The sequence below is a fragment of the Lepisma saccharinum genome, chromosome 1, assembly GCF_977018435.1.
Source record: "Lepisma saccharinum chromosome 1, izLepSacc3.1, whole genome shotgun sequence".
NCBI lineage: Eukaryota > Metazoa > Arthropoda > Insecta > Zygentoma > Lepismatidae > Lepisma > Lepisma saccharinum.
Window position 1 is genome coordinate 168,652,644 of NC_139229.1, and position 133,121 is coordinate 168,785,764.

The window sequence follows — 133,121 nt, forward strand, 5'->3', positions numbered from 1 at the left end:
AATACATCCGTATTTATGACTGTTTAGCTTACCCGTTTTTTTATTGGACGTTAAATTATTAGTATATTTAAATGAAATACTACTAAAACGAGAGCGAGCGTGAGCAAATATTTGTTATTTAATCATTATATATTCCATATTTGAAAAAAAGATAAAAGAAACCATAACATTTTTGTCTGCACTTAATAGGGGCTATCCACCGGAAGCAAGTGCCTTCGCGCGGACGCCATATTTGTAGCACAACAACTTCCGGTTCGTAGGCTCACAACATGCCGCTAAAGGGAGCTGAGATTGTGTCATGTATGAAAGGAACGAATGAGTGTGTACAAGGAGGATGTAAACTACGATCAGGGCTAAATAATCTTTCATGGATCTCTCTTCATCCATTTCCTCGAGATCTAGGCGCCAAATTATTGCATTCAAGCTGTCAAGCGTGAAAATTGGAAGACCATCAGCAGGAGTAGACTGCGCAGCAGTGTTGCCACAATCTGTAAGCACAATTTCCCTTTCCAAGGGGTAAAATTTCCCTTTTTCGCCCATTTTTTCCCTTCATCTAAAGAAGTATTATTATTATTATTATTATTAATTATTATTATTATTATTATTAATAATAATAATAATAATAAAATATTATCGTTGACCCATGTTCATATGTATGTATAAAATGTTAATCAATTTAACTTGTAAATGCTTCGACGCCAGGAGTACCGGGTTCGAATCCCGGTCTGGGCATGGCTGTTTGTGAGTGTCCATTCATAAATTTCATCATATCAATACTCATCCCCATATTTGCAATCAGCCAAAAGTGGCAGAAAAGCGAAGTAAAATAAACCAAATCAATAAACAATAACTTGTAAATGTTTTTTGGAAGATTTAGATTTTATTTCTAAACCAAGCTAATTTTTCTGTTTTAAGATGAAACCTAAAACTATGTTATAGTTGGCAACTGAAGATTTTCATCAGTAAAAAGCAAAACAAACAAACAGAGATTGGATTTAGGGAAGAAGAAAATTAAAAATGTTCTACACAAAATGCTGTTCTAGTAAGGCGCACATATGAAGAGTTTGTGTGGAAAATCACTTTTTTGCCTCCCCATAAAAATGTTAAGTTCGCGCATAGATATACGCGTTTTATCAAAAAAGATATATAGTACATACCTGATCAAATGTTCTATTCTGGTAAATTTCACATTTTAGGTGGAAACTTCTAAAAGACAGCAAGTTTTTTATTAAAATTTAATCCATTGTTGGTCACTTCTTGCCACTCTGCACGGAATTTTTAAACTTGTTTCCGTGGTGTTTTTTCATCTTCCGTTCTCCACAACGTTTTCTAATATATTCTGGAGTTGCAGATAGTTTGCTTTGCTTCCCTTGTTCTCCCGTCGTCCAAGACGGGCACAGTCTTCCACCAAACACTCGCACACGACGAATAACCCACACAGTGTCCATTTTAAGTAAAGATAGGTTTGCGACAAAGATTACTTTATGGTTTGCACGTGTAGTGTTTGAGGCAAAATTCAGAGAACCGGGGAAAGCTTAAATAAACAATACCCTCGGACTCCCACTCCCATAAGGGTGAATGGCCAAAGACCTCCGGCCCCAAACGGTAGCCAGATGTGTGTCAACCCAAATTCCACCCTTCCTCTCAGAACAAAGTATACGACAAAATAAAAAAAATAATAAGTTCTCATTTTCAAAACTGGAATCTTTTATAATGTTTAATATAATTAACGTTTAGTCTGTCTTAAAATTTCCCTGAAAATTCGCTATTTTTCATCGAATTTCCCTTTTCCCTTTTCACTTAAAATTAGCTCCAAATTTCCCTTCATGTGGCAACACTGCTGCGCAGTAATGACAACGGATGTGCAAAAACCCAACAAGTCGGGACCTAAAAAAAAAAAAAAAAAAAAGACATTCCGATCCAGACTTCGGAAAAAATGATAGTTTAAAAGTAGTTTATTCCCTACATTTTTTTTGTACTAAATGTCCGAAATTTATTAGCAGTTTTTATTCCAGAAATGCAAAGTAATTCATCACCCGAGGGTAAAATTGTGTGTATAATTAACATTTTTTTTAGTATCGGGTAATGTTGAATATTTTCCGCTCCTATGATCTCCCAATTTAGTCGGGAAATAACATTATTTTTCCCGTTTTGAACGTCAGGACTTTAAAAATACCCCGCCCTGTTTCCTTCCCAACCAAAAATTTTTCGTCCCGCACCCCTTGCACTTCATTAAAGGTAGAAGAGAAATCATTCAAATCTCGATTTTCTCTCTGTTTTAGTGATATGAGCAAAAATATTACTTTTCATTTCAAAAGATGCTCGGTCATAGTCAGCTAGGTTACACGTTACGTTCTTGAAGTATACACGAACTGTATTAAATTTTTGTGTAACCAGATTTTTTTTGTGTGTTTGTAACCAGAGGAAATAAATTTTTGTGCAACCAGAGGAAATATTTTTTTGTGTAGCCAGAAAATTAAGTGCGGGTACTATTATTAATTTTCGTCTTTTGCAATGGGAAACTTTTCAACATTGATAGATAGAGTGTCTCCCCGATGGCGCAGTGGTAGCCTCGTTGCCTTGTAATCAAAGGGTTCCGGGTTCGATTCCCGGTGGAGGCATATAGTGGTTCGGATCCCAATTTAAACTGTAGGTCCAGTCCCGATTAGCCTTACTGTGCACAAAGTGGACTTAAAACACCAACTCAATCAATCAAATCAACATTGATGGAGAAGAGGTCCTAGGTTTGAACACCATGGTGAGGCAATGGTGTGTCATTGTTTGTCCCATCATTAATTTTTCCAGTTTATTATTCATCTTCATCGTCATGTTTAACACAAATAGCAGAAAATTGACTTAAAATAACAATGAGCGTTTTGTATTTCTGCGTTCAAACGAGAACGAAACCAGCAAGTGTGCATTATCGCATCCCTCTGACTAGTCCTGACTGAAGAAAGAAGAAAAGAAGCGCCTTTTTCCGCTAAATATAATAATTTAATTTAAGGAATAATTTAAGAGAATACTCACGATTCGGTATGTTAAAATTGGAATCGGAGAAACATGAGAGGTTGGAAACTGAACTCGCTCGTGGTCCACCTGGAGGAAATCTGTGGCCAGTTTGAACACAAAAGAGTATAATTACGAGAGTTTATACACTTAAAATATAACACCACCTTGCAAAGTACTGTCCAACGAATGAAAATAAATGTTTGTTGCATAGAAAAGTGGTAGCTTGTGCAATCAACACGTTTCAATGTAAGTTTAACAGCGACGTTGTCGAGTATAGGTAAAATACTCACGTCAGATTTAAATGACAAAAAACTTAGCATATTTGGCATCTCGTGTTTAATTATTTTTCCCCTTGGAATGGTTTTTTTTTTGTACGACATTCAGATATGTTGAGTACGGAGTTTAGTAATTAAGTTGAAACATTTTATTTCAGAATTATTCTTGCGATTTTTTTTTCTGGCAGTAAGGTATAAATTTAGAGATGAGATTTACTTCAAACATGTGATAAGTCTGCAATTATTTTGTAACTAATTCACACAACATATCCTTGATTATTATTACCATTTACTCCTAATTATTTTTATTATTTAAAAAGCAATAGGAACATTCATCAATTTGGATCGAAAAGTGTCAATTGTTGTCATATTCCAACAGAGTATTTGGTCAAACCATGAACATGCCGACTAGGGCTTGGAAGTTGAAGAAGAATAATCATCCTTTCTGAGCCTTCAAAACAATGCTAAACCTGATATCTGCCAGTTTTCCTTCAGATAGAACCAGAAACATTTTTTTGTGTTTGCCAACCCCTTTTTGGCTTTTAGATCATTTTCAGTATTTTTTGCCTTTGTTAATTTTCTTGAAAAGGTTTTTGCTGAAATGAAGGAGGCCTGAGCTGAACATGAAGGAACACTTTCTTGACCTTAATGCTAGGCTGGACCTTTGGCCCATACCAGGGCATCCTCCCTTCTTTTCGCAAAAACCTGTATGATATTCGAAAATCTGAAAAATTTTATCTGTGTAGAATTCCTTCTAGAGCATTCATGATAATTTTCGTATGGTTTGCTTTCTCTGTTGTCTAGATATTATCAATGCTTTAATAGACTTACATAATCACGACACTACTGATAATATCTAGGCAACAGCGAAAGAAAACCACCTGAAAATTCTCGTGAATGCTCTAGAAGGAATTCTAAACATGTATTTTTCTTTTATCCTAGCAGTTTTTCGAAAAGAGGAAGAAGCTGGCCTGGCACAGGCCAAAAATACAGCTAAGCCTTAATGTTGAAACAGCTGTTCCCAACATGCTCCCTGCTTCTGCTACACTACACTACAATCCAATGCTCTCTACTTCTATCATGGCTAGGATATATATTGTTTGATCTGAAAAAAAAAATACACAAAATATTTAATATTTTTTTTTATTATGTGACAAGATACTACACAAAATGTTTACAGTAAAATATGTCCTTACATTGTCTGTGTGAATAATCACGTTTCAGCCCATTCCCTATCCCCCCACCCTTGTCTCCTTTGCCTGATTAGTGTCACTTTTCACCATCCTGGTAGGGTTTTTGGAATGTAGTGATTACTGCACAACACTAGTTTTTTCTTTCTTTTTTCTGTATTACGGATGCACTCAACTCAGGCCACTGAGGTGGTGGGCGCTGAGATTAGATACATGAACATCTGTGGACGACACGTCAAAGAGACCGTCTCCTCAAAGTATCCTTACATGACCCAATTCTCCGCTGCTGCCACCTTCCTGGTGTTCCTCTTCTTGCATTCTGGGCCCACGTCCCTCCCCTATTTTGTAACTTTTCGCCCTGGAATGACATTCAGCAGCACAAACACATCCAATATTCAAACGTAACAGCACTTGACATATGCAATAAGGTATGACATAGCAAGAATACAAGTAGGACAAAAAAAGAAGGCTAATTTTTAGGCAAAAAACTAAACAACTCACCTGTTAAGAAAAATTACTAACGTAACAGAACAATGAAAAATTTGTAAGAGCCAAAGAGGTATCCAATCTTCACTGTATCGAGTGAGAAACGAACCATGACTGGCAATCCATTTTAAATGCAGTTTCTGCTGAAACAAACATGTTGCAATAGAAATTTAAATCATTCTATGACAATTTAAATAAAACAAAACAAGTCACTGAAGTAGTAATGGGGTTGTATTAATTCTCTGCATCAAAACATTTGCAAATGCGAAAATCGATATATGCACACAAGGATATTTTTATATTAAAAAAGAACATTGCAAATATAAAAAAGAACATGAAATTTTGCCCTGTACCAGTCGCCTCCACAACTAGTCGCTCTCCCCCTTCGATAGATGCCTGAAAAAATAAAACTAGGAGAAACTGTTTTTTGGCATACGGATTGATTTAACGCGTAGCACATGGCATGCAATGGAAACATTGCTAGAGCATTAAGTTAGTCTAGTGAAGATTCATTATACATATATTTAAAGAAACAATTGCATATCAGTATTTAATAACACGAACATGATGCAAACAGGATAATAAACATGTATCAGTCAAATCACTACAAAACATTTACAAATTGGAGAGAGAAAGAGAGACAGAACAAAGCAGAAAAAAATTTTGTTCATCAAATATTGAATCAGAAAATGGGTTGTTCCTCTCTAGTTTGGAGCTGGCTGTTTTTTATGAACTGGAAATATGAGGATCAGAACAGTAAAACAACCAACTTTGAAATAAATATAAATAATCACTTTATGAAAAACTTCAATGCACAGAATTATGCTAAATGGTATATCAAAGGAATGTTTATGTCGAAAACACATTATAAAACATCTCAAAACTACTGTCAGCACAAGTAATATTAAACATACAACAAAACAGAAATCTCTAACCAAAACACACAGATGAAAAATTAAAGAGGCATTCTATTTTATCTAGGTAAATAGTTTATGCTAAGGCTATAAAAATTGGTGCCAGTCATGGATTTTCTCTGTAAGATAACAGCGAAATGACCTTCCAAAAAAACAAGAATATATACACACACATATATATCCCAGTGCCTTTCAAGGGCTATCAAGATAAGATTCCCCAACCCGACCACCCCAATCATAGTTTCTTCCCCTTGGGTTGCATTCTTTTGATTTGTACTAAGGTTATATTTCTATACAATTGTTCAATAGAAGGAAAAAAAAAATTATATGCACAGAGCCAAGACATCACCTGCCTTCGAATGCTCTAAAAGTGTAGTACAGACCTCCCTATGAAGTGCAAGAACAGACAATTCGTGAACAAAAAAAATAACCACTGCTGGCAAAAATGCATCGTCACAGTTCAATGACAAAATTCTTAATTTACACAAGCACAATATAGATTAGGTATGCCTTCATATCTGCCGATACACTAGTACTAGTATCACTGTTCCCTTGAAATGATCAGTGGCATTACATCTTAATCTAACAAATGGGAACATCAACTTGCAAACAATACATTCTGTTTGGGGGCACACGCCATAATGCAGAATCACATATGATGGAGGATCTGGGATCAACCGTGGGGAAATATCTGAAAAGAACTTAAAAACACAGCATTTATGCATATTCAATTGCAAGTAAAAGGTGGGATATCCTGAAATAAGAAGAATGAGCATTTTATATACAGGGAGATACATTTGAGCATAACATTTCAAACAAGGTACTCACACTTACCTCATTCTATACTCACCAAGAGGCCATCCTAATACAGATTAGGTAGCCATCTTGTTTGTTGCCCTGTGAACAACAGGATCAGTTGATATTTTGGCAACAGGAAGTTGTATTGCTTTCCATTTCCAAGATACCCACCTAGCTAGTAAATAAGGGCACAGCAAGAACCACAACAGAACACAAGCAATTGCAAAACTCCAAATATAAGACAGACCTCATGTTACACTTGGAATACAGGCACCATAAACATCCCATCAGAAACTTACACATGTACATATATACACACATCTTTCTAATGAAACATGTAAGCTTACAAATATCAGTCTTTAAAGATGAAGTACTGTAGAAAAAAGGGTGTTATAAAACAAGCGCAATTATTATTTCTTAAAGTTGGATACGTAGATATTGATATATTAGACTACTTGTTACTAATTCAAGTATAAAATCTAGTACATGTGCATTAATTAATGTACTGCAAATAATCTTCCACTAAACAATCATTCAAATTACTCTGTAAAAGGTGACATGTAGTCCAGGAAATGGCAATGAATTTCATATTTTGTTCAATGTATTCTTTGTCACGCTGCAGATGTAAGTTTGGGCTTACGAAAAACTATGTTGTTGACATATTGGTACCACAGAAGCATCAAACATTTCTTTTCCATGTTTCCAATTTACTTTCACAAATTCCACATACATAATGGATGATCTCATGTTTACAAGAGAAGTTTAATCCATTAAAAGCATGTTTTACAAAAGGTTTATCCACTTTCATTTCTGTGCTGATATTTGGGACACACACGGATGCAAAATATTACATCTTTCTAAGCTGAGAGTGTGGTTGGGGTAACTGAGTTATGGATGAATAATGATTCACTTGGCATTCAAAGCTAGGATTCTTAGTTTTGCAACTTTCAACACTAGCACTAGAGAAAAAGTTGCAACAACTGAATACAAGAAATGCAAACAATTTACATCATTTTTCCTTAATATCTAAAATTTAAGTGGTAGAATGCCATACATGAACTATAATAGGGAACTTGATTGTGGATTAGTACTAATTAATGTAGTCCTTCAGTAATAATGGAATATGTTCTCAGGTTGCATATGTATAATATATAAATTATTCATGCTCCCATGCAAGTCAGTAAATATGTGACTTACCAGAATGGCTTCAAAACACTTTGTATTTACATACAACAGCTGGTGAAATTTAAATTTGACATTAAACAGCGGCAATTACAAATTTAAAAAGGAACCACGTCTTAATTCAATTTCGCACGATGTACAAATTTAACATATGCAGAAAATTGAACCAAAACAACGACAAAAAAACAAAATGAAATTATATACAGATGCTGGGCATTGAGCGCAAACTTCCAAGTTTCAGATTTCCCCCCTTCATTGCATACATATTTATTTGATGGCTTTATCCTTAATTTATTACTTCTTTCTTCATGACAGAAAAATAAGAACTTATTTACTAATGTTTTCCTGTAATTTATTTCGTACAAGGAGTGCCCCTTTTTCCAGCCACACTGCTTCATATCTGAATATGCATGTGACGTTATCTCATTATTATAAATACGTGAATGTAAGAACGCATTAGTTAAAAGAACTAGAACTTTAAACATTCGAAAAATAACAGGTTACTTCCCCTAAGCTTCCAAAATAAACAAATCCATGAATGTATATAGAATTCATGCCAAATTAGTGGTCAGACTCAAAAGTGTATTACTGCATTACTATTCATTAAATTTACATTACTGTAAATCAGCTTGAAATTCCTTCTTACATGATCACTATACATCCTCTATTGGGTGAGCAAGATAAAAGTATAAATATATACACATATGTATATACAAACAAATATGGAAAAGCCTACATATTTCTGGTGCTCCTCATATCACATTAGCACAGAAAAATTCACACTGGATAGGACTCACCCGCATGATGCTTATTTTTTGCGATACCAATGGAAGATTCCACTAAGATGGGAACTATCGATGCAGTTTGATCTCCGCTTAAATAGATTCCTACAAATGCCAGCCATCAATGACCCCTGGTCGTTTAGGGCTAATAACAGTTGCTCTCGCTACCAACGTGAAGTCATCGTTTAGCAGCTGTTACGTGAGTTGCCCTGGATGGAGTGTCTGGTTGCTGAGAAAAAAGGCCCAGGCATCTACAGTCAATTGCACTAGTGTTATCTATATACACAAGGCACACATCGACATGTAGGTTCGGTGAATTATGTATAGTGAGACATAAGCAGAAGCCAGCATGGATTATGAAAAAATGTCACAGGAAAGAAATCACACCATGAAACCCATATACAAGTTCCATTTAGAAATGCACAGAACAATATAGAAAATGGCAAAGTATACCAGCATGCAGAATCTCCCAATTTCTTTGAACAGACCCCAGGAGATTCAGTTTCTACGTCTAATGAGAAGGCAAAAGAAATTAATGAAAATAACCTAGGACATGAGGAAAACACCATATTAAAAAAAAAATAAGACAGAACAGGGTATATGCTACATGAATAGTCATTAAAATCTCAAGCATAAATATATATATATATTTAATAAAATATGAACCTAATGTACAAAAGAAATGAATATACTCTACAATTAAGGCATACAACAGTGTCAGCAAGCACAAAGTAACATAGAAGCATTAACTTGAGTTATGGGGGGCAAGAAGAATAAAAAGACCAACCTCTTGACAGGGCATTTCTTGGTGTGGAAACCAGCTACCAAACTTTTCAGGATGACCCCAATAATGGTACACAATTGAAGAAACCCAGGAATAACGTCCACCTCAAATTTTGCCGACAAAAGGAAGACCAGCTTTGTTGTTCTAAAGCAATGCTTTTCACGTCCTCCTGCTAAGTGCATTCGAAGGAAGCTTGTTTATAAGTATCCGATGTCAAAATGAAAGTTTTCCGAGGGCGGAAGCAGGGGGAAAACTGGTTGTTGAATCTGCGTTGTGAGAATGAGAAATCGAAACGCGCTGAAGGAAACCTTTGTTTTTTTGAGCACAAGTGTTCCACAATGTTGAACAAAGGTCACCAAGCATGGTCTAAAAATAGAATGTCAAGCAGCTGCAAGAATTGGCGTTCATTTTTCACTACGTTCTAGCTTTTTGTCCGTGAATGTTGTGCGTAGGTGTCGTTTTGTGCCCAAGTGAGAGGACATTTTTTTAGGTGAAGTCAATTTTTTAAAATAATTTTTTGGGGTTTCCTCCCTTCCCCCTCCATATATACACACCAAATTTGCATAAATTTTGCATTTTGTGCATTGACATTTTTTTTCGGGGCAAGGGGGGCGGGGGAAACATTTTTTTTTATTAACAAAAGTATTTTTGAGGGGATTTCCTCCCTTTCCCCCTCCATATGTACGCCGAATGTGCATAAATTATATATCGTCTGAATCTGCGATTCATTCTGCGTACAACGGTATATCTTTCATATCTCTAGGGCATTTAGTTTCTGAGCTATAGTCATTTCAATGTACCGCTGCATTTTGAAACTTGAATCAGTGGCGTGCCGACCATTCCTTTTGGGGATACAACAAGTTACATTGGTCATACGACAAGGATGCAAATATTTTGTGTTTCTTACATGCCAGCGATAATTTCTATGTTAATTTTGAACTTTTCATATCCCTTTTTTCGGGGGGGACCCCATTTTTTTTTTAAAAAAACAGTATTTTCAGGGGATTTCCCCCCTTTCCCCCTTCATATATACGCCGAATGTGCATAAATTATACATCGTCTAAATCTGTGATTCATTCTGCGTACAACGGTATATCTTTCATATCTCTAGGGCATTTAGTTTCTGAGCTATGGTCATTTCAAGGTACCGCTACATTTTGAAGCTTGAATCAGTGGCATGCCGACCATTCCTTTTGGGGTACAACTCAAGTTACATTGGTCATATGATGATAATGCAAATATTTTTGTGTTCCTTACATGTCAGCGATCATTTCCATGTGCATGTCGACACTGTCATGTACTTTTTTTCTTGGGGGGGTGGGTGGGGGAACCAATTTTTTTCCCCCGAAATTTTGGAATTTTGAGAGTTAGCCCCCTCCCCCCACCACATATATGCCGAATTTGCAAAAAATTCATATAGTATGAATCTCTGGTTCATTCCGCATACAACGGTATATCACTCATCTCTCTAGGGCAATTAGCCTCCGATCTACACTCATTTAATTGAAACTCTGCATTTTACTCAAAATCGACTCTGGCAATATAGAGGCTTACATGTGAAAAACGCTTTGGGCTGCAAAAGGTTAAAACCACTACAATGTGTAAGTGTCAGCAATAACTGTGTGGTCCTTACGTTTTTGATATGAGTAGATGCTAATCTCTCTCTCCTTAAGTTTTCGATGTGTAGATGATAATCTCTCCTCTAAGTGTGCAAATTCATTTTATACTCATTAGAACAACCTACAGTTTCACTGTGCAATGTGTTTCCACAGAGACCCATGATTACCAAAGGGAATCTCTGTAAGCAATATTTTTCTTTTAAAGTAAAAATACATAATTTTTATCAGCTTTTATATAACGTAAATCTAATGAACACCCATATAAGGAATCTACAGGTACATAAATTAATTTCTTTCAATTGGCAAACCTGCAATAAAAAAAAGTTGCTTGAAACTGAATGAGCTTTACATCCCAAAAGAAAGTTTTAATTAAATTTAATTATTTAAAGGTATATGCATACATGCCATGAAGACATGGGGAAATGTGGAGGTACAGCTCCACATATTCTTGATCTTAGCCATAATTCGGATGATGTGATCAGCATAATGCCCAGCCACCTTTAACCCCCAAGGAACACATTTCTACAAAGCTGGGTGGGCCTCAGAGCTGTGCAGAAACAGAGAAATTACTTGGAAATTTCCTGGTCCAGATCACCTGTCACGGGATTCACACCCAGGTCTTCCACTGGTAGTCAAGAAGCTCTACCAATTGAGCTACCGTGGCTCATACTAGCTGACAAAAAAATTCTGAATAAAAAAATTCCAGTTCCCTTTCACTTGTGACCAATTGTTACATTTATCTATGACAGCTATTTAAGACATGATAATTTCAGGCAGTCCCAAGCTTGATCCCCAGTGGAAGCTTGATGCACTGACCAGGCTTTGAATTTCAGAGTGATGTCACGTCAAAGTTTAAGCTGTGCATTCCAAACAGTTTCTTTTGTTTTTTCAAGGAGCAAGTAATATCAAAATTATTAAGTTTTAAATAGAAGTAAACAGTTTCAAAAGGTTCATACCAACATTATCATGGACTCATTTGTCAATTAGCATGTTTTTTGTCAGCTCATGTGAACTTTTCTGCAAAAGCTTGTGCATTTTACAGAAGAAAACAAACTATTAACCTTTTTTCTTTCTTTAAATTCAGGTTATTCATTCCTTGAAAATTACAGAAATATTTCCAACATATAAGTGTAATTCTAAACCCTTTTTGTTTGTTTCCATCTGAGAATATTTAATCTTGTTTCAGCATCATGATCAGATTACATGATGTACCCCCATGTGTAAGAACGAATAATTATGAATTAATATATAGTTCACATAATCCCTACCCCCGCAACCTTTACTGTACTTATTAGAACATAATGGAAAAACCTATGTACATATCTGCAAATAGTTCACCCCTCGCACCACTACCACAGAAACAGTGCAGAAAACAGTTCACAAATATTGTATAATAAAATTCCTGGTTAAAGGGCTAAGTAACTATTCCAACAGAAACATACCTTCAATATTCATATTTCAAACAAAATAGTAATCAGTTTACATCATTTCGCCACTACCTCAATTGTTCTGTAAGCATCGTGATGTGAAAAGAACTTGTCTATGAGCAGGTATGAATTTCTTCCCTGTCCACAAAATGACATACAATTTTGTATAACAAGAAATTCACAGAATATATCTATTTTCAAGAATAAATGAAAGAATAAAGTCAAATGTCACAATGCCACACAGACATATAAATATCACCATGTTCCATATTGCAGTGTAATATTTCCAGGACATCAATATTTAAGATCCTACGGATAAACTGATACTGGACTTTGCAAAGCATTTTATTTTACCTGTGGGAGCCTTTATATCATCTTGTTTTAGTGTACATAGGTTGCACTCGGGAACTTAAACAATGAGATCTGTTATACACATTTTATATTATTTATTTACTACACTTGCTAATACCCTTAACTAACATGTATATTAATTTATTCAAATAATTTATGAAACTGTTCTGCTTGCTATTTGAGTAGAGTAAAGGGTTTGTCAGATTCAATAGGGAGTATGCACATACAAATTTGGTTTCATGTCTCTTGCTGAAGTATGTTGAGTTAGTAAAACTGAGCAATACATATAACTAATGCTGAAATTTTATGAGGAACAACAATCAATTCAAAATTTGACAGAAGAACCTTTTGTCTTAGTAAATTTATGGGACATTTGATCATCAAGTATGCACTAATATTACATAACCAAGAGTCCATTGCACACCTGTTTACAAAATTAAGTAGAAAAGGAAATTTATAGAATCATTTTTTGAGGTAGCTACTATTTTGTTCTGAAAATTGTTGCTAGATCACACAGAGAACCAGGGATCAAAGTCATACATGTGCTCTTATCAACAGAGCCACAAATCATGGGAGTTAGCTTAGTAGAGCACTCCAAGTCAAGGCACAATTTTCAATACTTATTCAGTTATTTCACAACTGTGTGCTCATATTAACTTGATGTGTTTGAAGTGGAGGCAATGAAAGTACACAGTTCCAGCCTGTGCAAAGTTCACTATTAGAACTACGGTAAGATAAACTAGTCACAAAAAATGAAAGAAAATAACCAATTTAGAGCATCAATATTACACTACACATTACAATTGTTTAGATGAATGCAGTTTTTCTTGAGCAGGAGTGACAACTTTTATTTGTGCAGGGTGAATAGCTACTTGAGGAATTGGTCTCTGGACACATTAAATTAATTTACACTACATATATTACTTAAAAAAAAAATAGATTACAAAGTACTGTTAATGTATTAAACTTGATACAAGAGTTAAATGTGAAAACTTTAGGTGCCAAGTAACAACTTCATGTTCTAATCTTTCATGATTGTTACTTTGTTCCAATTCTCTTTTGCAAAATTCAGTGTATCTTCACTATCATCTTAATGCAGTTTTCAAAACATTCAGAACTTGACAACAGAATCTGGCACCTTTTGATTTCGCAGTGTGAACTTTTCCTCTGATTTTCGAGTCATATTGTTACTAGACATCAAATTCTACAATTGCCTCTAACGTAAGTTTTCGTTAAGTACTAAGAAAGAAGAAGAAAAGGTTGGCCTGAGGGAGTATGCCAGCAATAGCCACTAAATTTTACAAAACAATGTGGTAAGTCTCTTCATGCTCAAAGAATCTCTTTGGACAAATAAACTATGAAAAATGGGTGACTTCCTTACTTATAAATAGTGCTAGGATTTTTATGACCTAAAATTTTACAAAATATGCACTAGAATTTGAAAAATATGACTGTTTCAAACATCAACATCTAATAGGCTATATGCTGAAATATTTTCACATACGAAAAAATTTTAGTTCAATTTAAAATATGCTGAATATGACCGAAAATCCATCAAAATATGCTCCATCACATATAAATAGCCAAATATGCCAAATTTTGGCCTTAAAAAGCACCTTAATTGAATTAGTTTCTTCACAATATGAAGTTCTATATATTTAGGGAACACATCACCCTTACCAAAAAGAAAAAAAATATGCTGTCATGAAAATCCTAGCCTTACTCATAAACTCAGCATGAATGCAGACACCTACTGCAACCTAACGCAAGAGCTCACCACAAGCACTACATTATATATATATATATATATATATATATATATATATATATATATATATGTCCTCCTCCGTAGTCGAGCGGGTTAAGGCGTTCACTCGTCTTGAGATCGTTCGCTGCGGGACGGCGTAGGTTCGAATCCGGCTCTGGTCGGAATTTATTCGGCCTACGTATAGGGCCGGTGGCAACCCACCATCGTGAGGAAATTGGGAAGCTCTGAGTGAGTGAGCGTAACCCGATCGAGAAGACCTGCAACGGCTGGGGGCTCGTCGGGCTGATCCCCCGACACTCCAATACTGGTCTAAGATCTCCACGCTACACCAGGTGAAGGAGGAACAGTGTGGGAGGGAGACCAGCAGTCGGTAGGTAAGCCAAGGCCCTCATCGGGCTGTAGAGCTATGGGTTATTATTATATATATATATATTGATAGAACATAATGGACATTATGGATGAATATTTCATCTCTAACTCACAATATTCACGTTTACAGTGTGTTACAATGTAGCCTCTCTGCGACAATCTACTTTGGTTGAATTAGTTCTCTCAATTGCAGGGAGATAGCACTTTTATTCACATGGGTCAAGGATTTTTAAAAATGCAATGAAAACCCATGGATTACAGTCACAGACACTTCTGGGTTCTAACCACCCCATTATTACTACCCAGACATGATAGTGATAGCACATATGAACAATAATTATCAACCTAGTAAAAACGGACCCAGGATTTGTGTTGACAAGCTATAGAGAAAAATTGGGAAACCCTAGTTTCCAATGTCAGAAAAACAGCAGCAATGAAACTATTCAGTGTCCACGTATCACCAAATGAAAAAGAACTCTGAAGCCTTGGCTCTTTAAGGACAGTAGTGCAATGGAGTATAGTTTATATCAATGTTTCAAATCACAAAAATGACAAAGATCTACAAATCTGAAATGTTGCACAATGTATTCCATTAGCTTCTTCTCCTCCTTACCATGTGCAATTACTGAACATACCATTTCCAATGTCATATTAAAAAAACGAGATCCCGACAGCAAATGAGGACCCACGATCCATGAAATTTCAAACCTACCGTCAAGAGAGTATGCATCAATACGAATAAACCAGGTTCCAAATTTACCTAAGATGTGAGTAACATGAATGACACTAGATCTCCGCAACTGCCAAGTTGCCCACAAAATCTTTACCAATTCTCACCTGCTGCACAACTGTTTAGAAGCAACCACTTTAAGCATTATGCAAGATGTGAAAAAAAATTCCATAGCAGCATTTCAGAGTTGTTTTTATCCATGTCTACACAAATGCTGTGGCTGTAGCATTAAATTAACGAAACACCAACTAACACTCCCACAATACAAAGACTTGCAACCAGACTAGCATTATCACAGTAAGAAAACCTTCTTCTAATTGATCCATGCCAAAATTATCTACACAAACTCATTTTGGACATTTGGCAATATACACCAAGTTAAGAAAACTCTATTAGAAAGCTAAGGCAAATGCATTCTTTTGTTGATAATGCAAATATGAAAATTTAAATTGTAAACAGTTCATTCTCTCGAGTTATACTTAATGCCAGCTGAACAACTTTTCCTGCAATAATCATAGTTACCAACTCTGAAGCATCCATTATTTTAATCTTCTGGTAATTACGTTCATTTGCACATTCCAAATGGAACAGCTGTGAGCACAATGTGAATTATCTAAACTCACTCACACCCTCCTACATCTATACACAATGGCAATATTTGTACAAATACACTTAATTTCAGTTTCAAGAGCGTAAGAATGTGGAAAGCAATAATACATAAGCACGAGCATACACGCATGAACAAAATACAGTATAGTTGTTACACAATCTCACATTTTACGTAGCCCCATGTTAACCTACTGCCAATAATTTTACGTAGCCCCATGTTAACCTCCTACTGCCAATAAAGCTACAAGTTCAGACAATCCTCCTGAAATTTTCATTTCCCACAAAATTTTTAGCCACAGACCCATGAAAAATGTATAATAAAGGTGTTCCTGCTTGTAAGACATGTGTATATATACACACCACAAGCTGGCACACCTGTATTTTCATATACATTCTGATAATATATGAATACTGAAGTAAAAATATGCTATCAAAATGCATGCTTAGCATGGGGTCAAATTTGATACATTGAAAAGTAAATAGGAAAAAAAATTCCTTAGACTGGCGAGTGTTTCCTTACTTCAAAATATCACCAAACATATTACCACATCTGCAGATCAATGGCTTTCGAGTTACGAAGTGAAAAAGATCCATCCGGGGGTCAAGAATGTCAGAGCATTATCGTGCAAATGTTAACAGTTCTAATGAACGAAACACACTTTTTACCTCTGATAGTGCTTATATGTTTCTCATTTCCTTATATATAGATGCAGTAATGCAGTGAACTATTAAATTGATTGATTGGTTTGCTTTCTTTTACTACGCTTTTGTGCCACTTTTGGCTAATTTGCAAAGATGGGAATGAGTGTTGATATGATGGACACTCACAAACATCCAGGCCCTGGCCAAGATTCGAACCTGGGACCCCTGGCATCATAGCAGGATGTGCTAACCACAGGGGCCGGCAAACTATTAATTGTCTTTGTAACTGGCATTTCCTATTACGACAAAAGCATTTCTCTGTTCTAAATGGTTATGTTATATTTGCAGGGATTTTTCAACAAGCTGCACTTTGATAGTTGGGAAAAATCTTCAGGAACTTTCCAATAAAATTAATGTCTTTCAAATGCATGGTTTACACAAAACAAGGTTTTCGGAAGAATATCAAGCATTTTTACAGGGCAATTTTTAGGGCTGATTCTATGCCACTTTGAAGCAATGCAGTTTTAAAATTTCCTACAGATAACTGTATCAGTGCTTGAATAACGTAATTAAAAGTTTTGTTGACAGTATTTAAAAAAAACAACTTATTTTTAAGTATTCCATTGTAACCACATCACATCAAACCACCTGATTTTTGCGTTAATATGTTCAAAGAAATTAGAGATGGAACCGATTAATTGGCACTCTATCGGTATCAACAGATATAGGTATATCGGTGTATTGGTATAAATATCTGATATATTAGTGCAAAATTCTGCCATTTTGTTGTAATTATGGATAATCTCCATGCTCTACTTTCTAAAAAAGTAAATGTCTAAATATGCAACTTCTTTTGCACTGCAGTCACATTGAAACAATTTATTAAGGAGGTCAATGAACCTTTCAGGTTCTTCAAGGACCATTTCTAATTTTATATCGGATCGGTAGAATATCGGTATCAGCCAAAATTTCATACTGGCCCATCCCTCAAAGAAATACATTAAAAGAATAATTGAAACAATTTTTAATTGTGAAATTCACCATTGTGACAATGTTGTCTGAGGGGGAGGGTACATTTTGCATAACAGACAGGTTACACTCCGCGAAAAGTGTCATGTGGCATTCTTTGAGGGTTCTACGATGACTGGATTCCATGTCTGTATCTGCTCAGCACACTTGATATTTTGTAAATGACATTTCCTTTCACTGCAAGGAACCAAGTTTTGTGGCTTTCTGAAAATCTGTGATGGAGAAATTTTTCTAGATCCCATTGACAGAATTACCTACTTGCTTCAGAACAAATGATGAATAATTTCCCCAGGGGATTTTCTTGAAAAGTTTTGCAGAGTTTCAGTTTCATAGCATGGTCGAAAGGGGCAAACCAATAGTGTTTTGACAGAACACATTGCAAAGCACCATAAGCTAAACACCCAATCTCAACATATATATTCTTGAAGCCCATCATGCATGTTGCCCAGAGTTTTTCCTGTGTGTAGTGAAAATAGATTTATTGAACAGTAAACATATTCTATTTAAGCAAGTGGCTTTAAAATTGCCAAGGGATAGTCACAAATTTTCCAAAAGCCATAAAACAGGTATTGAGTGTCGAGAACAAATGGTCCTGAATAAGAAAATTACAAGCTTCACTATATTGAGAGACTTTTGCCCCACGGTTCTTTCCCTTGTGGTCCCTCTATAAAAAAGTTGTGAAAACAATGCTATTTTGTCATCAATGAGGGATAATCATTTGTATTACCTAAATGAGCCAACAGACAGACCTCTTCTTCCATCAACTAACGAACTAAGTTTTATTTTATATATGAAAATAAACCACAAACTGATTTTTAAGGGGGAGGGGGTTGATTCGTAGCTGCTATGCATGTGATGACATTTCAAAAAATGTCTGCTTTGTTGATTCCAAAATTCTTACTATTAATGGTGCCTATTTTCCAAAGTAATACATAACACCTCCATTCCAGCAATCTAGTGTTATACTAGCAAAACTCAATAAGATATTTTATATTTACTTACAATACAAATGTCGATCTTTGAGCGACGAGTTCATTGATTCTCCGGACCCTGTGGAGGCTGAGTGTAGCCACCGTAACCAGGATAATTGTATGGTTGATTCTGAGGTGGTTGTCCACCATAGTAACCACCATAACCATATGGCTGGTAGGGTTGAGCAGGCATCTGACCTTGATGTTGTCCAGCGGCTGGAGCAACAGGTTGCTGTGGAGCTTGACCAGCCGCAGGCTGCTGACCACTCTACAGAAAATAATTATTTCAAATTAAGTATGGCGCGTACATTTGGAATATCAGTGAATCAATGGTTCTATCGGCTGATCCGATACTACTCTCAACTAATGTCAATACTCTTAGAGATTCCTGCTGATACAGTTGAACCTTAATTTACATTTTCCCGCATTATACATTGAATCTTGATGGTCCCAACATAACAAAATGTTACAAAATTGTCATCGATTTTACATTTTCCCACCTTTTTTTCAGTAAATGTAAAAAAAAATATAAAATGTAAAAATCGAGGTTTTACTGTACTTAGAAATTGTAAAACTTAAAAAGTTGTTTAAATATTGATTGATATTAGTGTGCAAGTATTCCAATCCAATTATGTGTCTCAATTTACAGGGAGGTTTGTTTTAAAATATTCAAGAATTACATCAGAATAGGAAAATACATGCTATGTAATCACAAAATTCAGTGTTTACACACACAAAAAAAGCAACGATTTCCAGAATAATTAGGCACCATGGAAGTGTTACAGAGCTCATTTGCGATCGTGAAAGCTCAGAATGCCTGAAAGTTCTTCTGTAATAAGATCAGTTCAATCCTATTCTATATTATTGTTAAAACTGTCATTGCATTAGACTTCACTATGGAAGTATAAACTGTGTAAAGTATTTGACATGTACCTTAGGATGTGACAAATTGATTTCCAATGCATGAATGAATATTGGCTGAATATCAAATATTTAAAGAGACTTCAATGCCTTTCAAAATTTCGATGACAAGAGGATCCTATTGATAGTTCTCGTAAAAGAAAACCTAACAATGGTGTTGTTTTGAAATTAACTGATAAAAGGACACAAACACACGGCCAACCTAGGATCCCTGGCATAATATTATGACAACACTGGCAATATTCTACTGTTGTTAAGACATGGAAAACTTGCTCAAAAGAAAATATCACCCCCTTCTGACGAGCGTGGATGCACTTTAAAGAAAAGAGGCAACGAATTTCTATTTCAATACTGTTCATACCTTGACAGAGACTAAACTTAAACCACACTTAAAAAACCACAGCACTCTCCCCCCCTTTAATTAAAATTAATTAAAACTAACAATTCACCACTTCCATGTGCTGTGGTTTTTAAAGTGTGGTGAAACTTCAGTCTCTGTCGTGGTAAGAGTTAGCACATGCTTATTTTTGTAAACACACAATATATCATTGCGGTTTCACAAGATGGGATTCCACCTGAGACATGTACTTACCTTTCCAGCCTTCATCTGCGCTTCGATTGCTTCTGCCTCTTTTATTTTGCCAATTGACCTGTAATACTCGGCCCACTGAGCACTGTAATCTGGTTGGCCGTTCTGGGTGGCAGCTGGCTGAGGGCCTGGTTGTGGCATTTGTTGCTGAGGCTGCTGTGGTTGCATACTCTGAAGGAGAACAATGCAACAGAACTCAACTATGAATAATGTACTTTTCAATTCAAGTGAATTATTTCCAAATGCAAATGTACTTCAAAGCACAATTTTCTACCATATAGACTACAAATGTAGTCATACATTGCTTCAAATATGAGAATATACTCACAGTGGTTCGGATCACACTTTAAACAAAACCCCAAAAGTGAGAAGATTCCTCATGTAGAATATTATGAGTTAAACAAGAAAAAGGGTGAAAAATAAAAAGCCACAATGCTATCAACATTTGGAAAGATTCCCTCCCCATCATCAGGGTAACAAAATAAAGAGAGGTTAAAACACATGCACATCTGGACTGATGATCACAGAAATGTTCTTTTTTTTATTTTAAAAAGCAGGAAGTACACGCTTCTACCATACTCGTGAAACTACCATCGGATTAAAAATTAAACTCTAGTTTGAGCTCAAATTAAAAACTAACCAGTAGGCCTATGTAAGAACAAGTTACATCAAAATTTAGCTTATTCAATTCTGCATCCACAGTTTAAAGGACATCATCACATCATATTTGTAGGACTACCCCAGGAAAAAGTTGTTTCACAAAATTGTTAAGAAGAACCTTTTGATAATCTGAAAATTAAGAATTGTATTTAAAAAGACCACAAGTATTTTATTTGTAGAATTTCAAAGAGAGTGGCCATTTGGAAAATAAAAATACCTGCACTTTCTTTTCTTATAATAAAAAATTGAAATCTCACATGAAAAAAATTGAATAAACTAAATTTTGATTAATTTTTGTGCTGTTTACTGGTTTATTTTTAAATTGGAAGTCCAAGTTCTAGAATCCAGAATTGTTAATCCGATAGGTGTTTCTGTTTAACATGAAATATGAATGTGACCCTATCAGATCAGAATCTAATTTTATCACCCATGTAAATCATGATTAAATACTGGAAAACATTCTTAAAAAGGAATTCTTGTGCATGCTACAAATCACACTTGTTAAAACTGAAAAGTTTCAACAAGGCTCGGCTAGACCTTTGGCCACCACCAGGGCAGATGTTTTAAAATTTTCATCTTATGAAAAACCACCATCACATTCCAAAATCTGAAAAGTTACATCAGCTTACAATTTCTTCCGAACCATTGATATGAATTTTTGGATGTTTTGCTTTCGCTATTATCAAAATATTCTCATAGATTAATAGACTTATGTAATCACAAAACTATTGATAATATCTAGATAACAGCAAAAGCAAACCACACGGAACTTCATGTTAATGCTCTAGAAGAAATTCTAAGCTTACGTAATTTTTCAAATTTTGGAATGTGATAAGTGGTTTTTCGAAAGGAGAAAAATTTTGAAAAATTGCCCTGGCGGTGATCAAAGGTCCCGCAGAGCCTTAACCTACAGACTTTACTGAACTGGTGTCTTACCTTGTTAGCTTTTGCTTGCTGTTCTATCATTTCAGCCTCTTTATGCATTCCTAATGACCGGTAATACTCAGCCCACTGCGAACTGTAATCAGGCTGTCCTGTTTGTGGGTTGATCTGAACCTGTCCACCAGCATCTATTAAGAAAAAAGTTCCTTACATATTACATTTACAGGACACATTAAACTGTAAATCTTTACAACTACCAAGAAACAATGTGATATATAGGCATTATATATCATTACAAAAATATTTGGTTTTATCCACATACAATGAAAGTCTATATCTCCCTACTTTGTCCTCCCCCACCCCCCCCAAGAAAAAAACAGCAGATTCCCACATTTTGCCCCTCTTCTAAGGTAGCTTTCAGACCCAAGTGACAAGTGGCAAACAACAAGCAATACTTGCCACTTTCAAAACGAATATTCATAAATAAATGCAACCCTTCATACCAGAGTAATAAGCTCCTGCTGTCTCTTCCTGCTTGCCTGTCACTAAAACTGGACCATTCTCAGTGAATGCTTTATACATACTGCAGGGGAAAATACATATCCCATTTGTAAGCGGTTTGTGGTAGGTAGTGTCGTTTGTCATTTTAGTGTGAACCTCCCCATGCCATTAAAATTTCAGTCTGATAGCTACTTAAGAAAGTTATATGGAAAAAAAAAACCTTGGATTCTTTCCGCCAGTTGTAACTGAAGGAAGAAGCTTGGCTGCTTCAAATTAGCCCTTCTTTAATCGCAGTACTCTACCACCAGCAAGAGGCAGGAAACTGCGAAGGATGATGATAATGACCTTTAATCCAAAGTGTTTCCCATTCCCCACCCCATAAGATAGGATTTTTAATGTATTTGGGTATAGATAAATCAAAATACGGATAATTTTTAATAAGTTGTTTACAAGAAGACACTTTGGAAAAACTGGTTTCGCTTAATTCGAAGTAGACACCTGCATAAGTCAACAAGAGAAGATTGAATGTGGAGAGAGCTTGGATGTTTTTTAACTTGACCTTGACATGTTTCCTTGTCCTAAGAGCTTCTGACTACTTGGGGGAAGCAGCCTAAAATGTCCGCTGGATGTGTATGGCAGGTTGCCACCTTGGAAATATTCACCAGTGCCAGATGAGAAATGAGCGATAAGATCGCAGAATTGTTCCAAAAGAAAGACTCGTGGCACCTGAAAGTCTTGCCCACCTATCTAGCTCCGAGCTTGAGATTCAGCAGTTTCCCGTGAGCGAGAAACTCTTGACCTGTTCGCAGACAACTTCCAGTAACCACTTTCATTCGAAACTTGTTTCTTGTGACCTGTAGGACTTCATAAAAAAGGGAAACTGTACAGATAATCAATGTCACATAGGCCAACTAAAGATCGTCAACCTGCTTAATGCTTTGTCATATAGGTTTATGCAAAAATTTAATCTCGTTCTTACAAATGTCGTAACTCCCATTTCCCGCTTCATATGTTTCCCACCCGTGCAGATGCAATAAAATTTGCCAAAAAAGTGTTTTGTTGGCCGAGTGCCTTCTCTACCTGTTTCGGCCAAGAAATGAAAGGTTCCCGAAGTAAAATTTCAGACACTTTTCTAAAATATCCATGATTAGTTGCACACAATAACTGAACTTGGTGAAGCATTAACTTCAAGTTCAACATTTTCAATACGGCAGTGATACGCTTCTTTGTTTGCATATATTTTTACTTGTTCACTTATTTACCTGTTCATCAAAAATAAATCTTAAGGGTAAAAAGATTCTTACTTGGATCATTAGGATGTCCTTGATTCTGCCAATGCTGGTATGCATTTCCCCAACCTTGAGGTGCATAATGCTGTGGAGGTGGCTGCTGGCTACAAAACAAAATAAATACACATTTTTAATGATGAAAACTGATTGTATAGTACAGGAAATCCAGAATATTATCTATACAAATTGAGTTTCACATGACAAGTTTCTTTTATTACGGATGCAATGTAGTTGAAAATTTGTTTCATTTAACCCATTAATGCATGGTGTCCGATTAATCGGACACTGACATATTTGCATTTTCTGTAACACTGTTTCACTTTAATTGGTTATATTTATCAAATCTAGTTCTTTGGTACCTCTGTGATGCATATGTCACCCCACGGGTTTGGCAACATTGAAAATTTCCCGCCAAATTGTAGGGGATTGAAGCATGGAGAGTGAGCTGTAATACGTTTCTGCGTAACGGGAAAGCTAATTTCAATTCATATGTAGTAGTTGACATTTATCCGAGATGTGTTTTGACAAATATGCGTAAGAGACATTAGTAATAAAAAATGTTAACACTAATTTGTGCATTAGTTTTATCCCTGAGCTGCTATTGCGAGAGAAAATATAGTGTCCGATATATCGGACTCTGTGCTCATTGAGCACTTTATGCAGATTTTCCATTTCCTGTAAAATTTTCGATACCTTTGATGTTTAGACATTGTCAATGTTTATATATGTGTATGTGTGTGTGTGTGTGTGTGTGTGTGTGTGTGTGTTTGTGCATTAGTGTGTGTATGTTTATGTGTGTGTGTGTGTGTGTGTGTGTGTGTGTGCATTAGTGTGTGTATGTATATATGCATGTATGTGTGCATGTTTATGCATTAGTGTGTGAATGTGTGCGTGTTTATGCATTAGTTTGTGAATGTGTGTGTGTTTGTGCATTAGTGTGCGTGTTTGTGCTTTAGTGGTGTGTGTTATCAAATTTTGACTACTATGGAGAATGAAGATATGGAGGAGGAGGAGGAACAACTCATTTATGTTACACCACCAGTGGATGGCAAGGATACAGACGAAGACAGTGATAAATCTGATGATGAGCATGCGGCCAAACTAAACAATTTTTGGCGAAATATGCTAATGAGTGTTTGTGAGGTGCAAACTAAGATATTTGAGTTGGTGTTTTAAGTCCACTTTATGCACAGTAAGGCTAATCGGGACTGGACCTACAGTTTAAAGTGGAATCCGAACCACTTGTGCCTCCACCGGGTATCGAACCCGGGACCCCTTGATTACAAGGCGAGGACGCTACCACTGCGCCATCGGGGAGGCCCGCAAACTAAGATATGAAGTTGTGTTTATTGTGAAGGTTCATCCAGTAATGTAGCATCTACATCTACCACTACACATAACACTGGTGCTTCAAAAAAAAGTAGAATACGTCTTCAGACAAAATCAAGACCCTTGTGGAAGAAAAGTCTACCTTCAATCTAATTACAAACTGAGTGCTGCTCTATTGAACCATCTGAAGAAGCACGAAACTGTGAATCACCATTTGACTTTTATAATTTATTTTTTGATGAGGACATGCTAAATCTTATAACAAATCAATCCAAATTGTATGCTTCGCAAAAAAATATTGTCTTGATTTGACGAAAGAAGAACTTCTTGTTGTTCTTGGTGGTCTCTTGTTGTCAGGTTTTACAACATATTCAAACAGACGTATGTTTTGGTCAAAAGAAAAATATACTCCTTCGATACTTTCTGAAATCATTCCTTGTGGTCGGTTTGAGACTATTCTGCATAATATTAATTTGAATGACAATTCACAAATAGATGAGTCCGATCGTCTGTACAAGATACGGCCATATTTCGAGAAACTTTTCTTCCTCATCTTTCGAACAGCATTGGGGTGTGGACGAAATACTTTCCATCGACGAGAGTATGATTCCTTACTACGGGAGGCACTACGCAAAACAGTTCATTAGAGGAAAGTTGATCCAGTTTGGGTTCAAGAACTGGGCAAAAAAGCTCTAGTAGTGGTTACATGATAGATTTCCAGTTGTGCACAGATACAATCTGATATCGGACCACTGTGTTCTATACTGTAATAATAACAATTCTGTGTATATTTGTTGATTTCTATTGCAAATGTTTCCATTTGTATTGTTTCTTCGAAATATGTGTATGTATTTATGCAAACATACACATGACCAGTGGCGACGATTAGGGGGGTAGTTGCCCCCCATTTTTCGTCACTTTTGCACCTGCACTATTATAAACCTAATCTGCAAAGGGAAATATACTGTCTTTGCCCCCCTACATTTGGCACCTTGCCCCCTCTGCCCCCCCGGTTTTGGAACCCAATATCCGCCACTGCACATGACTGATCTTAAGTGTTTTATTTTCTTTTGGTTACATATTTTGCACAGCAATACTTTTTCCTTGGGACAGCCATTTATAGACAAAACATGAAAGTGGTCATTGTGCACAGTGTCCGATTTAATGGACACACGGAAGTGATCGTAGTGCACAGTGTCCGATTTACCGGACGCACTGTATCTCTTACATACAGTGTAAAAATGAAAATGTATCGTATATTGTGTCTTATTTGAATTGTACTGATACCAAAACCATGAAAAAAATTTCATGAAAGGGGTTTGTAAACTTTATGCATTAATGGGAACACAATAAATGATATTTTCTATCCCAAAAATAATATCATGCCAGTAAAAGGTTCCACACACTGAATGAAATCAATTGCATAATTATCTATTAGGGTGGCTACAAACAAGCAGAAATGAAATTCCCAGACTCTTCCAGGACAAAAATTAAATTTTCCCCTGACAATTATAAACTAAATCAACTAAGTAAAATAAATAACTACTGATATTCTTGTTTTATTTATGCCTAATCGGTAGGGATCTTTATTTTTTCTAAATTTGTGCCATTCTCCCCCCCCCCCTTTCCCATTTACATTTTCAATTTAGTGCATTTCTGGCATATACCTAAATTCATACTTTCATGGTGTTTTCAAAGTACTGTTTCAAATTGTAGGTCACATAACCTATGCCTCTTTGTGAGAGTTTGATACCTTGGGTTATTTTGGGAAAGTTATTTTCCATACCCCTTTTAAATTTTAAGCTAAGGGTTTTAGATAAGCGGATTTTCCTCGATATATAATGAAGGGTGCAAAATGACCATATGTAGCAACACACCCACAATTTTAAAGAAATCAATCTTACATGACATACCGATATATTATGGCACCAAAAATTAGCATTATCTTCATTTTTTTTTTAGTTTTATATTTACCAAAATTTGTGTTTATTTTAAAACATTTTCCTGCAAACATAGCAAAACGTACACTTCCATTGTGCTTTTAAACAATCATTTTATTTTGTAGGTCACATTGTCTACATATCTTCGCGACAGTTTTTAACAAAGATATTTACCATTATTTCTCGCTCTACACATGCCGGTGTTACGACTCCCCTGTGACTGTAGATACGCACTTGATCTCCTGTCAGAACCCCGCCACTTTGCTCTGTGGAGCAAATTGTTCTGATAGAAGTTAAAAAAATCGTGGGAAATATGAGATTTAATGTGTATATAGGTATTCTTCAATGTATAACATGAATTATGGTATTTTATTGGATAAAAATGTTGGAAATCTTGCACGTTCTATACACACAAATATGGCACATTTTGTTTCTATAAGCCTAAAATAATAAAAGAACGTTACATTTCAAGGTATTTTTTCGTTAAGTAGTTTTTAAAATTGGTGAAGAATGCCAACAATTCACATTTTATGCCATATTCACATTATTTCACTATTTTGAATGGGTGGAAAATGTGTCCAGACATCTCTGCACATTCATAAACACTACTTCGCAGCAATTAACATTTTACACTTTTATCACGTTTGCAAAAAATCAAGCAATGTACCTGCTAATTGGAACTTACTTTATGCATGTCCCTTGTATAAATCAGTAGATGAAATGTGACAATTTAGCAGGGCTGGCAGAGAAATTTCAATTACTGAAGAAAGTGATATGCAGTTAACACTGATTTGTGTAATTATAATATTAAAATTTTACATATTTATTGTTAGTATTTTATTTCATAACATTGCACATTACCTTGACTCAGTGACAGATTAATATCCATCTCTCATGAGTTTAAACAGACAGGACAGAGGGGGGGGGGGTGTTAATTGTAATATGAATGTTGCAGAAAACATGCACTTGTCAAATTTTTATAACGTTTACCAATGCAGATTTTTGTTTCACCTATTTGTGATACTATTCAACATATATATATCTTGATTTGTTGGATTCATCTTGATATCAAAGAATAGTTCAATGTCGTTGTAAACGCATTGTAACTTCTGCAAAACCAGTATTAAGACAAGGGGAAAAAAAACCTTTGTAGGGATTGCTACATTAAATTAGGTTAAATTAGCCAGAAGAGTAATAAAATTCCAGCAGCAGACTAAGGCTCAGTTTATGCATGTGATTTTTGTTGGATGTTCCATCTGACAACGTCGTAAACGATAACAAAAGCAATACTGGAACATCCAAGAAACATCTGTTTCGTAAGAGCGCAATGCATGCAATTCTTGTTGGATGTCGCAGAATGACAAATATCAAACTGCTACGTTCGACAAAAATTGCATGCTTAAACAGAGCCAAAACGTTTGTTCAATGAAATGTGGTAGAACAGCAGACAAACTGATGTACAAGGCTCATTTTCGTCAGATGTTGAAGTCTGAAGACATCCAAAAACAATCAATTTCATAAGAGTGTCATGCATGTGATTTTTGTCGATGTTGTAGTGAGACATTTTGTCGAAGTTCAATGTTAGTCGGATGGCGATATCCAACAAAAACCATCATCATTTGAGCTTAAAATGCTAATCTGACAAATGCTGTATCACGACATTCGACAAATTACAGAGTTGCGTAGTGCCCTTATTTGTTTTCATGTTCCTTCAGAATGTCAGACAAAATGCCATACTACGACATCCCCCATCCCCTCTATTTGTTGACAGTCCTGTGCCCTTACTACTCCCATGCAGACAAGAAAAAAATGATAATTCAATGCATTCCCCACGTAATATTTAGAGGTTTATTTTTCTGCCCCTCCGGAAATCTCTTCCCCCCCACCTCCCATCACTAGTTTCTGGCACTGTAATTGTGTTGTGTATAAAAGAGACCTAAAAGTTGATGCTCAGACTTAGCAACAAGATTTCCTGTTCCCATGTAATGTTTCATAACATCTTTCAAAGCAAATGCCTGGTACATTCATTCAATCACATAAAAAAAATTCAAAACAAAATTCCCTGCCTTTTCCCGGTTTCCCAGGTCTGCCGCCACCCTGATTATATGAACCTACATGATACCACTACACCTTTACCAAATTATACATGTAAATTTCAAAGTAACAACATTGACTGTCTTGATACTTACCCACCAGGTCCAGGACCCTGACCAATAGGATACTGCGTCGGAGGTGGGGCAGGCCCCGGCTGGGACTGAAAATACACATTCTGCTTCAATTTAGCAGCCTGTTCATGCTCCCATAGGAACTGGTAACAAATACATAATCGGCATACCTCTGGACTCTTTAGTATTGCTGAAGGCTATTTTACCTTCTTATAATGAGTAAAATTTAAGTAATTTTTACACGTTACACATGTTATTAAAGTAGTGACAAAATTCATCTTCACTATGTTTTGACATAGTATCTTGTGAAACAAAAATATGTGTAATAAAAAAAAGGTTACAAAATCAGTTCTCTTCTTACAATAAGCACAAAACATTATGGAGAACATATGAATAGAAGTTTATGCCTTTACAAGAATTAGCAGTTGGGGATGAGCCAATATCAATGCCAGTGCATAGGTAAGGAGGAGGAAAGTATCCGTTGCAACTTATATACTGATGCCTGGCATTTGTGTCTTTTCCAATGTCTGCACAGCATTTTCAGTCTTATTATCCTTGAAATTGTGCAAAATTTGAAGCTTTCATTTATTTTGCACCAACATTGAGGAGAAAAATGCATTTTTTTTGTTTACATACTGGGTATTTTAATATTTTGATGCTACTTCTTCAATATTTTAAAGCAAGTTGATGCATATAATTGGAATGCAATATATACACAATAATATCTGTTACATTTTCAAGACTCAGTATCAGAAGGAATCTAAGAGTTTTGGCATTTTTATGGATATAGGCTCAGCCATAATTAAAATATAATGCAAAACATTTCAAAATTGTTACACTAGGAATAAAACAATAAATAATATAAAATAATAACTATTAGGAAACTGCTCTAGAGGAAGGAAAAAAAAAACTCTTATCATGTAATAGTCTGTGCAAAGAAACTGGAATATGGATCGTAATATGTAAAGCTTTATGTTGGTGTGTTTGGAAAGTTATCCAAACAACTGCTACAATATGATTAAGAAATTGTTATTCCAGAATTGTAACTATACTTACTACTCATAAACAACTACTCCGGCTACATTTGACTATATATTTTAATACAAATATTGTTCTTACTCTTGCAACATTAATTTAGATTTGGTGCCTTCCTCAACATGGATTAGACCATAATTTATGTTAACAAAAGCAGAGATTGAAATTTATATCACAAGAATAAGAAAAAACATTCAAAACCAAAGCAATTTTTAATATAATATCCTGAAAGATATTACTGCACCACACCATGAACTTATAATTTATCTCGCTTTACAAATACCAAGGCATTTTCTCAGCCAATAGTGTGCTAGTTTCAAGATTGGGGGAATGTTGTGTGTGCATGCAACAGATTTCAATAGTTACCATTCCTATCTTCTCTGTAATGAGCCTCTTTGCATGTTCTATCTGGTCTGGAGCACCTCGAATGACAAACACTTTCTCGTTAGGATTGGGTGGTGGCCTTCGGTCCAGCTCACAGTGTGCACCTGTTTGTTGGTTGATTTGCTTAATTGTTTCACCACCTAATGGAGGAATAGTAAACAGAATATAATATACACACCAAAATACAATCCACAATTATTAGTTAACTCAAATGTGTAATTACTTACTCTGGTGGAAGTTTGTCCTACAAATGAGATCCATTATTTAGAAAATCATAAAATGTAGGCCAATTTTAGTTTTATACCGGAGAAATAAAACCACATTTATGTGAGAAAGTTTCAGATTACAGAAATTTTTGATAAAGACTGATCAATATTGTCCTGATTAATCTGCTTCAGTCTTACTGTGGATATAATGTAGTGACATTTCAGTGAAACTGAAAAGTTATTAAATTTAGTTGACTAACTTTAGAAGTTCAGTACCCTGATATAGCCTTCCTGCAGGCAAGACAATTACTAGTGTCCTACTAGATGACTAAGTCACAGGTGGAAATGCTTGATACTTTCTTCATACAGATTATAGATCTCTCCACTATTGACTGATCTAACTATGATTCTGCATCAATATTTATTCAACAATTTCATCTAAACACTTAAACTAAACTAAAATGAAACTCCATGCAGTAGTAGCCTCCTAAAGGCCAGGGCTTCCCAAGTGCCCTTTTCTTTTTTAATTTGGAGCCTGCTACTTCTTTCCAAGTATTTCTCTAATTGTCTACATGATGCTGCACAAAGACCAATAACATTGTTGGTAACAATCCATAATCCCCTAATGTGGGCATATTATTTATTTATCCCATTTTCACATTGGGCTTCAACCCAACACCCCTATTGGCATGTGGGCATATTTATTTATCCCATTTTCACATTGGACTTCAACCCAACACCCCTATTGGCATGATCCTAATACATTTTTTAATAATTATTTTCCTGTAGTTTATGGTCATTACAAGCATAAGAAAACAATTTTTAGTTGCTCAGGAGAACACACGCTCCCTAAATCATTTATTTTAATATTGACTAAAGATACAGTTATAACAATGGTTAGCAATTTTTTCAACAAAAAGAATCCGTTATATAATGGATGTTGTCAATGTTACATTGTTGTAATATAGCAACCTAACTGTGAAAAGAAGCAGTCTGTTTTATTTTTATTTCAGATAAAAAAAATATTTTGATCACATCTGAAACGTCACAACGAAAAACTGTTTTCTTATGCTTGTAATAACCGTAAACTACAGGAAAATAATTCTACAATGCAAGCAATGCGCACATACAAGAAAAACTATTTTTTAATAATTTTCAATATCTCATGATGCACATTAAGAACAACAATTTTGGTGAAATTTGGCCAAAAAAACAAAATCAGAAATATGTGGATCACTGTAAGGGTACTATATTTTAGTCTCTGAACAATTTTTTTTTCAGTATTAACCGTGTTTGTGCATGTACAATGTGAACTTTTCTGGAATTGCATGTAATTAACTTATAAATACGGTACTTACAAGAACAGGTATATTAAATATACTTTTATTCATAAAAATAATTAAATGGCAAATTTGTGCTACATTATAGCCTATTTATAGATATATTACAGCAATGGGTTTTACCAATACATTACAGACTTACCAATCAATAACCAAATTGTAGCATAAGTGATGCCCAATATTCCTATGCATTTCATTCATGGAGGATGGCTGGAATTGTTAGTAAAGAACTAATGCCGCACGAACCCCCTCCCCTTCCTTTCAATGGGACCAGAAATGATAACAGTACAAATTTTTCAGTTCTATACATTGGCATTAATGCACAAAAATGGTCAAAGGTTCAGAACCAATCATAAGAATGCACAAAAATGGCCAAAGGTTCAGAACCAATCATAAGCCTCTCTGAAATACTGTATTTTCTGATGTTTTGCAAACATGTATGAAATAGGCAACAGCATATTTTAAATATTTGTGTCTACACACCTCTACCAATTATTATTCCACACTTGGCTGCAGGTACAGTGAAAGTAACTTCTTGCTTGTCACCCATTTGGTTGGGTGGCTGCATTCCTCCTGGTCTTCTGTCCCAACCACCGGGCCCTCCTGGTCCGGGACCATACTCGCCCCCTGGTCCTCCGCGACCCATTCATTCAAAAGGTGGTGGAGGGCCACCTCGACCTCGTCCTCTTCCCATCTCATTGTCCCTGCGCTGGAAAGAATATCGTTAACAGTTATTAGTGAACATAATTCGCAAATATTGTACATGTCTCTGGGAGAATTTTACAAAAAACATCCAATTTGTGATAACAGCCAGACAACTTTGCATGTGTTTTTGACTCCATGCCGAAGCAAGAAAATGGCACCAACATAGAGGACCATGGAGTGATTTCTATTTAGGTTCAGCTGTTGTCTCTGAACAACAGACTATATGGTCCTACATCTTAAAATGGTTACATTCAAACAAATTTAACCATTTCAGGATGGCTGGTTTGGAACAAAACCAGAACCACATGGCAAATATACAAATAGTTTTCTCTTTTTTCTTTATTTATATAAGGGATGGGTCGATATGAAATTTTGGCAGATACCGGTAAAGTACAGATATAAAATTTACCGATACCGATATTCTACCGATCCGATATAAAATTAGAAATTGTCCTTGAAGAACCTGAAAGGTTCACTGACCTCTTTAATAAGTGTGTGTTTCAAGGTGACTGCAGTGCAAGATAAATTGCATATTTAGACATTTACTTTTTTGGAAAGTAGGGCATGGATATTATCCTTAAAAATTACAACAAAATGGCAAAATTTTGCACTAAATTATCAGATAATAATCGATATATCGGATCGGTAAAATAATCGGTAATTTTATCGATAAATTGATACACCAATATGCCTATATCAGCCCATACCGATTAATCCGTCCAATCCCTAATTTATATGCATATAAAGATATGACATACTGGAATGTCAAATATTGTTACTACATTTAACAAACTCATTTCGGAAATGTCCTTCGAAGCAACAACACAAGATTTTAATTGTTTTTTTTTTCTCTAAGAAGTATCTAAAGATTATCAAAGTAACTTTGCAGTTCTAGGACTCCTGTCATCCTGCAAAAACAAAAAACCGATAATCTATGAATGTCAATTACAGTCAAGTCTCGATTCTACGTCCCCGAATATAACGACCCTCTCCAAGTAATGACCCTTTTCCCAGGAAAATCGACCGAAAAATACGTTCATATACGTATTGCTGTTGCTTGTATTGTAGAATTACTTCTCCTGTAGTTTATGGTTCGTACAAGGTTATAAACCCAAAATTTTACAACCTTTCGGAAGAACACATACTTCCTCCACCAGACATTTATTCTTAGTTTCATGAATGTAGCAGTTATAATATTGTAAAAATGTCTGATGAAGGTGCATGAACAGAAATAAGCTGTCACGTGTTGACTCACGGCATGTCAAGTGGTTGGTCACAGTGTTTTTAGGCTTGGTGTGTAGTGGGCAGAAAACCATTGCTGGTACAATAGATGCTCCCGCGAGGTTAATGGTGTAATATGGTTTTGCAGGTGCAAGCCCATAGCGCAGCTGGAAGCTTGAAATCATTTGTAGAATGAGTGTCATGCATGGAGAGAAAGTCATGAGTGAAGGTTGTGTCAGGAAATGGTGCCGGAAATTTCAAGAGGGAAGAACTCATGTGTGTGATTAAGGAGGACAAGGAAGACAGTCTGTTGTGCTGGATGACCTTGAATGAGTGGATAACATGGTTTACGAATACTGCCACTTCACAATATACAGTACACAAAGAGTCAAGAATTTCCTGAAATTGGGCAACCCCCTCTATGAGACAGCCTGTGAGGCTGGGTTATCAAGTTTTGTGCAAGATGGGTACCAAAATTAGGAGCTGATGGATGGTGTTTGAGAATGGCAGATTCCCTGGTGGCAACGAGGGTATACAGAAGAAAGTGCGTTCACTGACAAATGCCTGATGAATTTAGATGGCAATTATGTTGTAAAATAGTTCACATGTGCAACTTTCATGTATAACAAATATATGTTTTCCTTATTTCATGCCTCTCGGGAAGTTTGATTTCCGAATAGCACTCTTGTAATTTACCCAGTATTACAGTGCACACCAGACTAGACAAGTTTAGTACAGCATCTCACAAGGTGCAGAGGATGTTTTTGTACAAACATTAACAGAAGGATAATGGAAGCCATGAATAAGCCAGGGGAGAAGATAAGTGTCATGTGAATTCTAGAGCTTTGTGCACAACTGGACTGTGGTCTCAATGAGATGCAGAAGGTGACAGAAGATTGTAAAGTGTTTGCAAAGTTGGTACCAGTCGACACCCAAAATAAAGTGGATAAGAGTGAATATCTGCTCTAATCTGTTGGACGAGCTTGTAGCCAATCATGAAAAGTTCTCTCCTGATCTGGTGACCTTATGAAATTTGGGCATATCTTTATGATCCGGAGATGAAGAAATTAGTCCTTCCACACCGCTTCTCTCCAAGGCCTAAGAAGGTTGTGAAGAAATACATATACAACAAACAATGCCCACCTGAATTTTTTCCAAGATAATTTAAAAGTTGTGTTCAATGTTTGTGCAAATGCATTTATTGCGATAAAGACAATGTTGCAATCATGATCTTATGTCACATTATCTCTTAAGAAAGCTAGAACTGCATACATCATTACTCATTTTTTACCAAGAGGCTTTCACAGGTTAGGCATTCTTGCCTAAATCACATTTTTCACATGTATAAAGATAAAAAAGAGGAAATCAGTTTAGTGCATACTTTTTTTAAATTGTTTCATTTTATATTTTCAACCGGTATATTAATGATAAAGCTCTACTTTTGCAACCATTGTTAAAAAAACAGCTTTGTGGTACAGCACACAACAGAAAAACTTTGTAATTGTTACAACAATAATGAAGAAAACAAAAATCCCTGATTTATACAGTTTGCTTCAATTGTAATCTCCTTAAGTTAATAAATTATTATTTTAATACTGAAAGCTGGCATGCATCAGTTTCAAGAAGTCTTTAATACAACCAAGCTGATCAAATAATCACATAGTGGTAATGATGTATTTACCATGTGATTACTTTTGCTTCAACACTGTATTTCACTGCAAAATTATTTACTAGATATAAATCACAGGTACATTAGTAGCCTACATTATTTTAACTTAAGGACTAAAAAAAATCTATAACATGTATACTAAGATACATCATAATGTGTATATCTATTTACTCAATTTACTCCCAACATATTATATCGCACCCCTCTGTGCCATACACATGCATGTGCATGCGCCCACACACTACTAGAGCTTCAGTTTCTATAACTAGAGTTTATTATATATAATATCACAGACTTATGCCACTATTCCATTACCTGGATCTTCAGAATAAGCATTTATATGATATTTTACGACCTCTCTATCATGTGCTATTTCAATAATAACGAACGACATGCTTGCTTGCTTTAGTAATTGTCTATTACTTAACGTATGTTGTTATAGGAGAATATAACTATAGTGCTAATTCTAGCTTTAACACTATAAGATAATGATCAAAAACAGTTTTGCACGCTTACAGGAATGAAGTAGTAGCCACTGTCTTACCTTCCATTCTCAGAAGCACTTTACCAGAAGCATGATCCAAAATCCATTCTTCACTTTGTTTCTGGCTACACATTTCAGACTGAAATATCAGCACCACTTAAACTGTGGAGTTGAAGACAACCATCTTTGTGCAAGGAGGGAGAAAGACGAAAAGAAACTGGTAATGCGGCAAACTAAAAGTTTACCCCCTTCCCCCAGGTACGTCCACATCAAATTTCAGGGACTGCCTCACCACATTCCCAAAATCATTGGCAGACATTCTGGATTCCAGATGACAATACCGAAACAAAATGAAAAAGCTCTGAAACATTCCACTGACTTTTGGGCATGAAGCAAAATTTCGAAGCCATCGTGTCATCCGAGGCAACAAGCATGTCTCACTTTATTTCCTTTTCTTTTTTGTCATGCGAATTCTGAATTTGTGGCACACACAATAAGGTCTCCCCGACACTACTGTTGCCCTCCCAAGAATGAAGACCATCTGCTTTCATTCGCAATGGTTGCAGGAGGTGTGTAACTGCTTACCAACACACTGTCGATGAGGTCTTCAATCCGTCTCCTAGCCTGTTCTATTTGGTCTGGCTGCCCTGTTAAGAGACACCTCCTGTCCCCAGGGCCATTGTCACAATCTTGCTGGAACTGCACCCACGCTCCTGTCTCAGTCTGTATCTTCTTAATCATGTCACCACCCTTTCCAATGACAACACCCACCGCTGCCCGTGGGACAGGAACCTTATCACACAAAAGCAACACATTATTAATACAGATAACATCTTTTCATGTTATTTAACAAAGCATGTTCATTTATGGGTAAGGTGGGGCAAACTAGTTAGGGAATAGCCAATTGTTACTGAATGCTTTTTTTTTTAGTTATTCCCTTTCCACAATCCAAATATTAAGGGATGATGAAAGGGGCAAGGGGTAGGGTAAAAAAGGAAATTTATTTACCATATTTACTCATGTATAATGCGCACTTATTTCCAAAATGTTTGCGCCCAAAAACTGTGAATTTGGACAGCCCCATGGAATTACACATGTTTTCACTATGTCACTGCATATAACATGTATATATTAACAGGTGCAAATACAAATTACCAGGTTTGGTTTCTTGAGCAATTAATTATAATTTTAAAAACCATACAAGTCTGGCCATTTCCCATGATTTTTCACATTGTAACGACCATGTTTTGTAACACCGAGAAAAGCGGTGCAATTTTGGCAGATTTTGTGCACGCACCTCGCGTCATGCAGGATGTGTATCACAATGGTATTTATTGAATGACAAATAGAAAATAACTTCCTGACCATTGCAAATCCATAACATAATTTTGATCTTTCTTTCTTCTACTACCCAATAAACAATGTGGTTCCAGAAGTGAGTCTTGGGGTGCTAAACACAGTGGAGGGAGAGGGGGGGAGCATGAGTTGGCGGCTCATTGTATGCACAAGAGTATATTCTCCTCTTGGTCCACATAGAAACAGGTGACTCCTTGAATAGGTATGATGTCCATTGCTCTTCATCGGTATAGCAACAGATTTACAACCTAAAACTAAGGAAGCCATTCTTGAACCTGAATTGTACTGCGCATTATATATGGGATAATTGTTGCTTTTCCCTATCCAAAAGCAGGGTCCCTATCCAAAAGCAGGGTGCGCATTATACACACGTAAGTATGGTGCTGTATAAATATATATAAAAGGAGTTTAGTATGAGTGGTTCTTTTGATCCATAGGTGGTTATTTGTGTCCGATTTGGGTTTCTGTAAGCCCCTCTTTTTCTCTTTTTGCCCAACTACAGTCACAAGGCAGAGAAATAATGCTGATGGGCAATTCCAGTGGTGTTAAAAGAGTTTGTTTCAGATTACCATGCACTCGGGAGATATGATGAGTTTCAGATCAGTGGCATGAAAGCAGTGGTCCAGTCTATGTTTTGATGCCTGTGTTTTGAAAAGCACTACAGAAGCAGTCAGTGGAATGTTAGTAACAGACCTTTGTGAACGAACTTTGTAGGAGATCCAAACATTTCACCTAAAAAAAAGAACTAATTAGAAAATGTGCTATCAATAGACTATGACAAATGAAATGCTACACCACCTATTTTAAGTGCTCTACACACAAAAGCCCAGCAAAACACCACTATAATAATAATTTTTGAAGTTTTGATGAAACTGGTTGTTTGTTGTCCATCACCAGAGCAAATAGCAGACATGTTATAGTAAAAAAAAAAATCTTTCTGCACATAAGCACTTTGTTTGGCATGGGTATGCATTAGTTGACATTTAAAAATTGCATAACAAGAAAATATAATAATCTGGTAGAGTACTCTACCACATATTATTTGGAAGAATAGCAATACCTAATAGAGTGGAACATCGATTTTACATTTTTCAGGGGACCAGGGTGGAAAAACTTGAAATGCAGAAAAATTATATAACATTTTGCATGTTGGGACCATCAAGGTTGAATGTATAATGCATGAAAATGTAAAATCTGGGAACATAAATTCAAAGTTCCAATGTGTATATATATATAGTGGAACCCCAATTTTACGTTTCCGGTTTCACACTCCCCAACATAACAAAATGTTTTAAAACTTTCCTTGATTTTACATTTCCCTGCATTTTGATTTCCCAGCTTGGTCCCTTGAAAAACTTAAAAATTGAGGTTCCACTGTATATCACATTTTAACATGCTACTGCTAACAAGACAAACATGTAAATCTGAAAATAGTAATCTTAATCTTTAAATGAAAAGAAAAAAATCTTACATGTACAAGTACAAATTGCTATCCTACTACAGGGCAACCTTGTGTTTTTCAGGGGACACACTAAAGAACTTAGCATGTAGGAACATGTAATATATAAGGAAGTTTTTTTTAAAATGTCACCTTTTTTTGGGACCTTGAAAGTAAAACAATGTGGAGAAATTTAAAATCTGGAAAAATCAGTCTTCCACTGTAATTGCAAATCATTGAGATTTGTTTGTAAAATTTAAAAAAAATACAAACAAAATATTTTAAATGGTGCATGTCTTTCAAAGACAAAGATGGCATGATTTCTCCATTTTAAAGGTATCATTATGAAATATTGCTTACTTTAGGGACATAACACCTTCAGGAGTCCTACTTTGAAGTCCACTTATGCTCAGGCTAATTGGTACCCAACCTACCATGGTATCCCAATCTCTGGTATGAATGAGCCTCTTTCAGTTCTTCAGGAGTAAACTCACAGATGTACATCGAGATGTGCACATACACGAAAACATTCTGGGGACACACATTTGTTTTTGACAAACACAATGTGAGAATACACCCAAACGTTTATTATTGGAGAGTTCAAAGGGTACAAGGTGCATTCCTGCCATGTTTAGCATTGCTTTTAAGCAACTTTTGGCTAACTAGAATAACGAGAATGAATGATTAAGATGAAATTTACGGAGGGCACTCGCATACTCAGATCAGAACTGCCCCAGAGGCAGCTCCATATGAATACATAAAACAATGCAAAATGACAAAACTACTCTTACGTACATTCAACTTTTATTCACCGTTAACGTGTTTACATATACAGCATGTTAAGTGTGTGTGTGTACAAACATACATCTCACAATCACATTCTAAATGAACTATTGCACTCGGACCATGTGACTGACAAAAAAAAAGTCCAAAATGAAAATGGGAACTAATAAAACTGCAGTTATGACATGCATGTATTTACTGTATTTTCATGTTGAGGGAAGGGTTACTTTTATGCAAAGTAGCATTCCACTTAAAATAAAACATCTTACACTATTTCTTAAAATAAACTGATATCACTAATATAACAAGTAAAAAGGAGGAAGTTGTGAAATAGCTTATTTGTTGCATTCAATAAATATTCACATGGATTCTCCATTTTACATTCCCCTTACTCCCTAATGGTGTCAATACAACAAAACCTTCCATATGTTAAGGTCTTAACAGGGTTTCCTACTTATTTTGACAAAACTAAATTCCTGGGTTTCTACAGGTAATTTAGACAATTTTAGACTTGCAGATCTTTTGGTGGCATTTCAACCACGTTTTAACATTTTTGTGTAGAATATCTTCCATTAAGAAGCTGGTTCAAGAAAAAGTGCAAATTTCTTTCCATTTCTTAATCTTGGCCAAAAAAACAAAAACAACTGGATTTTTAAGTTTCCAGGCATCTGGGTATATTTTCAATATATCCGGACTTGGCTGTTACGCCCATAGGTTGATTTCCTCAAAAGTTTTGAAGGTTTTCTAGGTGATTTAAAAATATATGATCAAGAATCTACTGTATTTGAAAATTGTTGAGCTTAAGAAATTATCCAAGAGGATTCTTGTTTATAGAAAATCCAGATTTCAAAATATCTGATATCCATTTCGGATGCAACAGATAATTTGGATAATACAGCTATCCGGATATCAGATATCCCGATATCAAAGTATTGAGATAACCTGTGTCTGCAAATGGCTATTTACTTTTTCAAGTTCAGCAAGTTATTCTGGGAAGAATGGTCTGGAATTAAGAAAATAATTACCATGTAAAGGATCGGGACATCAAACAATGTTACATTCTTAACTGTAACCCTTTTACATTTTTGTTACGGTGGAAAACTGCATTTACACTGACCTTAGTAATGTAGATATAGATCTGTTTTAGTATAAAAAAAAGGTAAACATTTAAAAAATCTGCTGAGAATCCATAAAATGAATAAACAGATAGATTAGAAGAGGACTTTGAGAGAATCTATACAGTAGAATTAATATGACAATATGCGAAGAGCCCCAAAACAGATAAATAACAAACTGTCCAGAGAATCAATACATTCAGGTATTTCAGATAATTGTATAATCTGAATATGAAAATATCAAATTTCGGGATAGAAAATTATCACAAAATTTTGTGTTTGGTCATCTCTACATGCTATACATACATATGTAAAAAAAACCTCTGTCAGGGTTTATGGGCAATCAATTGAATGTTGCATTGCATCCTTAACTTCATGCACGCACCTATCAATAGTCACATAATAATCCTAAGTCAAAAACTTCTGAATGTACATGCACGGGTTTCCTTAGATAATAAATAAATTATACAATTAGAGAATATAAACATGCAGAATGGAGTGTTGCACAAAATGAATGCCAGAACATTAAACTGCACCACAGACAACACTCCTTCAGATGCCTGAACATGCTAATACACAATTTCAATGGGAAGGAAATCAATTTTCAACACAAAAACAAACTTCCTTCAGCATCAGAAAACTTGTGGGAAACTCTGGCATGTAAGGAGATTTGCATTACCGAGAAACAATGTAAAACATGAAACGGCTGCAATTACTGAACAATACTTATAACCCCTACCTCTGCTGAATCGGGACCACCTCCGTATTCACTGAATCCTTGGTTTGGCCCACGTTGACCACGGGTAAAGGCCTGATGAGAAACGAAACTATCAAAGGACAAAAGCAAACCATGCTCCCAACATCCAATGCAGGTATTGGAGAAGGGATAGTTGGGAACCATAACTACAGTTCCCACTACGTAACACACTTGGGGACAACACCTTAATTTTTTTTTAAAAATTATGCAAGTTGCTCCTACTTATGCAGCTAACCAAATAGACAAAGTAAGCATGTTATTCATCATTCTTAAAAATAGCACATGATACAAGTATTAAGCAATAAAGCTACATTCTTCAGAGCAAAAATTTAACCACAAATTTCCTTAACATACAAGTAACCTTTATACCTATTCAAATTATAACAATCTGGATGTGAAAATAAGTGTACTTCAACTACCCTACAAGAATAACTGCATAGCACCCAAAATACACATCCTCCAGGCACACCTTTCAACAATATGAACTAATCCATTTATTGACAAATAGGCCTGGATCTACTATACAAGTGATTTTTTATGCTCTTTCAATAACATTAAAATACATTCTTAATGTCACATCATAAGTATGTTTCATAAAAATGCCAAAGGCAAGCAGTGCACAAAAAATGACTAAAAAAATAGGTGACGAACTTCTATAATCTGTAAAATTCCTAGCTGGTAAATCAAGCAATACATAAAACTTTTAACAGAAGTCATACCTTTTTCATCAGGCATTACAAGGCGAAATAAATAGTGCTGAAGTGAATATTTACCTGCATTTCTTTCTCTGCTATCAGGTCATACACAAGCTGTTTTGCATACTGGAAGAGGAAAAAATAAAAACAAAAATTATTCATGAATTCTTGTAATTCAAGGCAAGGCCAGGTTTAGCATTAAATGCAGGAAAAAACACTAAACTAAGCCCATTCTGCAAACACTACATGTATGTTACACCCACAAATGCACAGAAGAAATATGTAAATTAGCAAAGCTCAGTCAGGATTAGTTGACCATCTAGTAATACTCTTATTTTAATATTTCATGTTCTTCATGTTAAGTATACAGTGAGTCACATAATTATTCAGACACACAGTAAATTTCTAACGTTTATGAGCGGGAAGGGAGTGAAATCTGTGTACAGCGTTGAAGTTGATTTTCGTTTAAAAAATGTCATGTTTAGCACAAAATTGGTCGATAAAAGGTTAAAAAACGAACATCAGCAACAATATAACGAAGGATGAATCCCTACCGTTGCAAAAATAGTGCCACAAAATTATTCGGACACATAGTAAATGTTTCCCCCAGAGAAGAGACAGTAATCTTGAGGAAAATTAAAAAAAAAACAAAGATGAGTGCTCCAATGGTGTGTGCTGAGATAGCTGAGGAGTGTGGAAAGCATAGTCATCCTGAAACTATACGAAGAGTGCTCAGAAGGGCAAACTATCATGGCCGTGTAGCCAGGAGAAAGCCATTTGTAAGTAAGCCAAACAGGACAAAAAGACTGGTGTTCGCAAAGGAACACTTAGGAAAGGATCAGACATGGTGGAATCGGGTAATTTTCACTGACGAGAGTAAATTCAATATTTGTGAGTCAGATGGGAGGGTAACAGTGTGGCGTAAACCAAATGAGGAGCTCCGAGGGAAAAATTTGCAAGCAACAGTGAAGCACGGGGGTGGTCACGTAATGGTTTGGGGCTGCATGTCGGCCCAAGGCGTTGGTAAATTGGCTTTCATCGAACAGACAATGGACAGGTACCTTTACCTTGACATTCTGAAGTCAAATCTAAAGACTAGTGCTGAAATGATGGGCATTCTTTGTAACTTTATGTTTTATCAAGATAATGACCCGAAGCACACTTCCCGCGTAGTACAAGAATGGTTATTGTACAACTGCCCAAAAGTGCTCCATCCTCCACCGCAGTCTCCAGACTTGAACGTCATTGAGCACCTCTGGTGTAAGTTGGAAAAAGAAGTGAGGAAAACACCTATAACCTCGAAGGCAGACCTCAAGGAGAGACTTCAACATGAATGGGCCAACATATCGCCAGTGTACACCAGAAAATTGGTAGAAAGTATGCCAAATCGTTTATCCGAGGTATTAAAATTGAAAGGGATGCCTACCAGATACTGACATTTCTGTTCGTTGCTTTTCAAGCGTGTTTTCCTGTCTCTCCTTCCATGTGTCCGAATAATTTTGTTTAACCCACAAACAATGTTTGTTTTGTTTAATGAAAATATTTTACTAATATATTATATTAAACATAATTGAAGATAATTAACAGTGTGCTCATATTGTGTTTTGTTTGTTAAATAAATATTAAACATTTATCATCGTATTATATCACGACTACATCAGTAAATATTCAGAAATATTATCTGTCCGAATAACTATGTGACTCACCGTATATTTCTATAATGCTGAAGTGTTGGCATAAGCAACATTTGCAAGAGTACGGCCATAAGTAGGGCCCGGAACGTTATGTTCTATAAAACTGTAAAATATATATGTAATTATGTCAAAAATTGAAAAATATGTCAGAAAAAGGTAGAAATATTCCTAGTAAATCCAAAAATATGCACTACAGTACTTTTGAATTTCTCATAACATGGGATTCAGTATCTTCCAGGGAAGATAGACTAGGCTGGGGGTGGAGTATTAAATGAAGCCAGAATCCTGCACAACAATGAGTAGAGGCACATATTTTTGGTAAATAAAAAAGCAAAATATCGGTACAAAAACGGAGTCAATTTCGGGTTCAAAAGCAGTAAATAAAATAAAATATCGGTGTTATAGCGGTGAAAAAATGGATGAAAAGTGGTATATAAAAAGACATATTGGTTTTAAAATTGTGAATATAATCCTAAATTTGATTTAAAAACTACACTTATTCCACAGAATTAACATTTCACTTCTAATATCACATTTATGTAGTTACCAGAGTATTAAGTTTATTTCAGACTTCAGAAGGTGTCGCGTCGGTGAATAAACCCTGAATTTCGTGTTTAAGAGTTAATTTCGCTTTTTGCAGTTCATTTCGCATTATTTCGTGACAAAATATGGTCACAAAATGCATCTCACACCTTTCAAAAACATGAAAAATTAACACTACAATGTTTTTTTTCAAATTTAGTTTTTTCATTAAAAACGAAATATGCATGCCCCTAACAATGAGATAACATCTTCCCTCAATAATGTTTCAATGAATATTAATTGTCAGCGGGATAAAAAAGGGGGTATTATTGTTCTATTTTCAGTTGGTAAAAGAAGACTGCAACTGCTTTTAAATTCTTCATTCGTCATTTCCTTATCCTAGCATCAATAATATGAACTATCAGTTGCGCTAAATATATGAAGAAAAATTAAATTATAAAACAACAGTATATGCAAGATAATTACGAAATTATACAGAAATATGTCTTATTACGAGAAAATTGAAGAAATTTGTAAAGAAGCAAAATTGGTAAAATATGTTAAAATATGCTTTATCAAGTTGGTCTACTTCAGATGATTTTCATCAGATATGTAAAGATCTCGTCCCAGTACACGATCTGATGCCAAATAAAAAATATGTTATAACCAAGTCCCGGGCCCTAGTCATAAGCATTGATTAGAATTTTCATTGGTTCAGACCTCAAGAACTGATAAACAAAATGCGCTATTATAAGTCGACCTGCAGCTTTATTGGTACAAGTTATAATACTTATCTAACACATCCTATCAGTTTAACAACTATAACAGAGTTCCTGCTTTTTATGTAAAAACATTTTCTTAGATATATCAAATTTCCAGATAATTCTGTAGTGTTTTCACTTACCCCAACTCTGTTTACACCTTAATTTTACGTTTCTCAAGGGACCGGGGTGAAGAAATTTAAAATTAAGTCTGAGCCAATGGTGATGTATTACTTAAAATTTAACCACTGATACCTGTAAACAGTTTTCCAAGTTAAAAAAAAAATGCCACACAATACTTCATAGAATTAATTCCGAAAAACGATGTAGAATTTAATTTAATTTTAGAAGGCCGAGTATTAGGATCTGAAAGTGACACCAACATAGGCTAATACTTTCCCCAAATCTGAGAATCTTGGTCCAGAGAAATGTCCTGCAACACTTCCATAGTGTGTCAATGTTATGGAAACTGCAAATTTCATATTTTTCATTATTTTTCTAACATCGTTGTGGGAAGACATGGAACTTGTAATACATTGGAAGTATGTGAAACTAGGACTATTCCCAACCAAAGCTGGTAGATTTCTATCATGTAATTCCAACAGTTTCACAGGTAAGCGTGTACTTCATTTCAGTATAATAATTTGCTATCTCAAGTTTCTTTCCCCAGAAAATGATAATTTATTAAATTTTTAAGTATTTTGAATTGTTACAATTTACAGGCTGAAGACAATGTATCCTACCCCCTTCCCCCACATATAATTCTGTGATAAGCTTTAACTTTTAGGTGCCCAAGCGTCTCGATCGAGACGCTGTGTCCAGGTCGTTTTGAGAGTTAGCCCCCTCCCCCCCCGCCACATATACGCCGAATTTGCAAAAATTTCATATAGTCTGAATCTCTGGTTCATTGCGCGTACAACGGTATATCACTCATCTCTCTAGGGCAATTAGCTTCCGAACTACACTCATTTAATTGAAACTCTGCATTTTGCTCAAAATCGGCTTGGGCAACCGAGGCTTACTATTGAAAAAGGGCTTGGGCGTCAAAAGGTTAAGTGGAAATATGACATTAGCCCTAGTTACTACATAAAGCATATTTTTAACACTTTAGTCGCAAATCACTGTTCAACTTGTAAAAAGTTCCATATCCATAAGTGTACAGCCTTTAATTGACATTGCAGGTTAGTGGGAAAACCGGCTTATGCACAGTTGAACAACGAGGCTAAAATATAATGTCAACCATACTAGACCGATCATTAAAGAATCACATGGTGTATCCTTACCTCTACTTTTTGAAGATCTCCACTAATTCTCAGAGGTTTCTCTTGTTCTTGCTGTGGACCATCCTGGATCACGACCATTTTTGCACCAGACTTCTCTTGAAGAGTCTTTATTGTTTCACCTCCTTTGCCAATTATCAGTCCAACTTTGGGTCCTGGTACCATAATTTCAACCTGGGTGAGGACAAAACAATTAAAATCCTTTTTGATTCATGGCTAAATAAAAAAAAATGATGTTCTTTGGAAGATGGTGACTTCATAATTGTTCCTGTTCTCTGTTGCAAGAGTGTAATGAACTGTGCCTAATGTAATCTGTCGATCAGAATTCTAAACCTAATCTAAGGATGTACATACATACTTATTTGGACCTATTTCCAGGTTCCAGGAATTAAAGTAGCCCAATAACACCCGGGGCTCCTGAGGAAGAATGTGGAAAACAAGTTCAAAACATTGGACAGAAGAGGACGTTAAACGACAAAAGACTTTGAAGCACAAACGTTTTTCATACTTTTCAAATTATCTTACGCTGTTATGTGGACATTCATATTAAAAAGTGTTGATATACATGAAGTGTAAAAGAAAATTTTGAGCAAGAAATGAGGTGAAATAAAACACCCTCTCATATTTTTAGAGGTTACATGTGTACGTTCAGCTCATGAAACTGTACTTACAGGTTTGAAGACACTATTAGGCACTACCTGCTATTCGGTCTACCAGGAAACAGAAAACAAGATAATGAAAAATTCAGCATTCGGAGAGTGTGTCTTCTAGCATGTACACACGTGAATAAGTATTAGCTTCATTATGTTGAAAGGTAGTACAAAGTTGCCTGTGCATATTGTACTGTGCCATGAAGGAACATTTAGCGGATGTGGCAATAGGGCCCCACACATTGACCTCTTGCGATTTTGGAGGTGATCAGCACAGTGCTCCAACCACCTTTACATCCCCCGGGGTACCCATTTATTGAGGCTGGGTGAGCCACAGAGCTACTTTCTGCTGGGACAAGGCCAGAGAAATTCCAACTGACTAGACTACTGTGGCTCCATGTTGAAAGGCATGTGATAATTCTTATTGATGGCAAAATTTGTTCATAATATCACTAATTCTCAATTCCAACAAAACAAGTAAAAAATGTTTTAATTAAATGTATTACTGTTTCAATTATGCTTATGAACAAGGTTCCCCCTCATTTTGCCAAGACTTTCAGGTTTTTGGATATCTTTTCAAAATTGCCCAGACCTTTCAATTCAACTTGATCCAATGGCGGACAGCAAATTTCGTGCAGCTCAAATGGGACACACTAGGAGTAGCCTTTTCGAAAATAATTTGATCCTGGTTAGATGTGTACTTTCCATGTCATATCAATTATAGATGAAAACTGAAGATTGCTGGTAAACCTGAGAAAACTTTTTTCTGGTCTTATTTGTACTGAATTAAGGATAAATGTAATATTTTTTTAATGTGCTAAATATAATCTATAAAGGCTTGCCAAAGTTTGTCCCTTTTACTTTCAAAAACCTTTATATCCATAATAATTTTAAAATTAGAATTTCGCAGTTATAGGCGATGTACAAGATATATCTGGCAGATAAAATTATTAGCAATGTTACCGATGACAGAAGAGAGATAAAGTGCCAATCCATCCCATCTCTATTTTCAAGAAATATCCGAGTAATGATAGTATTAATGATTATCACCAAAAACATATGCATAAATTATTGGTCATACAGCAGCAAGAAATCATAAAAGGGACGCCCTTTGACAAACACTTATCTTACGTACTAAAATTAAATTACATACAGCAGACATCTTATCCCAGAGGAATGCTACAACTTACCAGTGTGCTTACCTGAGCATGATTGCCCATTCCTCCCATATCAGACATTCCTCCTCCTCCTCCGCCACCGCCACCACCTCCTCCTGGACCTTCCGTTCTACTCCGTTGATGTACAATATTCATTATAAGCTCCCGAGCACGACTGAAATATTAGTATTTATGAGTGAGTTAACATTCTTAGCACTATGAGAAGTAGAAAAAGCCACATTAAGATCGACAGTTTGAGGAAATACCAAAATTTACCTTTTGTTTGACGAGCTTATGGTATATGAATGGAACATCTGCTCTGTATATTCACAAGAAATTCAACAGGGAATTTCTTAAGTTTGCTGGAAGTTATAATATTTTGGTCTTCATATGCTCATCCAGAGTTAAAGAAAAACAGCCTGTGCAGCTAATTAAACAGCAGTAATACTTTTCATATTCAAAAGTAACAAAAATAAGAGGAAAACTACTAACAGATCTGTCAAGCATGTAAATCAAACCAATCTTATGTATAGAACAGCATATATTCCTTTTATGAAGCCACGATTTGAGCTAACAAATTTGGACAACAAACAACGGTGCTCAAATTATCAGGTACTAATCACTTGTCCTTTTCTTTGCAAAAAAAAAAAAAAAATCAAGGCAGAAATTGCAAAGCTACCCTGAAATTGGAGAGGATTAAAAAAAAATTCATTTGCATACTCACTCAAGCCAACCATCTTGTCCGGGACCCGAATGTCTTCTGACTGGACACCACCAAGGCCGGCATGTGGGACTGCTGCACCCGGTACACGAGGTTGGGCAGCCTGCACAGCCTGTGGTGGTGTCTGTTGGTTTTGCGTTGGTTGCGGCGTTGTTGCACCTTGTGACTGTGACTGTTGTTGTTGCTGCTGCTGTTGCTGTTGTTGCTGCTGCCTTAACACAGCCAATTGAGCACCACAAGGGTCATTCACTGCTGCTACCTTCTTGGCTTCAGGTTCTTAAAGGAAAACAGCAAATAAGCAATTAAGCTGCTGCCCTAAGTTCCTACTAAATTCAGAATTAATAGTATTGAAAATTGAATTAAAAAATTTTGAGCGATCGATTTAAAGAATCAGATCTTCTAAAGTACTTTTCTTTTACGTAGCAGGTTGCTTACTTTCGTCCGAGAACTTATATGCTTGTGTTCCTTTAAATCTGAGTGCCCACACTGTTGACAACACACACATACATCAACACAATTTTGGAAGGGGGTGAAAATTTACATAAAAAATCACATCCTAAATGAATGAGGATGGTTGCAATTGCTTCACTTCCTGCCGAAATAAATGGGTTCTCCTTATAAAGGAGGGCTAATTTGGAGTTTCAATAGACACTTTTTAAAAAATTCAAAGATTGCTATATAGATAGCATCAGTAATGTAAAAAGGAAAAGAACTGCAGTAGTTTGGCAAAGAATGATAATTGCTGATGAATGAACCACATGGACATGTTTGGTACAAACAAGATGTTATTCATGTGGATTTTTTTTGGAGTAAGGGTCAGAATTAATGCCCAGTACTACTGCACATTGATCAAGGATGACATATGGAATGCAATTCACAAAAATACTGAGAATGTTATCTGAAAATGTCATTCTTCATCATGACAATGCCCAGCCCCACACAGTCAATTTGAATGCAACAACTCTCACTGAAATGCACTGGGAGGTTTTGATGTTATGTTCGTACACTCCGGACTTAGCCCTCAGTGATTAGATTATCAGTTTTCCTTGAGCTCCTTGGAAAGGCAAACAAGAGGGTAGAAATTGAAGAACGATGAAGCACTGACACAAAAGATGTCCTGCAGTGGTTAAGACAGCAGTCAACTTCCTTCTACGCCCAAGGATTCAGGGAACGACAACTGTGGTTGGATGCTCTGTGGAAATACTTGAAAAACCAGCTTAGTATGGTGCTTGTAGGACTTTCCATTATTTCCCCTCGCAATAGAAATCTGGTCAACCTTGAACGAACCTAGTACATCAGAAATCAAGGGAATAGAGAAGGAACTAGGTATTGTCTGAAGTAGACTGATGCCACTCCCTCCACGAGGTTGTCTGCAAAATTTTAAATTGACACACGGAAGGATGTAATTTGGCATTTTGAAATGGTATTGCCACGCATTAGCAGCTCGTTCAGCTACAGATCAAGAAGGAACATTTCATAGGACAGTAACTAATTTCTGTTGGTATACTTGAATTTAAAAGTAAATTTGTCAGTTTTGGCTCACCGAAACAATAGGGATATTAGACAAAACTGATGAAAGGATACAATGCAGAAAACAAATCCCATGTACTGGCTGTGTTTTCATGTTCCAGAGCCTCCTTTCTTAGTGTGCTGTGGCATTACATAGAACTACCGGAATTTCATCTCTGTATAATGTGCTTGTTATGGAAAGAGGTCCAGCCTATACAGTCTGTTGTCATGGAAAGGACGTAAGGGTGATGGGGGTGTGGGGTGGCAATGTTTTATTGAGAAATAAGATTTAAAAATGCTATAATTGTGGTACAAAACAGTGGTGGGAAAAATGTTTCAGACTGTTCTGTGTGATAAATGAGAACAGAAGAATGTGTGTGTACATAGATTGCATGAATTTCTTTAAAGCAAGGATGCAACAGACAACAGTGATACGCAAAAATGCAAGGCAAACACACAACCTCAATTGCCATGTTATGTGCATGTGAGATGTGGCAAATATTTTGCAAAAAGATGTGCACTTCATGGAAAACACAGGCATTTCATATTGTTTTGTGAATCTAATTGCATATTTTATCAATGGGGATGTCATTAGGAGCATGATCCTAAAAGTTACATCATATTTTGTACAATGCAAAAATTCAATCTAGGGCAATGCTGTAACGTTGTGGGTACATAGAAATTTTGCGTTGAATGATAATTTCAATAAATTAAACCATGGGTGTGACCAAGATAAAGCTAATTTCATGTAATATGAGCTTTAGTTAGATTCCCGAAATAACAAATCAAAATATATAATTTGTGAAGGTAAATTGAGTATTAATCCATGGGAATATTATAGTTCACATGACCAAAGGAAATAAACTGTTTCATTAAGCATGTTCACAACATGAAATGGCCAACTTTAAGTTCTATTGGAACTTTCATTATTCCATATCAAATGAGCCCAATTTCCAAGACGAAATGCAGCAACTTGAGATAATATTGTCTTAAAGCTTGCCATTAAATAGGAATCAAAATGTAGCACAGCAGATTCACTTTTCTGTAAACAAAAGAATGTTGTGATCACATATACAGACGTAGAAACAAGGCAAGCGAGAAGAAAATTTGAATTCTTGCACAACCTAGTTTCTATTACAGATAAACAAAGATAAGCTATGCTCTGACAATAGGAATGACCCAGACCCATGTCAACTATATGTTAACCAAATTTTCTTTAAACCGTTGTTGGCTTGCAAATGCTGAACACTGGTCAGAGTAAAAATCACAGTGTTTTGCTAGATTTGAGTCACCACCTACTTGGGCAAAACAGGCTAAATCCAAAAAAGACAAAACAAGGTAGCATAAACTACAAGAAGACTTTTTTACTCATTTCCAGCCATCCCTAGCTATAGGAGGGCAAAACAATAGATGAAACTGTTTACTAACAGCAGTGATACAAGTGGTATATCAACTTATGCCCCCCTTCCCTATACCCTTATAGGTCTCCAAAAAATATTGTTGCAGACATGTCAATTGAAATGCTTGCATTGTGCACCTGAAAGTAAATATGCTGTGCACACACTATTCTTCGACACAAAAATTGTCTAACCAAATAGACAAAGTCAGCATGTTATTCATCATTCTTAAAAATAGCACATGATACAAGTATTAAGCAATAAAGCTACATTCTTCAGAGCAAAAATTTAACCACAAATTTCCTTAACATACAAGTAACCTTTATACCTATTCAAATTATAACAATCTGGATGTGAAAATAAGTGTACTTCAACTACCCTACAAGAATAACTGCATAGCACCCAAAATACACGTCCTCCAGGCACACCTTTCAACAATATGAACTAATCCATTTATTGACAAATAGGCCTGGATCTACTATACAAGTGATTTTTTATGCTCTTTCAATAACATTAAAATACATTCTTAATGTCACATCATAAGTATGTTTCATAAAAATGCCAAAGGCAAGCAGTGCACAAAAAATGACTAAAAAAATAGGTGACGAACTTCTATAATCTGTAAAATTCCTAGCTGGTAAATCAAGCAATACATAAAACTTTTAACAGAAGTCATACCTTTTTCATCAGGCATTACAAGGCGAAATAAATAGTGCTGAAGTGAATATTTACCTGCATTTCTTTCTCTGCTATCAGGTCATACACAAGCTGTTTTGCATACTGGAAGAGGAAAAAATAAAAACAAAAATTATTCATGAATTCTTGTAATTCAAGGCAAGGCCAGGTTTAGCATTAAATGCAGGAAAAAACACTAAACTAAGCCCATTCTGCAAACACTACATGTATGTTACACCCACAAATGCACAGAAGAAATATGTAAATTAGCAAAGCTCAGTCAGGATTAGTTGACCATCTAGTAATACTCTTATTTTAATATTTCATGTTCTTCATGTTAAGTATACAGTGAGTCACATAATTATTCAGACACACAGTAAATTTCTAACGTTTATGAGCGGGAAGGGAGTGAAATCTGTGTACAGCGTTGAAGTTGATTTTCGTTTAAAAAATGTCATGTTTAGCACAAAATTGGTCGATAAAAGGTTAAAAAACGAACATCAGCAACAATATAACGAAGGATGAATCCCTACCGTTGCAAAAATAGTGCCACAAAATTATTCGGACACATAGTAAATGTTTCCCCCAGAGAAGAGACAGTAATCTTGAGGAAAATTAAAAAAAAAACAAAGATGAGTGCTCCAATGGTGTGTGCTGAGATAGCTGAGGAGTGTGGAAAGCATAGTCATCCTGAAACTATACGAAGAGTGCTCAGAAGGGCAAACTATCATGGCCGTGTAGCCAGGAGAAAGCCATTTGTAAGTAAGCCAAACAGGACAAAAAGACTGGTGTTCGCAAAGGAACACTTAGGAAAGGATCAGACATGGTGGAATCGGGTAATTTTCACTGACGAGAGTAAATTCAATATTTGTGAGTCAGATGGGAGGGTAACAGTGTGGCGTAAACCAAATGAGGAGCTCCGAGGGAAAAATTTGCAAGCAACAGTGAAGCACGGGGGTGGTCACGTAATGGTTTGGGGCTGCATGTCGGCCCAAGGCGTTGGTAAATTGGCTTTCATCGAACAGACAATGGACAGGTACCTTTACCTTGACATTCTGAAGTCAAATCTAAAGACTAGTGCTGAAATGATGGGCATTCTTTGTAACTTTATGTTTTATCAAGATAATGACCCGAAGCACACTTCCCGCGTAGTACAAGAATGGTTATTGTACAACTGCCCAAAAGTGCTCCATCCTTCACCGCAGTCTCCAGACTTGAACGTCATTGAGCACCTCTGGTGTAAGTTGGAAAAAGAAGTGAGGAAAACACCTATAACCTCGAAGGCAGACCTCAAGGAGAGACTTCAACATGAATGGGCCAACATATCGCCAGTGTACACCAGAAAATTGGTAGAAAGTATGCCAAATCGTTTATCCGAGGTATTAAAATTGAAAGGGATGCCTACCAGATACTGACATTTCTGTTCGTTGCTTTTCAAGCGTGTTTTCCTGTCTCTCCTTCCATGTGTCCGAATAATTTTGTTTAACCCACAAACAATGTTTGTTTTGTTTAATGAAAATATTTTACTAATATATTATATTAAACATAATTGAAGATAATTAACAGTGTGCTCATATTGTGTTTTGTTTGTTAAATAAATATTAAACATTTATCATCGTATTATATCACGACTACATCAGTAAATATTCAGAAATATTATCTGTCCGAATAACTATGTGACTCACCGTATATTTCTATAATGCTGAAGTGTTGGCATAAGCAACATTTGCAAGAGTACGGCCATAAGTAGGGCCCGGAACGTTATGTTCTATAAAACTGTAAAATATATATGTAATTATGTCAAAAATTGAAAAATATGTCAGAAAAAGGTAGAAATATTCCTAGTAAATCCAAAAATATGCACTACAGTACTTTTGAATTTCTCATAACATGGGATTCAGTATCTTCCAGGGAAGATAGACTAGGCTGGGGGTGGAGTATTAAATGAAGCCAGAATCCTGCACAACAATGAGTAGAGGCACATATTTTTGGTAAATAAAAAAGCAAAATATCGGTACAAAAACGGAGTCAATTTCGGGTTCAAAAGCAGTAAATAAAATAAAATATCGGTGTTATAGCGGTGAAAAAATGGATGAAAAGTGGTATATAAAAAGACATATTGGTTTTAAAATTGTGAATATAATCCTAAATTTGATTTAAAAACTACACTTATTCCACAGAATTAACATTTCACTTCTAATATCACATTTATGTAGTTACCAGAGTATTAAGTTTATTTCAGACTTCAGAAGGTGTCGCGTCGGTGAATAAACCCTGAATTTCGTGTTTAAGAGTTAATTTCGCTTTTTGCAGTTCATTTCGCATTATTTCGTGACAAAATATGGTCACAAAATGCATCTCACACCTTTCAAAAACATGAAAAATTAACACTACAATGTTTTTTTTCAAATTTAGTTTTTTCATTAAAAACGAAATATGCATGCCCCTAACAATGAGATAACATCTTCCCTCAATAATGTTTCAATGAATATTAATTGTCAGCGGGATAAAAAAGGGGGTATTATTGTTCTATTTTCAGTTGGTAAAAGAAGACTGCAACTGCTTTTAAATTCTTCATTCGTCATTTCCTTATCCTAGCATCAATAATATGAACTATCAGTTGCGCTAAATATATGAAGAAAAATTAAATTATAAAACAACAGTAAATGCAAGATAATTACGAAATTATACAGAAATATGTCTTATTACGAGAAAATTGAAGAAATTTGTAAAGAAGCAAAATTGGTAAAATATGTTAAAATATGCTTTATCAAGTTGGTCTACTTCAGATGATTTTCATCAGATATGTAAAGATCTCGTCCCAGTACACGATCTGATGCCAAATAAAAAATATGTTATAACCAAGTCCCGGGCCCTAGTCATAAGCATTGATTAGAATTTTCATTGGTTCAGACCTCAAGAACTGATAAACAAAATGCGCTATTATAAGTCGACCTGCAGCTTTATTGGTACAAGTTATAATACTTATCTAACACATCCTATCAGTTTAACAACTATAACAGAGTTCCTGCTTTTTATGTAAAAACATTTTCTTAGATATATCAAATTTCCAGATAATTCTGTAGTGTTTTCACTTACCCCAACTCTGTTTACACCTTAATTTTACGTTTCTCAAGGGACCGGGGTGAAGAAATTTAAAATTAAGTCTGAGCCAATGGTGATGTATTACTTAAAATTTAACCACTGATACCTGTAAACACTTTTCCAAGTTAAAAAAAAATGCCACACAATACTTCATAGAATTAATTCCGAAAAACGATGTAGAATTTAATTTAATTTTAGAAGGCCGAGTATTAGGATCTGAAAGTGACACCAACATAGGCTAATACTTTCCCCAAATCTGAGAATCTTGGTCCAGAGAAATGTCCTGCAACACTTCCATAGTGTGTCAATGTTATGGAAACTGCAAATTTCATATTTTTCATTATTTTTCTAACATCGTTGTGGGAAGACATGGAACTTGTAATACATTGGAAGTATGTGAAACTAGGACTATTCCCAACCAAAGCTGGTAGATTTCTATCATGTAATTCCAACAGTTTCACAGGTAAGCGTGTACTTCATTTCAGTATAATAATTTGCTATCTCAAGTTTCTTTCCCCAGAAAATGATAATTTATTAAATTTTTAAGTATTTTGAATTGTTACAATTTACAGGCTGAAGACAATGTATCCTACCCCCTTCCCCCACATATAATTCTGTGATAAGCTTTAACTTTTAGGTGCCCAAGCGTCTCGATCGAGACGCTGTGTCCAGGTCGTTTTGAGAGTTAGCCCCCTCCCCCCCCGCCACATATACGCCGAATTTGCAAAAATTTCATATAGTCTGAATCTCTGGTTCATTGCGCGTACAACGGTATATCACTCATCTCTCTAGGGCAATTAGCTTCCGAACTACACTCATTTAATTGAAACTCTGCATTTTGCTCAAAATCGGCTTGGGCAACCGAGGCTTACTATTGAAAAAGGGCTTGGGCGTCAAAAGGTTAAGTGGAAATATGACATTAGCCCTAGTTACTACATAAAGCATATTTTTAACACTTTAGTCGCAAATCACTGTTCAACTTGTAAAAAGTTCCATATCCATAAGTGTACAGCCTTTAATTGACATTGCAGGTTAGTGGGAAAACCGGCTTATGCACAGTTGAACAACGAGGCTAAAATATAATGTCAACCATACTAGACCGATCATTAAAGAATCACATGGTGTATCCTTACCTCTACTTTTTGAAGATCTCCACTAATTCTCAGAGGTTTCTCTTGTTCTTGCTGTGGACCATCCTGGATCACGACCATTTTTGCACCAGACTTCTCTTGAAGAGTCTTTATTGTTTCACCTCCTTTGCCAATTATCAGTCCAACTTTGGGTCCTGGTACCATAATTTCAACCTGGGTGAGGACAAAACAATTAAAATCCTTTTTGATTCATGGCTAAATAAAAAAAAATGATGTTCTTTGGAAGATGGTGACTTCATAATTGTTCCTGTTCTCTGTTGCAAGAGTGTAATGAACTGTGCCTAATGTAATCTGTCGATCAGAATTCTAAACCTAATCTAAGGATGTACATACATACTTATTTGGACCTATTTCCAGGTTCCAGGAATTAAAGTAGCCCAATAACACCCGGGGCTCCTGAGGAAGAATGTGGAAAACAAGTTCAAAACATTGGACAGAAGAGGACGTTAAACGACAAAAGACTTTGAAGCACAAACGTTTTTCATACTTTTCAAATTATCTTACGCTGTTATGTGGACATTCATATTAAAAAGTGTTGATATACATGAAGTGTAAAAGAAAATTTTGAGCAAGAAATGAGGTGAAATAAAACACCCTCTCATATTTTTAGAGGTTACATGTGTACGTTCGGCTCATGAAACTGTACTTACAGGTTTGAAGACACTATTAGGCACTACCTGCTATTCGGTCTACCAGGAAACAGAAAACAAGATAATGAAAAATTCAGCATTCGGAGAGTGTGTCTTCTAGCATGTACACACGTGAATAAGTATTAGCTTCATTATGTTGAAAGGTAGTACAAAGTTGCCTGTGCATATTGTACTGTGCCATGAAGGAACATTTAGCGGATGTGGCAATAGGGCCCCACACATTGACCTCTTGCGATTTTGGAGGTGATCAGCACAGTGCTCCAACCACCTTTACATCCCCCGGGGTACCCATTTATTGAGGCTGGGTGAGCCACAGAGCTACTTTCTGCTGGGACAAGGCCAGAGAAATTCCAACTGACTAGACTACTGTGGCTCCATGTTGAAAGGCATGTGATAATTCTTATTGATGGCAAAATTTGTTCATAATATCACTAATTCTCAATTCCAACAAAACAAGTAAAAAATGTTTTAATTAAATGTATTACTGTTTCAATTATGCTTATGAACAAGGTTCCCCCTCATTTTGCCAAGACTTTCAGGTTTTTGGATATCTTTTCAAAATTGCCCAGACCTTTCAATTCAACTTGATCCAATGGCGGACAGCAAATTTCGTGCAGCTCAAATGGGACACACTAGGAGTAGCCTTTTCGAAAATAATTTGATCCTGGTTAGATGTGTACTTTCCATGTCATATCAATTATAGATGAAAACTGAAGATTGCTGGTAAACCTGAGAAAACTTTTTTCTGGTCTTATTTGTACTGAATTAAGGATAAATGTAATATTTTTTTAATGTGCTAAATATAATCTATAAAGGCTTGCCAAAGTTTGTCCCTTTTACTTTCAAAAACCTTTATATCCATAATAATTTTAAAATTAGAATTTCGCAGTTATAGGCGATGTACAAGATATATCTGGCAGATAAAATTATTAGCAATGTTACCGATGACAGAAGAGAGATAAAGTGCCAATCCATCCCATCTCTATTTTCAAGAAATATCCGAGTAATGATAGTATTAATGATTATCACCAAAAACATATGCATAAATTATTGGTCATACAGCAGCAAGAAATCATAAAAGGGACGCCCTTTGACAAACACTTATCTTACGTACTAAAATTAAATTACATACAGCAGACATCTTATCCCAGAGGAATGCTACAACTTACCAGTGTGCTTACCTGAGCATGATTGCCCATTCCTCCCATATCAGACATTCCTCCTCCTCCTCCGCCACCGCCACCACCTCCTCCTGGACCTTCCGTTCTACTCCGTTGATGTACAATATTCATTATAAGCTCCCGAGCACGACTGAAATATTAGTATTTATGAGTGAGTTAACATTCTTAGCACTATGAGAAGTAGAAAAAGCCACATTAAGATCGACAGTTTGAGGAAATACCAAAATTTACCTTTTGTTTGACGAGCTTATGGTATATGAATGGAACATCTGCTCTGTATATTCACAAGAAATTCAACAGGGAATTTCTTAAGTTTGCTGGAAGTTATAATATTTTGGTCTTCATATGCTCATCCAGAGTTAAAGAAAAACAGCCTGTGCAGCTAATTAAACAGCAGTAATACTTTTCATATTCAAAAGTAACAAAAATAAGAGGAAAACTACTAACAGATCTGTCAAGCATGTAAATCAAACCAATCTTATGTATAGAACAGCATATATTCCTTTTATGAAGCCACGATTTGAGCTAACAAATTTGGACAACAAACAACGGTGCTCAAATTATCAGGTACTAATCACTTGTCCTTTTCTTTGCAAAAAAAAAAAAAAAAAAAAAATCAAGGCAGAAATTGCAAAGCTACCCTGAAATTGGAGAGGATTAAAAAAAAAATCATTTGCATACTCACTCAAGCCAACCATCTTGTCCGGGACCCGAATGTCTTCTGACTGGACACCACCAAGGCCGGCATGTGGGACTGCTGCACCCGTTACACGAGGTTGGGCAGCCTGCACAGCCTGTGGTGGTGTCTGTTGGTTTTGCGTTGGTTGCGGCGTTGTTGCACCTTGTGACTGTGACTGTTGTTGTTGCTGCTGCTGTTGCTGTTGTTGCTGCTGCCTTAACGCAGCCAATTGAGCACCACAAGGGTCATTCACTGCTGCTACCTTCTTGGCTTCAGGTTCTTAAAGGAAAACAGCAAATAAGCAATTAAGCTGCTGCCCTAAGTTCCTACTAAATTCAGAATTAATAGTATTGAAAATTGAATTAAAAAATTTTGAGCGATCGATTTAAAGAATCAGATCTTCTAAAGTACTTTTCTTTTACGTAGCAGGTTGCTTACTTTCGTCCGAGAACTTATATGCTTGTGTTCCTTTAAATCTGAGTGCCCACACTGTTGACAACACACACATACATCAACACAATTTTGGAAGGGGGTGAAAATTTACATAAAAAATCACATCCTAAATGAATGAGGATGGTTGCAATTGCTTCACTTCCTGCCGAAATAAATGGGTTCTCCTTATAAAGGAGGGCTAATTTGGAGTTTCAATAGACACTTTTTAAAAAATTCAAAGATTGCTATATAGATAGCATCAGTAATGTAAAAAGGAAAAGAACTGCAGTAGTTTGGCAAAGAATGATAATTGCTGATGAATGAACCACATGGACATGTTTGGTACAAACAAGATGTTATTCATGTGGATTTTTTTTGGAGTAAGGGTCAGAATTAATGCCCAGTACTACTGCACATTGATCAAGGATGACATATGGAATGCAATTCACAAAAATACTGAGAATGTTATCTGAAAATGTCATTCTTCATCATGACAATGCCCAGCCCCACACAGTCAATTTGAATGCAACAACTCTCACTGAAATGCACTGGGAGGTTTTGATGTTATGTTCGTACACTCCGGACTTAGCCCTCAGTGATTAGATTATCAGTTTTCCTTGAGCTCCTTGGAAAGGCAAACAAGAGGGTAGAAATTGAAGAACGATGAAGCACTGACACAAAAGATGTCCTGCAGTGGTTAAGACAGCAGTCAACTTCCTTCTACGCCCAAGGATTCAGGGAACGACAACTGTGGTTGGATGCTCTGCGGAAATACTTGAAAAACCAGCTTAGTATGGTGCTTGTAGGACTTTCCATTATTTCCCCTCGCAATAGAAATCTGGTCAACCTTGAACGAACCTAGTACATCAGAAATCAAGGGAATAGAGAAGGAACTAGGTATTGTCTGAAGTAGACTGATGCCACTCCCTCCACGAGGTTGTCTGCAAAATTTTAAATTGACACACGGAAGGATGTAATTTGGCATTTTGAAATGGTATTGCCACGCATTAGCAGCTCGTTCAGCTACAGATCAAGAAGGAACATTTCATAGGACAGTAACTAATTTCTGTTGGTATACTTGAATTTAAAAGTAAATTTGTCAGTTTTGGCTCACCGAAACAATAGGGATATTAGACAAAACTGATGAAAGGATACAATGCAGAAAACAAATCCCATGTACTGGCTGTGTTTTCATGTTCCAGAGCCTCCTTTCTTAGTGTGCTGTGGCATTACATAGAACTACCGGAATTTCATCTCTGTATAATGTGCTTGTTATGGAAAGAGGTCCAGCCTATACAGTCTGTTGTCATGGAAAGGACGTAAGGGTGATGGGGGTGTGGGGTGGCAATGTTTTATTGAGAAATAAGATTTAAAAATGCTATAATTGTGGTACAAAACAGTGGTGGGAAAAATGTTTCAGACTGTTCTGTGTGATAAATGAGAACAGAAGAATGTGTGTGTACATAGATTGCATGAATTTCTTTAAAGCAAGGATGCAACAGACAACAGTGATACGCAAAAATGCAAGGCAAACACACAACCTCAATTGCCATGTTATGTGCATGTGAGATGTGGCAAATATTTTGCAAAAAGATGTGCACTTCATGGAAAACACAGGCATTTCATATTGTTTTGTGAATCTAATTGCATATTTTATCAATGGGGATGTCATTAGGAGCATGATCCTAAAAGTTACATCATATTTTGTACAATGCAAAAATTCAATCTAGGGCAATGCTGTAACGTTGTGGGTACATAGAAATTTTGCGTTGAATGATAATTTCAATAAATTAAACCATGGGTGTGACCAAGATAAAGCTAATTTCATGTAATATGAGCTTTAGTTAGATTCCCGAAATAACAAATCAAAATATATAATTTGTGAAGGTAAATTGAGTATTAATCCATGGGAATATTATAGTTCACATGACCAAAGGAAATAAACTGTTTCATTAAGCATGTTCACAACATGAAATGGCCAACTTTAAGTTCTATTGGAACTTTCATTATTCCATATCAAATGAGCCCAATTTCCAAGACGAAATGCAGCAACTTGAGATAATATTGTCTTAAAGCTTGCCATTAAATAGGAATCAAAATGTAGCACAGCAGATTCACTTTTCTGTAAACAAAAGAATGTTGTGATCACATATACAGACGTAGAAACAAGGCAAGCGAGAAGAAAATTTGAATTCTTGCACAACCTAGTTTCTATTACAGATAAACAAAGATAAGCTATGCTCTGACAATAGGAATGACCCAGACCCATGTCAACTATATGTTAACCAAATTTTCTTTAAACCGTTGTTGGCTTGCAAATGCTGAACACTGGTCAGAGTAAAAATCACAGTGTTTTGCTAGATTTGAGTCACCACCTACTTGGGCAAACCAGGCTAAATCCAAAAAAGACAAAACAAGGTAGCATAAACTACAAGAAGACTTTTTTACTCATTTCCAGCCATCCCTAGCTATAGGAGGGCAAAACAATAGATGAAACTGTTTACTAACAGCAGTGATACAAGTGGTATATCAACTTATGCCCCCCTTCCCTATACCCTTATAGGTCTCCAAAAAATATTGTTGCAGACATGTCAATTGAAATGCTTGCATTGTGCACCTGAAAGTAAATATGCTGTGCACACACTATTCTTCGACACAAAAATTGTCTAACCAAATAGACAAAGTCAGCATGTTATTCATCATTCTTAAAAATAGCACATGATACAAGTATTAAGCAATAAAGCTACATTCTTCAGAGCAAAAATTTAACCACAAATTTCCTTAACATACAAGTAACCTTTATACCTATTCAAATTATAACAATCTGGATGTGAAAATAAGTGTACTTCAACTACCCTACAAGAATAACTGCATAGCACCCAAAATACACGTCCTCCAGGCACACCTTTCAACAATATGAACTAATCCATTTATTGACAAATAGGCCTGGATCTACTATACAAGTGATTTTTTATGCTCTTTCAATAACATTAAAATACATTCTTAATGTCACATCATAAGTATGTTTCATAAAAATGCCAAAGGCAAGCAGTGCACAAAAAATGACTAAAAAAATAGGTGACGAACTTCTATAATCTGTAAAATTCCTAGCTGGTAAATCAAGCAATACATAAAACTTTTAACAGAAGTCATACCTTTTTCATCAGGCATTACAAGGCGAAATAAATAGTGCTGAAGTGAATATTTACCTGCATTTCTTTCTCTGCTATCAGGTCATACACAAGCTGTTTTGCATACTGGAAGAGGAAAAAATAAAAACAAAAATTATTCATGAATTCTTGTAATTCAAGGCAAGGCCAGGTTTAGCATTAAATGCAGGAAAAAACACTAAACTAAGCCCATTCTGCAAACACTACATGTATGTTACACCCACAAATGCACAGAAGAAATATGTAAATTAGCAAAGCTCAGTCAGGATTAGTTGACCATCTAGTAATACTCTTATTTTAATATTTCATGTTCTTCATGTTAAGTATACAGTGAGTCACATAATTATTCAGACACACAGTAAATTTCTAACGTTTATGAGCGGGAAGGGAGTGAAATCTGTGTACAGCGTTGAAGTTGATTTTCGTTTAAAAAATGTCATGTTTAGCACAAAATTGGTCGATAAAAGGTTAAAAAACGAACATCAGCAACAATATAACGAAGGATGAATCCCTACCGTTGCAAAAATAGTGCCACAAAATTATTCGGACACATAGTAAATGTTTCCCCCAGAGAAGAGACAGTAATCTTGAGGAAAATTAAAAAAAAAACAAAGATGAGTGCTCCAATGGTGTGTGCTGAGATAGCTGAGGAGTGTGGAAAGCATAGTCATCCTGAAACTATACGAAGAGTGCTCAGAAGGGCAAACTATCATGGCCGTGTAGCCAGGAGAAAGCCATTTGTAAGTAAGCCAAACAGGACAAAAAGACTGGTGTTCGCAAAGGAACACTTAGGAAAGGATCAGACATGGTGGAATCGGGTAATTTTCACTGACGAGAGTAAATTCAATATTTGTGAGTCAGATGGGAGGGTAACAGTGTGGCGTAAACCAAATGAGGAGCTCCGAGGGAAAAATTTGCAAGCAACAGTGAAGCACGGGGGTGGTCACGTAATGGTTTGGGGCTGCATGTCGGCCCAAGGCGTTGGTAAATTGGCTTTCATCGAACAGACAATGGACAGGTACCTTTACCTTGACATTCTGAAGTCAAATCTAAAGACTAGTGCTGAAATGATGGGCATTCTTTGTAACTTTATGTTTTATCAAGATAATGACCCGAAGCACACTTCCCGCGTAGTACAAGAATGGTTATTGTACAACTGCCCAAAAGTGCTCCATCCTCCACCGCAGTCTCCAGACTTGAACGTCATTGAGCACCTCTGGTGTAAGTTGGAAAAAGAAGTGAGGAAAACACCTATAACCTCGAAGGCAGACCTCAAGGAGAGACTTCAACATGAATGGGCCAACATATCGCCAGTGTACACCAGAAAATTGGTAGAAAGTATGCCAAATCGTTTATCCGAGGTATTAAAATTGAAAGGGATGCCTACCAGATACTGACATTTCTGTTCATTGCTTTTCAAGCGTGTTTTCCTGTCTCTCCTTCCATGTGTCCGAATAATTTTGTTTAACCCACAAACAATGTTTGTTTTGTTTAATGAAAATATTTTACTAATATATTATATTAAACATAATTGAAGATAATTAACAGTGTGCTCATATTGTGTTTTGTTTGTTAAATAAATATTAAACATTTATCATCGTATTATATCACGACTACATCAGTAAATATTCAGAAATATTATCTGTCCGAATAACTATGTGACTCACCGTATATTTCTATAATGCTGAAGTGTTGGCATAAGCAACATTTGCAAGAGTACGGCCATAAGTAGGGCCCGGAACGTTATGTTCTATAAAACTGTAAAATATATATGTAATTATGTCAAAAATTGAAAAATATGTCAGAAAAAGGTAGAAATATTCCTAGTAAATCCAAAAATATGCACTACAGTACTTTTGAATTTCTCATAACATGGGATTCAGTATCTTCCAGGGAAGATAGACTAGGCTGGGGGTGGAGTATTAAATGAAGCCAGAATCCTGCACAACAATGAGTAGAGGCACATATTTTTGGTAAATAAAAAAGCAAAATATCGGTACAAAAACGGAGTCAATTTCGGGTTCAAAAGCAGTAAATAAAATAAAATATCGGTGTTATAGCGGTGAAAAAATGGATGAAAAGTGGTATATAAAAAGACATATTGGTTTTAAAATTGTGAATATAATCCTAAATTTGATTTAAAAACTACACTTATTCCACAGAATTAACATTTCACTTCTAATATCACATTTATGTAGTTACCAGAGTATTAAGTTTATTTCAGACTTCAGAAGGTGTCGCGTCGGTGAATAAACCCTGAATTTCGTGTTTAAGAGTTAATTTCGCTTTTTGCAGTTCATTTCGCATTATTTCGTGACAAAATATGGTCACAAAATGCATCTCACACCTTTCAAAAACATGAAAAATTAACACTACAATGTTTTTTTTCAAATTTAGTTTTTTCATTAAAAACGAAATATGCATGCCCCTAACAATGAGATAACATCTTCCCTCAATAATGTTTCAATGAATATTAATTGTCAGCGGGATAAAAAAGGGGGTATTATTGTTCTATTTTCAGTTGGTAAAAGAAGACTGCAACTGCTTTTAAATTCTTCATTCGTCATTTCCTTATCCTAGCATCAATAATATGAACTATCAGTTGCGCTAAATATATGAAGAAAAATTAAATTATAAAACAACAGTATATGCAAGATAATTACGAAATTATACAGAAATATGTCTTATTACGAGAAAATTGAAGAAATTTGTAAAGAAGCAAAATTGGTAAAATATGTTAAAATATGCTTTATCAAGTTGGTCTACTTCAGATGATTTTCATCAGATATGTAAAGATCTCGTCCCAGTACACGATCTGATGCCAAATAAAAAATATGTTATAACCAAGTCCCGGGCCCTAGTCATAAGCATTGATTAGAATTTTCATTGGTTCAGACCTCAAGAACTGATAAACAAAATGCGCTATTATAAGTCGACCTGCAGCTTTATTGGTACAAGTTATAATACTTATCTAACACATCCTATCAGTTTAACAACTATAACAGAGTTCCTGCTTTTTATGTAAAAACATTTTCTTAGATATATCAAATTTCCAGATAATTCTGTAGTGTTTTCACTTACCCCAACTCTGTTTACACCTTAATTTTACGTTTCTCAAGGGACCGGGGTGAAGAAATTTAAAATTAAGTCTGAGCCAATGGTGATGTATTACTTAAAATTTAACCACTGATACCTGTAAACACTTTTCCAAGTTAAAAAAAAAATGCCACACAATACTTCATAGAATTAATTCCGAAAAACGATGTAGAATTTAATTTAATTTTAGAAGGCCGAGTATTAGGATCTGAAAGTGACACCAACATAGGCTAATACTTTCCCCAAATCTGAGAATCTTGGTCCAGAGAAATGTCCTGCAACACTTCCATAGTGTGTCAATGTTATGGAAACTGCAAATTTCATATTTTTCATTATTTTTCTAACATCGTTGTGGGAAGACATGGAACTTGTAATACATTGGAAGTATGTGAAACTAGGACTATTCCCAACCAAAGCTGGTAGATTTCTATCATGTAATTCCAACAGTTTCACAGGTAAGCGTGTACTTCATTTCAGTATAATAATTTGCTATCTCAAGTTTCTTTCCCCAGAAAATGATAATTTATTAAATTTTTAAGTATTTTGAATTGTTACAATTTACAGGCTGAAGACAATGTATCCTACCCCCTTCCCCCACATATAATTCTGTGATAAGCTTTAACTTTTAGGTGCCCAAGCGTCTCGATCGAGACGCTGTGTCCAGGTCGTTTTGAGAGTTAGCCCCCTCCCCCCCCGCCACATATACGCCGAATTTGCAAAAATTTCATATAGTCTGAATCTCTGGTTCATTGCGCGTACAACGGTATATCACTCATCTCTCTAGGGCAATTAGCTTCCGAACTACACTCATTTAATTGAAACTCTGCATTTTGCTCAAAATCGGCTTGGGCAACTGAGGCTTACTATTGAAAAAGGGCTTGGGCGTCAAAAGGTTAAGTGGAAATATGACATTAGCCCTAGTTACTACATAAAGCATATTTTTAACACTTTAGTCGCAAATCACTGTTCAACTTGTAAAAAGTTCCATATCCATAAGTGTACAGCCTTTAATTGACATTGCAGGTTAGTGGGAAAACCGGCTTATGCACAGTTGAACAACGAGGCTAAAATATAATGTCAACCATACTAGACCGATCATTAAAGAATCACATGGTGTATCCTTACCTCTACTTTTTGAAGATCTCCACTAATTCTCAGAGGTTTCTCTTGTTCTTGCTGTGGACCATCCGGGATCACGACCATTTTTGCACCAGACTTCTCTTGAAGAGTCTTTATTGTTTCACCTCCTTTGCCAATTATCAGTCAAACTTTGGGTCCTGGTACCATAATTTCAACCTGGGTGAGGACAAAACAATTAAAATCCTTTTTGATTCATGGCTAAATAAAAAAAAATGATGTTCTTTGGAAGATGGTGACTTCATAATTGTTCCTGTTCTCTGTTGCGAGAGTGTAATGAACTGTGCCTAATGTAATCTGTCCATCAGAATTCTAAACCTAATCTAAGGATGTACATACATACTTATTTGGACCTATTTCCAGGTTCCAGGAATTAAAGTAGCCCAATAACACCCGGGGCTCCTGAGGAAGAATGTGGAAAACAAGTTCAAAACATTGGACAGAAGAGGACGTTAAACGACAAAAGACTTTGAAGCACAAACGTTTTTCATACTTTTCAAATTATCTTACGCTGTTATGTGGACATTCATATTAAAAAGTGTTGATATACATGAAGTGTAAAAGAAAATTTTGAGCAAGAAATGAGGTGAAATAAAACACCCTCTCATATTTTTAGAGGTTACATGTGTACGTTCAGCTCATGAAACTGTACTTACAGGTTTGAAGACACTATTAGGCACTACCTGCTATTCGGTCTACCAGGAAACAGAAAACAAGATAATGAAAAATTCAGCATTCGGAGAGTGTGTCTTCTAGCATGTACACACGTGAATAAGTATTAGCTTCATTATGTTGAAAGGTAGTACAAAGTTGCCTGTGCATATTGTACTGTGCCATGAAGGAACATTTAGCGGATGTGGCAATAGGGCCCCACACATTGACCTCTTGCGATTTTGGAGGTGATCAGCACAGTGCTCCAACCACCTTTACATCCCCCGGGGTACCCATTTATTGAGGCTGGGTGAGCCACAGAGCTACTTTCTGCTGGGACAAGGCCAGAGAAATTCCAACTGACTAGACTACTGTGGCTCCATGTTGAAAGGCATGTGATAATTCTTATTGATGGCAAAATTTGTTCATAATATCACTAATTCTCAATTCCAACAAAACAAGTAAAAAATGTTTTAATTAAATGTATTACTGTTTCAATTATGCTTATGAACAAGGTTCCCCCCTCATTTTGCCAAGACTTTCAGGTTTTTGGATATCTTTTCAAAATTGCCCAGACCTTTCAATTCAACTTGATCCAATGGCGGACAGCAAATTTCGTGCAGCTCAAATGGGACACACTAGGAGTAGCCTTTTCGAAAATAATTTGATCCTGGTTAGATGTGTACTTTCCATGTCATATCAATTATAGATGAAAACTGAAGATTGCTGGTAAACCTGAGAAAACTTTTTTCTGGTCTTATTTGTACTGAATTAAGGATAAATGTAATATTTTTTTAATGTGCTAAATATAATCTATAAAGGCTTGCCAAAGTTTGTCCCTTTTACTTTCAAAAACCTTTATATCCATAATAATTTTAAAATTAGAATTTCGCAGTTATAGGCGATGTACAAGATATATCTGGCAGATAAAATTATTAGCAATGTTACCGATGACAGAAGAGAGATAAAGTGCCAATCCATCCCATCTCTATTTTCAAGAAATATCCGAGTAATGATAGTATTAATGATTATCACCAAAAACATATGCATAAATTATTGGTCATACAGCAGCAAGAAATCATAAAAGGGACGCCCTTTGACAAACACTTATCTTACGTACTAAAATTAAATTACATACAGCAGACATCTTATCCCAGAGGAATGCTACAACTTACCAGTGTGCTTACCTGAGCATGATTGCCCATTCCTCCCATATCAGACATTCCTCCTCCTCCTCCGCCACCGCCACCACCTCCTCCTGGACCTTCCGTTCTACTCCGTTGATGTACAATATTCATTATAAGCTCCCGAGCACGACTGAAATATTAGTATTTATGAGTGAGTTAACATTCTTAGCACTATGAGAAGTAGAAAAAGCCACATTAAGATCGACAGTTTGAGGAAATACCAAAATTTACCTTTTGTTTGACGAGCTTATGGTATATGAATGGAACATCTGCTCTGTATATTCACAAGAAATTCAACAGGGAATTTCTTAAGTTTGCTGGAAGTTATAATATTTTGGTCTTCATATGCTCATCCAGAGTTAAAGAAAAACAGCCTGTGCAGCTAATTAAACAGCAGTAATACTTTTCATATTCAAAAGTAACAAAAATAAGAGGAAAACTACTAACAGATCTGTCAAGCATGTAAATCAAACCAATCTTATGTATAGAACAGCATATATTCCTTTTATGAAGCCACGATTTGAGCTAACAAATTTGGACAACAAACAACGGTGCTCAAATTATCAGGTACTAATCACTTGTCCTTTTCTTTGCAAAAAAAAAAAAAAAATCAAGGCAGAAATTGCAAAGCTACCCTGAAATTGGAGAGGATTAAAAAAAAATTCATTTGCATACTCACTCAAGCCAACCATCTTGTCCGGGACCTGAATGTCTTCTGACTGGACACCACCAAGGCCGGCATGTGGGACTGCTGCACCCGGTACACGAGGTTGGGCAGCCTGCACAGCCTGTGGTGGTGTCTGTTGGTTTTGCGTTGGTTGCGGCGTTGTTGCACCTTGTGACTGTGACTGTTGTTGTTGCTGCTGCTGTTGCTGTTGTTGCTGCTGCCTTAACACAGCCAATTGAGCACCACAAGGGTCATTCACTGCTGCTACCTTCTTGGCTTCAGGTTCTTAAAGGAAAACAGCAAATAAGCAATTAAGCTGCTGCCCTAAGTTCCTACTAAATTCAGAATTAATAGTATTGAAAATTGAATTAAAAAATTTTGAGCGATCGATTTAAAGAATCAGATCTTCTAAAGTACTTTTCTTTTACGTAGCAGGTTGCTTACTTTCGTCCGAGAACTTATATGCTTGTGTTCCTTTAAATCTGAGTGCCCACACTGTTGACAACACACACATACATCAACACAATTTTGGAAGGGGGTGAAAATTTACATAAAAAATCACATCCTAAATGAATGAGGATGGTTGCAATTGCTTCACTTCCTGCCGAAATAAATGGGTTCTCCTTATAAAGGAGGGCTAATTTGGAGTTTCAATAGACACTTTTTAAAAAATTCAAAGATTGCTATATAGATAGCATCAGTAATGTAAAAAGGAAAAGAACTGCAGTAGTTTGGCAAAGAATGATAATTGCTGATGAATGAACCACATGGACATGTTTGGTACAAACAAGATGTTATTCATGTGGATTTTTTTTGGAGTAAGGGTCAGAATTAATGCCCAGTACTACTGCACATTGATCAAGGATGACATATGGAATGCAATTCACAAAAATACTGAGAATGTTATCTGAAAATGTCATTCTTCATCATGACAATGCCCAGCCCCACACAGTCAATTTGAATGCAACAACTCTCACTGAAATGCACTGGGAGGTTTTGATGTTATGTTCGTACACTCCGGACTTAGCCCTCAGTGATTAGATTATCAGTTTTCCTTGAGCTCCTTGGAAAGGCAAACAAGAGGGTAGAAATTGAAGAACGATGAAGCACTGACACAAAAGATGTCCTGCAGTGGTTAAGACAGCAGTCAACTTCCTTCTACGCCCAAGGATTCAGGGAACGACAACTGTGGTTGGATGCTCTGTGGAAATACTTGAAAAACCAGCTTAGTATGGTGCTTGTAGGACTTTCCATTATTTCCCCTCGCAATAGAAATCTGGTCAACCTTGAACGAACCTAGTACATCAGAAATCAAGGGAATAGAGAAGGAACTAGGTATTGTCTGAAGTAGACTGATGCCACTCCCTCCACGAGGTTGTCTGCAAAATTTTAAATTGACACACGGAAGGATGTAATTTGGCATTTTGAAATGGTATTGCCACGCATTAGCAGCTCGTTCAGCTACAGATCAAGAAGGAACATTTCATAGGACAGTAACTGATTTCTGTTGGTATACTTGAATTTAAAAGTAAATTTGTCAGTTTTGGCTCACCGAAACAATAGGGATATTAGACTAGACAAAACTGATGAAAGGATACAATGCAGAAAACAAATCCCATGTACTGGCTGTGTTTTCATGTTCCAGAGCCTCCTTTCTTAGTGTGCTGTGGCATTACATAGAACTACCGGAATTTCATCTCTGTATAATGTGCTTGTTATGGAAAGAGGTCCAGCCTATACAGTCTGTTGTCATGGAAAGGACGTAAGGGTGATGGGGGTGTGGGGTGGCAATGTTTTATTGAGAAATAAGATTTAAAAATGCTATAATTGTGGTACAAAACAGTGGTGGGAAAAATGTTTCAGACTGTTCTGTGTGATAAATGAGAACAGAAGAATGTGTGTGTACATAGATTGCATGAATTTCTTTAAAGCAAGGATGCAACAGACAACAGTGATACGCAAAAATGCAAGGCAAACACACAACCTCAATTGCCATGTTATGTGCATGTGAGATGTGGCAAATATTTTGCAAAAAGATGTGCACTTCATGGAAAACACAGGCATTTCATATTGTTTTGTGAATCTAATTGCATATTTTATCAATGGGGATGTCATTAGGAGCATGATCCTAAAAGTTACATCATATTTTGTACAATGCAAAAATTCAATCTAGGGCAATGCTGTAACGTTGTGGGTACATAGAAATTTTGCGTTGAATGATAATTTCAATAAATTAAACCATGGGTGTGACCAAGATAAAGCTAATTTCATGTAATATGAGCTTTAGTTAGATTCCCGAAATAACAAATCAAAATATATAATTTGTGAAGGTAAATTGAGTATTAATCCATGGGAATATTATAGTTCACATGACCAAAGGAAATAAACTGTTTCATTAAGCATGTTCACAACATGAAATGGCCAACTTTAAGTTCTATTGGAACTTTCATTATTCCATATCAAATGAGCCCAATTTCCAAGACGAAATGCAGCAACTTGAGATAATATTGTCTTAAAGCTTGCCATTAAATAGGAATCAAAATGTAGCACAGCAGATTCACTTTTCTGTAAACAAAAGAATGTTGTGATCACATATACAGACGTAGAAACAAGGCAAGCGAGAAGAAAATTTGAATTCTTGCACAACCTAGTTTCTATTACAGATAAACAAAGATAAGCTATGCTCTGACAATAGGAATGACCCAGACCCATGTCAACTATATGTTAACCAAATTTTCTTTAAACCGTTGTTGGCTTGCAAATGCTGAACACTGGTCAGAGTAAAAATCACAGTGTTTTGCTAGATTTGAGTCACCACCTACTTGGGCAAACCAGGCTAAATCCAAAAAAGACAAAACAAGGTAGCATAAACTACAAGAAGACTTTTTTACTCATTTCCAGCCATCCCTAGCTATAGGAGGGCAAAACAATAGATGAAACTGTTTACTAACAGCAGTGATACAAGTGGTATATCAACTTATGCCCCCCTTCCCTATACCCTTATAGGTCTCCAAAAAATATTGTTGCAGACATGTCAATTGAAATGCTTGCATTGTGCACCTGAAAGTAAATATGCTGTGCACACACTATTCTTCGACACAAAAATTGAAATTTCAGACAATTCACAAAATTTCTCAGTGAGTCTTCCATATATCACTAGAATGATCTGAATAAAATCCACATTCTAGCTGGTTTACTGATAATTTCCTAAATATGAATGTTTCATGCTTGTAAAGCTGCACTTCCTTACACTATCATGAGTACAAATTTCTTTTAAAACAATTCAAGGATTATTCTCAGCAACACTAATCAACAAATATTCTAAATATACATTAGTACAACAGTATGTTATAACTTTCCTGTCAGTTAAGTGAAAATTCTTTCTAAACAATTGTATCTGTTATTCACCTTGCACACAACATTTAAACTTTCAAGTAATATATACATAAGAAAGAATATAAAGAAGGCTGGCATAGTGGTGCCACATCAATCACCTTCATTCTTTCCTTTAACTAAAATATTTTTAACTGCACTTTTGTACCCTAAGGACTTATGCATGGAAAATTGAAACATTAGATAAAAACATGTACCTACACAACCTATAATACCAATGTGGATAATTAGAATTGTGGCAGTACACGTGATCTGCTTTCAACATATGGAGACTTAAAGCGACATTTTTTGGAAAGCATATTCTAATTTTCCTCAATTTAAAATGAGCTTTCTGCTAAAACCCAAGTGATGCTTCCATGGCCTCTTTCACATGATAACACCACTCCCAGCTTTTTCATGGCTTCCTCAAATGCACTTATCATTGCTTTGCTACAGAGAGCATTCTGAATGTCCTTCTTTGTATATTCGGGCAATAACCACACTACTCCATCAACTCCGCAATCCATATTTGCATGAGTCACAAATGACTCTATACACTCAAAAAAGTTGGCCTTTGTTAATCTTTCAGCTTCTGGTAACTTATCCATGTCACCGCGAATAAGATATTTACGATATTGGAGTTCTACATCCATCTTAGTGTAGTGTATCATCACTTGAAGCGTGATTCGTTTGGTGATGTCATTGAAGTCCCCTCTCAAAAATTCAATCAACTTTTGTGTAGTGCTAGGCTCTAGCTCCAGGCGTTGCTCTAAAATATTGTGAATGACACAGTCACGGAAAAGAACCACATTAAAGTCCTTCATGGGGGCCACAGCCTCTTGTGGAGTACTCGGTGGTCTAGACTGTAGAAACTCTAGAATCCTGAAGTTGTCTTTCTTGTAGTTGGCAACTACGTCATCAAAAAAACCCATCTTGCCTAGGTTGGACCTGAGAAAGAAAAAATTATAAACTACTTCAGGAAAAACAGGCAGTATAATATGGAGATATCAATTTCACTGGTAGAAGGGGATTTATCTCCAAAACTAAAGTCTTACGATCTAAAATATGATACCTAAAAGTTATTGCAATGACAAAAACCATAGCACCATGTCTAAAATTTAGAATCTTAAATTTTAACAAAATGTCACTACACCACATCTAAATCACAGCCTTTCCCTTTTTCTGGCTAGTATAAGAAATTCAAAAATTACACAAATGAGAAATTGTAATTATGAAACTGAATATTTAAACTAATTAAAGATTATTCAAGTCTTTTAGTGATCGACATTTTTTCAATGGTTCTTGAAATCTAACTTCCTTGCATTTTACATTATTTAACCCAGCTTCATTATTTGTATTAGATTTAGGTTTTACTATAATTTGTGATTTAACCTTTAAATTTAACATAAAACGCCCATAAATATCTCGGGGTGGTAAATTAACAACTCCTTTTTGATTATAGGATATATTATTGGCTTTTAAATATTTTACTACAGTTTTAGAATTAACTTTATATTTGTTGCAAAAAGAATTAATTGAATTATTTAAGAAATTTTAAGATTTTAAAAGTTTAACAAATTCATCTGGAGTAATCGGTCTTGACATCTTTTATTTATGTATATTATTTTTTATATTTGTTAAAGTATGGTATTATTGTAAAGTAGTGTAATTCAGTATCGTATTGTAGTATTATAGTATAGTAATACTGTAAGGTATGGTATTGCAAAATAGTAAGGTAATACAGTAATATAGTAAGGTAAAGAAATCCCGTAATATAGTAAGGTAAAGAAATGTGGTAAGGTAAATATTCTAAAATAAAATATATATATAAATGGAAAAACAAATCAAATTATTTACCCCCAGTGAGAGTGAATTAATAGGTTTAGATAATTTAATAACCAATGTACCTGAATTACAAGAATTAATTGAAGAATCGGGTTATAATATTCAAACTATCAATAATGGTGTTAAAAACCTAAAACGTCTTCCAGATTCATATAAAGAAATGATAATAAAATTTTTTAAAGCATTGAGTAACACACATATTACTAAACAAATATATAAATACTCCAATTTTAGAAATCAAGAAATAATTGATAAATTATTAGCCCGAGAACAGGAATATAAAAAAATTATAACAAAACAAGCATCTAAACACAATGACGAAAGTGGTATAGATGAAATGAACAAAATGTTTAGTACGATGATAATAGAAACAAAAGACAATAAGAAGATAAGTAGATATATGAATAAAACTTTAAAAGATATAAAGTTTCAAGATGATTTTAAACCTATATTTGAGAAGAAAGGTATTAATGAATATTCTAAAAAAGAATTATTAGAAATGAAAACTAGTAAAAAAAGGTCCAACATTTAAAGATATTGAAAAAATCCAAATAGTTAATATTCCTGAAGGGAAAAATATAATTAACGGTAAAGTTAAATGATTTTTATAAAAAAATCTTATCAATGGGAAAATAAAATAAGAGATATTTCTAAGATTTACATATATTACTTATTATCTAAGTTTATTTTATAGCATACATAAATAATTGTACAACAAAATGTCAAGGTATTTAATACAATTTTATTTGTAAACCTAATTTGCAATAAATTTCTAAATTGAAAAAATATTGGGTATAAATAAATGAATCAAGTTGACACAACACAGATCGCTGAATTTCAAAGAAGAGTGAAAGGTTTATACAGATCAGAAGATTCTGCAACCAATGAGTTTGAAAGAATTATGATTAGAAATATGAACGCACAATTTAAAGAACACGAGAATAAAATAATAACTTTAGCTACATTAGGCGCGGTCAAGCTGCGGCTGCCCGCATAGCACCTTCGGTGCGTTTTATTGAAAATATCTTTTCCGAAATAAATGGACAACCTTGATCCTTCAAGTAGTCTCGCTGCGCTTCGTTGTTCTGTTTGTTTACTATTTAAACATCCAGATGAATTTTACAACGGTAAATATGTTGATAGAAGATGTAAACAATGCAAAATACTTTCAAATTGTGAACGTTTATTATGTGAATGTGGAAGATATTATACCAAAACACACTATAAAAGACACTTAAAAACTAAATTGCATAATAAGGGGGTAGGTGTTTATTGAATAATTTTTTTTATAATAAATTGGTTGTCTTAAAATGGAAGAACGTTTAAATAAACTTAAACTACCAGAATTATATAACATTGCAAAACTTTTAAAAATACAATATATTACAAGATATAAAAAAGCTGATCTGATTATACAGATAATCAGGCAATATGAAAGAAGGAAAAGAGAAAAAGAAAACAAAAAAAATTAATGATTTATTTCCATTTGATCAAGACATAATAGCACCTCCAAAGAAAAAAGAATAAAACAAATAAAATGTGATGTTTGTGGTAAGTATATTAAAGAAACTAGGCTACAGCTTCATAAAGCTAAACATAATCCTGAACCTGATTTTATTTTAGTTGAAGTTGCTTTTAAAGGTAGGTTATTAACTTATCAACATAACAATAAAGAAGGAGATTCTGATTTGTTTTACTATATGGACTCAATTAAGAATAAAGCGAATAATCTTATTAAAAATGCTTTAAAAATTCATAAAAATATTAAAATTAATTTAGAGTTAGAATGTGATTTTAAAAATTTAGAACATGAAATGGTTCATAAGTTTCAACTACCTAATGTAATAATCAGATCGTTGGAAGAACTTAATAATTTCTGGGATACACAAAGAGATTTATTTATAGCCAGATGTGATGAATTAGAAGCGAAAGGCTCAGGCTGGGTTATAAGCAGAATAAACAATTTAAGAATTAATATTAATAAATATAAACCATTAAGTGGAAGTTCATATATAAAATTACCTGAATTGATAGAAGCTAAGCAAGCTTGTATTAACGTTAAAAATGTTGATAATGAGTGCTTTAAATATAGTGTGTTATCTTGTTTATAGGAACCAGTAAAAAATAAAGAAAGGCCATCTAAATATAAAAACATTAATCATAACTTAGATTTTGATTGTGTAAAATATCCGGTTACTATTGATCAGATACCTAAATTTGAAGCAAAGAATAAAATTAATGTAACTGTATTTGGGTATGAAAATGGTAGCATATACCCATTATATCATAATAAAAAACAAGAGTTTGAAAATAATATTGACCTGCTTTATTTTGGTAACAGCACCAAAAACCATTACTGTTGGATAAAAAGTTTAAGTCGTTTATTAAATAACCAATTAAAAATTAATAATAATAAAAATATTTCTGCAGAAGATGTTTAAATTATAGTGCTAGAACTGAAGAAGCTGTTAAGAAACATCAAGTAATATGTAATAACAATGAAACCTGCTTGCCTGTTATGCCAAAATCTAAAATTATAGAAAATGGAACAGAAATTAAACCTACAATATCATTTAAAAATTTTCAAAGAATGCTTAGACACCCATATGTAATTTACTGTGATTTTGAATCAATCTTAAAGCCAATTCAGACATGTGAACCAAACCCTAGTGAATCATATACCAATAAGATACAACTTCATATTCCTTGTAGTTATGGACTTTATGTAAAAAGCGTTTACGGAAACATAGAAAATCCTTTACACATACATAAGTGTGAAACTGCTGATAAATGCTTTATAAATAAGATAACTGAAAATGCAATAACAATACAAAAATTATTAAAGAAAAATGAAGATATGAAATTCACAAACAAAATAAAAATTAAACATTTAACAGCTACAGTATGTTATTTGTGTAATAATGAATTTACCAAAGATAATCCAAAAGTAAGAGATCATGATCATTATACTGGAAAATACAGAGGGGCTGCTTGTAATAATTGTAATTTAAAATACAAACAACCACTTTTTATTCCAATTTTATTTCATAACTTGTCCTCATATGATTGCCATCTGTTTATAAAAAATCTGGGAGAGGAGGCCCCCGGAGGGCTAAGTCCAAAGGACGCTGGGTGGTCGTCTAAATCAAAACTAAAACTAATTCCAAATAATGAAGAAAAATATATCTCGTTTAGTAAAGTATTGAGGACAAATGAAGGTTTAACTGAACTAAGATTTATTGATTCTTTTAGATTTTTAGCCAGCAGTTTAGATAATCTCTCATCGAATTTAGTACCGGAACAGCTAAGAGAAATAATAAAATACTTTTCAAATGAAGAATTAAATATAATATTTAGGAAGCAAGATAATCGAACTATAAGAAAAGGAATTTATGCTTACGAATATATGGACAGCTTCGCTAAGTTTAATGATACAAAATTACCAGCAATTGAAAAATTTTATTCTAATTTAACCAAAGAAAATATTTCTTGGAGTGACTATGACCATGCTCAAAAAGTATGGAATAAATTAAAAATTAAATATTTAGGCGAATGGCATGATTTATATTTAAAATTAGACGTTTTATTATTAGCAGATGTATTTGAAAATTTTAGAGACTTAGGATTAAATAGTTCATATGGGTTAGATCCTGTTTGGTACTATACAACACCAGCTTTAGCTTGGGATTGTATGCTTAAATATACCAAGGTTCAATTAGAACAATTAACTGATTATGAAATGTATCTGTTTTTCGAAAAAGGAATAAGAGGTCGAATAAGTCAGTGCTCCAATAGATATTCTAAAGCAGACACGAACACACAAATTCACTATAATGATATGAATAATTTATATGGTCACTCATTATCACAGAAATTACCACAAAAGAATTTTAAATGGATGACTGAAGAAGAATTAAATAATTTAGAAAAGTCACTAACAAGCAGCGCACGAAGTGCTAGCCCTACTGGGCGCTCTGCTGCGCATATTTTAAATTCTGATGATAAAACTGGTTATCTATTAGAAGTAGATTTATCTTTTCCAAAAGATCTTCAAAATAAGTTCAATGACCTTCCACTTGCACCCGAGAATGCAATACCCCCAGGTGGTAAAGTACCAAAGTTGCCATGTCACTTCTATGATAAAAAGAATTATGTTGTTCACTATAAAATATTAAAACTATATACAGAATTGGGAATGAAAATAACAAAAATTCACAGAGGAATTAAATTTACTCAATCTGATTTTATTGCCCCATATATTAAATTTAATACTGAACAGCGACAGAAAGCAAAAAATGACTTTGAAAAAGATTTTTGGAAATTAATGTCTAATAGTGTATTTGGTAAATCTATGCAGTCAGTTAGAAAACAACAAAATATTAAATTATACTGTGATGACAATAAAGTCCAGAAAGCAATAAATAAACCTAATTTTAAGTCTAGAACCATTTTTAGTAAATACTTGGTTGCAGTTCATAATTATAAAACATCAGTTAAATTTGATAAACCTATTTATATTGGGCAGGCTGTGCTAGATTTATCTAAAGCTCTAATGTATGATTTTTACTATAATATATTAAAGAATGAATTTGATACTGATATAAAATTATTATACGTAGACACCGACGCATACATATTTGAACTCAAAAATCACGATTATTATACTTTTATGAAAAATAATTCTGATTTATTTGATACGAGTGATTATCCTAAGGATAGCGAATTATATAGTGAAAAAAATAAAAAAGTAATTGGAAAAATGAAAGACGAATTAAATGGCAAACCAATGTTAGAATTTATTGGGTTAAGGAGTAAAATGTATGCATATAGAACTGACGATAAGGTAGACAAACGATTGAAAGGAATTAAAAAAAGCTGTATTAAAGAAAGAAATCCAATTTGAGGACTATAAAAATTGCTTATTCAATCAAAAAGAGTGCTTGCATAAACAGCATGTTATTAGGAGTCATAAACATGAAATTTATACAGAAGAGTTAAATAAGAAGTCACTCAGTTGGAAAGATGATAAAAGATCTCTAATTCCTGGTAGTACAGATACGCTGGCGCATGGGCATGTGCTAGTACCACAGTAAGTCAATGACAATGCTAATGGTACATGATTATGAAGCGCTGGTACTTAGAGCGAATCACAATAATTAACATAATAGCTATAATACAGTATAATGTTGGACACGAGCTCACTAAAATGTTTTGTGATTTGAGAAAGGACCTAAATACATGGCTGTTCACTGTTTCAATAACCTTCCAAGTGACATAAAAATAATACAATCAGCTACCTCATATAAAAAGCATGTAAAAAAATACCTATTAGATCATTGTTTATATTCTGTTAAAGAGTACCTGACAATAAATTGCAAATTGTAACATCCTAAATGAACTCCTAGGACATGTATATGTATGTATTGATTTCTTATCTATTATATGTATGTAAATTACTGTAAATCTTGCAGCTAACAGCAAGGTTCTCTCTCCTTCTATATAGACCTATTTGGTACTAGTTGACTATCCTTCGGACACATTTATTTATTTGTACAGAGGAGACTACTTACTGTAATAAGTTCCTGTAGCATTGTCGAACATCGGGAAGGTGTTTTGTGTGATGTTGCAATGTTTCATAGATGAAATTCATGTTGTTCGTTGAAAATTAATTCTCCGACGGAGATAGCGTTTGGCGCGTACATCTGCGTATACCATGAAGTTCGTACACCTTCATACACCATCACCTTCATACACAGTCATGACTATCATGACGTGTCGTGATTGTGTTTTGTTGGTTAGAACTGTGGATCGAGGGTTTGGAGAATGACGTGTGGTGGGTGTGTTGTAAAGTTTGTGCCGGGTGTGGACAAACCATTGGCGCTAGCCCCACGAACCATTGGCGCGTGGATAGGTTAGTAGGGCCACGCAAAGGTTTCAATAGTGAAAAAGATAGCGCCACGAACCATTGGCGCGTGGATAGGTTAGTAGGGCCACGCAAAGGTTTCAATAGTGAAAAAGATAGCCCCACGAACCATTGGCGCGTGGATAGGTTAGTAGGGCCACGCAAAGGTTTCAATAGTGAAAAAGATAGCCCCCGAACCATTGGCGCTAGCCCCACGAACCATTGGCGCGTGGATAGGTTAGTAGGGCCACGCAAAGGCTTCAATAGTGAAAAAGATAGCCCCACGAACCATTGGCGCTAGCCCCACGAACCATTGGCGCATGGATAGGTTAGTAGGGCCACGCAAAGGTTTCAATAGTGAAAAAGATAGCCCCACGAACCATTGGCACGTGGATAGGTTAGTAGGGCCACGCAAAGGTTTCAATAGTGAAAAATTGGTTTCGAAAAACATATTCGTAGCCCCACACACCATTCTTGGATAGTCCAACGAACCATTGGCGCTAGCCCCACGAACCATTGGCGCGTGGATAGGTTAGTAGGGCCACGCAAAGGTTTCAATAGTGAAAAAGATAGCGCCACGAACCATTGGCGCGTGGATAGGTTAGTAGGGCCACGCAAAGGTTTCAATAGTGAAAAAGATAGCCCCACGAACCATTGGCGCGTGGATAGGTTAGTAGGGCCACGCAAAAGTTTCAATAGTGAAAAAGATAGCCCCCGTACCATTGGCGCTAGCCCCACGAACCATTGGCGCGTGGATAGGTTAGTAGGGCCACGCAAAGGTTTCAATAGTGAAAAAGATAGCCCCACAAACCATTGGCGCTAGCCCCACGAACCATTGGCGCATGGATAGGTTAGTAGGGCCACGCAAAGGTTTCAATAGTGAAAAAGATAGCCCCACGAACCATTGGCGCTAGCCCCACGAACCATTGGCGCATGGATAGGTTAGTAGGGCCACGCAAAGGTTTCAATAGTGAAAAAGATAGCCCCACGAACCATTGGCACGTGGATAGGTTAGTAGGGCCACGCAAAGGTTTCAATAGTGAAAAATTGGTTTCGAAAAACATATTCGTAGCCCCACACACCATTCTTGGATAGTCCAACGAACCATTGGCGCTAGCCCCACGAACCATTGGCGCGTGGATAGGTTAGTAGGGCCACGCAAATGTTTCAATAGTGAAAAAGATAGCGCCACGAACCATTGGCGCGTGGATAGGTTAGTAGGGCCACGCAAAGGTTTCAATAGTGAAAAAGATAGCCCCACGAACCATTGGCGCGTGGATAGGTTAGTAGGGCCACGCAAAGGTTTCAATAGTGAAAAAGATAGCCCCCGAACCATTGGCGCTAGCCCCACGAACCATTGGCGCGTGGATAGGTTAGTAGGGCCACGCAAAAGTTTCAATAGTGAAAAAGATAGCCCCACGAACCATTGGCGCTAGCCCCACGAACCATTGGCGCATGGATAGGTTAGTAGGGCCACGCAAAGGTTTCAATAGTGAAAAAGATAGCCCCACGAACCATTGGCACGTGGATAGGTTAGTAGGGCCACGCAAAGGTTTCAATAGTGAAAAATTGGTTTCGAAAAACATATTCGTAGCCCCACACACCATTCTTGGATAGTCCAACGAACCATTGGCGCTAGCCCCACGAACCATTGGCGTGTGGATAGGTTAGTAGGGCCACGCAAAGGTTTCAATAGTTAAAAATTGGTTTCGAAAAACATATTCGTAGCCCCACACACCATTCTCGGATAGTCCAACGAACCATTGGCGCTAGCCCCATGAACCATTGGTGCGTGGATAGGTTAGTTCAGTTAGGTTGGGATACATAGTTAAAATTTGGTGTCAGAACGCGAAAAATAAAGTTAAAAAGAAATAGATCTGATTAAGTTTGTCGACGGGCATTTCTTGGGTTCCGAAGGTTGAAACACTGCATAACAATTGAAAATCGAGAAAAAACAAGGCCGATGCGTCATTCCTACGCGTTATTATTTACGAATATCACGTTCAGGAATGTTCCGCGAAGCAGATACGTAAGTTCGAATGTCAAAAATTTGGCAAAAGAGAAGCCGGACGCGCATTATGTAGGAAGGTGTACTCGCGATATTGTGTCTCGGGCAAGGAAAAACACCTACCAGAAAGACGTTCTGGTAATGTGAAAAATTGCAATTAATTTCATCAAAACAACGTTAATACACCTTCAGGAATGTTCCGCGAAGCAGATACGTAAGTATCAATGTCAAAAATTGACGAAACCAAAAAAATAGAGGTGTCCGAAGGATAGTAAATTTTTACCAAGTCAGCATTATTTTCCTATAGCAAAAGACTACATCTGGGTACTGAACGAAAGACGTGTTGAAAAAGCTGGGGTACTCGTAAGCCTACTCTAAACAACGTCAATTTTTAACCTTATAAGTTAGTATGTATTAATTATTAAGTTAATACGCAATACGCTTTATGAGTTTAATAATTTAGACCATTAAATTTTTAAAAAATAGAAGAAATAAAAACAAACTTACTATTTTACAGTACTTTAAGCTCAACAACAGTGAAGCAAAAAGCAAACTAGTTGAACTGGCTGTTTCAGTCTTATGGGAGATTGGTTGACCGTAGTTAGTATTCTGTGTTGCTTGCTTGGTTTCATTAATGGCCTTCACCTGTTTTGGTGACTTTTGGCCAAGTTCAGACTCTCACTTTTCTTATTACGTTTTTTTTTCTTTCTTTTTTTTCGATCTAAATTGTGTGTTGGGTAGTTCTGTTAGTTGATTCTAGACGATCACACAGTTTGGGAATGTTAGTATAGTTAAACATTTACTATTCTTCACTCCTTCGAGGCACACCGAGGAGTCTTCTTACTGGGTATCTTGTGCCCTGGTAGGGATAAAAAAAACAAAAAATGTAGACAAATTATATACACAGGGTTACATTTTATTACCTAGATGTCCATGTTGTTGTTTGTTTTTTTGTTTTTTTTCCTTATTATATAGTGATTTGGGATTTCTTTATAAACTTACTAATGCTGTTTAGTATGTGTGGGTTTTGTGTAAAAATAAGTGTATTTAGTTCCGTGGGTGTTGGAATTTTCAGTTGAGTTAATCTTGCAATGAGTATGTCTCTTTCGTGTTGATGAAAGATGCATTCAAACATCATGTGTTCTATGGATCCAATTGCCTCTCCAGTATTCTGTGTTTCTACTGTTCCTCGCGAACCGGCTGAAGTCAAATTCGTGTCCATATTCACGAACCTTTTTTTCTACTAAATTTTATTTCGAGAATGTGAGTAGAATACGTGTAATATTTACAAATAGTACCAGCAATGTACGTATTCTACAACTCTTTCATTTACACAATATTTAGTTTCTAATTTGGATAAGTAGCTTCATCCGGCCGGCGAAATTTCTTTTTCCACATATCCCAGGACCCGCACCGGAAGTGATAATGAAATCCAGATTCCGGGGCCTCACAAAATCAGAGATGCCAACCCAGAAAAAGAAATAGCTTTAGAAAGAAGCTACGGACATATGCGAATATGCCGTTTTCTTTAAACAAAAATGAGAGTTGTTAGTTAGCAACATTGCGACTGAAAGGCACAAGCAAACACAAATACAAACTTCGTGGCAAAGATGTCGCATTTGCTTCTGGAAATTTTTCTCTGCGACATTTGTGCAAAAACCCTACAAATAAATATAAAGAGTCATTGAATGCACATGCCAAATGAGCTCATAAATGTACAACAAATTAAGGTAATATTACATGTCAGTGGATTGCTGCAGCTTGAAATGACACCAGTATAAAGTGCTTGGAAATTTGGAGGAAGTTATTCACGTAAGAAAGATTTGGTGAATTCGATTCTTTGGAAGGGAAATTGTTTCATGAAACTCACGATCTTGTTGCCGAAAGTCTGGGCTTCGAACCCTAGCCAAGGCAAGGGCAATTTTACCGTTCTATGCTTAGAGAAACTCATTTCCGTAAGTAGCTTCTTCTGTAAAAATGAAGAAATGTGTCTCCGATGTATGAAACTGTGTTTCGGTAAATGTATGTTATATCGGAGACACATTAAAATCGGATATATTGTGTTTCGGATGGTTCGTACTTACCAATTATGTTCGTATTGGGGAACATAGTTAAAGGTGCCATTATGCTTTTTACACAAAAATAACAGATTTTTCACCAATTATGTATTGGGGAACATAGTTAAAGGTGCCATTATGCTTTTTACACAAAAATAACATAGATTTTTCACATTACGAGTAATTCTTTTGGTTCCTTTCTTCCGTTGCGGAACATACAATGTGCCACGCACAGCTGTGGATCATTGCGCATCGTGCTTGTGTTTTGTCAATTTGGAGTGGGTATGCAGTGTTTCAACCTTCTTAACCGAAAAATGCCTACTTTCGTGTTCATTATGTCATCCAAACCATTGACGGATAGCCCCACAAACCATTGCCGGATAGCCCCAAAAATCGTTCATGATAGCCCCACGAACCATTGACGGATAGCCCCAAAAACCATTCACGATAGCCCCACAGACCATTTCCGGCAAGGTTAGGTTAGGTAAGCATAGTTAAAAAAAATTCTCATAAAAAAAGGCACCTTTGGAAACACTGGCGAGACCGCGTGACTTTCGACGCTTGCGCCATCTGCAGGTACATAATGGAAACAACAGCATAATGTTGTCGCTTTGCACAAAATGCAAGTTTATTATATCAAAAGTGCTTGTTTCTTGTTGTGCAGCATTCTACGGTGAGAAAATACCTCCATGAACTTTCCAAATGGTACAGAAACTCATTTCCGTAAGTAGTTTCTTCTGTAAAAATGAAGAAATGTGTCTCCGATATAACAGACATTTACCAAATTTTCTTTGAAAGAAACGAGAAATTCGTATCCAGGTTGGGGGAAAAAGTGACATGGTGGCACACATTTCTGCACAAATCTAGTTAAAGCAAAAAGTGCCTACGTTGATAGGTAGTTAGGGTTAGTTCTCTTAGCCCAAAGAATAATTTTTCATTGTATTTATGCTAATGGAACCTAACCTTGCAAGCATTCCTCGTCTGACATTGGAAGACAAGGTAGCAAAACTCTTGTGCGGAGAGGAAGACCCCAAAACAAATAACAGCAACTGTGTGTAAACAATATGGACGTGAACAAATGGAGAAATGCATTGCTTTTAGTAGTAGGAAAAACTTTTTTTGTGCATAGTAATATAATAGTAATCGGAAAAGTACCACCGGAAAATGGATGTAGAAGGTACGTACTTTCAGGGGATATAAATTTTGTTCGTCTATTTAGAGGAAAAAAGCAGCCCATGTACTGCAGTGAGACCGTTCTATTTCATCTCATCATTTCAATATCCTCTACAGCAAGGAAAAAAATATAAAAAAGATGAAAATCATTCAAAATTTAAATGTATTTAAAATTAACAAAATTTAACAGTATTAAATGTGTGTGTTGTAAAACTAGTTTTTCTATGTATCTTCTAAAACATTTCTTGAGGTGTTAATTGACTGCTACTGACATCATCCTCTACTACACACTTGACTACTAAAACAATTTTGATGATACAGATATATACATTATACAAAATGAATGCACAATATTCAATCATAGTGCCTACCATGTATTCCAGCCCTTCCTTCCCAAAACCTGTGAGCTGTTGACCTTTGACGCAGATGTGGAAGGAATGTGGATTATGACATCAAGGTCAAATTCACAGATTTCTGTCTAAACGGGAGGCTGCAACAGGGGCAGTGAAGGCACAGATAAAGTAGCTCCCCTATGAAAGAAATTTCTAAAATCTAGAGATGGAGAAAGTGATGCCCATAACTAGATACAGAGTGGCCAAAAGTGGGAAAACGTCATCAAAAATTTAAAATGTTTTCATCTTTTGGGAATTATGTATAGAATAAATTTGACCATATGACAAGATTCACAAAACTTCAAACTATACATTTCAAATCTTCCAAAATCAATATCAATTTTTTTATGATACAAAATTACATCTACAGTACAAAAATGTCTTAAGGTGACCATAACCGTTGCCGGAAAGAGTTTACAATACCGGACCACTCTCCAATTTCTATGAAATGTTGCCTACTCACTAATTGTGAACTCCTAAACACGAATCTGCATGTAATAATTGGCGGTCAAGTATGGAAATCGAGGAAAAAACTAAATAAACTATGTTTTCTTAACGTAACGTAACCCTACCATAAGAACAATAGCTCCACGGAAGATGCCATTTTCCCAACATGAAGAAATCAACAGGCAAGACAAGGTATAGTTCTCGTAGTTAAAATATTAATTTTTCTTTGTATTTATGCTAATGGAACCTAACCTAACCTCATAGGCATTCCTCGTTACGTCAGCAAGATTGTTGTGCATAAAGGAACACCATGAATGAAATGCGAAAGAAAGATAGTTCCGAATTGCTGTGTAGGGACAATCACCGTGGTAAATCGCAATGTTATTTTACAATTTCTAGACATAAATGTACAATATTAACAAGTGACTGCCAAATATGAACTACAGTTACGTCATCAGGACACCGAAATTAGTAAGTAGGTGAAATTTTATAGAAATTGGAGAGTGGTCCGGTATTGTAAACTCATGCCCCGGTGCCTCCACCCTAATCACTTTCTTATAAATGAACACACAACATTTCAAATGACCATGCTTATTATTAGTTAATATTGTTTCATGCATACATGTGTGTATGTGATCAGGTGGTCTGGAACTCCATACCCCCCAAATTTGGAAAATACTGTGGTTGATTCATAATACTTCCCGATGAGACACGATGTAGCAGGTATAGAAGAATTCTTTCTGTGTGCATGGTTTGTGGATTCTGAGAATAATATCCACTAAAAGTTTACAAGTTTCACACTGGGTGGTGATATGTCAGCTGAAAATCTGACATCAGTTCTTTTTTAACAATGTCACAAACTTGGTCTTGACATGGAAAAAAATCACAGGTCAAGGTTATGATGTGAGTGGCAGGTGTGTTCAATCGTGAATAAATCAACAATACCCAAAAGGCATGTGTGCCCACTGTGCCAGTCATACTGTAAATGTATCCCTATCTTCAGCCATGTCGAACTCCACCGTGAGTAACTGTTCTGGTACAGTAAGTAAAGTTGTTTTTTTTCCGTCAGAATAATACATGCAGTGGTGAATTCCTAAAAACAATATATTGCATTACTACCAGGCAGTAAGAAACACTATTTAAATACAGAGAAACTAATACTCACTTTATCCGCAAAACTGTTTTTTCTTCTTCGTTCTATTAAACACTATTTGTTAGTGTGTGAAACATGATTTTAAGCAAAACATGATTCACTTTGTATGTAGTAAATTTTATTATTAATAATAATAATAGATACGCTGTCATCATTAAATACTTGGTGTAGGGTGGGGGGGGCATGCCATTGGGAATGGGCACCCCTGGCTGGATCCCCCCTAAGATTCTATTTCTGGATATGCCCCTGTATATGATTATAGACATTTGCGTACACTTGAAAAATTACAAAGCCTTCAATAACAGAAGGTAAATATCCAGAAGTAGAGATGAAGCAAACACTGTCTGGTACTGTGGGGAATAGTTGTTGTGCAATGATAAATTAATCAGATTGGGTGTACTGTGATTAAGTCCATTAAGATGAGACTGAGGGAGATTTCCAAGCCATAGCACCATTGCAGGCTACATTTCATTGGTGAAATCATCAGGCCCGTAGCTAGGCAGGGGCCAGGGGGGGCTCAGCCCCCCCTGGCATTGTCGTCAGCCCCCCCTGGCGTTGTCGTCAGCCCCCTGGTATTAGGTAAAACTATTGCATAATTTGTTTGCCGTGACAAGTGAAAATGTAGAGAGTGGATATTATTTGCTCATAACTTGATAGAAGTATAAATTCACAGAACATGAAGAGCAGCTATCACATTTGTTCGTCTTGTTTATAAACCGAAGTTTAAGTAACGGGAAGTATTTAGAAGGTTGTCTAAAGTTCTTCCACAGGGGATCTATGCACCTTCGCTCCCCCTCTTTCGGCTTTCCCTCGTAGCAGGTCCTTTCCATCTGCATCAAAGGTCATCGGCTCCCAAGTTTTGCGAAGGGAAGTTTTATTGCCCGGTCGGGGGTGGAATATAAGGGCTTGCCCATGCCCTGTCGGGGATAAACATTGACAAAGACCGTTGAGTTCTTCATTCGTGTAAAGCAGTAGCGAAGCGTAGTCTTACGAAGGAGGCAAGCAATGTTTCAGTACAACAAAACATGTAGTACAACGACATGCCGAGGGGAAAGATTCAAGGTTTATAGCCTCATTTACCCAGTTGCTGGATTTGTCAAAATATCGTAATAAAGTGACTGTACTAAAAATAAACCATATGATCCGCAAACGTCACATTTACTTTTTTAAAAAATCCAGGTAACGTTATTCATATGATATTAAACGTTTTGCATATGCGAACTTTCCGCATACGACTAAAGGGAGACGGAATTTCTTACTTACTTATTAGTATCTTTATTTGTTCATTATTATTTAATATGGTCAAACGGTGACCAAACCGATTTAGATAAAAAAAAATGGGAATCATTTGTTTATTTTACGCTGCATGATGTAATTTAGTATTTTTGGGCACCCTAAAACCGCATTGGAGTAACTTAAACACTAAATAAAAAGTTAAACACAAACAATAAAAAATTCATTTCAAAGCAAAGAAACACATGCATAGACGATGTACTCACCACAATAAATTTCAAACTCTTGGTGTTGGTCGACCCCCTTCCACGATTTTCATTTTAACACTTATCTCTCTCGAGCTAAACGAAGCAATTTTCAATTGCTCAATAATACACCCGCACTTCACATCAACCGTTCCTAAATACGCGTTCATTCCGATAAATTCACAGCACAAAACACGAAGCAACAAACACTCACACTATCCCACGCGCTTTCCACAACTGCAAATGCAAGCATCCACACAAAATCAAATTGAAAATCTCTGAAACAACAGAAAGTGATACCAACCTATTTCCTTAATTTTATCCGTCACAAAGGAAAGATATATCAGTTTGGAGATAAAAATTACGCGGAGGAATCAGAATCATTTCAGCAGAACGAGTATGTACATTAATATTTAAGTAATAAAGTGTCATTCAATGGCGTGCCCGGGGTGAAGGGGGGGGGGTGGATGGTAGACATAACCCTCTTTTGGCCCAGTATATCTAAGAAAAAACGTCAAAGGAAGGAAAATATGACAAAATGGGGACCGTAAAAAGACCCTGGGAACACCACTTGCGTCATAATAATAGAACTTAAAACATATTCGGGCCTCCCCGATGGCGCAGTGGTAGTGTCGTCGCCTTGTAATCAAGGGGTTCTGGGTTCGATACCCGGTGGAGGCACAAGTGTTTCAGATCCCATTTTAAACTGTAGGTCCAGTCCCGATTAGCCTTACTGTGCATAAAGTGGACTTAAAACAACAAATCAATCAATCATTAAAACATATTCTTGTGCTCATAAAATGCAGAATGTATACGATTTACTTCTATGCCATGTACAAATATCAGTAGATAGTTCATTCTCAGATAGCTTTATTTTCACCCCAAGCTTTATTCAAAAGCAGTCAATTTATTGATTGTAAAATTTGTGAAAGAGCTCACTTGAATTACTGCGTAAATAATTTGGCAGTTGCAAACACTGGTAGTGGTCATCACTTCTGGCGTAATTTGAGCTGGACCGACCAGGAAGCAGGGTGCGGGACCAAGGTCCGTCCAATCTTCCCTCCCTCCCTGAGAAAACTCTTCACGGGGGTGCAGAAATTCCACTGCCCCAACTCCCAATGTCAACTTTTTTTACGCGTTTTATATTTCGCGAAATCTAAAATAATTTGTAATATAATATGATATATATGGAATTTAGAACAGTGATAATAACTTCTTTTAGTTATTTTATGACTAACAATTATTATTATATTTGCGATCTTGTTTACGTGTTCATGAAGACAAATATTCGTTACTAGTTTTTTGCTGGCAACGTACCCATAGATGAATCCTTCTGCTTTCGGTTGAACTCGGCTATTTTCGGGAATCACGCAAGCTCGGAAAGCACAGCTTTTTGTAGAAGCTTTGTGGACGGGTTCCACCAAAATTTCACGCTTCGCCATGTGACTCCTTCGGAGGCCTTATTTTCCCGCAGAACGGCTGCAAGCATTGAGGCTGGTGCTTGCTACAGAGCTGCTGGGGGAGTTTGCGGCCGCATTTTTTCGCGAAATCGAGTGCGATGGAAACTAAATACGGTTAGAACATTAAGTACATTAAATGATATTCGAATTATGCAAGCAGTGCTTGCATTGCTTGTACTATATCTTCGCCTCTGGTGTAAAGAAGGTTTCGCGTTTGCGTGGGTGTTATTGTGTTTCGTATCTTCGTAAAACTGATTCGTGTGATAGTGAGTGGTTTTAGTGACGAATAATATAACCATGTTTCGTCCTTGGTGTGTAGTATTGTGATATTTTAACGATTCCCCAGCACCATGGATAAATTTATAATTCGTAAAAAAACATCTGAATCTTTGACCACGGCGACCACCGTACCTACTCTTTCCCCATCTACGGCTGCCTCCAATCAAGAAGAGGATTTCTTGCCTACAGAAGTAAAGGACATTTCCAATCCAGGTTAGGAAATTAAACAGCTAAAACTCAAACATTACCCCCGAAATTCTGATGGACGGTGTTTTCAAAGTGACTGGTTTAAAAGGTTCAAATGGTTAGAGTATTCACAATTTTTAGATGCAGCATTCTGCTATGCTTGTAGACAATATCGGCCTTTCGGATGCAAAGAAGTGGCCTTTACATCTAAAGGTTTTAAGAACTGGAAGGCAGCTCTCGATAAAACCAAAGCAGGGCTAGTGAATCATGATGCGACACTTACACACATAGAAGCAATGCCAAGGTGGGCAGAAAAGCAAAACCGTTCGTTGGTAGGAAAATCTATCTCTACACTAGTCAATCAGAATGTTCTTGAAAGGAATCAATATTATGTCAAGAGCATTGCTGAAGTTATTCAGTTCCTTGCAATAAACGAATTGCCTCTTAGGGGAACGTATCACATGAACATGAGGAACAAAGCCTGTTTCGAAATCTTTTCGAGTTCACGCTTCGAAAAGATGAGAAACTGGCAGACTGTTTTAAGCAGGTGCCTAAAATCTTACTTGTCCCCTGAAATTCAAAATGACATTATTGAAATAATGGCTGACATCGTACGTGAAAACATTGTTAGTGACATTAACAGTGCAGATGTTCCTTTGTATACTTTGCTTGAAGATGGTACACGAGATAAAAACAACAGAGAAAACGTAGCCATAGGAATCCGCTATGTAAAGAATGGGACAGTCATGGAATCAATTCTGTGCATAGAAACACTGTCAGCTTTTGATGCAGAGTCTTTTGCAGATCTAACACTAAATATTTTTCAGAAATATGGTTTGGATAGTGCGAAATTGCTCAGCCAGTGTTTTGACGGGGCTTCAGTTATGAGTGGGAAGAAAGGGGGTGTGCAAGCTTTAATCCAGCAACGGCTTCGGCGTCTAATTCCTTACGTTCATTGTTTTAACCATCGGTTACATCTGGCAATTGTTAAATGTGTGGATGAAATTTCTCCAATTAAACACTTTTTCGAACAGAGTTCCATGTTGCACAATTTTCTAAAAAAGGGAAAAGTTGCCATTTTATACGAGGGAAGAAGTCTTTCGCGACTTTTAGAACAACGTTGGTCAGGACATTTAAAAATGACGAGAACAATATTTGAAAACTACAGAGATATAATTCATGTTTTGCAGTTGGTGAAAAATGGAAATTTTAACGGGGATGACGTAGCAGCAAGTGTTGGTTTGCTTGTAGTCATTAGCAAACCTCAGTTTCGGTTTTGCTTAGTGTTCATGAAAAAGATCCTTGAAATATTAAGCCCAGTTGATAAAATGCTTCAAGCACGTAATGTTCATTTGGATGCTGGTAGAAATATGATTGAAGCTGCCACAGAAACATTAAGGGGCATGCGTCAGGAAGATGTGTACGAACGCATTCTGCAAGAAAGTAATGTACTGCTAGAAGAGGATGGAATTCATGACGAGATTGTTGAGCACCCCACAAGAAAGAGAAAACGAAATACACAGTTGCAAGACTTCGTTATCACTGACGTCCTAGGAGAGGAAAAGCTCACACCTCTCACACAAATATTCTACGAATGTTTAGATCTTGTGCTAACAGAAATAAATAGACGTTTTACCAATAACGACGACTTATTGGAGGCTATATCATCGGCTGAGTCCCTTCAATTTAGCAACATTGAATATTTATCAGCCTTTGGAATCACCATTCCGTCAAAAGAGGAACTAACTGTTGCCAATGCATATCTCAAGAAACTGGATTCTCCTGATACTTTTAAAGAACTGTACAAAACTAGAATGGCCTACGAAGACACTTATGCTCTACTTGCTGGCATAAGAACTTTTGCATGCAGTACAGCGTTGTGTGAATCCACTTTCTCTGTGTTAATCCGCATCAATAGCCCTCAGAGACTGTCAATGTGCAGCAAGCGCCTGGCAAATCTTGTTTTTCTGGCATTTGAGAAGAAACGAGCATCGAACATAGATATGTCGAGACTGCTTCACAGGTTCAACAACATGAAGAATCGCCGACTCCAACTTTTTTAAGGCAGAGGTATGTACTATAGTCACTATTATTGAATATTGTGCATTTTTCATATGCTAACTAACTAACTCTCTAGCCTTCTTAAACCCGAAGGTTCATGGCTGCAGCAACACAGGCCTTCCATCTTTCCCTGCAGCAATACAGGCCTTCCATCTTTCCCTATCTTGAGCAAGATCTATATACTCTTTTCCATCCCTACTGATTTCCCTTAGGTCCATCTCAACGTTGTCCCTCCATCCTCGTCTTGGCCTTCCTACAGGTCTCTTACCATCAGGTTTCCCAACAAGAATCCTGTAAACTCCTCTTTCCTCTCCCATTCGTGCCACATGGCCTGCCCGCCTAAGTCTTCTTGATTTAATCATTCTAATAATATCTGGACATGAATACAAATGATGTAGTTCTAAATTATGTAACCTTCTCCACTCACCTGTCTCCTCATCCCTTTTAGGTCCAAAGATTTTCCTAAGGATCTTATTTTCAAATACTCTCAATTTATGTTCCTCTTTCAATGTAAGGGACCAAGTTTCACATCCATATAATACTACAGGCAAAATTACTGTTTTGTATATTTTAACTATTAGTTTCTTAGATATTAAACGAGAAGACAAAAGTTTATGAAGAGAGAAGTAACATGCATTTTTCATATGGGATACAAATATTTGTGTAATCAAAAGTGTATGAAGTGTTTAGTAAGGAATGAGGTCAGTAGCATTCAATTAACACTTCGAGAGATGACCGTGTTTTAGAAGATATTGAAAAAGAGGGTATTATTTGTATTATATTTATATTTCTTTAATGACCCCCTTAACACACACAAAATAGCTTACCTTGTGAAACGTTTTTTTAAAAAGTCACCTGATAAACCGTGAGCCCCCCCTGATAAACCGTGAGCCCCCCCTAGAGATCAATTCTAGCTACGGGCCTGGAAATCATCAAGTTACAAATGTCTCCCATCACTTGTCAGTTTGGTGTCACTTCGAAATGATGTGAATTCTCCCTAAGATCTCTCAAAAATGTGGATTATTATTCAGAACAAACTCAAGGGAACCTATGTTATCATTTTAACACAATAACTTTATGTGGATACACTGTCTGAGAAACGAATAAGAGTCTTGAAGGATGCAAATCTCTCGCACAATGTATTAGTTTTATTGCTACATGAATTTAAACCATGTGTATGGACCCACTAAGTTAAAATGCATATTAGTAAAAACAATTAAAACAAATATTCGTGATGAGGCCATGTTCGATTTGATGGTAAACAGTATTACAGAATAATACAAGGTCTCCAAATTTTTGTTTTCAGGCCTCTTTGGATCTGAACCACTGAGTAATGTATCTCCATTGCAAATTGAATGTGGGATCCTTTAACATGTTGACTGTCAAGCTCCTGAGCTAATGATATTGCTTGGGGCCAAACTACTTCCTGATATTTGCTTATATGATCAAAAGGCTTGTATCTAACATCGACAATACCCACTAAGAGTTTGAGTTTAAGCCCACTTTATTCACAGTAAGGCTAATCGCGACTGAATCTACTGTTTAATGTGAAATTTGAACCAGTATGTACCTCCACTGGGTATCAAACCTGGGACACCTTGATTACAAGATGGTTACCACTACCACCATCAGGGAGGCCCTGCCAATATGATAAATATGCATGTAGTGAAGGCCAGAAAAAATTGTTGGCAATGAAGCCTGCAGGTGTAACTTGCAGTTTGATGTAATATTTGCATTAAACTAGCACCTGAAGTTGAAAATTTGTATCTGGGGCAGGGTGTCTATCAGTTAGGAATGTGAAGGAAGTCAAGCAAGTAGGCCAAGAAAGTCACAAAATTATGCTTGTGGTCAAGAATTTAGAAAGGGGTGGCAACCTAAAGTAAACTTGATAAAAGATAAAGACGGTGATTTTCTAGCTGACCCAAGCGATATTCTAAATAGATGGAAGAATTACTTTAATGACCTTTTAAATGTCCATGTAGGAGATAAATCAGAAGTGAATGAAGTACACACAGCAGAACCTTTAGTTCCAGAACCTAACTTGACTGAAGTTAAAGATGCTATTAAAAGGCTTAAGAATAACAAAGCACCTGGCATTGATTTAATACCAGCTGAGTTAATTAAATATGGTGGAAATTCATTAATATGTCAAATTCATAAATTAATTTGTTTAATATGGAATAAAGAAGAAATCCCTCAACAGTGGAAAGAATCCATAATTGTTCCTGTGTTTAAAAAAGGTGATAAAATGAACTGCAATAATTACCGTGGAATTTCTCTACTCTCAACAACATACAAAATATTGTCTAACATTCTTTTAACAAGACTAACCCCATATGCTAATGAAATTATAGGTGATTATCAATGTGGATTTAAACGTAACAGATCAACTACAGATCAAATTTTTCACATCAGACAGACACTTGAAAAAAAGTGGGAATATAATCAAAATGTCCATCAGCTATTCATTGATTTCAAAAAAGCATATGATTCGGTCAAAAGAGATAAATTATATAATATATTAGTAGAGTTTGGAATACCTAAGAAGCTTGTTAGTATGATAAAAATATGCACCAGTGAAACAGAAAGTAAAATTCGTGTGGGTAATAATATGTCTGACAAATTTATAATTCATGATGGGTTAAAACAAGGAGATGCATTATCTCCATTGCTCTTTAATTTTGCCTTAGAATATGCTGTTCGCAAGGTAAAAGAAACTAAAGAAGGACTAAAATTAAATGGTGTGACTCAGTTGTTAGCATATGCAGATGATGTAGACTTACTGGGGGATGATATAAATACGATTAAGAATAATGCTAAAATATTTTTCAAAACTGCTAAAGAGATAGGTTTGGAAGTTAACAAAGAGAAAACTAAATATATGCTTACAGGCCGAAACCAAGTGTTAGGTAATAATCAAAATCTAATTATTGATAACAACTCGTTTGAACCAGTTTCCAAATTCAAATACTTAGGAGTAATATTAACAAATGAAAATTATATTAAAGAGGAAATAAAAAGTAGGCTTAATTCAGGAAATGCATGTTACTTCTCTCTTCATAAACTTTTGTCTTCTCGTTTAATATCTAAGAAACTAAAAGTTAAAATATACAAAACAGTAATTTTGCCTGTAGTATTATACGGGTGTGAAACTTGGTCCCTTACATTAAAAGAGGAACATAAATTGAGAGTATTTGAAAATAAGATTCTTAGGAAAATATTTGGACCTAAAAGGGATGAGGAGACAGGTGAGTGGAGAAGGTTACATAATTTAGAACTACATAATTTGTATTCATGTCCAGATATTATTAGAATAATTAAATCAAGAAGACTTAGGTGGGCAGGCCATGTGGCACGAATGGGAGAGGAAAGAGGAGTTTACAGGATTCTTGTTGGGAAACCAGATGATAAGAGACCTGTAGGAAGGCCAAGATGAAGATGGAGGGACAACGTTGAGATGGACCTAAAGGAAATCGGTAGGGATGGAAGAGAGTATATAGATCTTGCTCAAGATAGGGACAGATGGAAGGCCTGTGTTGCTGCAGCCATGAACCTTCGGGTTTAAGAAGGCTAGAGAGTTAGTTAGTTAGTTAGTGGTCAAGAATTGTTGCTAATTTTTTTTTACAGTATAGTGAATGTACATTGTACTGGGATTTGATAAATTGTATTGAGTTGTGGTAAAGATTTGTTCACTCTGTTTCTCAAGAATTACATTCTTCTATGTGTGAAGTTTTGTAAAACTATTAAAGTAATTTGGCCATTCCCCATCCAGGATGAAGTCTGAAGCATTAAGTTTTACATGTATTAATAATTAAAGCAAGTCTAAATCTCTTTTTAAAGTAGAGCTTCAATTTTCATCTTAACTGGCCTTGCGGTAGGGGTTTTTCATTGAATAAAAATATATATTTTCTTTACTACACCTAATTAGAGGACAATTAAATAAATGTTCAGAAAAAAATGAGGGGCAAGAAAATGTAAAGTCATGGAAAAGTCAAGAATTTTGGATGTTATTGTGGTAAACACCCTGTGGGAGATGCTCTTATGGTTTGACATGGTGACAATGGGACTGTTGAAGGATGCTTTGGGAAAATTTTGCTAGCTGGGGGATACCATGTTTACTACTGAAGTCAATAATGATTGGCACTGTGCCTAACAAGAAAAGATACACATTGTTTTCCAAACCTAGTGGATTCACAAACAATGGAGGAAGCTCAAAACAAAGAAATCAAGGACACAAACTGAATAATAAATCACATCATTTGTTCATTCCACAAAACTTCTGGTCAAGCAATAGAGCATCGGTCAAGAATGATGGTGTCGATACTTGTAATTAAATAAATTCTTCCAATCAGCTAGTTTACTTCTGCATAGCAAATAGAAACCTGTCTAAATAGAAACCAGACATCATCCATCAGTACTCATCCCATTCCTGCTGCAGCCTCCGACGAGGTATGGTTCGGTTTGTTTTGGATTAGTGTTCTGTTTTTACTGTCAGATTATGAACTCGCTACACTCATCCTTTTGCCAGATACAGCATTTAAAGAAATCAATATATATTTTATTTGCATTTACTAATGAAAAGTTTGAGATAGACACTGTCTCCCATCTCTATTGACACTCCACTACTGCAAGTATTTATTATCTGATGTGATGGTTCTTCTATTACCATGAGATTTTAATGCACTGATTACATTTCTTACAACTGCAAGCATGTACAATTCTTGTAGAATTTTTGAAGTGGAAACAGGAACTGAATAGAACCAAGTATTTCAACAGATCAGGACAAAAAACATTTCAGGATGGATGCATAAAACAGTGGTATGTTCGTCAACTAGCAATCAAACGTGTAAACTGTCCAGCAAGAATTGAAGCCACAGTAAATGAAGAAACTTGGCACATAACTGTATTTTATCATCATACTCATGTTGTTCATGCAAAGAACCACAAACCCTTTGTAAGCATGGCTATTTCAACAGAATTTCAACAAAATTTTAGTGTTCCCCCTTCCTTATATGGAAAATAGGAATTATGGTTGTGCATAAATAAGTCTAAGGATTGGGTTTAGAAAGTTGAGAAGATATTGTGACAGAAGTCTACTTACAGTGCATGAGTCATCTAAAGAAAGATGGTAGTTGTCGTCCTCAGAAGAATGTCTTGACACAAAATTTTAGATTGAGTATACCAAAAAAATACTCGTACCAGGTGTTGTTAAACAGCTTCTTTGCACAGAATTTTAGTATAATACCTTTGAAACATTAAAATAGCAAAAAATATTTTGCCTCCTGTAACGTTCTTTAATGAGATTCGACTATTTCTTTGCAGGGTCAATATGAAGTGTGTGAGTGTGTGTGTGTGTCACACACACATGTGTGTGGCATCTGGTTAATTATGGGATCGAGTCATGCCGGGACGTAGCTCAATTAAATAAACATAAGATTTCAGTTTGGGTCACCCTTGACCACCTCTACCCTGAATGGTGTGGACTAAGGATGTTGGGAGCCTTAGTCGGTTGAATGATACTCACCACTTGCGTGATGATTTGGCCCTCGGCTATTGGCGTCGGCGACAGTTGGGCAGAGATGGGTGCACTGGAGATGGCGGGAGATGCTGGAGACTGCTGGCTTAGATGTTGACAGCGATAGGAGGCGGCAGGAGTTTTGGTGGCTTAACGCTGGACCGCTACTTCTCCGGACTTGGGCTGGCGTCTTGGCTTCTGGCTCTCTGTAGTCCAGACTGCTGCAATCGTACCGCACGCTTGTTGCGACCTCGTGATGATGTGATCTTGTCAATCAGCGTCGATGGTGTCTATTTACCATCTCCAGGTTTATTTTTATACTTCAGAATTCGTTTGAGATGTGGTGGACTTTGCACCTGAAGATATTCACCAGGGGTATCCCTTGATGCTGGTGGAAAGTTATAGTGGAGGTGCAATCACTGCTGGTAAGGGCCATTTCCTTGCTGACTGTGCAGAGCCGAGTGGAAATTTCTTATTACTAGACTCTGCATCCGGTAGAAATTGGAGTGAATGAGCTTTCAACCAATGAGTTTCAGAGCTATGCTTTAACAAATGGAGATTTCAATTTTTATGCTCCCAATTCCTTCATCTCTCTCTCTCTCTCTCACCACACACACACAGAGAGAGAGAGAGAGAGAGATGTATACACGTATGTATAAATGAAACAAGATGAAGAACTCCAAATAAAAAAGATGTGATATTATACCCAATTCATAACATGAAGAACTGTTCGAAAGAGAAAATATTATTGGCATGTGTTACTTTCTTCTCATTACACATTGAGTGTTTGGGAAGGTGTTGAAAACAGAATGTTATAATACGGTGGCGCTTAATTGAACCTAATGACATGGAGAAAAATCTGACATGATGGGAAGAAATTTGTCATATCCTCCATCAGCATTCAAAATACTTCCAGAATAGCCTATTGGTTTGTAAACAACCGAAATTTCCCATGTTTAAATTTAGTTTATTGCAGTCTGTAATAAGTGTAATGGAATGGTGAATGTGAGAATTTTAATTGTGAAATTTTGAAAAATCCTGACATGATGGGGAAAAAAATGGATGCCATTTCTGTGATCTGCACTCAAAATACTATTATACTTTCAGAATCGCCTACTGATTTGAAACCATCCAAATTTTTCCCCCAAAATGGAGGGCTGTGTGATTATATAATTGCAGCAGTTTAAAATAAGAAAGTCTAGTTACTGAGTTATGACAACTCATCACATCACATTAAATAACTCGTAAATTGTTCTCATGTAGCATTATAGCACTTTAAAATGTCTTGTGACATTTTATGTGAACTTCTTTCTAGACACACAGGATGCAAAAAGAAGAAGTTTTTGAAAGTTTGCAAGCCTTTTTAAAGTGTTGCAGTGGATTATTATGAGCGTCCCTACTTCAATTTGATGTAATCAAGATTCTTGTTGTTTGGGTTAACCTGGAGAGGGAGGAAAATGGCATAGAAATATATACAAATATGGAAAAATAATAATGCTAATTTGACCAGCTCTGTTTATGCCCCTGCTGCCCATTCTTTTCTGTCATATGCAACAAAAACAAGTCGCTGCAGTCAGTCAGCAGTCCCACAAAAGACTTACACAGAAGGGTAGGAATCCACAACCCTCCCTCCACACAGTGACATTCATTCCTTTCCCAAGAACTCTGGAATCGGCCCAGCATGATGATAATGGTGGTTTTGAAAATGTCCACGTTCTTACCCAAGAGTTTGCAAGCAAGAATTGGCAATGGATGATTTGTTTCATTTTTCCACATAGCATTGACCACTAGGCAGTTACATGCCTTCGATGTCACATTTGGGTGCAGCACATCAGTTCTGCCTTGGTTCTTGTCATCTGCTTTCCAAAAGGGTACAGCATTTCTCGAAAATCTATGTGGAACTTCTTGTGTTGGACCCCCAAGTCACAAAGGTGAATGAACCTTTGAAAATGACATATCTTGACTAAAGAGTTGTTTCTCTTGGCTGCTCGTCTAGTCACTCAAGATCATTGACAACAGTGGAGAAAATTCAAAAGATACTTATCGATACCAACATGGCTCCGTCCTACTGTTTTTATGAATTCTTGTTCAGATTTCTGGCCTCCCCGATGGCATTGTCACCTTGTAATCAAGAGGTCCCAGGTTCGATACCCGGTGGAGGCACATAGTGGTTCGGATCCCACTTTAAACTGCAGGTCCAGTCCCAATTAGCCTTAATATGCATAAAGTGGACTTAAAACACCAACTCAATCAAATTGTTCAGATTTCTGTACAGCAATCGCAACAATTTGTTCACAAGAATAGAGTGGTTTAAGGAGTAAAAAACTCTGGAGATACATTTATTTGAATTTGAACTTAAAATTTTGGGTGCGTCAGCACCTAGGCTATTTTGCACCTGTCACGTTATACAGGATCCAGCCCTTACCATAACTAAAATAGCATAATTGCAATGTTGTTTTACTAAACTATTAAAATATTCTGACTTGTTAAAAGCTAAGCTATGAGAAAATACCATGTAATTCAAGTGGTGACATTTTATGATAAATACTACTCCCTCTGTCCCATAATTATAGTCCGGTATACCAAAATGGTAGTACAGGAATGACAGCCGAAGAGGCAGATGAAAAGTACAATTTGTACTGATCCTTGAGTAGTAAAGTTGTATGACTCATTCCCTTGTTTCATGTTCTTCTGCCTACATCAATGTCACAGTTTGAATATCGGGCAATTATTACGAGACAACAAACAAAGTTGTACCGGACAATAATTATGGGACAGAGGGAGTAATATTTTTTTGTGACTTGCAAACTGTAAGTTATAGCAATTACTGCCATGTCGAACAAAGTAAGGAAAGAACATTTGACTGCCATAACTAGGGGTGTCCAAGGATAAAAATTTGTGATGAGAACATGTGTAAAATTCAAGATTTTCACCATGTTCACAAATTTTGCAAGTTCCCCATCCCGAAACTGGTCCAGAAATGGCAAATTTTATCAGTTCCGTATGATAGGATTTCCCTCCCCAATCATGTTTTGGGAAACTTACAAAATTTGTGAACTCTAGGAGCTGGAGTCATTGGCTGTGAGTATGCGACTATTTTCGCTACAATTGGCACACATGTCTATTTGATTAACGATAAAGAGAAAATCCTCCCCCATCTTGACGAAGAGATCTCATGGTGAAAATCTTGAATTCTACACACTATCCCCCTCCCTCTTAAGTGATTGTTTTTGCATTTCTGGAATAAAAAAACATTAATTTCAAAAGATTTAGACACTTTTAGCAGAAAAAATACCAAGAAATAACCATTTCCCAACACAATCCTTTGGAATTTCTTGATTTGTCGGGATCTCGAAAAGTCGAAAATCATTTCCCCAAGTTGGCAATTCACATGCTGTCACTTTGAATTACTTTTCTTTTATACAGTAACCTTTGATGCATAAAAACATTGATCGTTGGTGCTACGATGGAGAGCAGATTAAGTGCTCTCTGCTTGATATCAATGCATCATGAAAAATTTCAAAATGATAAAGAATTGTTCATCATCAAAGTGATAGATATTTATGGAAAGGAAGCAAGGCGAATCCAAATTCTTTTTAAATAGTGGACTCAAGTTGGAATTTGTCAACAGCGCCAAGGTATTTTCACTCAATTTCAATTTTATAATTTGTAAAATAATAATAACAAGAAAAGGTAACAACTTCTGTAACTGAGGGTCAAGATATGAAATCTTACTTTGAGTCTCCCTGAGAAAAAATCCTGCGGGCACCTTTGTACCACATTACAATTGTTAAGTTTGGATTGAACTCCATCCCTTATCACAAACCTCTATTTTACTTCTTTTATATTGACCTGTGTTATCTCTCATGGCTCAATACTGTTGTCTTCATTACATTTAGCCATTGCATCATTCACCATAACATGCTTTTCCTTGTTCTTTGTTGTCTGACAAAAAATGTTTGCAAAGAACCACTATTGAATTTTCTGGGTGCCTTTGGATAATTCTATTCCTGTGTTGTTCCTAAATAGTATTCATTATTTGTTTAGTTGACCTCTGTGACAGCGGGTGACCACAGTGTGCTAAGATGGCGGGTGTCCCAGGTTTCGAATCCCAGTCTGGATATGGGTGTTCTTTATGACCGTCTCTTCACCATATCATCACTCATTCTCTTCATCATGAATAGACAAAAGTGACAGAAAAGTGATACTAAACAAAAATACATTTGTTTTTTTGTTTAAGTGATCTTGCAGGATGGCAACTTTAGGACCATGGTAATATTCAAGTATAATTCCCAGTTTTAAAGGCGAATTTTCCAAAAATTCAAGGGTACATGCAGATAGATGTTCTCTCTCTTTCAATCCTAGATATTAGTACCGTCTCTCTCCACCCACACACAGATATAGTAACAATATAAAGGGTCTGAGTCATTCCAATGGATCCAAAAATTCTAATTCAATTAAATGGTGTACATACTTAAAAAAAATATTTAATTTATGGTGCAGAGTTTACGTTTGCCATTTATCATACTAAGACTCGAAATGCATCTACAAACATAAATCGCAAATGTTACGGCATATACTAATCTATGAAAGATTGCTAATTGTATAAAAATTTCAAACTCAATTTAACATCAACTTCGAGATATTTTATCTTGCAATAATCTTCCATCTGTCAGATAGATTGTTCTGCAAAGGATACTAACAAAGTAAACAGATTGAGAGAATTCTGTTCTATTTTCCACGCAGCTTTCTTTTCCTTCTTTGATAAAAATAAAGCTGAACTGTGAAAAACGTGCCTCAGTGAATTTATAGACATGTATAAATTCAATGGAATTTTGATTCACAAAAGTTGCTATTTTCACGTGCACAGAGAAAAATCCATGCAGAATTAGAATTGGAAATGGTCGGGGAAAAAATGGCTTTCTGCAGCTTTTTTCACAAAAGTGTGTCAAATCAATGAAAATACAGGAGTTGGCAGTATTTTTCCTGTTTCATTGTTTTCGTTTAGCTCCCTACTGTAAAGTGGACACTCATTTCATAATATAAAATACAATTTACAAAATGAAATTCGTAGATAGACATAAACATTGTTGAAACAGTTCCTACCGAGTGTTATCTTCATATTTTGGTTGGCTTATTAAATAAATCTATGTAGTATAAACATATTCATGTAATTAGAGAAGTTTTGTATGTTGTTTTTTTTAAATATAACCTAATAGTATGATCAGTAAGATACTATTTACAATGTTTGAATTTCTTATACGAACACGTACATGAAGCAAAAAAGAAAATACTGCTCTACCTTTAAAAAGTCTAGTATCAAATCTCTTTACATTAAATTTTGTGTTCAGTAAAATATGTATATTTGTATTCTGGCTTTCCAGTACATCATGCATAATTTGGATAAATGGCTGCTAAACCTGGTCACAGAGCAACTAGTGGTGTATTTTCGCTGCTTGTTGCAAAATTCTCAATATTTGTGAGACCTCAGCCCAGTAAATTTATTTCTTACAAGTCGATGCCCTGATCCCAACAATTTCACTGATAAATACATTTCTGATCTTTAAAGTTTATATGGAAATTAATATGCACCCTTAATTAATATTTATATATCAACTCTGGCATAATCATGGTTCAATTATGTATAGACTTGCTGTAAAATATAAAATTAGATTTAAATTTGTTGTCAATCCCTGGGTGCAATGGATTTTTGCGGCCCAGCAGTTGAAAAACACTGGCACTAAAACTGAAGCAGAAGCAAATAAGACTGGTCGCAAATGTCAAGCAAAAAAATCCTATTTTACAACTCTGGACTGGACCTACAGATTGAAATGAGCAGTGGTTCGATCTTCTTGTTACAAGGCAACATTAATAATTTATTCCACTCCAGAGGCCCATTCGTGATTATAAAAGGAAACTTCTATCAAAAAGCCGGCCTTTTTACAACAATAGTACTAGCAATTTGTTCTCTGTGATTTACAGGCTAAATTAAATCTTAATGTCTGATGATGTAGCTAACAATCTTGTTAAGTTTAGAGAATATTCAGACCAAAGCAACACATGACAGTGGGGGGCCATGACAACTGATATGGGCCCCTTCAGTCTGTAAGCAAACATCCACCATGCATGCACAAGCAAGACCGAGGTGAAATGATGTGCGCCATTGAAGGAGATTTCAGACTGAAGTCACAGATGACGAGCGACACAGTCTCATTCAGTATAAAGCAAAACATTCACCGTGCATACCATTGAGAAAACAGTGTAGTCCGAGCAACATGCAAGTGACATGTTTAGGTCATTGTCACACTTTGTTTTAAAAGGTTGAATGGTTTACTGAGAGTCTGCTTCCAAGTGACTGACACATGTCACTTGTTGCTTCGGTCTGAAAGTTCCCTGAGAAAATAGTACAGGCCAAGTAACAAGTGACACTTGCTTCGGGGTCATTGGATGTCAATTCATCCAGGTCATGTCACCCACCATCCCCGATTTTGACTAAATTCAGTATACTTATACAATTTTTAATGCTGATTACAAAAACAATATTTTTTAGATTGGTCTAGGGGTTCAGAAGTTAACGCACTTTCTAAAATCTCCGTGTACGCCACTTGCAGATCCTCTTTGAATGACACGCATTAGGTTATAAATGATGGTATCTTCCCTCAGGTTTGTCGTAGAAACTTCAAGTTTCTTAAAAATGGTGTAAGCTTTCATTCAAATAAGGTTTCAGATGACTGTATTAATAACCATGTATTTTTATGTATAGTTCCATGTAATTTTTAGAAGATAAATTACTTACTTCAATAGCGAATTTCGTGCAATACCCCCCCCCCCCTTCAATTTCCCACCAATTTTATATGTGGGTAGCTCGGAGTGTGTACTAATGCCTGATGGAAGAATTGGAATGGGCGGTTCAGAGACAGGGTGATAAAAAACCTGAGGGAAAATACCATCATTTATAACCTATTGTGTGTTATTCAAGGTGGAGCCGCAAGTGGCGTACACAGAGATTTTAAAGAGCACACCAAGTTACAGGCTTGGTCACATGACAAGTGGAGTTGTTGTTCATTTGTTAGAAATTGCAGAGGTAGAAAGCCAGCAAGTTGTTTGTTGCAGTTCTTCAAATGTGTGGAAATGTATGTATAAGAACATTTGCTATGTGATTTCTGTGGTGAAACACAAGTGTTTAAAATGTGGAAAAGCAACGTGTTCTCGGTTATATCTACTGATCGTATTTGGCACTGCAGTCGAAGTGCAGTTTGAAAGATTTACACTTCCAGTCAACACCTTCAAGACCACACTGAAAATCATTCTCGAAGTATACTCGCTTCAAGTATGGTCTTGCATTTTTTGGACACGGCCTGATACTCTCTTTGAATATTCCATAATTCATGTATTAATGTTAAATTTCAAGGGTACATATTAATTAATGTTTAAAGTTGAAAAAATAGGATGATATCTGCGAGAAAAATTGATGGGATCGGAGCATCAACTTTGAAAATACGACAGTTTCCAGTGATTCTTCCATTTCTAGTACATTCAGCCACATGTGATAGATATTGAAATAATCTAATGTGTGTCTATTCAGCCGACATCAGTGTTACTATTAATACCATGTTCCTGGGTGGATCACAGTTGTAACTTTATGCACACAAAATATGCCTGTTATGGCATGCAAGACCTTTTAACACATATTTTGACTTTGTATTTGCTAAACAAGCTGTGATTGATCAATAGTTCCAAAGTTATTGAACCTTGCAGTTAGCTACAATACTTATTGATCAAATATGGGTCACAATTTTTGTTGTGCACCACCTTCTTCCACAGGCTATAGCTTTAGAACTATTTCTCAGAGAAACCTAATATCCAAGACTTTCTGAAATTGGTCTGACAAGGAATGACCCATATAATTTCTTTACTGATATTTAAATGTAGTTGCGGTAGCTCAGTCATTAAGGCGTCTGACTACCATGTGAGAGATCCGGGTTCGATCACCGGCGGGGGAGAACCAGGAATTTTTCCACCTGTTCAAGCAGCTACGGTACCCACCCAGCATCGTATAAAGTTGGTACCTAGAGAAAACTCAGGGGGGGGGGGGGGTAAAGGCAGCCAGGGGCATGGTGCTGATCACATCACCTCCACCTTCGGCTGTGATCAAGAAATTGTGGGGACCTAACCTCACACCCCCTATACGCCATCATGGCATGGTGCATAACACAGGGGAGCACTTTACTTTACTGATATTTAAAAACTGTTTAAGCTATGTATATGATGCATCATATCTGGTTGAAAATATATGTAACTTTTTGAATTTGGTATTGCCTAGCCTTTTTATATAAATAAAGTTTACTATAAGTTGTCTTACTTCTGTGTACATGGACATCTCCAGGATCTTTTCGAGGGGGGTGGGCAGGAATATTTTTACCCCTCAAAAAACACTATTTCAGTCTGAAATTATCATGTTTCTTCAATGAATTTATAATAAATAACATGAATTACAGTGACTGAAATGAAATTATGTGTGAAATATGTAGTTTTTAAGTGGACAGTCATTTTCCTTGGCTCCTTTCGGATGTCCATATCTGTGTATGTAAATTACAGTGGCACATTCTCCAATTACCACGATTACAGCTAGTAAACCAACTTTTTTCATATTGTATTTCATTTAAAGTATGGTTTATTGCTCATTATATATTCTGCAAGCTACGAAAACAAGCTTCTAAACCAGAATTTAAGTAAATTATTTACAAAAACTTAAAAACTGGTCTCCATCACACCCTTCTGATGACCAGGTTTCCTCCCAGATTGTAGGTAAGGTAGACGAAAAGAAAGTAGGAGAGTGGTTATTTAAAAACATGAGGCTTCAGGGTGCTTGGCAGAGACAATGTTGTTATGTGAAGGGAAATTTATCTTGCTACAGGGAAACCTATGTCCAATTGTAGGTAAAGATTGAATTTTATGAAAAATTTTAAAAAAGCAGAAAATTTGAAGTTGTTGGATTTCCATTTTCTTTTATTTACTTGCATGCCTTCATTAGTGTTTTTCTTCTATTACATATATTACATCTATTACATAGGCCTATATCTGGTACACTAGATCAAATTTTCAGAAACCTGTGCGTTACTGTATAAAAAGCAGGGTACCAGTTAGATATAGTGAAAACACATTTAACTCCGAATAATTTACATTTGTACTTACCTTATATGCATAGCGGAACATTTTTCAACTTGGGATTATGTTTTTTTTTCACTGAAAAAAGTGTAATTTTTCAGATTACAAGTATTTATTGGTCGTTGCTAATTCGCTTTCGTTACACACAATATGGCGGGCAAATCTTGACTCACGTTGTCTATCGTCAGCTGATATGCAGTGTTTCCAAACTTATGAACCGAAAAATGCCGCACAAACTATTCACAAAAGGTTTTTAAGCGAAAATTGATCCACAAACCATTCATGGAAGGTTAAGTTAGGTTCAGTTAGGTTAGGCAAAAATAGAAAATTAAATTGGGGGAAAAAACCGCTCACACGTCATCTTGTAAAACTACAGTGTGGTTGCTACACTAACACTTATTAACCGAAAAAAGATAGTTTTTAGGCTAACACTGATCCACAAACCATTCACAGAAGGTTAGGTTAGGTTCAGTTCGGTTAGGCAAAAATAGAAAATTAAATTGGAAAAAAAAAAACTCGCTCATACGTCATCTTGTAAAACGACTGCGTGGTTGCTACACTGACAGGGGATTACATATTCGAATGCACGGAACATTTGATTCACGTAGTCGACGGTAATGGTGGCACGAGCTATCGTGCAACGGAGATACATTAATGTCGAAAATGACATTATTTACCGGCCGAATAAGTTGCACGAATTGAAAGAACACTATTCCCAGCTTCCAAAAGTCCACAGGAACTCAATTCCGTAAGTACTTTCCCATCATTTCTCCTGTAAATTTGAAGAATTCTGTTTTCACTATATCTAACTGTTACCAAAAGCAGAATTTATACTAGTATTAACATGAACTCATTTCCTAAAGTATATATTTTGGTCCTTTTCATCATGGACGTAATGGCATTTTAACTTTGTGTTCTGTAATTTATCATCAAATTCTAAACAGGGTCATTCCATGTGAAAATGCTTAAAGAACTAAACCTGACCCACCTAACTACGAAAGTATGAGTGCAAAATGTGCAATTTTTTCAACACCTTTAAATTGCAGTATTTTGGCAATCATGGCACCTGTAGAAGTTTATTGAACAAAATCTTCAAACATTTTGATACACGAATGACTGGTGTCAAGCACATGGGGCTGTTTACCCACCATACCCCTCCTGAATTACATTGACATTTATATTAATCGACAGATTTTGATGTTTTGCATAATATAAAATTAGTTGCAGCGTGCGGAAAACACAAATAACTGAGATATTCGATCATAAAGTATGACCAGCAAAAGCAAAAACCTGCCATTTTGGAGTGCTTCCGCCGCTTGTTATTATTAAAACCCTTTGTATGCACACTCAAATAGCAAAAGAACAAGTCGATAATAACTATTGGTACCAAACCTAACCTAACTATGTAAAATTATACTTGCTGTTGTAGAATGTCGTTTTGGGTGCTAGATTCAATTATCACTGCCTCACATAACACACTCATATCAACATGTTTCAAGAAGCTTGCACTAAAATATCATTAACTATTTAATGTAAAAAAAACTGCATTAATTACAACCCCTCACAGAAGAGGTTTATTGAGAAATATTAATCTGGCTAGGTCTAACATTGCATTTAGAGTGGTGTAGGGGTAAATTTACAGCCAAAGTAACTGTAAATTGGGCATTTGTGAAAAAATGTGGGGTTTGTGCTGATAAATCACTGCCTCGCAGTACATACCCATATTAACATGTTGCATATTGCTGGAATCTTGCACTAAACGATCATTACGCCAATGCTAAGGTTTCTCTTACAGACATTTCTTTCGTCACAGCTCCTCTTCCATTTTTCAGTATCATAATTTTATACTCTAGTTATTGCATTATTGATTCAACTGTCTTGTCTACTCACTTTCGGCGAGTTTGTATCTTGCAGTTTTCAATATAATTTTATACTCCAGTTATTGCATTATTATCATTATTGATTCAACTGTCTACTAACTTTCGGGAGTTTGTAAAAGGATTTCACCTGAAAATGATATCAATCCGACAAATTATTCACACACTTCTTTATAATTAACATATATTCAATTGATATACAGAATAAGACAACAACAAACAACACGCTTCGGTATCTGATCTTCATTTGTTTACATGACGATTGCGCGAGGCCCCTTAATTAGGATTTCATCATCACTTCCGGTGCTAGTCCTGTCCTATGTGGAAAAATAAATTTCGCATCCGGCCGACCAATCTGCTTAATTCTTGTCATTAGAATATTATTTTGGGGATGCGGTAAGTGTTGCCTATTGTAGTTAATGAAATCGTAATTTAACATTGTATGAAATCACTGCGTAATACGTATCAAAGCTTTTTTTCAAATAGTGATAAAGAAGTATCGCCAAACGCGAACCAAATTCCGTTCATTTCATACATCAGTACAGGCTTGCATTCAGTATCAAAATCGAACTTTCTGATTGTAATTGCGTATCATTTGTTGTTTAACCTCCTGAGACCCATGAGTTTGTGGGGTTACTTTTTTTAGTAAATTTGTGTTATTCACATTAATTGAGCACCAACTTGAAAGAAAATATCAACCTTGTGTGAAATTTTTGTTGCGCATGCGCAGAATGAGGTGTAGAGTATTCTCTACATTGGGCTTCAAGGTGTAACAAATGAAACACTTTAATATATTAAACTCAGGACACATTTTTACTTTTCTTAAGAATCTGACAATATTTTGTTCTACACGATTGCTGTATGCAATAAAATATTGAAGTCCAATATAATGATTGTGGTGGAAAATATTATTTCAATAATTATTCATATACAGGGTGTACCAAAAGTCACGAAGGGATTATAACTGTGAATAACATTTTTATTGATCATTAATTTCCAATGAGATTTCACAAACTTGAAGACCAAGGATGGGAGATTGTTTACACTTATGTATGGAATATAATCTCAGGTAGGTGCCCGCCATTATGGGCCTCACAGATACGGTCCCTGTGTAGCATATGATGCATGACAGGGGTCAACACTTCTGGTCCGAGATCCCGTATTTCTGCACAAATATTGTCCTTGAGCTGTTGTAATGTTTGTGGTTTGTTCACATACACTTTGTCCTTCAGAAAGCCCCAAAGAAAATAATCAAGCGGAGTGAGGTCAGGCGAACGGGAGGGCCAGTTGATGTCAGTGTTTCTCGAGATGATGCGATGGCCGAAAATGGTCCTTAGAAGACCAATTGAGGCACGTGAGGAGAAAAGAATAATTACTCACCAAACACATTATCACGAATTGTACACTTAAATCATGTGCTACACAGTTACAATTGATATTTTGAAATCAAGGAACTTGAGAATGTTCTTGGTTGGAATGCCATTCGACAAACATTCTCTTCTGTAACAGAATCATGCATTGGCTACTGCTAAGTCCATAACATGAAATATTACTCTGATAGTACATTTTCTCGTACGACCTTTCATCCTGTAGAAAGACATCATGCGATCACACAAATCCACGCCTCCCATGTTCATCAATGCAAACACTTGAAGGCCTTGGAAGCTGCAAACAACCTGAACGTACCCGTTCAATGAGTGGTCGGTCTCACCTTCCAGAACTTATTCACCTCTTTTGCCTGGTCACTCACATCATCATCAAAGACTACTTTAAGTTTTGTTCTGAGGGTAAGCGTAACGATTCCTGGAGAAAGTTGAGGCAATGACTGGAACCTTTGTCCTTTGAGCCCAGTACATCCTCATGCCAGGATACTGAAAGTATAAAAACACAATTCGGAATCAGTTAAAATACTAATATTAAAAAAAATCACAAAAAAATGTAAAGTTGAAAATATGTTACATGCAAATTATTTAAACTTGTAAATTCGTAAATGTTTCTGTGAACTGGGTACTGTTCAGTAGAATAAGTACACATTTGATGCTCAAAAGTATTAAAACTTACTTCAAAATATTAAAAAAAATCAAAGGAATGTGAAATTATTGATTCCTGAAGGAAGTAATGGTGATCAATGTTCCAATGTAAAGCATACGGTTGAATTTATAAAATATACAAAAAGATTATCGGAACAAACACCTACCTTTAGACAAGACATGTACATTGAAACTCCAAAGAATTTATTCATCTCTGATTTGGAAGTATTCAATCTTTGTCCAGTTGTACTGAAATAAGTCTGCTCAGATTTCTCTCACATATTGTGGAAAACATTATCATCAATAAACTTCAGAAAGTATGTAATAGGTTCTTGTACACTGCAATCTGTAAGAAAAATGGCAACACTGTTATGATCTGTAAGGAAAATGGCAACACTGCTATAGAACCTATACAAGTCATGTAGAATATTGATTAACATTATTATCATACACCAAAAAATTAGCGTTCATTTCAGGAAGAGTTAAATGCAATTCTTCATATGATTCCATCTAAAAAAAATGGCAACACTGCTATGATCTGTGAGAAAAATGGCAACACTGCTATAGAACCTATACAAGTCATGTAGAATATTAACACTATTTTCATACATAAATCTACACCAAAAAAATTAGGGTTCATTTCTGAAAAGTTAAATCCAATTCTTCACATGATTCCATCTAAAAATTTAGAAAGTGAATTTTTTCAGCATCATGAAATTTACACATTACGGCCGAATGTATAGAAGCTTCTACATCGGCAAAAAACTGCCCCTGCAAACGAAGATTCTGAAAGCACTGACGAAAAAATACATCTAAGTAAATTGGTAGTTATTACTCTTTCCCCTAAAGAGGATTGATGATAATCTCTAAACTTTTACTATTCAAAAACACATACATACCTGCAGACAATGTGCACTTTACCTCCTTAGTAGTGGACGCCATCTTGGAATAAAAAACAAGCATCGAAAAGTTCACAATTCTTGCTCCACCTGTCGTTGGGACCAGAATTTAGAATGTCAAGAATACTCTACAGCAGTTTTCAACATAGACACACGCCCTATTCTTCGCATATGCAGAAAACCGTTATGTAGAGACCTCTCTACACAGGGCGTCAGGAGGTTAAAATAAAATAAAAAAATCAGGAATTTTAATGAAATGGTAATAATATTATATACTGTTCTGTAAGGGCCAAGTTCCGTGTGTATAACTTAATCTGTGATGTTATGCTTCTACAATAACTTATTTTTTAATTCCACTCGTATTTACTTGCTTGAGTGGTTTAGGTGGACCAGGTTTGGTTCTCTTACTTTTATAATTATACACACGCGCGGAAATAATCAGATAATTAAACCTAATGATCCTAACCTACTTATGTTATGATTCCGGTAATTATTTTGTTAGTGAAAATAGCTCTACATGCTATTCTCACCACCTGGTGAAAATAGTCACAGCCTCTTTTTATTTGTATGTAGCTAATGCTTAAGGATCATTTGAGGTAAATGCAACTTTGTATTGAAAGCAGCATATTTTCAGTTACTATTACCCTATTTTCACCAAGTGGTCAACCTCGTTACCTATTTGTGCTAAACCTAAACTCATGATTCCTCACAATGTGGGAATTATTTTATTTTATAAAACATTTATGTTCTCTTGTAAGATTTTGTTTTGCATTGCTTGTTAGGTTCTGTCTCAAAAAATAATCATCTATACCATGTGATATCACTGCTCTCTCTAAAAAGTGGTAATAATAATCAATAATCAGCATTTTTAATTTGTGTTAAGCTCTGTGGTTAGTTGAGTGATTTAACTTGCAAAAATTGACAATGTGTGAAATATAATAGCATCTGTACTTAATAATAAAGGTACCAGTGGTACCAGTTTCATAGATCGGAGACACATTAAAATCAGATATTTTGTGTTTTGCATGGTTCGTACTTACCAATTGTGTATTGCGGAACATAGTTCAAGGTGCCATTATGCTTTTTACATGAAAACAAACACTTTTCTACTGAAAAAATGCATTTGTCTAAGTGCTACTGAACGCACGTAACGGTGCATTATCGCTTCCTTTCTGAACGATATCGCTTCTTTTGTTTTCGAATATCCGTGTTTTCCAACCTTCTTTACCGAAAAATACCTACTATCGTTTCGTCACGTGTGCAAATTGTGCATTATGCACGGGAAGCTGACGGACAGCCCCACGAACCATTCCGATAAGGTTAGGTTTGGTTAGGTTAGGCAAGCATAGTTAAAAAAAGGGGGGTTGGAAACACTGACATGATTTCCCGGTCAAATAGATACCACGATGAAAGAAAATACCTCGACTAACGTTGGAAACCTTAGACAAACTCATTTCCGTAAGTAGTTTCTTCTGTAAAAATGAAGAAATGTGTCTCCGATGTATGAAACTGGTACCATAATAAAAAATAAAAAAACTGGTAAAAATAACTTGTTCTGCTAGTCTCAACACCTCATGAATGTAGTTGCACATTTTTTTTTATTTTGAGAATAATTACTGAAAATCATGGTTCCCATTGTGTGATTTTTTTTAGAAGCTATACAAGAGAATGAAATGGTGCTTTCAGTACTGCAAACAACTGTGGGAATAACTTTGCAGTTCGGAGAAACCTTTGTGTGGAAAAAAAAACACTTCATTTCCACAATTTATCTATTTTAAGATGAACATTTTTGTGTTCAGTAACATGCATGTATCATGGTACACACAGTACAGTAGTTACTGATATAACAGATTAATCAAGTCCAGTGAAATGTATGAAAGTAAGTAGTCTCTGCTGCACACTGTTTATGCTGTACTTCATTAAATACTAGTTGCTCATGTTTTAAAACTATGCGTAATAACTACAGAAAGGAGGCATGGAGTAGCAAGGTCCAATATGAATTTTTAATTTTTGTAACGGTGCTCGTATGTCTTTAGGATAAATCAGCCAAAGTTGATAATGAAGTCACTCATTTCTGAGTACATTAAGTACATTATTTTTGTTTGCCATAGCTTCGATCAACTTTATTTTTTCAAAGTGTACTCTCATTTACGTATGTGGTGATCACTCTAGCATGTTTCCTACTGAAATGTTAGTGTCACCAGCGAAACTATGTTACCCATTGGGCAGTTCCCAGTACATTTTTTTTAATAGTATTTGAACATGAAAATGCAAGAAAATTAATCCCACTGTACATCACTGTAGAGCATTTATTTAATTTCTAGGAATTATCCACCTGTGTGCATGTTTTATGCACACATCAAGATAGAAGAGATACAGATGCAAAGTCCGGTATGGGACTTGGACGTGGGAAGTGTAATAAAAATAGCACTTCTCTGTTTAAGTCTCGTATCAGCTGGCACAAAGTTCATCGTGGAGGGAAATAAATCACCATTTAATGGTCAGTGTCATGACAGTAAATTTGTGTTAAAGGCTGAACCTTTTCATAGCATTCAACCTAGTACTTTTTATTTATTTGATTTTTGAGAAAACTTCCTAGCATACTCTTGGTAATTATTATATTTTTTTCTGTGCAGACTAACCTATTTCTAATCAGTGCCATAAGCATGGGCGTCCGCAGGATTTTTTCGAGGGAGGGGCAAGTACGGCAATTTTTTTCCAGGGGGCAAAGGAGGCATATTTTCCCCCATAATAGTGATGTCCCTTCAAAAAACACTGCTTCAGTCTGATAATATTATGTTCCTTCAACGCCCTTATAATAATTAACATAAATTACTGACTGAAATGAAATTATGTGCGACATATATATAACTTTTGTCGGACATTCATTTTCCCGGGGGGGGGCAAGGCCCCCCCTTCCGAACGTCCATGGCCATAAGGTATGTGAACTGATCCCTGACATTATTGAAATTTTTATTATCGAATGGAGCATAGTTGCTGTATGCAGTCATTTTTTCCGTTTTAATATGTGGCAAACAAAATATTTTTCATTGATTGGTGTAAAATCTTGCAATACAATCCTGTATAGCCGAAGGATCAACCAGGATTTTTTTTTTTTTTTTTTTTTGCAAATATGGATTAGCATGACATAAATCGTTCTGAATTCTTGTATACTTATTTCATTCCATTTCTCCACCAAGAAAAAAAGTCACCTATTTTAAGACGGTCATTTTCGTATGATGATGAATGTTTTTAAAAATGCCTTTAGAGGAAATTATATATTTCCGCTCGAAGTAATAGTGCAATTTCAGGAAGTTTTGGTAATAGAACGTTTTCCATATAATTTTCATATACTTTTATTTTTGTGATAGAAATCAATTTTAATGCGAAAAGTTTGCAATGAAACGAAAGCATTGCATATAATTAATTTCCGCCCCTTTCTAACTACGTTCAGTCAATTTGCACGTATAATTTATTATACGCGCAAATCGCCTGAACGCAGTTAGAAACCATTCGGATAGCGAATGGTACGGCACACGATAATGTTTTGTCGTTTGGAGCAATCTGCGCGTGCTTGCGCATAGCGTTCGTCATCTGTTTTCCCCCGATGGTGCTGCCGTCGGTGGTCGCGAGGAAACGACCTTCCAGTGCTGCCATACTGTCAACCATTTTTAACCCGCAGCTGTAATATCTTGTAGTAGTATGTCTATGCTGAAAACAGCTGATCTGTGTTGCCAACACACAAAAATATTAAATCCTAATCCTACCACTCTGTCACAAAATCTAAATTTTCACCTTTTGTATATTGTATTATGGTGTTAATAAGAACTTCCCTTATTTTTAAAAAACAGACGAATGTTACGGAAATAATTAAAAAATTTAAAAAGTAATAGCAACTAACATCAAAATTAACGAAACGGCAACATTGGATTTTAGCGTTGATGCAAGCGGCAAGCGCCATAATGAAATTATTCTTTATTGAAACAACGTTCTGAAGAAATATCGCTTTTTTCGATTTTCGTAATTTAAGTTTTACGTTATAATCGTTGTTATCGTTTTTACGTTATTTTCGTTTTACTCGATTTTCGTTATTTTTAGTTTTTTATCGTTTCGACAGTTGGCAACTATGCTTGGAGAAGATGGCTGCCTTTTTGTTTACGCTGTCAGAAATGATCGTGGTTGTTTTTTAGGTTACAAATAAATATTTAAGTAATGTACAGAATAGAATTTTATTTTACAAGGTAAGGGAAGGTATAAATTATACAGTTTTATTCACGGGTTAGTTACATTTTCCTTGTTTATAAAAACATTTGCTCACAGAGGTGAGAGAGATTGAAGTTGTGTCGGCTTTATCTGCGTTTTGCCGTTTGCAAACACTTGAGCTGGGATAAAAATTTTCCTTGTGATTCATAACACAGTTACAAATCATATCACCATCAAGCCCAAAGTTCATGTGGCATATCTGTGCCACTTTTAACGAAAGTTCTGTTTTTGTTCTGGAAAAAGAACGAATGCATTAAATATAGATGGTAGTTTCGCATGTAAATCACTAAATGATAAGCCACACTGTAACAATTTTGGGTAATATTGTACATCGTGAAAAAACTTTCTCAATTTTCTTACTTGTCTCAAACTTATTCCAATGTTTCTTAATTCAAACCACTGCTTCCAGCTGTGTTTCACTTTTCGTTCGCTCTTTAGAATTTTAAAGCGATTAAAAATATTATCGAGAATATATCCTAAATTAAACGCTTGATGGGCTGAGTTGCTGTTGGCCTTAATAAATGCATTTGAGGCTCTGCGACAATTTTCTATGGCTTCATTTAACAGTAGATTATCGGGTACTATATAGGTGTTTGAAACATCACTATGGTACTGCATCAATCCTTTGGTTAAATTTTCCAATAATTCCCGTAGGCTGTTGCTTAGGTCTCGTTCCTTCTGGTCTTCCGTTTTAAGTTTTTGTAAATACTTTTCACTTTTTGTTTTGATAATTTCCACGAACTTTCTTCTACAGGTATCACTTGCCCCACTCTTACACATTCAGTAATATATGCCTCAATAGTTGCATTAAATGTAACAATCTCAGCAGCCATAATGTAAAATTGAGTGAAGTGCTGTATGGTATTGTCACAAATTGATCTAATCAGGCTTGTGATTCATGAGGAAAAGGCGTTGGGTGTTGATAAACTGGTGAATAATATAGATTTACAAGTATATTAAAGTTAGGTGTATTAAGTAAGAAAGATTCATGGAAATAGATTAAGATGCTCATTTGGGGAAATAGCCCCATAAATTAAATAAATCAATCTAAAGGGATGATTTTTTTATATTTTGACTAGTAAAAAGGGTAAAATTTATTAATTGTATAGGTACCTGTTTTTTTTTTTTATTTAGCCCTAAATCAGAAAGCACCAATATATATTAAGGAATGCACAAGGGTCTCTGTTTTATTATATTATTTCCTAACTTTTTGTATGGCTTGAAAATAGGTGGTTTTGGAAAGTTTACCCTAAAAATCATATCTTTTTTGTTATAAATGTGCCCTTAATTGAATTGCCCTAATGTTTTTTAGAAATTTAAAGCGATGCGGTAGGATTTGAAAGCATGTGTTAAATTTTGGGGGCGTGGTACTGTTTTTTGTTAGCTCTTAATTGGGGGTGCGCCAGGAATAAATTGACAGTTTAAGGGGATGTATTCTTTAGTAAAATGTGTTAAAATTTGGTGGATGGGTGGTTGTTTTTGATGGTTTTTGGGTGAAAAGGTGCTACTTAAATTTAGGTGAGCTCGTGTTTTTTTTATAAGGTTAAGGGTATTATTTTTAGTTAAATGTGCAAAAATTTGGTGGGTGGGTTATTGTTTTTGATGGTTTTTGGGATTAAAATTGTCCCTTAATTTTAGGTGAGCTCGTAGTAACATTTACTATACTACTCCCAAATTAATACATCCGTATTTATGACTGTTTAGCTTACCCGTTTTTTTATTGGACGCTAAATTATTAGTATATTTAAATGAAATACTACTAAAACGAGAGCGAGCGTGAGCAAATATTTGTTATTTAATCATTATATATTCCATATTTGAAAAAAAGATAAAAGAAACCATAACATTTTTGTCTGCACTTAATAGGGGCTATCCACCGGAAGGAAGTGCCTTCGCGCGGACGCCATATTTGTAGCACAACAACTTCCGGTTCGTAGACTCACAACATGCCGCTAAAGGGAGCTGAGATTGTGTCATGTATGAAAGGAACGAATGAGTGTGTACAAGGAGGATGTAAACTACGATCAGGGCTAAATAATCTTTCATGGATCTCTCTTCATCCATTTCCTCGAGATCTAGGCGCCAAATTATTGCATTCAAGCTGTCAAGCGTGAAAATTGGAAGACCATCAGCAGGAGTAGACTGCGCAGCAGTGTTGCCACAATCTGTAAGCACAATTTCCCTTTCCAAGGGGTAAAATTTCCCTTTTTCGCCCATTTTTTCCCTTCATCTAAAGAAGTATTATTATTATTATTAATTATTATTATTAATAATAATAATAATAATAAAATATTATCGTTGACCCATGTTCATATGTATGTATAAAATGTTAATCAATTTAACTTGTAAATGCTTCGACGCCAGGAGTACCGGGTTCGAATCCCGGTCTGGGCATGGCTGTTTGTGAGTGTCCATTCATAAATTTCATCATATCAATACTCATCCCCATATTTGCAATCAGCCAAAAGTGGCAGAAAAGCGAAGTAAAATAAACCAAATCAATAAACAATAACTTGTAAATGTTTTTTGGAAGATTTAGATTTTATTTCTAAACCAAGCTAATTTTTTTGTTTTGAGATGAAACCTAAAACTATGTTATAGTTGGCAACTGAAGATTTTCATCAGTAAAAAGCAAAACAAACAAACAGAGATTGGATTTAGGGAAGAAGAAAATTAAAAATGTTCTACACAAAATGCTGTTCTAGTAAGGCGCACATATGAAGAGTTTGTGTGGAAAATCACTTTTTTGCCTCCCCATAAAAATGTTAAGTTCGCGCATAGATATACGCGTTTTATCAAAAAGATATATAGTACATACCTGATCAAATGTTCTATTCTGGTAAATTTCACATTTTAGGTGGAAACTTCTAAAAGACAGCAAGTTTTTTATTAAAATTTAATCCATTGTTGGTCACTTCTTGCCACTCTGCACGGAATTTTTAAACTTGTTTCCGTGGTGTTTTTTCATCTTCCGTTCTCCACGACGTTTTCTAATATATTCTGGAGTTGCAGATAGTTTGCTTTGCTTCCCTTGTTCTCCCGTCGTCCAAGACGGGCACAGTCTTCCACCAAACACTCGCACACGACGAATAACCCACACAGTGTCCATTTGAAGTAAAGATAGGTTTGCGACAAAGATTACTTTATGGTTTGCACGTGTAGTGTTTGAGGCAAAATTCAGAGAACCGAGGAAAGCTTAAATAAACAATACCCTCGGACTCCCACTCCCATAAGGGTGAATGGCCAAAGACCTCCGGCCCCAAACGGTAGCCAGATGTGTGTCAACCCAAATTCCACCCTTCCTCTCAGAACAAAGTATACGACAAAATAAAAAAAATAATAAGTTCTCATTTTCAAAACTGGAATCTTTTATAATGTTTAATATAATTAATGTTTAGTCTGTCTTAAAATTTCCCTGAAAATTCGCTATTTTTCATCGAATTTCCCTTAAAATTAGCTCCAAATTTCCCTTCAAAAAGGGAAATTTCCATTCATGTGGCAACACTGCTGCGCAGTAATGACAACGGATGTGCAATAACCCAACAAGTCGGGACAAAAAAAAAAAAAAAAAAAAAAAAGGCATTCCGATCCAGACTTCGGAAAAAATGATAGTTTAAAAGTAGTTTATTCCCTACATTTTTTTTGTACTAAATGTCAGAAATTTATTAGCAGTTTTTATTCCAGAAATGCAAAGTAATTCATCACCCGAGGGTAAAATTGTGTGTATAATTAACATTTTTTTTAGTATCGAGTAATGTTGAATATTTTCCGCTCCTATAATCTCCCAATTTAGTCGGGAAATAACATTATTTTTCCCGTTTTGAACGTCAGGACTTTAAAAATACCCCGCCCCGTTTCCTTCCCAACCAAAAATTTTTCGTCCCGCACCCCTTGCACTTCATTAAAGGTAGAAGAGAAATCATTCAAATCTCGATTTTCTCTCTGTTTTAGTAATATGAGCAAAAATATTACTTTTCATTTCAAAAGATGCTCGGTCATAGTCAGCTAGGTTACACGTTACGTTCTTGAAGTATACACGAACTGTATTAAATTTTTGTGTAACCAGATTTTTTTTGTGTGTTTGTAACCAGAGGAAATAAATTTTTGTGCAACCAGAGGAAATATTTTTTTTGTGTAGCCAGAAAATTAAGTGCGGGTACTATTATTAATTTTCGTCTGTTGCAATGGGAATCTTTTCAACATTGATAGATAGAGTGTCTCCCCGATGGCGCAGTGGTAGCCTCGTCGCCTTGTAATCAAAGGGTTCCGGGTTCGATTCTCGGTGGAGGCATATAGTGGTTCGGATCCCAATTTAAACTGTAGGTCCAGTCCCGATTAGCCTTACTGTGCACAAAGTGGACTTAAAACACCAACTCAATCAATCAAATCAACATTGATGGAGAAGAGGTCCTAGGTTTGAACACCATGGTGAGGCAATGGTGTGTCATTGTGTTTGTCCCATCATTAATTTTTCCAGTTTATTATTCATCTTCATCGTCATGTTTAACACAAATAGCAGAAAATTGACTTAAAATAACAATGAGCGTTTTGTATTTCTGCGTTCAAACGAGAACGAAACCAGCAAGTGTGCATTATCGCATCCCTCTGACTAGTCCTGACTGAAGAAAGAAAAAAAGAAGCGCCTTTTTCCGTTTTTTATATGTCCGTACATCTCGCACTTTTTCACTTAAAACATAAATGTATGCATTTAAGCGCTCTCGCTCTGTAGGAAAAATTACTTTCTATTTAATATGTAGGCTACAAATATCGCCAATGAAACGACGATCAGCAAATGGATCTCATCTTGGAATAATGCCGTATTACTTCCTAGTTGCTCATCCAATTGATATGCAAAGGCCTCTACTTTGCCCTGATATCTCTTATTCTCCTCGTTGTCAAGTGCTTTTATATGATCCATTTCATCCGGTATACAAAACGAGAAGAAATGCCACAAGTACGCGCTTGAATTACCCGGCCGCCGTGAACCGGAAGTTGTTGTGCTACAGTTCGACAATCGATTGTGCCGTTCGATATGTTTTTGTTTACTCGTGGATAGCCCCTATACGAGTACGTTCCCATTCATATAGATACAAATAAAACTACATCCCATATTATACATACATATTGTACAACGTTTAAAAGGTTGTGTAAATAAAGAGAACATACTGAAAATTTTCCTCCAAGAGGATTTACAAAGGAATCGAAGGCAAAACAATTTCTCTATCTGTCCTATAGGAGATAGACTGGAGGACCTGAAACCACGGGCTTTCAACCATTGAAGCGGGTGGCGAGGGGGCAAGGGAAGTACAGGCAGAAATCTTCTCTTTCCCTTCGGGCAGTTGTCTATACCTGAAACTGGTAAGGCGGAAGAAGAGCCAGCTAGGGTATCCAGCCTTGCCAGCTGATCACATCGAGGGACGAGAAGCGCATGGAAAGAAGTATTGCATATGAACTGAGGCTTCCAGACAATAAATTCATGAGATTTGAAAATAATTAGAGACGTGAGATTGATTGATTGATCTATCTCTGCTAGACTAGCTACTCCTCAGTGCACGTCACTGCAGGTCATAATTAAAATGTTCAGGGGGTACTTTTATTACCATCAGCCCAACAAACTAACGAGAGAAATTATTTTCGTAAAAATTTACTATCCTTCGGACACCTCTAATTTTTTCGTTTCGTCAATTTTTGACATTCGTACTTACGTATCTGCTTCGCGGAACATTCCTGAAGGTGTATCAACGTTGTTTTGATGAAATTTGAACTATGTTTCCTAACCTAACAGAACTAACCTAACCACGCACCAATGGTTCGCAATTATTTCCAATTTCTAGATCCTGATACTAACACGACACCAAATTTTAACTATGTTTCCTAACCTAACAGAACTAACCTATCCACGCGCCAATGGTTCGTGGGGCTAGCTATTCTCCGTCGGAGAATTAATTTTCAACGAACAACATGAATTTCGGCTATGAAACATTCCCACATCACATAAAACACTTTCCCGATGTTCGACAATGCTACAGAAACTTATTACGGTAAGTAGTTTCTTCTATAAAAATAATTAAATTTGTCCGAAGGATAGTAAACTAATACCATTATCTTTTCATAGTCTGTAAAATATCTGTTAGTTCCTATAACAAATATAATTTGACTAAACCTGAAATTTTGATAAAAATTGTCTCCTCAGAGGAGTACCACTTAAATCATGATTAGTATGATTGCAAGTCTTGAAATTTTGCATTTAAAAATTCATTTTTTTAAAAATGAAAACTGTAATTTTCAACTACTTTCTAACGTGTTCTCTAGAAATATGCATTATTTATTGAGAATGTTTTGTGTCCTACATTTCCCTTACAGCGATCTGGTAATCCTAATCTGTGACAGTCTAAATCTGTTGATATGCATTCCAAGTTCACCGACAAAAAGGGGATACCATTCTATTCAGTGCTCACCTGAACGAATGTGTTAATTTCAGAGATTATACAAAATTTTAGAACAGAGAACATTATGGGGTCCATGCAGCTCACCCATTCCACAACGGGGACAGCTGTATCTTATGTGCTGATCGAAGGTTGTATTATCAAAATGTCACAATAAAATTTTAGTTACAGTGCTTAGAATTTCACGTGAAAGATAATTTATGATACTTTGTCAAAACTGTGGGAAGAAATGTGCAAAATTGTAGCTTGCCTTCAATAAATTCATCCCTTCAGGAAAAACAATTGGTGTCATCCATTTTCTCCAGCAATAGGATGTTGGCTTTAGGAAAGACTTCCACCGTTCAGCAATTCATGTACTTATAATTTATTTTTCCTTGTTCATATTTGAAAACCGTATCAAACTAAAAGTTGATGCTTTGTTCTAGCTCTCTCCACTTTTACCTTATCTTGCAGTTGGCGCGCTTACAAAAACATGGAAGTTCTGGCTGAAATCTTAAAACCCTGAGAAGCAAACTTCCATGCATGATAAAACACAATGACAGCTGTGTTTGGCATGCTGATATCTAAGATACTCAAGTACCATGAATTCTATTTCAGACACAAGGTCAAAAGCCAAAACTGTCAAACATATCGGCCCTAGAGTGATATAGATCTCCCGCCACAACTTGAGCTCTGGGGAAAGTGGGTTTTGTCAAGAAAAAGGCAGGCTGGTGGAGCAAATTCCAATGTTGCCATCTACAGACATAAACAATTAACTGGTCACTCAGTTTAGATGTAATTTGCATAATTCGGGGAAAAAAGGGGTTCTGCATTGCGAAGCCAGGCGAGAAATGTGGGAGAAGCCCCATTTCCGAAGATACTCGCCGATATCCGTTGCGGAGTGGTTAGCACAGTCTGCTACAACATGAGGTAGCCCGGGTTTGAATTCCGGCTTGTAGATGGTAGTGTTTCTGTGCGTGTCCCTTCATCAATATCATCACTCATTGTCACGACTAGCCAGAGGTGGCAAAAAGCGAAGTACAATAAACCAAATGAATGAATCCAATTTGGATAAACTGTTATTAATGGATTGATTGATTTTATTTATTTTACTTCGCTTTTCTGCCATTTCTGGCTAATCACGAAGATCAGGATGACTGATAAGACGAAACTGACAATCACAAAGAACATCCATGCTCAAGCCAGGATTCAAACCCAGGACCTATGACAATGAAGCACACTGTGCTAATCACTCCGCCACAAACCGTAAAAAGGGGTCATTAGAAAGCTTGCAAGGGATTCTTACGTTGGGGACAATACTGTACCTACACCTATCACAAAAGTTGAGAAAAAAAATCAATTTTAGATTTGGGGTCACATTATTGAAATGTTTACTTGATCTTTATTTCCCTTATTAAAGAACTGAAACCAGTAGGAGGTTTTGATGGAGAAACCAGATATTATTGTTGTGCACGCTGATTTCTTTGAGAAATTCATGACTTCCCAAACATTGAAGACCAGTGTACTATTTAAACAAGACACAAACGAACATCACACGGTACTAAAATGTGGCAGTGTGACAAAGACATTGTAAGGCCTTTACCACCAAGTGGAGAAGGAAGAAGAGACTTCTAATGGCAACCATCGATGTAGCACAGTTTCGTGTGGCCTTTCCCAAGTAAAATATTTGGGGCCTTAGTGAAAAAATACATCAAGAAGAGACGTACGTGTATACACATTGATGACATCAGAGGGATGGACAGATGTTTTAATCCATTACGAAAAACGAGAGAAGGAAATGGGGGGTGAAGAGGAGCTCACAGCATTGCATACAAAGCAAACATGGCCGTAATAGGTTGGAAGGTAGATACTTTTTTTTTTTCAATTAAAAGAACTTAGTGTATATACATACAGCTTTGCTAAGAGATGCTCTTCGTTATCACAGGCATTCTGGTAATATATTGTGAATAGCAAGAAATGAGTGTGGTTGCAAACACTACATTTGAAGGGCGGAGAACTCATTATGAGGGTTGTCACTGCCTCCGTGGTCAACTAATACTTTCTCCTCAGAGCTAAAGTTGTGGCGTGAGACCTATAGTAAACTAAGACTTGACAATCTCCTTTGAATCAAACCTTTACCTACTCCACCATGAATAACAAGCTGCTGCAGATTTTGGAAAACTCATTGACCAGAACATTGAGGGTCTAATTCATGTTAAATTTTTCCAACATATTTTGTATTTTGTGTTGTGTAAAATTTACAAGGACAGGTTACAGCTTGGGAAATTAAGTTTGGGACAGAACTTCAAACCTGGCAGCCAGACAATATCTTCTAATGAGGGAGGCTTGTAAAGCTTCGAAACTAAGGAGTGTTATTTTCTCAGAAATGGCTGGCTAGTGTAATCTAGCACCTTGTATCCTACCACTCAAGGAACGCATCTCAAAGTCAATTTCCCAGCTGTAGCCTCTCCTTGTTAATGTTATTCTATCAAGATTTTCAAATTCCCAATTCAGAAACACCAAAAATCTCTCTCAACCACCTGAAAACATATTCACACACTTTAGGTTTTATTTTCTCAACTTTTTGTTAATCGATAACTGGGAATTTAAACATTAGCTTCATGTACACTTCTCCAAATATTACCTGACCACACCGAAAGATTTTCCAAGTCCAGAAATCGTTAATTTGGGAACATAGCTCTTGAGAAACAGCTGAGAGTAGCCAACTTTACTGCATGTCCCTCTACTAGGCAAGAAACACTGTGGTAAAAGATTTACTTTCTTGTTTATAGCATGAAGTCAAGCTATATTCGTCCAATATATTAGTAGAGAACAAAAATGGAAAACTGAAGTATGAGGAATAATTTAAGAGAATACTCACGATTCGGTATGTTAAAATTGGAATCGGAGAAACATGAGAGGTTGGAAACTGAACTCGCTCGTGGTCCACCTGGAGGAAATCTGTGGCCAGTTTGAACACAAAAGGGTATAATTACGAGAGTTTATACACTTAAAATATAACACCACCTTGCAAAGTACTGTCTAACGAATGAAAATAAATGTTTGTTGCATAGAAAAGTGGTAGCTTGTGCAATCAACACGTTTCAATGTAAGTTTAACAGCGACGTTGTCGAGTATAGGTAAAATACTCACGTCAGATTTAAATGACAAAAAACTTAGCATATTTGGCATCTCGTGTTTAATTATTTTTCCCCTTGGAATGGTTTTTTTTTTGTATGACATTCAGATATGTTGAGTACGGAGTTTAGTAATTAAGTTGAAACATTTTATTTCAGAATTATTCTTGCGATTTTTTTTTCTGGCAGTAAGGTATAAATTTAGAGATGAGATTTACTTCAAACATGTGATAAGTCTGCAATTATTTTGTAACTAATTCACACAACATATCCTTGATTATTATTACCATTTACTCCTAATTATTTTTATTATTTAAAAAGCAATAGGAACATTCATCAATTTGGATCGAAAAGTGTCAATTGTTGTCATATTCCAACAGAGTATTTGGTCAAACCATGAACATGCCGACTAGGGCTTGGAAGTTGAAGAAGAATAATCATCCTTTCTGAGCCTTCAAAACAATGCTAAACCTGATATCTCCCAGTTTTCCTTCAGATAGAACCAGAAACATTTTTTTGTGTTTGCCAACCCCTTTTTGGCTTTTAGATCATTTTCAGTATTTTTTGCCTTTGTTAATTTTCTTGAAAAGGTTTTTGCTGAAATGAAGGAGGCCTGAGCTGAACATGAAGGAACACTTTCTTGACCTTAACGCTAGGCTGGACCTTTGGCCCATACCAGGGCATCCTCCCTTCTTTTCGCAAAAACCTGTATGATATTCGAAAATCTGAAAAATTTTATCTGTGTAGAATTCCTTCTAGAGCATTCATGATAATTTTCGTATGGTTTGCTTTCTCTGTTGTCTAGATATTATCAATGCTTTAATAGACTTACATAATCACGACACTACTGATAATATCTAGGCAACAGCGAAAGAAAACCACCTGAAAATTCTCGTGAATGCTCTAGAAGGAATTCTAAACATGTATTTTTCTTTTATCCTAGCAGTTTTTCGAAAAGAGGAAGAAGCTGGCCTGGCACAGGCCAAAAATACAGCTAAGCCTTAATGTTGAAACAGCTGTTCCCAACATGCTCCCTGCTTCTGCTACACTACACTACAATCCAATGCTCTCTACTTCTATCATGGCTAGGATATATATTGTTTGATCTGAAAAAAAAATACACAAAATTTAATATTTTTTTTTATTGTGACAAGATACTACACAAAATGTTGCGATCCGCGCAAGAGACAAAAGACAAAGACATAAAGACAGACGATGGATCCGGGAGTTGAATGGCTTTGTCTACGCGGCTGGTCCAGGGATACGTGCCTCCAGGTTACGTTGCCGAACAATAGGATAGGTTAACCTAACCTACTCACCCACTTTGGGCTTGATTGAACCTATGAAACTACTCTGCTGTGCAACCTGGACGCACCCATCCCCGTGCAGCTCTACGCTGTCCTCCAGTGACCATTAACATGGAGGATGTCCCCAGTAGACCAGCATCCATTCCGAGGAATGATTGCTGGTGTATCATAGGGACTTTCAGCCTAGTTATTCCGGAGCGAGAGGTACGCTTCCCGGACTTACCCGCCCAAATATGAATTGATAAATCAAGATGTTGGAAAGACACATTTAATATTCGGGGTACTAATACATTTTAACTATACACAAGCACTGCACAAACTTATAAGATTGTTTTTACAATTGGAACCAACAAAATGGGTAATAAAAACACTGTACTTACATATTCTGCATTCACCTTACCACACATGGGCCTTGTTGCACTTGTCACTCCAACTATAAATGGGGAGATTTTCTGTGAATTTACACGAAAAATATAGCGGTATCTTAAGACATATGGGTATTGTCTTGCAAATGAACGGTTTCAGGGAGCTATATCACAAAGGATGTGCCGATTAATTATGGATGTCTTTGGATACAAAGCATCATGGCTTCCTGGAGGCTCATTGTCCTCACCATGTGCTTTTGAGAATTTCAGAATTTTCATGGATATTGGTTCCATGCACTTTAAGACACTTCCAGTGCTGTAATTCGTTCATATTATACACTACAGGACTATTCCTAAGCCCTTATTGGATATTTCACACACTGGTGACTCCATTGTCCTCTCTCCACTGGCCTACTCTGGCCCAAAACTTGGAGCGATGTTAACTGTACCAACTGTTAGCAAGAAGTGAAATCAAGATGGCTTCCTCTCATGTTAAAAGCTATCACAGACTCATTGTCTGGTAGCCACGCCCATGAGGCCATCTGATTGGTCCACAGCACCTTGGGTTACTTGCCTTCATCAAGTACCTTGAGAAGCCCAATAGGTGGCAGTCTAGTCAGGGCTAGTTCCACTGACTCTCACCAGATGGCTCTGGTGCTGTGAGACCGATTGTCTTTTGTCCAAAAACATCGATTTTTTGATGTTTTTGTGGTTTGTTTGCACATATAATTGTGACTTGGAGTTATTTTCAGGGAAAGCAAGTTATTTTGTGCTTGCACAAATATTATCCTGAAAATATCTGTATTAATAAAAAATTTGCATGAAAAGTAACATGTGCTCTCTGAATTCTCCTATCAACAAAAGGTTGTTTCTTTGATAACCAATGAATTTTGGTCTGGGGCTTATTATTTACTTAATATTTTGATGTTTTATCATACTTTTACTAATTAGGCCTAATTTCTGTTAATCTTTACATATCTGGGAATGTCTATTCCTATTAATTTTACCTGAATTGAATTGGCCTTGTACTTTGGTTGGAGTGGAGTGCTGCCTGTATGTATTGGGGATGTATACCCAACCTTTGGTTGGTTATACATATCCCGGGCCCTCGGGAAAAGAAAAAGGATACGTGAAGCGGATCATTTTTCTTTACCCTTTACTACACTATACCCAAATACATACACAAAATATTTATATACACACTGAATTGTTAAGACCATGCTGGTCCGAAAAGAACATATACATGAAAGAAAATAAATTTGCAATTATTCTTGCCCGTCACTTGGATCTATGTTTGAGATATTGTTCTGTCCGATATATCGAACGATTTCCTAGACGGTATATACATGGTTAATATAACACACTTAAAAGTTTTCAATAAATGATTTTAGTCATTCATGTTATATCTGCTTATTGCCGCACTGAATACAGTTTTTGTATTCGAACTGCTTATTAGTTTTTAGGTACGTATCTAATGTCTCTGCCCCTCATTCACTTGAGGGTGCAGTACCTTCAAAAAATGTTCACCATACGCCTTGGTATGTTGTCCACATTTGATCACCTCACAATTGTTCTTCAATATCTCCTTAGGTGGAGATAGCTGTCGCCTGGCTTTGTGCACTTTGCGTTGCCATCAAATGTTTTTGTTGCTCGCTTGGCGGAACAATGCTTCGACCTGGCTGTCCATTGGGATTGTGTACAATCTGTGGAATGCACTCATTTTGTGAAGTCTGTAGGATTGTCATGGTGGTTCGTTTCTGGATGTCATTGTTCGATTACGAACCCCTGACACACTCCCTGCTTCCCCATATTGTTGGAACGCTGAAAAGATTGTCTCTAGTTCCTGGTATAATATGCTTGGGGGTCTGCTGCTGCCTATGACACCATGCACTTTTGTATGTTTGCTCCGGGGTTTTGTGGTGACACTGAGGGGGAGTTGGAGTGATGTACTCACTGGCCCCACTTCACACGCAGGCTTTGACCTTACCCTTGTTGGTTTTTGGGTTGTTCCTTATAAACAACCCTATATGTTTGGGGGTGCTCGCATATTTCCATTACTGCTAACCCTGGTTGGTCGAACCTAACCCATCGGTAGTGCAAATACCCAATGATTGCTAAGCAATATTTTGCTTGATTGGTAGTGAGTGATCTAGCATAGATTTGTACTCATAGGGAAATAAACCTCTATATGATGGTTGGACTCACTTTTGTGTCCAACAAAGAAATGGTCTGGGTAGACAACAATGAAATTACCCTTTATACCACAATGAAATTGCCTTGGCATATAATACTGAAGTAATACTTTTGTATACAACAATGAAATAATACTTTTGTATACAACAATGAAATTGACTCTTACACTCAACAATGAAATAGGCTTTTGTATGCAACAATGAAATTGACTTTTGCATACAATGATAAAATAATCCCTTACATGATCTTGACAAAAAAAATTTCTACCCTATGTACAAATGGGTGAATGTCACAGACCAGACAGAACCTCATCCACAAAACCTCTGACCTTTAACATATATTAATACTAGTGTTCGAAAAATGTGTAGCTTTTTCTCCTCATCTTGTACCTGTTGTACACTCCTATCCGTGCGTCTTACCCTGGATGCGCTAGAGGGATACCAATACCTCTTATGCGACTAATACTATAGCGCAGGAGCCGTACCGTCGCGTACTTCTCTCCTAGGTCCTACTGATATCGGGTTTAGGAAGAAACGTAGAGCTGATGAGCAGACATCTACAGTTTCCATGGGGAAGTATCACAAGGGTACGAGGGTGGAGCCATTTGTGCGCAGTTACTCGTCTTACCAACAGACAAAGCAAGTCGTAGGGAAACGGCTGCACCCCGTCGGGATTGAGGTTGAGTCCTCGTTGAATTCAGAGGCCCCTTGGCTTGAATTAACTTCTTTGAGGTACTCTCGATGCTAACACCGGATGTAGTAGTCTGAGCTTCTCAATGTAATGACTATACACCTTATAGCTACACCTCCACAACTTCATGTTATTAACATGTTGGTTGGGTAGGCTCTTACCGCTAACACAATGAACAAGATTAAATATGTTATCCGTCACCTGATCACTACAAACTAATGGACCGAAGAAGGTGTGGAACAATTTGTGGGTCTGTCCCTCTAGAGCTTTGCTTTGGAGATGGGATTTAAGAAAAACTAAATCATACACTTTGATCACAGTTCTGTTTTGCTGTGACTCATTTACCTTATTGTTGGCTTTGTTTCGCCTTTCGGCCGTCCGGGATACAGCCATGAACAATTGCTGATCCCATTCGGTTTGTTCACCTGTAGGAATATGGAAGTGTTCCATAACGGAGTTCCTGAGTGAATTGTTTGGCCCTAACTGGGGACCATTGTCTACTATGATTCTTTGGGGAAGTGAAAAATGTACAAAACATATATCAATGAGTTTCCTCACTATTAAATTCCATGCTTACTAACCGAGTAGGAATTGTTACACCCTGGCCACCATCACCCCCAGCGAGAATAGCACAGGCTAGTTTCCCGAGGGTTGCTCATAGGGCAGAATGGCATTCATCTCACTCTGTTGAGATTCCATTTGTTTACCCTTGGGTGTGTGACCTGGTTTGGTGAACCATTTTACCTCATCGAGTGCATTGAGTATGGCATCCATACCTCGTGGGCTGAAGTGAACCAGGTCGGGTCTCATGTTTTGACCGTAACCCATGGTTTCTTCGAACAGCGACATGTTCATTTCTTGGCCCTTGTGCACAAATTTCGATGAGGAATCCAGAACCCTTACATTGCTATTATCATCAAGGGATAATATTTTTGCAATTAGTGAGTCATACATGGCCCAGAACCTGTGTCGGTTCTCATTGGCTAACCTGGGAACTGGTGGAGGAGTCAGAACAATGACCTTCTGAGCACCTTTCCTCTTTAGGGTGTAAATGATATCCTGGAGGTTCCGGAACACCTGGTTGGTGTCCTTCCCTCGGAGCATATCATTTGTGGATACCATTAATAACACATTTTTATGAAGACACTTTTCCCTTCTCAAAGCACTGAGCAACTGCGCTGAGGTTTGTCCAGATATGCAAAGTCCGATGTGGTAATTACCATCACTGTCTCTTTGGACAGGATACCCGAATTTTCTTTGCGCAAGACGTGACAACATTGAATCACCCACTGCCTGATATTGATTTATCAGTGGAGTGTGCTTGCATGAATCTGAACATTGTGGGACAGGTTTAGGTTTGGCATCGCCCTTCCCCACGTCAGGACGTTGCCTACCTAGTTTCCCTGGTTGTGCACATTTGGATGCACCTCAGCGAGATGCTCGGAAGACCCGTGTGAGCTGGCGGAACTCTTACGCTGGGACGTTCCACCCTTTCTCCGGTCTACCTTTCTGTTTGGGTACTCCTTAGGCCGGGAGCCCCTCGCAGATTTGCACATGTGAGCGTCCTC

The 133,121-nt window shown here is 36.1% G+C and overlaps 2 protein-coding genes across 2 annotated transcripts; both read right to left on the bottom strand.

Annotated features, from left to right (window-relative positions):
• Window positions 1-4,528: 4,528 nt before the first annotated feature.
• On the bottom strand, window positions 4,529-63,134 carry LOC145987020 (uncharacterized). The gene is given in 20 exon segments (XM_083121485.1): window positions 4,529-6,565; window positions 18,967-19,203; window positions 20,449-20,616; window positions 22,042-22,175; window positions 23,793-23,881; window positions 29,236-29,315; window positions 30,613-30,770; window positions 32,660-32,885; window positions 36,841-37,047; window positions 41,687-41,758; window positions 42,478-42,525; window positions 46,660-46,830; window positions 48,497-48,638; window positions 49,184-49,460; window positions 50,579-50,636; window positions 52,823-52,870; window positions 57,004-57,174; window positions 58,841-58,982; window positions 59,534-59,810; window positions 63,119-63,134. Coding segments are annotated over 19 exon segments (2,691 nt in total). The 3' UTR covers window positions 4,529-6,565; window positions 18,967-18,996.
• Window positions 63,135-72,653: 9,519 nt separating this feature from the next.
• On the bottom strand, window positions 72,654-83,581 carry LOC145989988 (uncharacterized). Its single transcript, XM_083125560.1, has 2 exons — window positions 83,506-83,581; window positions 72,654-74,191 (listed from the first exon to the last, which is right to left on the bottom strand). Exon 2 carries the CDS (start codon window positions 74,173-74,175, stop codon window positions 73,582-73,584), a length of 594 nt encoding a protein of 197 aa, XP_082981686.1. The 5' UTR covers window positions 74,176-74,191; window positions 83,506-83,581; the 3' UTR covers window positions 72,654-73,581.
• Window positions 83,582-133,121: the final 49,540 nt, after the last annotated feature.

Bases quoted from the DNA above. Each gene is read 5' to 3' on its own strand.
- LOC145989988 (XM_083125560.1), bottom strand. From the start codon at position 74,175: ATGGGTTTTTTTGATGACGTAGTTGCCAACTACAAGAAAGACAACTTC.